This window comes from Notechis scutatus, chromosome 2, assembly GCF_049901735.1.
Source record: "Notechis scutatus isolate UNSWTSFEM ecotype Mainland chromosome 2, rNotScu1.2, whole genome shotgun sequence".
NCBI classification, from domain to species: Eukaryota; Metazoa; Chordata; class Lepidosauria; order Squamata; family Elapidae; genus Notechis; species Notechis scutatus.
The window spans coordinates 69,013,727-69,157,905 of record NC_142010.1 but is presented as its reverse complement, the minus strand read 5'-3'; the positions used below and the strand labels follow the sequence as shown (position 1 = coordinate 69,157,905).

Below are 144,179 nucleotides of genomic sequence, written 5' to 3'. Positions count from 1 at the left end.
ATAAGAGGTAGAGGCAAGTGGGGGGGGGGGAGTTTATTAAAGTTCAAGCAAGGTTGAAAGTTTAAAGTTTCCGTCCTTTATTTTGTTAGGGAATATTCATACATGATGAACTCTGGGCAGAAAATCCAAAGGAAATTTACAACCCCCAAATTGGAATAAACAACAGTGAGTGTTGTAGGTTTCGTATTAGGTGTGCCAGGAAGAAAGTACTTGCTTCAAACAATCTTGTTATTAAAATCTTGGGTTTGGCACGCAAATCAGAATGACTTCTGAGCATCTTGTTAAAACTTGCTTTTAAATAAGGACATATGTAGACGTTAGAAATTAATAGTTGTGTGCTGGTTCTTGCAATCTTGATGTGATGTGGCAATCTCCCGTGAGGCTATAAAAGAAGAATGAGAAAGAGAGAGAAGTAATTTTCCTCCTTTCTGCAGTCAACATCCAAAGAGAAAGTGGGAGTCCTTGGGGGCTGGGAGAGACTCTTGTCTTTTATGCAAGAAGATTGGCTCATTTGTTTTCCTTTTGCCAACCTATGCTTAAATTGGAAGAAAAATGTCAGGTTTCCTTACCCCTCCTGGGGTCTTATATGATGGCTACGTGGATATCATTCTTCTTTCTCTTAGTTTATGGGTGATAGATAGGATGCTAAATGTAGGTTCTATCAACTAAAACCTACTGATTTAGATGAAGTCAAGTGCGTAGTAGTTGGAATCCTTCATGTTTCAAACAAGCATTTAGTAACTAAATTCCAAATTAATTCCTTAATTTTCAAAGGAAAATAACTCCCAACGCATTTTCTTCCAAATCAAAATGCCTAATAAACATTCAGTGAACTGAATAGTTAGTGGGAAAGGGTGCCTTTAAAAATACAATTGCTTATTTCTGAATTACTACTAGTACAGACACTTCAGGGAAAATACTTGCAACAGTGAGAAGAAGCAAACCTATAAACTTTTTTTATCAAGGTCTTGTTTATCTCATTTATCCAAATTGGCTGACCAATTGAAGTGAAAGACTAGTTGAGAGGGAAAACAATGGAAACAAAATACATTCACTGTATGTAAAATCTATGGAAGTTGAATTACCAATTCTTATTCAGTTTTGCAAAGCAATTAACCATTGTTGCAAGATCAAGGACATTTTGGACAGTTTCTGTTTCTTTAGACAGCATTGCTCCCTTGTCTTAAAAATGGAGATGAGCACTGTCCCCTAGAGTCAGGCATGACTGGACAGGGGAAACTTTACCGTTTACCTTTAATGTTAACTTAAAAGTTTATCACTCATATTGTTCCTCAAGTTTTAGTTTGATGCAGACACAAAAATGTCTATTTACTGTCTGCATTTGATGGCCATTTAGTGATGGCAACAGACAGTATAGAATTTCTTCTGACAGAAGAAATATTTGGTTCATTGTAGCTATGTTTATGTCTCTCTCGAATTCATGCCCATCAAGATACTGGAAATAGTTTCAATCCTGCTTCAACTCCATCCTGATTGGTATTATGATGTTTTGAGTTTATCTAAAGAAAGAACATAATGGCACTTTGAAATTAATACACTGATCCAATTTAAAATATGGAAATTATCTTTAAATAATCACTTGTGCACTGATGCAGAATCATGCATAGGAAGATACATAATTTACTTTAAAATTTGGTCAATTTCTATTGTGTCGACTTCAGGTATTACAAATTTGTGGATATACACTGGACATTCTTTAGCTATTCTTTAGTTGGAATTTTCCTGTGCAATCAGTCATAATTTTCATTGAAATTCTGATTCCACAGATCTTGTGGTTTATTAGTGAAAACATTAATATAAGGATAAGCTATACCACAATCTCACTTCTCCAGATAATAAAGTTCAAGAAACACTTCATTAAAAAGTTTAAGACAAAACATAAAGCAAAGTTAGAATGCCACAGTCCTCTTTTGTAGAATTCAGTGCTGAACATATTAAGAAGCAATAACAGTACCAAAAGTGTTTTTAATAGCTAATGGTTTGTCACAACCATCAAGTTTCTTCAAGTATTTGTGCTTCCAGTTCTTTTTGCAGTTCAGTGAAATGTGAATACATAGAAGGGGACAATGCAAACACATATAGTTGCTGAAAAAAATGTAAAGATACTTGCAACAACAGATGCCAACAATTATCAAGTTCAACCCATGGTTCTAGCAACAAATATAGACAGATGGCTGTACTTCTTTCACAAGCTCTGCCTGCACACCATGTAGTGTTCTGATCATGACATGAGTATCTTTGCGCTACAATATTCAGGTTTTTTATTCTACATATTTTCAGATAGTAGCTATTCATTAATGTGGTTAGGAAACAAGTTAAACCCTATAATATAAGGGGCATTAGGTAAGATATCTTACAATGACTATATATGGTAGATTTATCAGGTGAAGGCTTTTAAATCAAAACATTATGAACTTCAGCAATATTGAACACTTCAGCTAGATAACCATTTATGGAATCTAGCATGAGTAAATGATAATCTGGATCAGGGGAGATATTGTAGGTTGGAAATGACCAGTAGTGGGTTCCTACCTTGGTCGTTACCGGTTTGGTGGGTGATTGCGAATGCGCTCCTAACACGCATGCATACGTGCCCCTAACATGCGTGTGTGCCCCTAACGCACCAATCAGCTGAGAGGTTGAAGAAACGAAAAGCTAGGAGTGACCCTCCCACCTGCCCGTGCGCTTGTTGCTTCTTTTATATTCTCAGCTGATCATTGGAGAAACCTGTTTGACCGAACCAGTAGTTATTTTTAGTGCCAGTTCGGCTGAACCAGTCTGAACCGGTAGTATATGACTACTGTAGATGACCAAACTAAGCATGAAGGAGGGGTCAAATGCATCATCAGTCCCTTCACACCCACAAGAGATCTAAGTCCAGCCCTTGAATTCCATTGACTCGTATCTACTGCCAATTTGTTTGGACCATGAGTAGTTCAGATTCATGTAGACGGCTTAAGCTTGCAGCAAACCTATATATTCATTTCAACTGCCTAGACTCCTGATTTTCCATGCTTGACATATACATTTCATTAAACTAATGTATATAGCCACCTGTCTACCAAAAGGAACAAAATAAAAGCATAATACATTAAAACACCTCTTTTAAAACAATAAATTGCACTGAGACCCCCATTAAAACTTACATCTGTCCACCAACCATTCTACCAACACCTTGGACTCAGTGCCTGGGGGAAAAAAGCCAAGTCTCCACCACCTTCCTGAAGGCCAACAGGGTTAGAGCTGTTGGTATCTCTGGGGAGAGGCTGTTCTGCAGAGCAGGCCTCCACACAGAGAAAAGGCACATTTCAGAGGCCCAGCAGGAGACCTGGCTTCATCTAAGGCAGGGGTCTCCAACATTGGCAACTTTAAGACTTGTGGACTTCAGTTCGTAGAGTTCCCCAGCCCAGCAAAGCTGGGAGTTGAAGTCCACAAGTCTTAAAGTTGCCAGCGTTGGAGACCCTTGATCTAGGGGATGCAAAGCAAGTTAATGCAGGATATATGATAACCTGAACAACTCATGTAGTGCATATACAAAAAGTGATCTAAATAGAAATGGGGTTTCTGAGCTACAATGTCTTATCCAAGTCATGTTGGGAATTGACTGAAAGTGTACCCTATGGAGACACCACTGTGAATCTGAAAAGAACATGTGCTGAGAACATCAAGTCCTGGAACAAGGCAAACAAATGAAATGCAAACTTCAGCATCTTACAATAAATAAAATTGAAGTGAAGTGAGGACAGAAGTAAGCTATGCATTTTAATTATTACCAGAACTGAGCTGGATATTTATATTACATGCATTACTCAATCCACAAAACAACGCAGTATGTGGGATCATAAAATATCCAGATTAGATATCCTGACTTGAATAGAATACTATTGTTATCCTTAGAATAACACCGCACTTGGGTTATACTCGCAGCATGTCAAAATTGTCAGTGAATGCAAGGAATACTGCACATAAGTATGATAACCTACTGTATCTTACAAAAAATATGTGAAAACCTCGACTGAGCCATGATTAGTATTGGGCCCATCTGCTGACAACCATGGCATATGGAAGTCTGTGACTTGAAGTTAAGAAATGTAAATGGTAAAAAGCACAAATTAAGAAACAAGAAGAACAAAAAAGTAGATATTTTTATGCATCTGTGAAACTTCAGAGAAATGGGGGATAAATTTAAATTAAGGTCTGATTTTGTGCAGAATACATGCTGGAAAGTGAAGGTATATGTTTAATTGTGAATGAAGGGGAAAATAGGTGTATCAAAAAGTATGTCACATAGGATGCATGTGAAAATTGGGATTCATAGGTTGATCATAGCTATGTGTTTATTCTGCAATGAATAAAGATAATGAAAAAAGTAAGAAGGATTTTTTGGGGGAACTAATTCTGAGTGAATGCAATTCAAAAAAAATATTTTGTTTGTTGACATGAACAGAGGGAAGGAAACAAGAAGTAATTGCACAAAAAGTGATTGGGACTTTTGGAGTCAAGAAAATGATTGCAAAAGTACATTGCTTGTTTCCAAGATGTGATTTAAGCATTTGCAGCTCTGTTCCTTCATACAGATGGCAAAGGAATGAATATAAATCTAAAAACTTGTTTGATGCGATTACTTAAAAATAGGTATGGTAAAATGGAAAGAAGTGAAAATAAGCAGAATGAAAGTTGAATGACTGTAAGAACAGAAAGTGTATCTTATGGAAATAAAAAAATTGTTCTGAAACTGAATGAGGGCTACACAAGGGGCTTCCAACAGAATGAACAGAGTTAAAAATAAAAGTGATGAAATTATTTGTGATGAAAGTGAAGCAAGGAAATGCTGAAAGTAGCATTTTAAAGAGCTGCATGGGATTGACAGTGATAGGCTATCAGTCCCATGAGTATAGAATTTAAATGAATGCTATCAACATGATGTCAAAGGGGGAAAAAAAGATGAAAGTCATAAATATCCTGAGAATGTTGAAAAATGATAGAATGGAAGTGTAGACCGTGTAACTGGACAAATGTTAATATAGAGATATGGTTTTCTTTAGTGGCTCTGTAACTTATTTATCAAGCTTGGCATTCTTCAAAGAGAAAGATAAACGCATTAGCAAAAATGAATGCAAAACATATGGGTGGATTAGTTTATTTAGCTTGCCTGGGAAAGCTTTCTGATTAGACGGGTACAAGAGCAGACAGCGATAACATTTGGTAAATGCAGATAGAATTGAGAAATACAGATTTAAGTGAGAAGTATCTGTTGGGGTGAAAAAGGAGAAAGGTTAAACCATTCCTCTTCAGACTCAAAGCTTGGGCTTTTCAGAAAAATAAGAAGCAATTCCAGGTGAAAGGAATGCCTATATGTATAGACATGGGAAAATGTCTAGTTAGCATTGCACTGTGTTTTATTTTCTGGGCTTGCTTAGACTTTTTATTGTTTCTGAAGTTTATCCTATTTGTGCAAGCTCAATTACTGTAGGCCTGATGCCTTTTGAGATCTGGTTAAAAAAAAAAACCCAACGCATTACACTGTGTCATATTCCTTAGCTATGAATATAACTTTCTCCCTTGCAGCTTTTAATGGAGGATCCTTTAAGTTGCTGCTGATCCTTTCATCCACCACTGATGGTGTTTACATGTGGCTACCTGAAGTTAAATATAATTTTTTACATTTTCTTTATTTTTCATTCTCAGTCTGGTTGATTTTCAATCCTATCTTGTGATATTGGTAAACTCCTCAAAGGGAAGTAGTTGGTACTACAAAGGTCAAAAATAGAGCTATGGGGTTTATTTTATTTTTATGATTTGCCCCCTTATCTTTAGCAAAAAAAAAAAAAGCAGCGAGGTTCCTATCTGTCTCACGTGCTGGGATTTGGAGGTAAGGACCAGGCAAGAAGATCTTCTTAGGTAGGACATCAGCAATAGCAGCAGGAACTATGAAACAACTACACCATGGCAAGATACAGGCCAGGGTATTTCAATCATGGTGAATTTGTTTGTGTTTCCTTTCCTCTTTCCTATCTCAACAATTTTTCTGCTTATAATTTGGTATTTCTTTTCTGTACTCTAAAGGGATTGTGGTTATGAGTATGTGTATATGTATCTTGATGGTGTCTTTAAATCTGGAATTCTTGACTTTAAGATTAGTGTGAGTGAGTTTTCTGTTTGTGATTGTTACCTCAAAACTCTTTTGACTAGAGCTATGGGCTTCTTCTATTCTAAGAAGGTTACTTCAGTCACTTTCAGCTTCCAGTGAAGCATGATGGTTAAACTCAGTTTAGGCACACCAGTAAATCCTGTCTCTCCAGATACTTTTCCCCTTATTCAGGAATTGACCTACTGTGAGGATAACTTTGTGGAAGAGCAGGAAGAGAAGCCAATGATCAGGCAGGAGAAATCTGAGACCAAAGTAGAAGTGGAAAGGATTTCAGACTTGACCTTTTCTAGCTACCTTGGGGGGAAAAAAGGAAAGGAGGGAGAGGACACACATTCAGAGTTGCAAAATTTTGTTAACTGTAACCCTATAATAAAAATAGTTTTAGGTCATTACTTTGGTGTTCAAGCTGCTCTGCCTCAAAGGGCTGAAACTACTTGACACAGACTTACAGCCACAACACAACGGCATAGTTTAGTTACTGCAGATAAGAACGGGACATAAACACCCAGAAGATCTGCCTATTGCAATGCATAGGAGTAAAAGCCTATATATATAGGTCTTCATTCCAATGTTTACATTTTAAGGCTGTTTCTTCTACCTTCCCAGTGACTACATGTTTAATCATTCCACCGCTGGCTTTGAGAGAGGTATCTGATCTAGATTAACATAAAAGTTCTCTCTAGCCTGGTGGGAACCATTGGTTTCTGCCTAGTCATGTTCACTCCTTCCACCACTTTCCTTTTGTTGGCTTTCAACGGCTGTTGCAAAAAAAAAAAGAGGATTCCCAGGAATGTTACCTATTTCGCACAGTGGAGCACCTAGAGCAGGACTGTTAAACTCATGGCTGCAGGCCAGATGTGTCATGCGCTGGCCATGCCCGTGCCCGATTTAATGAAGGGGGGAAAAGTGGTGATATGTCACATCATGATGCCCTGACGATGCGAGTTTGACACCTCTGACCTAGAGAGACAGGTCCTAAAAACAAACAAACATATATGTATGCTGGCTTCCAAATGGGGGACGTTTGGAGACAAGCCAAGGGTGTCAAACCGGATTTCTTTGAGGTCCATATCAGCACTGTAATTCTCCTCCATGGGCCAGGGGGGAGGGAGATGGGATGGACGCCTCCTGCAATGCTTTGCCGGCCAAAACGGGGGTATGGGGGCTGCACACAGATCCCGCGTCCCCCTTTTTTTGCCTGGATGGCCTTCTGCAGCACTCTGCTGGCCAAAATGGGCCACGGGGGGGGGGGCTCACAAACCCTGCACCCCGTTTTGGCCTACAAAATGCTTCAGGAGGCCATCCAGGCCAAAAATGGGGCGCATGGGAGCTGCACCCCGTTTTGGCTTCCAGAGGCATCATGGGCTGGTCGTTTACTATTTCCAGGCCGGCCACTCTCTGGGTTTAAACACCCCATGAGCCAGATTTGGCCTGCGGACCTGGAGTTTGACACCTCTGAGATAAACTGACCGTGGCCAAAACAAAATGGGCTCTCCTTGAACCAAATGCAAGAAGACAGTTAACTTTCAGAATAGAAGGGCCACAAGTATAGAATAAATCTGAGACAGATGCATCAGGAAAAACAATGGGATTGAAAAATATGTGCTTCTGGATAATTAATCTTTGTAAGAGGCCAAGGAAGGATGAGCTGAATATCTCATAGAAATTGATTAAAAACTTTTAGAAAGCCAAGTAGTCAAAGGCCATCCCCACACTATTGTCTTAAAGCACCAACAGCTGCTTAATGTTTTGGCCAAACAATATTGTCTTTCTAAATTAGGATTGTCCAATTACCAGTTGCATTCTAGATCCATCGTGGCTAATTGCCAAACTGTAACGTTTCCATTGCTGATGAATACTGCATACTGGTGTATATTGATGGAGCCTAAAGTGTTATTACAGCACTGCCCCATTTTGTTAGTATGACCTCTTGGTAGGCAAAATACTCTTCTAAAAATCAGAATGCCAATACAAGGGACAAGAAAACTGTTGTGCCATTTTGTACTTGCACTCACCTGCCTTTGTCCCATCTCCCTTTTAATCACAGAGCAGACATCTTTATTCTACCCACCATGCCAAGTTTTATTTTGATGAGTCAGTCTGCTGTGTAAATAGGCATTCGTGTGATTGGCAGAACCACACTTACTTCGTGCTGCTCCCATAGTTCAGCTTTATTGACTCTCTACAACAAGGGGTGGTGTTGCCCTTACAGATTTCATGTAGATAACTTCAGGGCATTGATTGGTAGATTCCCTTGCTTCTTTGCCCACAAATTAAGCAGCATCTACCAAGAGGAGGAGGGATATACCAGTTATTTTCCAAAATATGCATTAGGATTGGTTACAGGATTCCATAATCTATCAGTGCTTGCTGGCACTATGCTTCATTGACTGACCAGCTGCATTTCACACCTATAGGTCTGTAAGATTATGAATTTCCTGGAAGACTGACAGTCCTGTGGCCAAAAAAAGTCTAAATTCCCAGCCGACAGGTCTACTCTGGTTGCAGGTTGTCCAATCTCTCTTGCAGCCCAAGCCAAAATGGTCAGCAAGAAGTGGGACCTGATACTAGTCATTCAACCACCATCATTGTGCTGATCCTCCATTGGGGCCCCAAACTGACTGCACATCCACATCTTTAGGCCTTTATGAAAAGATAGGAGGGTTGGAAGTCAAGCCTTCATTTATGTCAAGAGAAAACAGAAAACACCATTTTAAAAGGGAAACAATTATATATCAGAAAAAATTCAGTTTGGTTCTGCAGTGGGCTGAAGATGAGATGTCATAAAGCCATATTCCTTAAAAGTGTTCAGTCTCTTCGTGCCATGGTTAGAGGATGGTGCCACCAAGGCCCCAAATATATGGGAAAGCACTCTAGATTCTCCCCTGGGAAACAACCTTGACAGCATAGGAAGAAGCAGGAAGATTTGCTTTGCTGTGGAACATGAGATAGCAACATGTGACAATTTAAATTCTGGGCTACCAAGGCAAGCCAGCATCAAGTGATCAAGTGGGATAGTTGGATTTGTCAGCAAGTTCTGGTATCCACTGAAGCTGCAAAAGGAAAGGTGCCAAATGAATCATGGCACAAATTATATTGTAAAAAATTGGGAGAAATGGAGGTTTGTATGTTAATGTTTGAAATATCAAGATTGGGGCAAGTGATTTTGGAAGAAGCATACGATGACAATATCAAAAGCCCTTTCTAACTTGCTGTTTATTGAATACAGTTACTCTAGTTCTAAAATCAATGAAAAAGATAAAGTGCTCCAAAGAGTGGTGAAAATATTGTTGGGATAGTCAACTTAATATTTTTATGCCAGCGCTGCATCGTTTTAATATTATTTTTGGACCGAAGAGCTGCAGAGTATATATCAGGGAATCTAACAACATAATTTGTTTTTTGTCTTTCTAAGCCACCCAGAGTCACCGAGAGTGAGTTGGGCAGCCATATGTTGCTCTTATGAAACAGAGCCATCAGGGAGCCAGTCCAATATCAAAGAGAGAAATGCTGGTAATGGTACTCTCCATCTTGTACATTCTGATTATATGAGGGAGATATTTCTAGATATAATTAATAGTGCCACAGAAGAGGTGATAGGGCTGTCAGCATGTAGTATAACAGCAAGTAAAGTCATATTTAAATGAATCTGATCTTCTGGTGACTTACATGGATACATCCATGCAGTTTTGTTGACATGATAGGGTTTCTCACTGACATCTCCTCAGGTTTATTTTTTTTAAAAAAAAATTCCAATTGGTCTATAGGTTTTGAGATTCCAGATGGTCTCCCCTTTCTAGATCAGCCAAAACTAAGTCCTGGAACCCAGCTGATAAACAACTACAAGACACATTGGGCATAGATATTTCCTAAGAACCCACTATCTTAAATAGTGGTACTCTACAGAGTTGTTTAAATTAAAAGATAATCACATCTCTTTAAATCAGTATCACAAGGCAAGCAATATTTTGGCAAATGCAAATTTGTAGACAATGTTAGAAGGAATGATACAGAGTTCAGCAGTTGCATAACTGACAGACAGTTGTGTATCTCTGTGGAAAAGTTTATATTCTGCAACAGTAAATAAACGTTGGAGGAGCCATTTTTCCTAATGTTTCCAATGTTTCTTATGGGTGCATTTTGATATTTTGTTGTTTGCAGTGCCCTCTTATGGATTTAATTGAAATAGCTACGTTGGAAAAATAAAGATCTTGTGAGAGATAAGGGACTCTGTGGATAAACCTTTATCCACATAGCCTGCGTACTGTAATGTGAAGATGGCCCACATACCATGGGATCTATCCTCACAATGGAGGCTCCGTCTCATAGGCAACGCATTGCTGAGGCAGGCTGAAGATGGTCCATGATGCTCCAGCATGAAAGTACAGGTAGTCCTCGTCTTATGACCACAACTGAGACCAAAATTTATGTTGCTGAGCAAGGCAGTTGTTAAGTGTGTTTTGACCCAATTTACTATCTTCCTTGCCACCGTTGTTAAGTGAGTCGTTGCATTTGGTAAGCTAGTAACATGGTGAAGCCAGATTCACGCTTGTTAAATTAATCTGGCTTCCCCACTGACTTTGCTTGTCACAAGGTTGCAAAAGAGGATCATATGACCCCGGGACCAGAGGTTCTGTCCAGTTCTGGAGAACCGGTAGTGGAAATTTTGAGTAGTTTGGAGAACCTGCAAATCCCACCTCTGACTGGAGATTCTACAGTATCCTTCCCCTGCCACACCCACCAAGCCATGACCACAGAACCAGTAGTAAAAAAAATTGAATCCCACCACTGCCCGGGACACAGCAACCGTCATAGGTATGAGCCAGTTGCCAAGCATCAGAAATTTTATCCTGTGACCTAGGGGATGTTGCAATGGTTGTAAGTGTGAAAAACCGATTATAAGTCACTTATAAGTCGGGAGGCGCGCACGCATGCACAATGCATCTCTTCCAGGTGATGGCTCACGTGCCAGCAGAAATGGTTCACCATCATGGACCTAGAGAGCCCTAGGTCCCAGAGCTGGCTGCTTCACCCTTGGTTTCATGCACATTGTTGAAAGTGGAATTGAAAGGGCTCGGCTGGCATCGGCTGTCTGGCTGGGAATTCCCTTCAGAGGGACTCCTGTTTCATGGGAAGCCAAGGCCAGGGGTGCGATTCTACCAGTTCGCACCTATTCGCTAGAACCAGTTGTTAACATTCTAAGCAGTTCGGAGAACCGCTTGTTAGAAGAAATTACTGGCCTAATCCTGTAAAGAAGGCAGGAAGGAAACATTCTGGTGTTGCTTACAGAAACTGTCTCTCCATTAACCCTTATTACATTCTTGGCAGGACTAGACTTCCTGTCTCAGGAACGTCTCTGGAGTTTTTTTTCCCCTCCTTTGCTGGTACTTTGCTTGTGTGGAGTGACCATTCAAAGTTACAATGGTACTGAAAAAAGTGACTTATGACCGTATTTCACACTTACGACTATTGCAGCATCCCCACAGTCATGAAAGGACAGGTGATGAGATGCGTGCCTCGATGTGAGTGATGTTGAGTTGGCCATGCCCAGCTAGTCACATGCCCACCAAACCACACCCACCAACTAAGCCACGCCCACAGAATCGGTTGTTAAAAAATTTGAGTCCCATCCCTGGCCAAGGCCCCTCAGCTCCACTTCACCCAAAGTGTCCTTTTCAAACTCTCGTTTCAGCTTGGGTTTGGCTGGTGTCCTTGTTCGAGGAATAGGTGTGGATGCAAGGCACTCGGAAGCTCTGCGACTGAGTTGGCCGCATCGATAGCATTTTATGGTTGGGCCGGTGGCTGGCTTCGGCTCAGCTGGCAGCTTCACAGTTGGATGTCTGCCCAACCGGCGTTTGGGTGCTTTCTCTTCAGTAGCCTTGCAGTGGGGGGTTGATATCTAAGTCCATTGCCATCGCCACTCGATACCAATCTTGGATTCAGTCGGGCACACCTCTGATTGAGCACGACTTTCTCAGCTCCAGATCCAATGCTTCCTTAAAGTAATGGACAAAAGGCCTTTTGGGCCAACCTCGCAGTCTTCCGGCTACTCTTCTAAACTCCCACACCAGCTCTTTAGATGGGCGACTGCATTGTTTCAATCCTTTAATTTCCGCTTCATCCTCTTCCTGGTTCGCCAGGTCTTCTTAAACTTGCCATCAAGGATCTCACAAACTCGTCCACATCTCCCAACTCAGAGGCTCCTTTGTTGTGGAGTTGGGCGATCCACTCGGCCACTTCTCTTTCTTTCATGTTATCTGAAATGGCCATAATCAGGTCCTGGTCTGATTGGCATTGTGTCCCATAATGATCAACGGAAGCCCAAATCTGGTTGAAGAAGTAGGCCAGTTTGCCTGGGGTGCCATCAAAAATAACCGGGAATTGTGGTGGGGCAACGGCTGGAGGGTGTGCAGCTGCAGCTGGGGGAATTGGCAGCAGCGCTGGAGCCAGCATCCCCTGGTATTGGATCCACCCATGTCCTGGGTAAAAAGCCCATCCAGGAGGAACCTGGTTTGCGGGCGGCATCCCCGGAGTTGCTGGTGGATCTTGTTGGATCAGCCTGGGAGCACCTCTCTGTCTGCCTCCAGTCCCTGGGCTTGGTCGGTCTGCTGGCCTGGGGGCCATCCTGCATGGCAGGTGATAAGGCTGTGGCTGCAACAAAGGGACTTCGTTGCTGGATCCCTGACCTTGGCCTGGGCAACCCCGTATGAGCCGACGCAGATGCCCCACTCTGGCTTGCTGTTGCTCCATACTCCGGATAGTGGAAAACTGGCCATGGCAACACCCATCCAGGCTGACCTGCGTGTGGGGAGCTTTGGATCATGGGACCCACACTGAGCAGTTCAAACTTTTCAGGTAATCCGGCTAGCGACTGACTCCATGATGCTGGTTGAAGCCTCCATTCGTGAACTCTGCCAGCTTCCAGGGAGTCACATGTGGGAAAACCCGAATCTGAAATCCCAAGTTTTCCCCCTGCTACATTATACTCATATCCAATCTCTTTACTGGTTACCTTCAAGTTACACTCTCCAATCCATCTCCACTCTGAACTCCTGCCAAGTCTGGTCATTTCCCTCCAAACTCCAGTGACTTGACCTGGAGCTCTGGCAAAAGAATGTTGTTGTGACTATTCTCCCTTCTCCCTTTACTTTCATTCCCACGGTTACTCACCTTCCCTTGTGGCAGCCCCAAATCCGATTCAAGATGGATCCGGGGCTGACAGGTTCAGCCCATTACCCAATGTAACCTGGGTCAGATAAGGATTTAACACATAGCCACATTTTTTTCCTCTCTCCCATCCATTTTGATGACCAGAAGTGAATGTATGTTGTGTTTTGATATGAGGGATTTTCTCTAGCTTTTCAACAATCCGTATCCAGCAGCTCCATCCCGGTGACACAAATCCAGGGTTCGTCAAAGTCGAAAATTACAAAAGCTGGAGCTGGAAGCTGTAGATTACTCCAGGTACGTGCTGTACATGCATTTTGCCCACCACACATTTCTTCTTGGGGTTAAGCTATGTTATGTAGGAAAGGAATAACAAATACTCAAAAAAATGAAAGACTTGAGAAAACTATAAGGAAACATTCCTAGCATCACTCCTCCCGCTGCCTTCCTGCCCTTGCAGACCAACCTTGCTCTCACCACATCTGTGCAGCACTTCATACATTGCCATACAGGCAAATCCTTGAGTTGCAACCATTTGTTTAATGACCATTGGAAGTTATAACAGCACTGGAAAAAGGCACTTGCTCACACTTAGAACTGTTGAAGCATCCCCATGGTCATGTGATCAAAATTTGGGCACTTGGCAACATATGTTTATGATGGATGCAGCATCCTGGGGTCATGTGATCACCATTAGGAACCTTCCCAGTGTGTTTTCATTTGCACCGTAATCACAAATCAGAAGCTACTGTGGAATGAATTCTGGAGAGGTTATATGTGATATTATGAAGTTCTTTTTGTGCATCTGTCTTGGATGCATGGAATGGAAACTATTCAGATTTTAAAAATTACCATCCAAAATTATAACTGTTATCTATAAAAGTAAAGGTTCCCCTCGCACATACGTGCTAGTTGTTTCTGGCTCTAGGGGGCGGTGCTCATCTCCGTTTCAAAGCCGAAGAGCCAGAGCTGTCCAAAGACGTCTCCGTGGTCATGTGGCCAGCATGACTAAATGCCAAAGGCTCACGTAATGCTGTTACCTTCCCACCAAAGTGGTCCCTATTTCTCTACTTGCATTTTTACATGCTTTTGAACTGCTAGGTTGGCAGAAGCTGGGACAAGTAACGGGAGCTCATTCCATTATGCGGTGCTAGGGATTCGAGCCTAAATGTAAATCAAGGACTTACCAGTATGCTATTGGCCTAATATCCCTATGCCATGAATGTATAGGAAGCTGTTCTGTTATGAATCAACTTGTGAGTTCATCAAAGTCAGTCTTATCCATTCTAAATGTCTCCAGCCCTTAAAACTGAGGTATTTCCCAGATCTTTAAATTAAGATAATTATCTGAGGTCTTTGGGATTGAATAGCAAAGGGCACAGTGCTTGCCTTGGCTGTAATCTTATATATCCAGGGCTTGGCATCAAGATTATGGCATCTCTTCTTTTCCTTCTTTAAGGTTTTCTTTTAAGCAAAATATGTGCATTAAGCATATTGGAAGTTGGGTATACATATTTTAATACTTATTTCTTTTTCCCCACAACCGGAATGGAAATTTTTGCCATTTTGAAAAATGGGCTATTTGGGTGGTATCCCGCAGCTTGGTCTTGTGGAAGATAAAGATATTGTCCGGCCTCCAGAGATGGAGGAAGATTCTATTGAAAGGGAGCTAACGTCTTCATCCATTACCAATTATCTAGAGACCAACTCCAAGTTTGCAGTTGGAAATATTCAAGTGGAAACATTCAAATGAAAGAACAGCTGCCTGTCAAGGACACTTCAATCTGGATGTGGTCTATGAGCAGGAGGCTGGTCTCAAAGGCTCCTTCTGGCTTCATAATTCTGCAATTGCCTTTTATCCTTTACCTTAGTCATCCACAGATCTGCTCTTGGCTGCCTTTTTCTATCTGTTTCTAGTATATCCCAAGTATTACAATCAGAGGTGGGTATTCAGCAGGTTCTGACCAGTTCTGGAGAACCGGTAGCGGAAATGTTGAGTAGTTCGGACAACCGGCAAACACCACCTCTGACTGGCGATTTTACAGTATCCTTCCCCTGCCACGCCCACCAAGCCACGCCCACAGAACCGGTAGTAAAAAAAGTTTGAATCCCACCACTGTTTACAACATCTAGAACAACACCTTCCCCAACTATGTCTGAGCAGTTTTCAGATAAATGTAGCTTAATATGCTATTTTATTTATTTATTTTCTTACTCCTGTCCCTTTCCTCTTTTGTGCCTGTTCTTTCCTGTGATCATAGATTATTTTACTACTTAATCTTGCAAGCTATTTTAGTTTTGTTTCTTTAAGGATAGTTTAAAATGCTAGCCATCTAAATAGAAGAAACTGGTCATTGGCTACACTTCCTAAATCTTGGGTTGTGTGTTAAGTCTCAAGGATGTTCCTCACATGAGATTTTTTTAGGAATAGAGGCCGTGGGTTTATCTGTAACATCCTTTTCTCTAGAAGTCTACTAGGAAGTAATAGTATTGCACAATAAGATTTATGCATTACCCCAGATGACCACAGGATGTCGCAAAGCACCAGTTTAGAATTCCTGTTTGCTTGAGGAAAGTACAGGGGTCAAATCAATGTTTCGGAATAGGAAGATACTGTATTTATACAGTATTTTCAAACTTCAAACTTTCCCCTTCATATTTCAAACAAATGTATTTTTAGTGCAACTGAATCTATTTAACCAGCAAAACTCTCTCCCTCTCCCTCCCTCCCTCCAAGTCATTTATGAAATGCCATTACTTTTGTTTTAAAATGTATTTAATCCCCTCCTCTTCTATCCTGGCAAAGCCAAAGATCATCATCTGCATAAGAAATCCATGTAGGGTTGTAAAGGTGTATTTCCAGACACGTTCTTCATTCAGATTTTAACTACTGAGGCTACTGAGTTTTCAATCTGCCACAAAAGTCTAAAGGGTCCTTTCAATGACTGAATACTAAATAGGAAGATCAGATATATTATATCATATCATCAATCGTTTCCCTTTCATCTCTTTTTCAACTAGGAAAGCAAGGCATGTTGGAGATAAGAAAACAGGCTAGCGATGACTAATTAGAAAAGTGACCTTTGCTAGAGAGTTCAGGTATGGCATCAGCCAAGTATGCAGCCATTGTGAGCAAATACCCTGATAAGGATATTTAGGAAAGGGAGCGAGGGGAGTGGCGAGGGGAGCGTGTGTGTGCGCTCGCCCCGAGGCCGCTTCTACCAGCCGATCGAAGTGGTTGTTGACTGCATTTGGGAAGCTTCCATCACCTGAAAGACACTGCCTAAAGGCGAGGGGACACGGGCAGCCACGCCTCACCCTGAAGTGGCTGGGGACTCTGCCTTCAAGGGAGCTTTCGTCGGCCGATAGAAGCGGCCTCGTGGCAAGGGGAGTGTGTGTGTGCGCTCGCCCCGTGGCCGCTTCTACCGGCCGATGGAAGTGGCTGGTGACTGCACTTGGGGAGCTTCCATCGCCCAAAAGAGACTCCCTAAAGGCGAGGGGACATGAGTAGCCACGCCACGCCCTGAAGCGGCTGGGGACTCTGCCTTCATGGGAGCTTTCATCTGTCGATAGAAGTGGCCTCGCGGTGAGGGGAGTGTGTGTGTGCGTTCACCCCGAGGCCACTTCTACCGGCTGATCGAAGTGGCTGTTGACTGTATTTGGGGAGCTTCCATCGCCCGAAAGAGACTGCCTAAAGGCGAGGGGACATGGGCAGCCACGCCACACCCTGAAGCAGCTGGGGACTCTGCCTTCGGGGAGCTTTCGTCGGCCGATAGAAGCGGCCTCGTGGCGAGGTACATGCGTATGGGCCGCTCTAGGTGGGGGAGGAAATTAAGTCACCCCCAAAAAGACGGCCTACCTGTTTTTTCAGGGGTCAAAAAAAAATAAGGCCCGGCCTTATTTTGTGAGAAACACGGTATTATCACAGTTGAGAAAGTCCAGAAATATTTCACAAGAAGAGTTCTCCACTCCTCTACTCGTTGCAGAATACCTTATGCCACCAGACTTGAAATTCTAGACCTGGAAAACCTAGAACTACGCCGCCTTCGGTCCGATCTAAGTATAGTATATTAAATCATACATTGCAATGTTCTACCTGTCAATGAATACTTCAGCTTCAACCATAACAACACAAGAGCACACAATAGATACAAACTCAAGGTCAACTGCACCAAACTTGATTGCAGGAAATATGACTTCAGCAACAGAGTGGTCAATGTCTGGAATACTCTACCTGACTCTGTGGTTTCTTCCCCAAACCTCAAAAACTTTAACCTTAGACTGTCTACTATTGACCTCACCCCTTTCCTAAGAGGTCTGTAGGGGGGGGTCCATAAGTGCACCAACGTGCCTACCGTCCGTGTCCTATTGTTTCTTTTATTTTTCTTATATGTATCCATTTCATGTATTCATAACTATGTTTATACTTATACCTGTTATCTTATAATTGCTTGACAAATAAATAAAATCAATCAATAAATAGACTGAGTGAGTGACTGGCCCAAAGTCACCCAGTTTGCTTTGTACCTAACATGGAACTGGAACGCATAGTCTCCCAGTTTCTAGCCTGATGCCTTAACCATTACACCAAACGGACTCTTGCGGTTTTATTAAAACACTAATAAAGTCACCCTCCTTGGATTCGGATGTCAGTAAATAACATCGCATGAAAAGACACAACCAAGAATGGGAAAATAACAGCCCCTTTGGAACAGACCTTACAGAATTCAGATTTGGGGGTTAACTATGGTGGTGTGGAGGCTCATAATGAAGGCATACAGAGTTATGAATCGGGGGGGCGGGGCGCTATGGAATGGCTGAAATGTTTCCTGACTCTGCCTCAAGTGGCCTGGTGAGAGATTCAGATCCGTTTTAAAGACGCAGGTCTCGTGCAGGACAAAATTAGAGCCCTATTCTTGAGTCCAGGCTATGTGTGATGCTCATCGGCTTGAGTGCTTTTCCAATGTGTTGACAGATAGAAAAAGTGGGGGGAAAGAGGTAAATGGCTGTGAACCGTGATGGGTGTATAACGTTCTCATTTTCAGAAGCAAAGTTTCTGGAGTGCAACTTCAGGAATATGCTGCTGTTGGTTTCCTGCCTTGCAGGCAGGTTGGCCACAATGATAAACAGAAAGTTGCCCTGGCAGGCCTCTTGGCAGGCCCAGGGAGGCATTCTTTTATGGGTAATTTGGCTGGGGAGGCCTCCATGGTAAGTGCTGTTTAGAAGAGCCCAGCCCTGGCAGTGGAGGAGAGCTGCCAACATGTGTAGAAAGTTAGCACCCACCCCTCTCCTAGAAGAATGAAATATTTTGGGAAATATTAAAAAGGCAGAATATTATATTTGCCTAAAGCAGGGGTCCCCAACCACGGTCCGCGGACCGTACCGGTCCGTGGAACAAGTCCTACCGGGCGCTGGTTTGCTGGGTGCCGCCATCTTTTTGATGAAAAAGTGCTTCCGGTGAGCTTTTCGGGTAGAAAGCTCACCGAAGCACTTTTCATCAAAAAATGGCGGCGGCGCTCAGTGAGCTTTTCCGGTAGAAAGCCATTTCTACCCGGAAAGCTCATCAGCGCTGGCGCCGCCATCTTTTTGATGAAAAAGTGCTTCGGTGAGGTCACCGGAAGCACTTTTTCATCAAAAGATGGCGGCGCCCAGCTGATGCCGGCACCGGGCGCGGCGCCCAGCTGATGCCGGTACCGGGCCGCGGCATAAAAAAGGTTGGGGATCACTGCCCTAAAGGAAAAACATGCTCTTGGAAAGCAGTCCCTGCCTTTTGTTAATAGCCCCAGCAGCAGGGGGCCAGTTTCTCTACAAGACAAAAGACCTTCAGCTCCAGGGTGATGGGATTAAGACATGACCCTCCAGGACATTAAAGGATTATGTACCAGCGGGGTTCACTTCATTGCAAAATCTAAGGACATTGCATCACCCAGCAAGGTTCAGCCAAACTTATCTGACAAACTCCTAGGATTTGCACATAGCCCCATGTCAGCAGGCAATAGAATACATATTCTTGCACAGGAACAGGAAACTCAAGTTCAAAGCCCAAGAGAGGATATAAATCAGGAGTTGGCTACTATCGGTTCACAGCTGTTTGGATGAACCGGATGTTAATTTTACATCTGGTTCATTGAACCAGTAGTTGCAATGACTGGCTGGCCCCGCCCACCCCTCCCCTCTCAGGAGTCTCCACGTGGCCCGTTTTAGATCCCAGGTAAGTGCAGGGCCCACATGGAGGCTCGAGGAGGGCGAAAAACAGCCCTCTCAAATGCTTTGGAAGGCCGGAAAAGGGCCCATTTCCAGCCTCCAGAGAGCCTCCAGAGTTCAGGGAGGGGGGGAAAGAGGCCTAGAGGCTCGAGAAACCCTCCAAAGCCCAGGGAGGGGGAAAATGGGCCTCCTGGAGGCTCCAGAAGGAGGCTCCGTTTCCGGCCTCCGGAGAGCCTCTGGAGCCCAAGGAGCCTGTTTTTGCCCTCCTGGAAGTTTGAGGAAAGCCTCCAGAGCTCAGGGAGGGTATAAAATGAGCCTCCTGGAAGTTCTGGAAGGCCAGAAATGGGCCTGTTTTCGGCTTCTAGAGCAGGGGTCCCCAACCACCAGGCCCTGGACCAGTACCGTCCGTGGATCATTTTGTACCGGGCCGCAAAGAATGAAAGTAGGGCCTACTTTGCTTGGGCGCCACCATCTTGTTTCGATGGCGCTTGAGAAAGTGCTTCCGGGCGAGCTTGTCGGTCGTCGGTTGGAAAGCGCCGTTTGGGTGCTGAAGGAATCCTCGCGCCTTAGTTTCGTCGAGGGGGCGGCTTCAAACAAAGAGTCGTCCCGATGGCGGTGGAGTCTCGCGTTACTCAGGAGGAGATTAAGAAAGAGCCCGAAAAGCCCATCGACCGCGAGAAGGTACAAAGGAGGAGTTGAAGGTGGCGGGGACAAGCGGGGACGGCTGACTGGCCGGTCGCCGGCTCGCCTTGCCTTGGTCGTGCATGCTGATGCGGTACCGGTTCGTGGATCATTTTGTACCGGGCCGCAAAGAATGAATAATTGTGAAACTGGTCCCTGGTACAAAAAAGGTTGGGGACCACTGCTCTAGAGGGCCTCTGGAGCCTGGGGAGGCCGTTTTCGCCCTCCCAGAGGCTCAAGAAAAGCCTCTGGAGCTTGGGGAGGGAGAAAATGCCCCCCCTGTTGTGGTGAAGGAGGCCGACTAGGCCATGCCCACCATGGGCACGCCCACCCAGTAACTGGGTAGAGAACCGGTTGCCTATTTTTTTGAAGCCCACCCCTGATATAAATACCTCTCTCTCTCAACTCCGTGTGGTCAGCTGCTCAGAACCTGAAACCCACGTGGTCCTGTTTATCAATAAACCATCTTTCCAATTAGTCTCTCATGTTTCCAGTGTCTTTTTCCCCCATTTGGAACCGAACCAGATGGATATTTTCTTCCAACACCCCAACTCTTCACTCTTTTTTTTTTTTTAGAATAAAATTCTTTCTCACACAGCTGCTCCGGTGGTGTTTTGCAGTCTGGGAAAGTAACAGTCAAGCATCTACACCAGGGGTGTCCAACTTACGTCGTCATGGCAGCATCATGTGATGTATCGGGACTTTTTTCTCCTTTGCTAAACTGGGAATGGCCGAGGCCAGTGTGTGATGCAAGTTTGACAGCCCTGATCTACACCATGACCCGGGACAAGCGAGGCCTGTCTTAGGAGGGCAGAAGGAAAAATGAGGGCTGCCAGATCATGTAGCCAATGTGGTATATAATTTTTGTTGATGACCTGGTTGATAATTAACAACAAAATAGACTTTGAACTGTGGCATTTTGGACAGCAAACCTTTCTAGACTATACCCCAAATCTATTTTTAGTATTTATACTGAACAATAAGGATAGAACAGTACTATACTGTTCTGTCCTTACAGACTGGGTGGCAAGGGAATAAACCATACCACTATTTTTTCTTCACATAAAGACAGAGAAGAAATACACTTTTGCATTAAACATATTTGTGCTTTTTTGCCATTAGGAGAAACTATTCTACTTACTCTGCCTCTTGCTCTGAGTTGAAAAACAGTTTATATTCTCCTGACACAAGCAATTACAAGCCTAGCAGCCATTTTTGCACAATGTTTAAACCTGCTTAATTTAAAACTTGCTCTCTCTCTCTCCCTCCCCCCACCCTCATGCATGAGAGAGAGGGAGGGAGGGAGAGAAAGAGAGAGATGTAAAGCCAGTCCATTTGCTTGCTTTATAGTGTGGTGTATTGTGAATATTAAAAAAAAATGGGTTAACTGAATAACCAGGTTATGCAAATGCAGTCTATAAATAAACTTGAAGAGGAAGTTACTTCTGTGTTGTTGTTTTTTTTTTAAATTAGGAAGGCTGATGGGAAGGCTGTGTTTGGATTTAAATTCTGCAAGGGGTATTTTATTGTATTGCAAGAATAGTCAGTTTTGTATTAAGTTTTATGAACTGTCTTATTGCATAAAACCAATTCTATTACCAATTTTTCCTAAAAGCCAAGGACAAGATTAATGAAATGGAAGCACAATATTATGTGGAACATTACTTATATGCAGTGACTTTTCTTCAAAGCCTTTGTATATCACAAAAACCGAATGAGGAAAAAATAGAAATCACAAACAATGACAATAATGAGGAGGTGCTGTATTGTTTGTCAGTGCTGATGCACAGGCATTGCCCAATATATACTTAAGATACGCCTGCATGTTCTGTCTTGACAAAATCTGCAATAAGGTAGCAATAGAAACATTTGAGAAGAATCACAATTTTTTCCAAATGGAAAAGCTTCTCAGGAATTTCACTTAAAAACAACAACTGCTTTTTAGGACGCTGTAGCCCAGAATGGCCTTAATGGGATGGAGAAAATAGGGGGTTGACCCTAGAGAAGTGGAGCAGAGAAGAGAGTATTAAAACCTTTCTTTAATAACCTCCTTTAGCAAGATTCTTAACCCTGCCCTCAATTTTATTGTGTTTAGGAGAGAGAGAGAGAGAGAGAGGAAGCCTTGTGAAATCCTGTCTTGGTCATAGTTCCATCTTCAGCAGGTGAGATAAGGAGATAAATGGATGGCTGGAGCCAACACTGACCTCATCTGTCTTCTGCCTGAGGATACAGATGGTGTGGAAGAGTCTTGTAGATATCATTCTGAAGCACAGATACTTGTACTCACAAGTTCATGTTGTTGACGCTTTTGTGGAGAGAGACATTTTAGGTATACATCACACTCACTGTAATAAGTATAAACCTTTTACTGTGAAGAAGAACGTTTGTAAGTTACTGTGAAGCCCATATACATCTCTATATTGAACCCTGGCTACTTCCCAAAAAAGCTAGAGACCATTTAGCAAAACTTTCAGAGGAGAGAGAGAGACTTTGTATCTGGGGAAAGTAATGGATGGGATGAGGGCCAAAGAGTTAAAGCTCTCTCTTGATCAATTGGGAGGATAAATGCAGGACGTTCATCCTGCTCTAAATGGGGCGATACTCCCTAAATAAGGGCTGGGACTCCCTCCAGTAGTCTTTATCTGTCTTCCAGTCTGTGCTTGAACCTGTTCCTGAATTTGTAATAGCAGCCCCCTTTGCAAGCAATTCAGATGAATTGCCAATAAGCGTGGCTCAGTCTTAGTCACTTGTGTGCCTTTTCAACAAATAAATGGCCAAAATCTGACAGAACCACCTTTGCAAAATACGGGAGATGATGTGTTTCGGCTGTCCGTACATTCTTCAGTTCAGGAAAAAACATTGGGCAGGTGAACCTGCTCTAATATGCAGCAGGACATCATAGAGTGGGGGTTTTCCTCTTCGGCTTGTATGGGCTACTGCTCATGCAGTAAAAGACAGGAAGCTAAGGCTCCCATTGACACAGCTGGCTCCCTGCTTCACCCTGTGTGGAGAAATGTAGGGTCTTAGGGATGGGTCTTTAATGCCCGCCCGAACCTTTTAAGTTCTACCTCTGGATCATCCAACTTTCCCAAGCAGGTGTTGGAAGAATTATCCTTCTGGGTTCAGTTCCAAGTGGGGAAAAAGACCCTGGAAACATAGAAGCCGCTTAGAAAGATGGTTTATTGATGAACAGGATGGGTTCCTGGACAGAAAAAGGCACATGGAGTGGAGGGAGATAGATTTATACCCTCTATTGGGATTTGAATTTGAGCTTGTATTCTGATTGGTCGTCAGATTCCCATGGGACTGTCTGTAGACCGTCCTGAGTCCCAGGCTTGGTTGAGCCTTGCTGGATGATGATGTAATGAAAGGGCTTTGGGATTCCTATTATGGCTCTGCCTGAAGGAGGTAGATCTTTGATATGTAGAATAGATTGGCTCAGGCCTTAATGACCCTTTGACAAAGGTGGGGGAGGGGCTGAGTTCCTGCCTCTCTGAGTTTCTACTTCTCTTTTAGGGGAAATATTCTGCCTTTTTAGTATATCCTAAAATATTTCATTTTCCTAGGAGAGGGGTGGGTGCTAACTTCCAACACAGAGGGGAGATGGATCTGGTGTCTAGACTAGACATGATTATCTGCCCTGCTCTAAAAGAAATGTAAGTGTGTGTCCTCTCACATCTAACTAATTTCCAGATTGGCGATGGATTTTAGTATTACCTGAAATAGTCTTCTTTTCTTTTATTGCAGACCTCCCTGCTAGTTTCTGTTGAAGTTTATTGTAGCTTATTTAGTAATGAAAGCTGACAGAACATCGGTTTTCAAATCTGCTCTCTCTCTCTCTCTTTCTTTCTTTCTTTCTCTCTCACACACATACATCTTTTTAGCTGAGCGGTGTGCATCTGTATTATAGAACAAAAGCGATGTCTTCCTGTTCCATTAAAGTACACTTGAGACTGATGGACTGGAAATTTGAAGCTGAATCTGGAGCCTGGAAGTCTGCAAAACATAATACAGTTTTTCAACTGTATATGAACAGATATGACACTTAATTGAATGCACGCTTGTGAACATTTTTATACATTTTACTTTTGTTGTGTAAGATCCAGCATGAAAATTTGCTCTACTCCCCAACTGCTTCAGATGAACAAAATGTGATGGGCTTTGATTTGGTTGGTTTACAGTAGTTGATGAAAAAGAAATCATTTTGCTCTTACCTGTGTAACGTACCTGCAACTTTGATGGTGCCATGTGTCAAAAAAAAATGTATCTAGAAAGAAAGACATCACCACCTTGTCTCCTTCTGAGCAGGTCTTATTTACCATGTAGTTTCTGGTACAAGATCTCGGCTAGGACCAGGGGTGGGATTCTACCAGTTTGCACCTATTCACTAGAACCGGTTGTTAACATTCTAAGCAGTTCGGAGAACCGGTGGTTAGAAGAAATTACTGGCCTAATCCTGTAAGGAAGGCAGGAAGGAAACATTCTGGTGTTGCTTACAGAAACTGCCTCTCCGTTAACCCTTATTACGTTCTTGGCAGGACTAGACTTCCTGTCTCAGGAACGTCTGTGGTTTTTCCCCCCTCCTTTGCTGGTACTTTGCTTGTGTGGAGTGACCATTCAAAGTTACAATGGCACTGAAAAAAGTGACTTATGACCATTTTTCACACTTACGACTGTTGCAGCATCCCCATGAGAGGCCAGGCGAGGAGATGCGTGCCTCGATGTGAGTGATATTGAGTTGGCCACACCCAGCCAATAACATGACCACCAAGCCATGTCCACCCAGTCACATGACCACCAAGCCATGCCTGCCACCTAAGCCACACCCACAGAACCTGTTGTTAAAAAATTTGAATCCCACCCCTGGCTAGGACTAAAGGAGGAGGGTTGAAACTTTAGAATATAATCCCACCCTCTATAACCTCAACAGAGGCCTCATCTATTGATAGGCATCTGATTTCTCAGCAAGAAATTGGGGCTTGTTACGTTTCATAATCCAGCCTTTGGAAAGAGAAAAGTGTTTGCATCTGTGTGTATATGTGAGGAGGGGGGAAATTGTATGTATGCAGCTCTGGGAAAGACACCAACTCAGATCTGAATTCCTGAATATGCTCACAGAATGTAGTATTTTTTTTCGTGTTCTAACGGCTTTCTCTCTCCCTTCTACTTCAAGCTCTTGGATCTAATACAGGTAGTCCTCGATTTACAACAGTTCATTTAGTGACCATTCAAAGTTACAATAGCATTGAAAAAAGGAACTTATGACCATTTTTCCACACTTGCGCCCATAGCAGCATCTCCAAATCAAACTTCAGGCGCTTGACAACTGATTCGTATTTAAATAAGTTGCAGTGTCCTGGGTCCATGGGATCCCCTTCTGCGACCTTCTGACAAGCAAAGTCAATGGAGATGTCAAATTCACTTAACAACCATGTGAATAACTTAACAACTGCAGTGATTCACTTAACAACGGTCTCGCTTAGCAGCAGACATTTTTGATTCAATTGTGGTCATAAGTCAAGGACTTTCTGTAGCAGCTTTCTCTGTGCAATGTTGACCAGGAAAATTACACAGGAGAACCATGTCAACATGCTACTTGCATCACCACCATCTGGCAGCTGTAATTAAATTATAAACAAGCCAATGTTCTTACCACAGGTCTCCCACTTCCCGTATAAGGTAAGCCTCAGCCCACAATCATCTTTTGATGTGCATTAAGTGGAGATTGTGATTTAGCAAGGCCCGCAGTTTGCTCCACAGCTTGAGCTAACTTAAATATCATATGTTGCTGAAAGAGGAAATCAAAGGTACATTATTTCCAATTGGGCCTTGATTCACTTCTTAAGTATTAGCCGTTGACTGAAATGGGCGGCCATCGAAATTGAAGAAATAAATGATAAAATCAGCACTCTTGCAAGTAAAGGTTTATTTCTCCAATTTAAGTGCTAGTAGAAGAACTGACTCTTCCTCACCCTGGTAAGAAGCCCATCATGTCCTGTGACCAGAATCGGTGAGTCTGATTGTGATGTGGGTGATGATGGGGTGAGGCCTTCTCTTCTTTTCTCCATCCAGTCCGCTGGTCTCTCCCCCTTTTTTTTCTCTCTGAAGAAATGATCACAAGTGGGAGAAAAGCTTGTCAGTAGTATCTTCATTAACGACTTAGATGAGGGAATAGAAGGGGAACTTACCAAATTTGCAGATGATACTAAGCTGGCAGGAATAGCTAGCACCCAAGAAGATAGGCTCAAGATCCAGGTGGATCTTGACAGACTAGAACACTGGGCCGTATCTAACAAAATGAAATTCAGTGTAGAGAAAAGTAAAGTCCTACACTTAGGCAAGAAAAACCAAAAGTGCACATATAGACTGGGTGAAACCAGGCTCAATAGCAGTAACTGTGAAAAAGATCTTGGAGTCTTAGTGGTCAACTAGCTAAATATGAGCCAGTAGTGTGCAGCAGCCGCCAAAAAAGCTAATGCAATCCTAAATTTTTATTAACAGAGGGATACAATCAAGATCAAGGGAAGTACTAATATCACTCTATAAAGCCTTAGTAAGACCACACCTAGAGTACTGCATCCAGTTTTGGTCACCACATTACAAAGAAGATGTTGAGACTCTAGAAAAAGTACAGAGAAGAGCAACCAGGATGATTAGGGGACTGGAGACTAAGGCATATGAAGAACGGTTACAGGAACTGGGCTTGGCTAGTCTAGTGAAGAGAAGGACCAGGGGAGACATGATAGCAGTCTTCCAATATTTGAGGGGCTGCCACAGGGAGGAAGGGGTCAATCTATTTTCTAAAGCGTATGTAGGCCAGACAAGGAATAATGGACGGAAACTGAACAAGGAGAGATTTAACCTGGGAATAAGGAGAAACTTTCTGACAGTGAGAACAATCAACCAATGGAACAGTTTGCCCTCAGAAGTTGTGGGAGCGCCATCACTTGAGACTTTCAAGAAGAGATTGGACTGCCATCTGTCAGAAATGGTGTAGGGTCTCCCGCTTGGGCAGGGGGGATTGGACTAGATGACCTACAAGGTCCCTTCCAACTCTGATTATCTGTTATCAGTTCGATCCTCAGTGAAACTTTCCCATGAACCTGTGGATGCTTCAGAAATGGCCTGCTTCATTTGTGGAACTTTATTGGATGATCAGATGTCACCTCCTGTTTATATTATTTATTATATATTCATTTTTTTTCCTTAAATACAAAAGCCCACTTTCTTCGATATCACTAAGAGCCATCAATTAATATTTCTCAGGGGTGGAGATCAGGGAAGGTAATGGTAAAGGAAATGGAAAGACCCAGAGGTTCAACAGTCAAGGACAAGAGGAAGGAAATGATTGAACCATTTCATAGCATACCTATTCATAGTGAACGAAATGATGCTTCATGCAGGAGGAAATTAAAGTAAAATATCAAAGGCAACTTTCATGAAGGCAGTGCTACTGAAAAGTATAGAAATTAAGAGGACTAAAATGCTCAGCATGCCGAACAAAGTGTGTGGTGAGAACAATACAAAAAACAAGAACAAAATCTTCATTTTACTGGAATTTCAAGCATTTAAAACTGAGGCGCCTGGAAACAGACACGCTGCTTTAATAAACTGCAGATAGGGACTGTTTATGCTTCCTTCTCAAACATTGCCTGGTCCTAATATGAGTAATATGGAAACATACTTTCTACCTGGCATTTAGGTCCTTGGGCTTAGGAAGGGAAAATGGACTTCATTCAATATTTATTTCCATGAAATGGATGTGAAAAAGAGGGCAGCTATGCATCTCGGGTTTAGTGTTGATTCTGCACAGCATGGAAAGGCAGGCGCTTAAGCCAGAGAAAAGGTGCTGTAAAACGTGACTCAGTTGTAATGGTTCCTGGGTGGAATAATACATTCCTGCATTGCTCAGGTTAAAAGGCTGAACTATTTGGCCTGGAAGCAAGGCTGAGCTGCAGGCAGGTGAGAGGGGATCTGGCCATTAGTTCTCAGCAGGTTCGGGCAAGGTTGGAGAATGTAGTTGCTTATCTTCCCTCACCCATAAACATTCCTGCTGAGCCATTCATCTGTTCCTTAGATAAAGCCATGCCATTTGAATTCCAGCTGGAATGGACAGGAATAACAAACTCAGGTGCCTTGCAGGGACTATCACAAAACAGGGACAAAACTCAGCTGAAGCCATTCATTCTTAAAATCAACAGCATGACTGATGAAGAACATGCATGATTCTTAACGCTCAGCATCCAAAGAGGTGGCTGGCTTATAAATGCCACGTAGGCCTTTGTGTGGTATGTTAAGGTCAAGATGGGTCAGCCTGGGAAGAAATACTGTGTCCAACCAATGCCCAATGGAGTGGCTAGTCTGTGCTCGGTTGCTTTGCCACTGCAGGTGACCAGGCAGGAATTTCTACCAGGGTGGTGGGTTGTAATTCTTTCTTTGCTTTCTCTTCCCTTAGGTTGCAGTGGGTGAATAACTGGTAGAACAAACAAGGACTCTGTTAAACAAGCAAAATCTAAATGCGAACAATGAGCCACCAAAGAAAATAACCAAAAGAGAAGTGGGGAAATAATCCCACAAAAAAGGCATGCTTTGTTGTGGTTTAGTCATTTAGATTTGCTGACTGTTCATGTCCTGTTGGACTTTTTTTTTTTTCTTTTGCCAGAACTGTATGCCAGTAATTGCTCCCTTTTAAAGTTATGCTTGTATCATCAGTGATATATTGATCATCTTGTCTTCTATTTTGCCTTTGAGTTTTCCAAGCATCAGGGTCTTCTCCAAAGGCTGGCTTTCATATTATGCGTCCGTAATATTTAGCTTCATTGTTACTGCTTCTGATGAACCCTCTGATTTTTTTTTTCTTAATCAAGTTTTGAATGATTTGTTCCTGTTGTGGTCTAAGGTTTTCTCAACAATTTCCTGCGGCACCTCAGTTCAAAGGCATCTCTTACCCGATGTTGTGCAGAGTTTCCAGAAAAGGAAACACATTTACACTCTGTGAAGCATTATGTCTGTGACATTTGACTAGATCACGGTGGAGATTCATGATGTAAAAGGACATAGAGGTACCACCAAACAAAGGACAAATGTGCAAAATCAAAAGAATAAAACCCTCCCAGATGCTGCTAAATTGTTGGTTCATTCCATGCACAACAATGAATGCAGGACTACTTTTTCAGATTTTTTTTTTTTAAACTGCATTACAATTTGATATTTGTGTGAATGTCACTTTCAGTCTATTGGTATATTGTTAGCTTGCATTCTTATATTTGGTTATATTTCTTGGCTGGATTTAGAGAAGATTTCTTCCCCAGCAGCAAAATCTGCTTCAGCCCCAGTTAACTAATGTCTGGTTGCTTGGATTGATTATTTTTTTGTGCTTGAGGAACAAAATATGAGAGGAGCAGGGAGAAATAAATAAAAAATATGCACAGTACATTGAATAAATCATACTCCTCTCCTTGTTCTGATACACTGACAGCTACGTTTGTTATCCATGTTGTCTCTACCATGGAATTTAGCTTGTTCAGGAATGAAGCAAAGACCAAATTATAACTTCTTTATCTTATTCTGAGAAGACCAAACTGAACTCACGGAGGGACCATCTCTTATGGATTTGTTAGTTACAGTTGTTCTCAGAATGGTCTGAGCAGTAATAGATGAGCACATTGCTTACTTCTTTTTAAGCCAAAATTCAGAATGATTTTAATGTCGAGCGTTGCACAGCACATTCAGCTATGTGCCTCATGTAGTAAATGAATCCGTAGCGCCATTTTTACCACCAGCATACAGGGATCTTTAACAGATGTTTCTGGCATACTGTGTCATGTAGAGCCCAAATAGCTACAGACCTTGGATGCCAGTTACTGACATTAAACCAGATGCCCTGCTGAAAAATCACTGTAGGTGTAATGTCTAGTTTACAATCATCCACTCATTTATGAATATGGTGGTCATTTCAGATTCATACAACAGCCTGGTTAAAAACCTAAATGGAGAGTGTTGTTTCTTGGAGTTTCATAACAGACAGTGCTCTGAGAACAAAGCCACTGTTGTTTTGAACTGCCCTGTTCTTCCAAAGAGCCACACATCACTCCTATTTCAATAAGCATAGATATTGCCTTTTATTTGACCAAATAATTCAATTTAGCCATCTCAGCAAGTTCCATCATCTTCATCAACCACCCCTCCATTGTGGGTAATCCCAAATCTTTATCTGTGCATACAATTACCTTGCTGCAGTTATCACATAAAAAAACCAAGATTGCATGACTCCCCCCCAGCCAAAGGTTTGTCTCTCAATCCCAAAAGAAAAACCTCTGGTCTTTAATCTTTGAGATCCCCCGAATCAGTGTTTGCATTTGAAGCCGACATTTTCTTGCCTTTTTACATATCCACCAAACATGATAAAATGTCTCTTCTTGTTGTTCACATCTCCAGCATATCACTTCTGTTTTCGGTACCATATATTAGAAGATTATATGTTCCACATTAATGTGGAGTCCCTCAACTGTTTTAAAGGGGGGAAAAAACAGATAAAGCTATGTGTCATGCACACATCAATGACAACTTAATCCATCATCTCCAGATTATGTCCCACAGGGGTTTCATAATTGTGACCAGAAACAACCAGGAAAATATTTTAAAAGATAGTTCAGGTATTTTATATTGTTAGCATCAAGTAAACTGTGGACCAAATGCTTTAATCAGTAATAAATACAGCAGATATCAAACTACACTGAGCATTTTAAACAAAGAAGTTATGGCTGACATCTTGCAAGTCCCAATAGTTCTGAAAATAAAGAGCTCAGTGATTGTGTATCTGCAGACTGGAATTTATTGGTGCAAGTGGTTTCATATAGATGCTAAATGGGATAGGAAACAAATCCCATGACTTTGTTGCCCCAGAGCAGCTTTACAAATTTCAGTACCATCTTCTGGAAGCCACCAAATTATGTGCCATAGTTGCAGAATCTACTATAATGGATAGTGCTCTCGGCTCTATTTTAGACAGTTGATCAAGCATTGAAAACTGCTGAGGGCTATGAGAAATACAATGAGTTGTACTCTCCCATCTTTCTCCTAACAGAATCCCACAAGATTGCCAGTTCAGTTTCATGCACTTGTTAACTAGCTTGTAAAAAGATTTAACTGGAACTGGTGATAAAGTGAGTGAAGCCCCCTCCATTTCTCACCTGACTTGACGATTCCACCAAAAATAATGTTTGGTGTATAGATTATATGGGAGCTCCCATGCACATCTCTCTTTTGCGTTTCTTCTTATCCCGGGCAAGAAGTCGGGATAATGATGATGATGATGATGATTGATGATGATATGGAAAGAAACTATGGGGGACAATTTCTTTCCCAAATGGGATGGGTCTATGTCCCAGAGGAGAACAATTGTGCTTGCAGAAATTCTCTGATCTCACTCATATAAAGAACTTCTTACAGGCCTCTGGCTGATGACTTTGAAACCTCCTGCCAATCACGGTGGATGATCCTAGTCTTAGATGGACCGATGGGCCGAAATGCAATATGGCTTCATATGTTTATAAGCAGCTATCTGCAGCTTAAAATAAGAGAAGCTTATGGTTACCAAGAGAAAGAGAGAGAACACAAATTAACAGGAACTCATAACGGAATGAGATATGACTTTGTTTTTTCATCCCTTCAAGCTTGCCTTGTCATACATTTCTCTGCTAAAGGAAGGGCTACCTAGCAGACCTTGTCAACAAGTTGAGCAAAAATTGCAGGGTAAATTCTTATACCTTCAATCTCCACCAGATCCTGGAAACTCATTCTGTAAATATGCATCTGTTGCAAAAACAGAGGCCAGCCAGTGGGTTTCACCTCAGTGACCGGATACAGCAGGTATTTGGTTTGAAACACTGTTTGAATCATTAGACTCTTGAGTGTAACACAATTGTTCCATTACTAGAGAGTTTTTATTAACCTTCTGTCCCTTTTAGTAAGGCAGGATGTGGGTGGGTAGCAAGCCAGGCCGGAGATGTCTCTTAATGACTCAGAACAATGACCTACTGAGTATAAACTGGTTGGGCCAGTCCGTGGCAGAGCTGCTGCAGGAGAGTTCAAAGACCCAATTACATGTTAAAAGGAAATGCAGCCTAGCTACAAAACTGCAGCTCAATGCCTTCCAGCAATAACAAGGACTTTTGAAGCACAAGGTGGTTTAACTCTTGGATTCCCCAGACTTCAGCCTCCTTAATCAGGGGTTTAGGGAGAAAGATCTTGCTTTCAAATGGACAAATTGTCTACATTCTGAAATGACAATGGTCTTTCTTGAATGTTGAGAAATACTGCTCTTGGGAGGCCTTAGGGAGCAGACATCATTCAGTCATACCAAAATGGCAATTCTTGTAGAGGTAGAGAGAAAAATTAAGCAACACACATCCTGGGTTTCAGAAACAGAGTAACAGGGTTGGAAAGGACCTTTGAGGTCTTCTAGCCCAAACCCCTGCACAGGCAGAAGACCCTATGCCATTTCAGATAAATGGTTGTCAGTCCAATCCCTTCTTGGAAACCTCCAGCTATGGAGCCCCCACAATGTCTGCAGGCAAGCCCTTGCGCTGATTAATTGTTCTCACTGTGAGGAAATTTCTCCTTAGTTACAGGTTGCTTCTCTCCTTGATCAGTTTCCATTCAATGATTCTTGTCCTGCCCTCAGGTGCTTTGGAGAATAAATTAAGCTCTCTTCTTTGTGATAGCTCCTTATATATTGGAACAGCACTCAGCTCTGTCTGTCCAGAACATCCTGAGACATTGAGAAGTGTATCATACTACCGGTACCTGGGCATATGTGAAGTGCAAACCCTTAAAGCAAATGGTGATCGCAACAAGGGATCTCTGATAAAACTAGATTAAACAATTTAACAGTTTTAACAGTCTGGACTATCTACTGCAGGGGTGTCAAACTGGCCACGGGTGAGCCAGATGCATCACGTGCAGGCCACACTCTGCGAATGAGGAAAACATCACAAAATGTTATGTGATGACATGACATGGTGAGTTTGACACCCATGATTTACTGAGTCTAAACTCATCCTGATCATATTCAAAAAAGGTGTTGCTAATATGATGCCTACTGAATTCTATGCAGAATATGCAGCAGGAGGACTTTTCTTAAATATACAGCTGGAACATTGAACGATCTTGTAGTGAGACAGAGAAACAATGCTTGTCTTAAAAAACTGGCCCAGTATATCCAAATTCTTTTTTCTGCCCTCAAGCTTGACCTCTAGCTTTTGCAAGCTAGTTTAAGCACACATGCATACACCAACACCTGACTCTTCCAACAGTTTTCAACCTCCACTCTCCACCTGTCAGGCACTTCACATCTGCCAATCATTCGACCTAATTTATTTTTTCATGCATTCCTCTCTTTCTTCTGCCTCTTAAAATGTTAAATGCAGCAGAGTGCCACAAGCCATGACTAAAGACTGCAACCTACTGATAACAGCCTTCTGCCCAAAGGGATATAAGGAAACACTGGAAATATCCAAGCCTGAAATGGATAGCTTTACGGCTTTTAGCCACTGAAATCTATATTTCCGAAGCTCCTGAGTTCTATTTTGTCAGTATATTTAAATTCTCCCTTTGGGTGTTGGGATGGGCAAAAGGCGAAGGCTCTCTCGCCTATATCTCTCTAGAGTGAGGATTTACACAAACATTCAGATTTTAAGGATAGTTTCAGGTCTTGCAACTGTTACAGACACAGTAATTACAGAAGTTTTCTTAACTGTTGTTAAAACATTCTTTCAAAGTATATTCTATTGATTGAGATGAAGATACTGCTGTTATTTTCCCCACAGCTATGTCTTATGAGATGAATAAAGGCATGAAGCACATTATTTCCTTAATATTGCATTCCCATAATCGTCATTTGTAAATATCAATTGCTTGATTACAGGCACATAGAATAAAACCCAACCCTTTTAAATGGATATACAACATTAGGTACCTGTAAATTTTTACCTTTGTGGTACCTATATACTAACTTATCAGCCCTTATGGATGTTTGCAATTACACTAATGTTTTTCCCTCAGTCAAGTTTAAAGAAGTATTTAAAAACACTGTAGTTCCAAATAACTCAGATACTTTATCCTTCCTTAGACACAGGGGAGAAACAATTTTGTTTTATGGCATATGTTTCTCTTTTTAAAGATTCTAAATTGTAATTGTTACAATGATGTACATAATAATGTACTGTAGGAAACAGCAGATACCAGCATCCAATATATTTATTGGTATATTTCATTTCATTAGAACTTCTTGACAGTTGAAACGTCTATTTTATCCTCAGGCACCTGTGTGTGGGGAGAGGGTGCGTCAAAAAAATTAAAATGGCACCATGCAGTTGAAGCTCCACACACTTTTTATTGCATTTTATATGCAATCTACGTTAAAATGGGAAGGACTCTCATGATCACATTCACTATCTTGATTATAGAGTATAAACTGGCAGCAAACCCCACTCCTTACTAGCACTGATGATGTTACCTACTTTGGGTAATGAAACGTGCTTAAGAAAGCAAGGAAGCTCAGAGAGCACCAAAGACCCCTCATTTCAACCCTGGGCTACAAATATTCTCCTTTATTGGTATTATCTTGTGATTCTTTTTAATCTCTTCAGCAAACACCCCTGATATCCATTAAATCAAATGGTATATATGAAAATGAGGTAAACGGGAGGGGGCCTTTTTGATCCAATCATCTGTACTCTTTTTCTCTCTCCATGTTTTGGGTTCCCCCATAACCTTCGATGAAACTGCAGGTGCTGTACTTCAGAGGTTGTGTTTCTTAGGCTCACCAGCAAATCCAGCCCCCAAAGTCAGCAGATATCCCATATCAAAGTTGCTCACACAAACGCATCTACAGCTAGTTCTACTGCATTCTCTTCAGCACACATCAGACAGAGTCACCTAGGCTTCTGGCAAGATATATTATTCATCATTTTGCTACCAACGGCTTGCTGGCAAAAAGAGATAGGGCCAGTTCAACCATTTGCATCATAATTAGTCTGCCAAGGTCTCCTGAAAAATCTCTGATCCATTTTATTCATTTCAAACTACAATTAACAAATCAAGAGACCTATCCTCCCAGCAAAAGAAAGTTGATGAGGGCAGCAGCTGGTTTTGTTCAGCAACAAGTACTCTGTAGACAGCTTATCTCTGTTTTCGTGTAGGCAAGCGCCTCCTCTCTGTGTAATAGCAGTTGGATACATCTGCCAATGTGTGCTAAGGCCACCTAATTATGTATCAATAAAATTATATGTTTACTTTGCACTAGCTTGTCATTTCCAGCTCTCAATTATTGTAGTCACAGTCTTTCCTGTGCTGCTATGCTTAGAACGGAAGCCTGCTGAATCTGTCAGATGCAGTCACTACCTTTCATTTAGCCTCTAATCTCTGTGTGTAGATGGAAAACTTTTGCTTCAATCCTTGTTCAATCATAAAATTAAATTTTACAGGAAACAGCATCTCTTGGTCACTTATCTATAGTATTAGGACCTACCATGGAAGGTATGTCCTCGTATAAATTAGAAGAGATACATTAGAGGGATAATACATGTGGATGCCCAGGAGGACCATTACATGAAGGTTAGTGTTCAACTGACCTTGAGAAGACTCAGGTTCTAGTCCACCTTCAGCCTTACCTTAGAAGCTCATGGAATAATTTGGGGCCAATTACTCCCTCTCAGTCCAACCTACCTAACAAGATTTTTGCTATGAGGAAAAATAGGAGGAGGAAGCACTACTTTCAATAGGATTTTCAGTAGGAGAGCCAGTTTGGCCTAGTGGCGAAGGCTCCAGGCTAGGGAGGAGGAGACCAATGCCTCAGCCATGAGTGCCACTGGGCCAGTCACTCTCTCTCAGCCCAACCCACATCACAGGGTTGATGTTGTGGGGGGAAATAGGAGGAAAATGGGTTGGGAGGTGTTTATCGCCTTGAGTTAGTTATATGAATAATAAAAGTGGGATATAAATAAATAAAATTTAAAATCATACCAGAAAAGCATAGAATGGGGAAAAAGAAAAGATACCTCAGCCCAGTGCTCTCAAACTGGATTGCTCCATGTCCCCCAGTGTCTAGAGAGCATTGGATGGAAAGTCTATACCCAATAAAACTTTATTTCCTTGCATCTGCTATTATACCCAAATTAGAAACAGAAGCAAATAACATCTTCTAATTTTGTTACAATGAATATAATTGGGAAAATCATCTAATTTATATCTACGTACGCATTATCAAAACATAAAGATATAGCGAACTCTGTGACATTAAAAAAAAAAGATAAACAATTTAGGTGAAGATCTGAGGCCAAAATGGGATTTCTGCTGTCCCCTCAAAAAAGAATTTGGAGTTGAGGAAGAGCTTTTTCCATCCTATAGATATTTGTGGATGTGTTTGAATCCACGAATCTCAGTGATCGTGCTTATCAACTGTTCAAAATTATGTAACTGAACTCTACTAAGGTATGCTATTCCTCAAACTGAACTGTAGCTTGTCTGTTCTCACTGAGAGCTAAGAGAAATGCAAGAGAAGCTACCCCTTGATCTGCCACTGAGTTATCATTGCAGGACAAGTGTTGCTTCTCTTCCAATTCGTGGAGAGACCTGACTGAGGAAAGTCAGGCTACCAATGCCCCTTTGGTCTCTCGCCCCAGTAAGGCCTGTGACTTCTTGTCTTTTCAGGGCCTACTCTGCTCCAACAGAATTGCGAGTTGTAAAGTGACCATTGATTGGTCAAGAAAGAAAGCAGAGGTACATGGGATGAGCATCAGGCTTGGTAACAGAAAATTCAGAAACTCTGTCTTCTCTCTAAGCTACACATTTTTACCTAGACATGATTATGAGGCTTGTCAGGTGAGGGAGAGACAACAATGAAGGCAGGAAATGTGCAAGCAGATGCAGATGCATGTATAAACACACACACACACACTCACAAACAGATCAATAGCTGCAAATAAACAGCAGCTAGAATACAGTTGGGTGGCTTAGGACCTCTAACTGTTGCTAAATAACATCTCCAGCACATTAAGTCAGCACAAACAATTCTGAGGGATATTGGGAATTGCAGTTCATCAACATTTCTTACCCCTGAACAAGAGAAACTGACAATAACTGTGTGGAAAGGGAATTTCACGAAGGCAGTAGTGTCATAAAAAACAGGAAAAGCCCAAGGGGAACATCAGGTCAGCCAGAAAACAAACTTACATAAAAGGAATCAAATAAAAAGTATTAAAGAATCCCTATAGACAAAAGCCTAAGTAATTAAGAAAACTAGACAAATAGGAAAAGGAAACAAAAGATAATTTAGAAATAATTTAGAAAACCCTTACAAACACAGGGCATACCAAATAAGCAAAACAAACAGACAAAAGACACAAAATATAAATTACAAAAGGGACAGACAGGAGATTGCCACAGAACAAATATGAAAAACTATCTTAAAGCTAAAAGAGATTACAGAAAACCAATAATACAATCTGGCCACCCCGCGGAGTTTGCCTTCCACACCCCGCGGAGTTTGCCTTTCGCACCCCGCAGAGTTTGCCCTCCGACGGAAATAAAGACAAACTCAAACAGGATTTGAAACATTAGGCACAAATAGAAACACTCACACAAAATCAACTTACAAAGGGAGAAAAGGGTATAAAAAACCAGGGACTTACCATAAGAAGCTAGCTAGCCCAGGAACGCAGACTTCTCGCTGTTCTCCGCCTTCCTGAAAAATAAAAAGATCCAGCTTTCAAGCAGTTGTCTGTATCCTAGCGCCGGAGCTCTCTCAGCAGGAAAATCGAATCCTCGAAAGAAAGGCATTTTGACACCTTTCAACAACTGTCAATAATGGCAAAGAGTCTGGTGGTGCCTCTGAGAGGGACATTCTTAATCTTTCAGGATTGGCAGGCATTCAACCTATTTCAAAGTTGATACTTAGAAAAACAGTTCCATTCCAGTCATTACACAAAATTTGACTTCGCTGAATTTCATTTGTATAGTGGTAATAAAGTCCTCTGGGCAAATGCACGTATAATTAATTAGATCATCTATGAAAGAGAATTATTATTTTTTTAATTGTTGATTGATGGTGCTTTTTATTTTTCAACCTCTCTCTCCAGTTATAAGAAAGCTGACATTTGATATACAAAAAAATCAAGATTTTGGGCCCTATGTTGAAGAATAGTGAAAGCTGAATAAGTTTTGCCATTCAAGATTTTTCCCTCCATAAGAAAAGCTGCTTTTCCTAAGGGCCCTTCCAAATTTATTGGACTATATCTGCATCAAATGATAGAAATTATCATTCAATATATATAGAAAGCATCAGGTTGAGAAATGCTGAACCAGGAGTCCCTGGACAGGAATCTAGAGACCTCCTTAGTCAAGCTAAAGCAAGTCTGGTTTCCTTCACTTTTTACATGGTTGAACTCCAAAAAGATTGATTAAATCCAGAACCAAATATTTCCTACTAACACCACTAACCTGGACAAGAGTTAGACTCAAAATATCAGGCCAACAGGCTATTGCCGAGAGCAGGAGTGTCAAACTCACGTCGTCATGGTGGCATCATGTGACATATTGGGACTTCTCCCCCCTTTGCTAAACCAGGTGTGGGCGTGGCCAGCGTGTGATGCATCTGGCCCATGGGCCGGGAGTTTGACAGCCCTGGCCAGGGTTGGGCTTCAAAAATTTTAGCAAAGGGTTTTCTGCCCAGTTGTTGGGTGGGCATGGCCATGGTGGGCGTGGCCTAGTCAGCCTCCTGCACCATGGTGTGGGGGGGCATTTTTGCCCTCCCCAGGCTCCAGAGGCTTTCCTCCAGCCTCTGGGAGGGAGAAAATGGCCTCCCTGGGCTGCAGAAGCTTTCTGGAAGCAGAAGCCCATTTCTGACCTTCCTGAACTTCCGGGAGGCTCATTTTTCGCCCTCCTCGAGCCTCCGCACACATACTGCACTTACCTGCATCCAAAACGGGCTGTGTGGGGAATCCTGGGAGGGGTGAGGCGGGGTGGGCAGGGACAGCCAGGAGTGGGATTTGGGGGGGTTCTCCGAACTTCACAGAATTTTAGCTAGGGGCTCTCCTGAATCCCTGTGAACCCCCCAGCAGCCCACCCATGGCCCTGGCCTAGAGTATCTCTCTTTAAAGAGACTTTACAGTCACCACTCCTACATGCCTGAGGGCAAAACAACCCAGGGCCTCTCCTTGCAGAGGGCAGCTGCAGAGGCCAGGACACATATTGGAGCTAAGCACCCCCATCGGCACCTTCCCTGTCCACGGTGCCCAACCTCTTTTTCTCTCCTGCCCCTGCTGGCAGCCCTACGCGTTGCTGTGCTTGGGTTTGGCACGTCTCTCACACACAGTGAAAGAGAGCTGTAAGATGAGCTCAGTCCAATTCCAGAGATGGGGAGTTTGGTGCCACTGAGTCAGAGGAGAGGCGTGCGGGAGCTGGGTGGAAGGGAGAGAGAGAGGCTAAAAATATCACAGAAAAGCAACACACAAGGAGATCTGTTGGGTGGAAAACACAGCCAGACAAGGGCAGGTAAAGACACCCAGAAGAGACTTTGTCTCTCTCTGTTTAATTCCTGCTAAATATCCAACCAAACATAAATTCCTATTTGCTGGGACTCCTGTTTCCGAGGGCCAGGATGCCCATTAGCAATAAGCTATGAATTTAGACTAGTTTTTCTACTAGGCAGGAACTCTTATCATTCAGTAAACATATCAGGAAACACACTGATGTGCCTATTAATCCTCAGCTACTTCTAACTATTTCTGCCCAAACCACAATCTCGTACTTGATATCAAGGCATTTGTTACCACGTTCTGTTCCACATCATCCGAACAATGAAATGTTTGTTTGTTTTTTAAAAAAAGAAAGCCTGTATCTAGGAGTTTTGTAGCAGAAGGAAAACTGGGAGGTGGGACAGGGGAGTAACTGTACTCATGACCACAGCCGGAGGAATGATGATCCGGCATCAGAGACAGCTAAACTTGTTCCTGGAGATTAGGACCCAGATTGATCACTCAGTAGAGCAAAGTTCAGTTGGAGAAGTTAGGAGATTCTTTAACTGCAGCAGAAAAAGTTCCAGGAATACAAGCTTTCCCTCTTCCCAATGCCTCCCTCCTCCTCTTACGCTCTTGAGAACTGAGCACTTGATCAGATCCTGGAGCCTTCTTCAAAGCACCGTATCTTTCCTTTGGTCTTTTCTTGCTCTCTCAGTGGCTCTTTTTGGCTTGTACATTCAACTCAGATTGTCTTCAGTTCCCATGCGGGAAGACCACACAGGGAAGGATTCCTGCATCTTTGGGTAACGGGACAGAAGCGTTACACCTGCTGAAGGGCTTGACTTTTGCACAACTGTTAAAACTCTAGGAACTTTTGCCCTTAGCTTTCTGTTCTTTCCTCCCATTCTCTGATGCACCAGCCACATGTCCTACAGCTACATACCAGCCCAAAGTTAGGATTCTACCCCAAAGCTGGTAATGCAGAAGAAATCAATGTTACCTTTGCTCCTGGGGCTTACTGATATTTTTTTCCCACTCTCTGGGAAGGTTGTGTTTGCTCAGCTGCTGGCAGAGGAAAAGACATTGTTTTTGTGGAGAAAGAATGTGGCAGTGTGGGAACAGGTGGCAGAGAAATACAGGGGCTATTCAGTGTGTTTGTGTGTGTGTGTGTGTGAAAGAGAGAGGGGGGAGGGAGGGAGAGAGAGAGCCCTACAGGTCAGGAGTTCTTTTCAAACCAGCGAGAGAGATTGCCTGCTCCCCTCCAGAATGACAGGAGCAATTCCAACACCCTGTAGAAAGTGTGTCTCCCATTACTACTGTATTTCATGCTTTGGAAAAACATGCAGACTTTGAAATTCTGACACAATTGCTAAAGGCAGCGAACAGCATTTATCCTTCGCAAGGGAGATTCTAGGAGGTCACTTTCTTTCTCTTGCAATGTTTTCCACAATGGCTGTTATGACAGTCTTCTTCCTATTTGTGTTGAAGTGAGAAGCACTGCCAAGGGCTGCTTAGCTGGCCAACTCCCCTAGGCTACTTGTATTCCTCTGAAAAGATCAAGTGATGGATTCTCTTATTCACAGAAATATTTACTGGATCCTCTTATGCTTCCTCCTGCAATGGGATTAGATTAACCATAGTGAGTTTAACACCAGAGTCAGCGTTGGAAAAGGCCAGGAGGGAAGGATCCGGCATTCCTTAGACTGTGGGTCTGTGGCGGTAGCAACTGGGCCTGTGTGCCTGCATGCATAGCAAGACAATGGCAGCATTGAGATGGGGATATTTCAAGAATCTGCTTGAGATCCTCATGCTGCACCCACAGAGATTAACCTTCTCTGAACAGCTCATGAGCTTTATGGCCTTCTACCCACTGCCTTTCCCATAGGGGCTTTGGGTAACACCAAGACCCAGTCTGCTTTCTTGCTGTATGTCTTCCCAAGCTTCTGTAATTTGAGGTCTTCAGGTCTTTTCTTTTATTTTCCTTTTAGTAACAATATCGCCCCTTCCCTATCTTGTCATCTTCTACATATATTAAACGATAACTCCCAGAATCTAGTTAGCATTAGTACTAACTAGCATGGCAGAACATATGCTAGCTGGTAGGTAACTCAGAGAGTTGTCCAACAATTTGGAGGAGACAATATGGGGAAGGCTGGCTATCTTTATCAGTTGACAAAGATATGCGAGAATGAAAAGGAACTTGGGTCAGTCAGAGTGTAAATACATACCTGCACCAAACCTGTTTCCCCTTCTACCCAAGCCTTGTCACGATGTCTCAGCTTGCCTCATCCTCCATTGGTTCCATGACTCTCTTTCCTGAGGGTATGAACACAAAAAAGATTAGGAATTCAGCATCATGAACAGAGCTTTTAACTGTTGGCACCTATAGGAAGCAAGATCCTGGAAAGAATGAGTGTGGATCAGGAATGTGAAAGATGGACACAGGAAGGTTGAACTCAATGGAATAAGGGATATACAGTACTTTGTTGTGTAGACTTGTTATTCTTTCAATCCAGAGTCAATACAATTCTCATTAAATACTTCAAAGCATTCAGACAAAATAGAGCTGTTGAATTCCTGCCCTATTTCTACTTCCATTACTTCAGACTATTTTGTTTTTGCTTTCATATTCTTTATAATCTATTTCCAACTTTTATTCTCCCTTTATTTTATTTTTTAGTTGCCACTTGCTACTTGTATTGCTTTCCTCTTCTGGTGTAGAACTTGATGAGGGTCCATGGGAGAGTAAGAGGGAAAAAAAGATCCACTTCCTCACAGCTTATGTTTTAAACAGTAAACCTTTGGCCTTTGGACCAGAGTTTGAGGATTAACAGAGATTGAAAGTGTTTGAGAATCCTGGTTTAAAGAATGCTGTTGGACCAGTGTATTAGAAGATACACTAAGTGGAATATGCCAATCTATTACCTCCAGAAATCTCATGACATCTTCAAAACTATAGATGGCCAACGTACTCTGTACCAGAGTGGCACAGTAAATCTGACTGCTTATTAACATTGTATCACTAATGATTACATTCCAGAAGTAATTTGAGAAACTGACATGAAACGGACCGACTCCAGAGAGTAAACAACTAGTAATCTGAATCTCAGCAACGTGTTTGAAGATAAAGACTTCAAATAAAATGAAAGTAGGGAGGATACCCATGTCCTTGGTCTTTCCAGAATGACCACCTGTTGCAATAGTTTCACTGTTTGCAATACATCTTATAAGTCAGTATCAATTTGCGCTGCCCAAGGATTAAGGTACTGCTTGTTTTATATTTTCCACTGTGGAAAGATAGTGGGCATATATCTTTTCTTCTGTAAGTAAGTACAGTAATATTATCTATGTGGTATTGTATCATGGAGAGAGGAGAAAAGGGAACAGATTTCTATTCTGAAATAGGATTTGCCCAAAATTTGCTCAACAGAAACCCCTCCACTTGCTAAATGCTGGTTGTCAGAAACATATAAATACTAATTTCTTAAATCTGAGCACCGGTAAACATGTTAAGCATACACAGATGCCATATGTTTAGATTAAGGTTTCATGTACCAATATGTATTATAATATTAATAATTAACATGTCCTTTCCCACAGAAGGAGGGGGCAAGTTATCACATGCATAATTAACATCCCAATGCCTTGTTCTAGACATCTATCAGTGGGTCTGAGGACAAGTAAAGTGAACTAAGATGATTGTGGCTTAATCTTGGGGGGAAAACAATAAAGAACCAAAGTTTATTCAGCTTGATGCCCAGTAGCTTTCATGGGCCTAAACAACAAAATTAGTTTATTATATTTGGAGGGTACCAATCCAGCTATATCCATTTATCCGCCTGACTGCCTGACATTTCTAGGTCATCAACAATTCTGGTCAGCTTAGCATGCAGAAACAGTAAATAGTCAAATGGAATTTTTTTCTTTCCCTGTGGAGGGGGAAACCACCAACCCCACTAAATCCTCACCCCAACCCCAGAGATAAAACCAAACAAAAGCTTACCTAGTGAAAAAGGCAAGTTTTTAATACACTTTTAAAGGCCTCTAAAGTCATGGGAATCTCCATGAGGCCAGGTATGATAAAGAAACCCCACTTCCTGGGCCTTAGTAGAGGACATTGGTTAGCTGATGGGCCTGGGACTCATCTGCCAGATCTTCCCATGGACAGTAACCATGGGAAGCAGACAGTCCCTCAAACAGCCAGGCCTTATACCCTGTAGAATCTTAAAAATAACAACCGGCCCCTTGCATTGCACCTAACTGTACAGGTGTCCAGGAAACCTGTACAGTTCATGAAGCATGGGTGTTACCTGGCTGTGGCCTGCCTTGCCCATCACTGTTTGTACGGTTCTGTTCTATAACAGCTGTTGGAGAAAAGGCATTGTAATTGGTTCCATAATCCTTTATTTACTTGATAGAGTACAGCTTTCTTTTTCTTCTCTTTTTTTAGAGCATATCTCCCTGTACCTTTTATAGTGCCCTGATCTTTCAACATTTGCAAGAGACAACATTTTCTCTCTTTGGCATGTGGTGAAAAGCATTTTCTGCTAATTCTTGAATACTGTTAAAAAAAAGACAAGCTAGATGTTTTCCGTCTGCTTGTACTGTATGGCAGTTCTAGAGAAAGTTGACTTCTGGGGATTCTATGTATTTATTGTTAAACTGGTCCCCAGACTTTCCAGTCATCCAAGGCAGCTTTCAGCACCCTGTCTGAAATGTAGCTCACTGCAATGAACTCAGTAAACCAGCAATATATTATTACTACTGCTCATACATAACAGTTCAGTATATCCACGCTGTGTCCTTTGCTCATCTGTTCAAAATAGCATCAAGCTTCTTTTAAAAAGACACACACCTGTTTCTTTGGGGATTTTCAGATTTAACTTTGAGCAATCTGGCAAAAGCAGAAAAAAGTCTAAGTTACAATAAGAGGATCAAAACAACAGAAAGTCAGTACTGAAATGATAGAACGGTCATTCAAGCACTACAGCAAAATATAATTGATAGGATAACTTTCTATTCTTCTTCTGAGGACTGTTAATGAGGTTATACAAAAAGACAATGAGCTGTTGCAGAAATATCTTAAACAACAATAAAATAATAGACTTACAACAGGGAGATCCCTTGATTTAAGGATGGACATCACTCACTGCCAAAACTAATTGGTTAGTGTGCATGGATCTCATTCACTGTAATACTGGCCACTGAAACAGAAGTGGTATTCAGCAGGTTCGGATCAGTTCTGGAGAACCGGTAGCGGAAATTTTGAGTAGTTTGGAGAACCAGCAAATCCCACCTCTGACTGGCCCCGCCCCCATCTATTCTCTGCCTCCCAAGTCCCAGATGATTGGCTGGGTCTTCTTTTGTTGCGGAGCTAAAAAGCAGGTTAGTGGGGTGGGGAGGGAATGGGGTTTTGTAGTAACCTTCCCCCAGGAGTGGGGATGGAGATTTTGCAGTATCCTTTCCCTGCCACGCCCACCAAGCCACGCCCACAGAACCGGTAGTAAAAAAAATTGAATCCCATCACTGCACTGAAAGGTATGACTACCAGATCAGAACTGCAGAAATATGGATGATCATTAAATGGCACAAAGTACTGAATGGTTTTCTTTCATCTATTTACTAACATCAGGATTGCAGCCTGAAACTGATTGCACTGTGCATGAATGAGGAACTTGGAGTCCATTTCTTATCTACTCCAGGCAACATGACAAATGATCAGTTATGATGTGATTTGGAATCTAACAAGAGTTGGAACATGGAATGTTAATGTGTCCAGTTTATTGATAATTTCACAAGATATACAAACTGTATTATTTTATGGATACCAATTGTTTATTTTTTAATATCTGATTGGTCTTTTTTTTACTGGGAATAATCTATTTAGGTAGAAAATTGTGGAACAGTTGTACAAATGCCTATATATGTTTTATAAAACTTAATGTTTTTTAGGTTTCTGAAAGGGATCATTCACCATCAGTTGGGACATTTATAATTCATCCTGTCTACTTTTCCCTGCTTGGATATCTAGGATTTTATGAGTATTTCCACACATATTCCCACATGCCCTTTTATTCTTTTAGAAATAGCTAAAATTCCAGACTTTCAAAACATCAAATTATCAGTTTGAAAATTCTGTACTTTACCTTTTGTTAGCCTTTCCCTTTATATGTAAAATGCTGGGCAGTTTTCCAGCAAATGAACGTTCTGAAGTAAAAAAATGACGATCCAGTTCTGTTGTATTCCTATGAATACAACTTGAATTCTAAAGATGTGAAACACCTGGGCAAAGGAATTACAAAACTTATTTTTAAGAGGCAACTTTTATTCATTAACATGTCACAACCGACCAATTATTAGAGACTTTATAGTAAACAAAATTATCACATTTTTAGGAGACAGAAGAATGATTATTATGAACAAGAAAGATTTTTTTCATCTTTTCAAAATGTAGCAATATTTATACCTTAACAGCTATAAATACATAAGGCTCACTGATCAATGAATAATTTTGTACTCTTGGAATTCTGATGTAAAAAAGAGAGGTACATACCCAAATACCGTAAATCACCTTCATGTACCCTTGTACATTCATATGAAATGAACAGATATGGCTGAAAGAGAAGTATAAACCTTCAATTTATGCAGACAATGTATTCCAGTTTTCTTTGTTATTCTTTTAAAGATAGGTTTTATGAAGGCTTGGTCCAGTTGTTCATATCCTGTTGTTTTGTTTGTTTTTATTATTATTATTGTATTGTGAGTTGATAGACTGTAGATTGTAGATAGATTGCAGTAATAAGGCAGCACTCACTTGTTGTCTGCAACTCACCACAAACAAAAAGAAGAAAATAGAATATCATGTAAAGGTTTGCATCCGTGTCCTAGTCTATTGATAATGATTTTATCTATCAAATTTATATGGTTGCCCATATGACCCTGGGAGGCAGAAATCAATTTAAGAAGTTAAAAAGCATAACATACAAGATATTAGATCAGCAAGGGAGTCACCTCAATATTTCATTAGTCTCCTGGCCAGATGACCTAGCCAGGTCTTGAAAAACTTCCATAAAATAATTAAGGATGGAGATGGCCTCACTTTGGGGGCAGGAGAGGGAGAATAATGTTCCATAAACAAGCACCACTACTCATCAAAGATAGTTCATTGACAGATGGGACTTGTAAGATGTTGGCTCTGATGAGATGGTCCGATGTAATCCAGGAGAGGCAATCCCTCAAATAACCCAGCCCCACGCCATGAAGTGTTTTAAAGGTCAAAACCAGCACCTTGAAGCGGACCTGGAAACAGAATGGCAACCAATGCAGCTCACAGAACAGAGGTGTAACACGAGTTGTTCTAGAAGTATACATAACTGTCTGTGCAACTGCATTTTACACCAGTTGAAGATGCCAGATACTCTTCAAGGGTAGCCCCACATACAGAACATTACAGTAATCCAATTAAGAGGTGACTAGGGTGTGACTAATTGTCAGCACAACCTCCTGGTCCAGGAACAGGCATAACTGGTATGCAAAATGAAGATGTGAAAAGCCCCTTTTAGCCACAATTCTATGAATAGGAGTCATGAGTCCAGGAGGAGCCCCAGGCTGCGCAGTGGGTCTCTCTGGGGCTGTATAACCCATCCAGCAGCAAAGATGTCACACTCCCAGAACTGGCAGGACCCAAAACTGTGGTTTCTTCCCCAAACCCCAAAAACTTTAACTTTAAACTGTCTACTAGTGACCTCTCACCCCTTTCCTAAGAGGTCTGTAGGGGCATGCATAAGCGCACCAACGTGCCTACCGTCCCTGTCCTATTGTTTCTTTTTCTTCTTCTTATATGTATCCATTTCATGTATTCATAACCATGCTTATACTTATACCTGTTATCTTATAATTGCTTGACGAATAAAATAAATAAATAAATAAAACCCAGAGCCACTCAGACTTGCCAAGGTTTAGCTCAAGCCTAACGTTTTTCAATTCCTCCCAACCTCCAGACACCTCTGGACTCTTTGAAAATAAGTGCCACTAAATTGAATAGCACCCCTTCCCAGGTAAATTTGTCTGGTATGCTACAAAGTTCATCTAAAGTGATTCTCAAAATAATTTCTCAGATTCTATATTAATAGCATCTTCCTAGGACACATTGTGTATTTTGTATCTATTACTTCATTATTGCAGAATATATTTATGACATTGCATTGCAGAATCTAGAAGAATTATGGCCACAATTCATTTCTATCCATCTGTATCCTCTTAAGAAATGGTTACATATATTTAGTAATAAGGTCCACAAATCCATCCTGAACTGGCATTATGTTGCCCAAAGCCATAATGCCCTGTAAACAATCAGCCACATTTGTACACAAGGAAAGACATGTTGTATGGTGCCTGGAAGACATTTGGGTCTTAAAGATGTCTCAAATATGATTGTGTCAACTGCTTTTTACTTAAGGTCGTTTAACATTGGAAATAGTCAATGTAGTTCGTCCCCAGTAGAATGAACTCACTAGTTGCTATACTCTTATTCCAAATTTATTTTAGTTTGGGAAGGGAACACAGAAATATTAAAGGCATCTCTTCCCTACATAAACAATCTCGTCTCATCCCTGTTGCTAAGATTGTAAACCAATCAATCAACAAAAATGGCCATATTTAAAGCTAGACTAATATGATAGCTCCATATGGAATGGCTGGTGAACATTGTTGGGAAGGATCAGCTGTTGCAAAATGTACAGGCCTGTCATGTAAGAAATGTCATTATAAGCAATTAATGCCAGTATTTTGACACCCGCCTTTGCTCTGCTGGATACCATTCAGTACTATAGCTGTAATCCAGAAAAACACACCTCAGTCCCAACACAAAAGCAGGAGCTAAGGTATAGCGATCTGCAGGACACGTGTACTAAGGGATTCAACTGCCTAACCTGCTGACCCAGGGAACACTTAACTCTGGCTTTACTGAAGGAATCAAACCGAATCTGGTTGTTCTTTTTCACCCTGCAGTTTCGGAGTGGTTGTGCTCTACATGCTCACCAACTTGGCGTTCTCCAGAATAGATTGGGGCCAGCTCCAAAAATCCAGCCAGCAGCTACCCTCCAAACACAACACGTGCACTCAAATGGTCGATCGAACTCAAGTTTAGGATCCTTAAACGGCAATTTCGATATTTTCGGGAAAGAACGTCGTGGCTTTTATTGACCCTTTTTTTTTTCTACAGCGGTTTCCTTGCACCTTACAGATTATCTGTGGAGATACAGAGTATCTTCTTCCTCCGCGAGTTAACCGCAGTAGTTCCCTAACAAAACAAGGATATTTTAGGGTTTCCGAAAGGGCTTTAGCCTTGGCCTCGCTTCTACAAAGAGGCGCTGCAATTGTAGCCTATGAGGCCGGGCCTCAGGGAAGCACCTCCATCTTCCATCCCCCCCGCCCCCCTGGGTTTTGCCCCTTGGAGGAAAGGAAAAGCCCAGGCGGGCTTTGCAGGTGGGGCGATGCACGTGCCGGATTTCTTTCACCTCCCGCAAGAATGTCGGGACCCGCCAATCGGAAATCGAGCAGCTGAAATCCTACTCAATTTTACCCAATAAGAAATATAAGGAGGGGCGTGGTCTCAATTCTGGGAGTTGGGGCGGGCGTGGGGGGGGCGCGAGCAGAATAAGCAGATCCCAGAAGGTGTAGCCCGAGGAACGCGCACGCGAAGAAGAGGCGTGGCTTGGCTCGGAGAGGAGGCGTGTCCTGCGGTCGGGTAGGGGGAGTTCTTGCGCGTGAGGCGGAGTCCGACGAGTTGGGTTAGGTTGGGCTGGGGCTGCTGCTGGCCAAACAAGCCGACGCTGCCGAGCGGAGATGTGTGTGTTGCAGCTCGAGCTCGGGCAGGCTTCGTGATTGGTTGTGGCGCGCTCGTGCCGGCGGTTGCTAGGCTCCTGTGCGCCGCCCCTCCCCCAGGTACGTGTCGCGCGCCGTCGCGCTTGCTCTGTCGCCTGGTCTGTCGGTCACTGTGCCGGTGGCGGGTCCCGGGAGGGAGCGGCCTCCTCGCGGGCCGCACTTCGGAAGGGCTGGCGGGGCGGGGGGAGTGGAAGGAGCGCGCGCGAGCCCCGTGGTAAGTGAGCCCTGGCGCCGGAGAAGCTTCGTAAAGGCATCGGTGGAAAGCTGGGGCTGCGGGACTCCGGGAAGTCCTGAGGCCTCCCGGCGCCCCGGATTAAGTTGCAAGCGGTTGGCGCTTTGGGCGTTCTTCCTCCCCAAGGCTCCGGCGCCTCCTTTCTCTCACAGCCGCGACCTGGTGGACAGGCTTCCTCTGGTGATCTTCGCCGTGGGTCTCTTTATCACCTTGGGCCTGGGCCGCTGCCCTCCCGGCCGAAGGGGCGTGTGGCGGTGAGGTAGCCGGGGAGCGGGGGATCCTTGAATACAACCGAGACAAGCTCAGCAGGTGCAGGTGCCCTTTGGCCATTGGGGCTGAGGGGGGGATGCGCGCTGAGGTGCCTCGGAGCTAGGTTGGCGAGGCTTGGTTGTCATTGACGGGGAAACGGTGGGAAATAAGAACTTGGGCTAGGAAACTGAGCAGTCTGTCCTTCCAGCCGAGGAGGGTAGTAGCCTCTTGTTTCTTTGCCCTTTTTAGGGCTCATTGCAGGCCTGTCTCGGAAACGCTGCAGTTGTTTCTCTTGGTGAGGAATAGGTGTTTTTGATCTATGGCACTACCGAACGGGGAAAGTTCCTTAGGTCTTGGCCAAAAATTCTGGAGGTATCCAAGTTAAGAGACTCAAAAAGGGGCTGGGAAATCGTTAAAAGGTTCCATTGTGTACTATACGCCAAATAGAATAGTGTAACATTCATTTGCAATGTCCAGAATTCACAGCCCCTGTAATTTGGTTTAGATAAAAGTATTCAGCAAGATGTCTCTATGGGCCTTCCAACAATCTTGTAAGATAGGAAACTAAGAAATATAATCCTTTGCTGTCAGTAAAGTATGTACTGGTTGGCTTGCAGCTGTGTAGCTAATTTTTACCGTTGGAAGTACTAGGGGCTTTTTAAGTGCTAGGCAGGAGATAGTGTTTTCCTGTTGGCACATGTTTATATATTAAAGTTACCTTCATGTTTGTGGCCCGGAGAGTTAGGCCTGCAGGAATCATTGACAAGTTAAATGTAAGTTTGTTTAAAAAGATCGATGTATTCACCAGAGGTTCTATTGATCTGTAAAGTAATGTATTGGAATTGTTATTTTTGTAGGTAATGCTGTCATGATACCAGTAAGTGCTGGTATCCACCATATGGAGAATGAACATTGCATTTCAAAAGTTGAATTTAGTTCAATCCATTCAGCTAAATTTATAAATGCTCTGTATATTTAGAAGCGATACGTAAGGACATATAAAGGAGTCAAGGAGTGACTTTCTTAGCCGATGTTGTTGTGGACGTTTTCTCTATATTGCACTGTTTCCACAATTATTTGTTCTGGATTGTATGAATGTGTACGGAACTTATTTACACCGATTGTAGGAATTAGACCCTACTGCTTTTGCATAGTTGATCTTTTTAAAGAGTTCCAAAATAGTTGACGCTTAAGTATGTATTGTGGACTTGGCTTCTGGGGAAATAACTCCTAATTTAAATGTTATTTGAAATGTTGTATTCAGTGTTCAAAGTTATGTTTCCAGGAAATAATATGAAAAGCCTTTTTTATCATGCATGTAGCAGAAATACAGAAAAAGAAATAAAATCCTTTAAATATATGTGTTGATAGTTTGAACATGATTAACTGCTCTAAAACAATTCCAATGAAGTCCATGGCAACAGAGATCCATTAGAGAAAATTTTACAGTACATTTTTAACTGTACCTTAACAAAGTGTCTTAATAAAGCTACGGGGAACTTCATAACATGATTACAACAAAAGTTTTAAAATCTAATACAAAGTTTTTAATTTCTAACGTGAATGCAGAGTACCGATAATTAAGGAAAAGGAAGTTTGTTTGTTTTCCATAGAAAGGCAGCTGCTTTTTTTGAACATCTGGAATGACCTCAGGGTTTACTTTTTTATGTTTTGTGCTGGAGTTCTAAAACTAGACCTTGACCCTTTGAGAGAGTAAGCAGAATGATTTTCTCTGTTGTGTTCTTTTTCTTCATTAATATTTCACAGAGAAAAGTTACTATGTAAACAGCTTCCACATCAACTGATACGTCATTTGCTGATTTTTAGATTGAAACTTTACAGTACATGAATTCCTAAGATGTTTGTATTCTATCTTGAAATTATTTGACTCCTTTATAAATTATGTGCTAATTTTTATGTTACTTTTGAAACAATTATTATGTTCTGAACTTAATGTCAATTTGAGAGGCTGGCTCTGGTAGCAGTTTGCAAACTAAGAAGATATTCCAAGAAAGCAAGTGAAAAGAAAGCTTCAGGAGGGAAATGCTGAATTCGGAGTTAATAGTAAACTAAAGCAGTTATTTATTTTCAGTACAATACTTTGCTGTTATTTTTGCGTTTGAAGGATAGATGAGACCAAAATGTTTTTTCAACTTTCCATTTCTAGTACAATTAATTGTTCATAGAAGGTGAGTGTTCTGTCCCTAACAGAGAATGGTGTAATAATTTTATTCCTCTTTGATATGAGATTGTATTGTTTTCCTGTTGTGAAGGTGTTCTTCTTGTGATGAAGGGTTATAATTTTTGAGGTCTCTCTTGGACTCCTGGCTAATATATGAAATCAGAATATGCTGGTATTCAGCTGTCTAGCTTAAGGCCCTGAATAACTATGTGATTAATATTAATTACAAATTACTTGGGACTTCAGTGGAGCTATTGGTTAAATGGTAAGTCAAAGGTGATAAAATTATGCAGTATTTTATATTTACCTGCTTTGATAAGAAAGAGTTCTATAACTTTTGCTGCCTAAAAGATTAGCAGGTTTATTATAGAATATACTAACATTTTGTATTAACATTTCAAGTGAATAGAAATGTTTTATGGTCAACTCTTGATTCAGCATAAGTGCTTCTCTTAACTTGTGCTAAGAACCCTAATAATTTAAGAAAAAAATCATTCCTTAGTTTAGGGACAAGGAAAGTTCTTCAATGTACAAAAAATTAATTTTCTGAATACCAATACAAGATGTTTTATTGATCCCCATTGCTACTAAGACACAACTATTTTGAATGTGTTACTAAGCCACTTTTTTTTTCAAATGCACAGAAAATGAGGAAAAATTCCTAATAAAGATGTATGGTGTATGTTGGCTGTAACCTGCATACCAATTACGTTTGTTCATTAATTCCCAAATGGTGTATCAGTTGTGCTGCATACTTGTTATGCTAAATTAGTTAAATAAAGAGTACTGTGCATACTTAATACGCACACAAACTATAGGCTGCTGCAGCATATGTTCTTATCTCTCTCCAATAAGACTTCACTGGAGGTTTGCAGTTCTATGTAGTCTCTGCATTCATTATAATTTGAGCATGCAGTCACTTCCAATTCTTGACATGCAGCGGGATTCTTGCCTTCAAAGGAAGCTGCCCATTGTATTCAGCCAGATGGCATGCCATGAACACTGATGTATGCAGAAATGAAGGAGGTATTCCTTTGAATGAGCATATTTCTATGCACTCCAACATAAATCCTTTTAAGTATAATTTTTAGAATATCTCTAGTAAGTAAATGTACATTTTTTTTCCAAACATTTGGGAAGCATTGCACCAATTTAACTAGGTTGATAGTGATTAATGTAATGGTTGTTTGTGTATGAATCTGGCTTCTTGTTTAGCTTGTAAGCCACCAATGCATAGAAATAATTCAAAATAACATGGCTCTTAGAATCAGTCCAGAGCATTGAAGAATAATAGCATACTGGTAAATTTATTTTTTGATTTCATAATTTGGGTAACCACAAAAGAGTTCCATACACATTTTAGTTCTATTTTAGCTACCTTGTATTTGATTATAACTCTTCTTTGACTAAAGTAAAGGGAACTTCAGCATATAAAATCGAGAATGCATTTGTAGTATAAATATTCTGGCCTGTTGAGTAAATACTTCAAATGGAAGAGAAGCCTTAGTTTTTAATTGCGAATTTGATAAGTTGTTGAGCTCCATTGTTAAACGTCAACACATGTGAAGTGATTTTTTTTGTTTTTCTTGAAAAGACTCTGGTATATTTCGTATAGCATTCCCATTTTTTTAGACTTCCCATACGTAATTACAAGATTTAAGTGGCAAATTGCTACCATAAGACTTAATTCATAATGGAAGCCCTTCCAAAATAATATGTGAAGGCAATAATCATTGATTGTAAGCAACTTTAGAAATCACAACAAATATGATGGGGTTATTGCAGAGCTGGTATCTTAAGAACAGAGTCTTAGAGCATATAAAGCTTTTATATATTTGAATTGCAGAGATAAAATGGACTACTTAGTTGTTGCAAAATATTTATATAGCTATCTTGGGATGTGTCATCAATGTTCTTAATTACAAAAAAAAGAAGAATAAAAGTGCAAAGTACAGGTTTTTATATACTATTTCTTTGTGAATTGAGTTTTGAATACTAATCATGAGAGACATTGAATATATTTTGACATTTCACTAGCCACAGCAAGTAAATATGTGTCAGCACATATTCATTGTCTTACATGGCATTGCCAGAAAGTCATTGCACCAAGAAATAAATTATATAGTTTAAAGACATCAGGCCCTGGTGACTAAGGATGAATAGATCATTTTTTGATTTTCTGTTAATTCCTCCAAGATTCTTGAGTAAATTGCCACTTCTTTTATGTTTTTTTTATTGTTATCATATAATCTTGGTGGTTAATATAAAGAAAAGCAATTTAAAGCATTTATGGAATAAGAAAACAATGCCACATGTAGAGAAGAACAGTGAAAGAATAGAACCTAGTATTGAATATATATTATCATTTTTTTAAACAAAACTAGGCAGCAAAATTTCCTGGGATCTATAGTGGAAATTAGAAATATTTATGTCAGTCAAATATATAGAACTGGTTATTACTAGTAGTTAACTAACATTTTCAACTCTGGAACAGTGGCTAATACAATAAGCAATTTTAGTAATGATAACAATGAACTCTATGAAAATGTCATGTCATTTTTGAGAAAATGGTCAAATTCTGGTTTTTCTCAGAAAGAATGATTGGAAAAAATCAATATATTCTTAAGCATAGACATTTTAACTCAGTATTGCAAACATGGAGAGATCCAACATGATTAACAAGGGGACATTTTTGTTACCAGTATGTAGAGCTACAAAGCAAGTTATCAATGCTTTGCTCATGAACTTCCTGAAAGCATTTAGCTCCCTATTACAGAAATATTGTTGAATTAAATGGATTCCTGGCTAGATCCAGCATTACTTTTCTGTTTTAATTTATAAATGTTGTCTTTTTACAGAAAATTGTATTTACAGTGTCTAAAGTATATAATTTCACATTCAAAAGATCTCAGTTTTTACCTAGTTCAATACTTGTCAGTGCAGAGTTGTGGTGTTATAGTGTCCCTCATTTATGTTTTATATTGTTTAATGGAATTAAATCAGTCATTCTTACAAAAATTTCATTTGCAGTTATTGAATCAATTTTGCCTTTTGTTTTAATAATGAATTAATAAATTCTGGATCAGTGGTGGTAAATTATTCTTTACTACAATTCTTTAAAATTCCTTCAAACGTAAATATGAAAACCAATGTCAATTATATACATTTCCTCAAGAATGAATATAGTTTATAGGGAAAATATAAAACTCCCATACAGATATTATCAGATTGACAAAGAATAATTTCTGCTAGAAGAAATATATGGCTGGCTTTACATTTTATTAGGTTAGGAATTGGAAAAGAGGAAAGTCTCTAGCCACTGTGCATTGTGCAGTGGAGTGAAAAGATGTAATTAATCAGTCAGAATTTTGTGTTAAGCAATTACAGAGATTACTTGTAACTTTTTATTACTGTTCAGTAATGGAATGTCATAACAAAAGTATGTGAAACCAGTAATGTTAATTATAGGTGGAGCTGATAAGATGTGCTTAACTCAGAAGTAAGGTTGACTAACTTGTAGATTTGAATTGTTCACAATAAACCTTGTTCACAATACATTAACTACTGGTTTGTTCAAGTATTATACATCAAAAGATTAAAGTAAATTGTATAATAAAAACCCAAGCTTCTGTCAACAGACTCACTTTCAAAGCTGCTACATTTTCCTACCAAAATTTGTTGTTTAGTTTGTAATAAGGTGAGTTGGAACTATGGTATTAGGTCATGAAGAACTTAATGTATGGTATCGAATAAAGACCTGAAAAATATTTTTAGCATGGATATTGGCCAATTAATAGCTGGTTAATACAAATATATTTTATTAATATTATGCATGCACACAAATTTGAATGTGTAGTTTTTATTATGTCATGTAGTAAAACATTGAACTGATTCTTATTGCAGGCCTTTCATATTTTAAGTTGGTCTGGTATCATGGAACAGACATTCTTATAAGCTGCCCAGAGTCATCTTGTAGAGAAGATGGATGACATAAAAATTTAAAATAAATAAAAATAAATAGTGAAACTTCATCATTTTGGGTCATTTGAATCAAGAGAAACCTTGAGTAAGTTTCAGGTTTTTTTTAATTGTGGGCTTCAGTGATATTAGAAAGTTTTTAAAAAGTCAGGAAATGTAATTAAGCAGTTCAGCAGTACTGTTCAGTGTTTGACTTGAGAATTGTCCTAAGTTAAAAATCCATGAAAAATTTAATTCAGCATTGGGGAAATTGAAATGAACAATGATTTTCATAGGGCCGAAAACATGGATAATGGTTGATTCTTGGGAATGGGAGAAGGATTAGAGAAAAGTTCAGTCTGATTAACATCATGTATCTGAGATTTGTTTCCTGCTTGACAGCCATTGAATTCAATCCAGATTTTCCAGCCTGTTAATCAGCCGGAAATGAAAAAATGAGAGGATGTGAATGTAGATTGTGGTGTTTAAATTAAAGCTGTAGTCCCTGACAATTTTGTTAGCTAAGTGCTATCTCTTTTCTCATGAAATATGATTTATGCCATGCCTTCCCTTGCTTATGTCACCTTGGCTAAGTATCTGTAAACATCTACTCTATAAATAGAAAACAATTACAATTAAAGAGTTCCCTGTCCTGTTCCCGTAGTTTGGTAATTTTGGAGAAATAAATAAGTAAAAATCCATGCTACATGGATTCCTTATTTTTCACAATACTCGTTTGAGACAGTTGAAGAACTAATAGCTGCATTAGCACATACTGCATTAGCACAATATGTTAAACTTGGTTAACTTTTCACTTTGGAGTGGGAGGGGGTTGGCTTAGTATGCTTTGTGAATGTAACCCATTTGATTTATTATTTCTCAGTTGGTTTTCCGAGAAGCCAGAAAACAGGTTAATTGAGTAACCAAGTTAAGTATATTGTGCAAACATACTACATGTCCTGTGTTATTTAGCGGAATCAATTTTGGTATTCTTTTACTTCTTTAATTTTACAGTGTGGTTAATTTGTTCAATAAGTTTTCTTTGCATTTCCAGTATGTGCTACTGCTTAATTTAGAGTGCACTGCAGACATATTTATACTAGTCCAGGCATGCTGATTTGCTTACTTGTAATATTGGTTGCACCACAGTAGTATCCTAAATATAGGTTAGCATGCCAGTTTGGAACATCCTGTTAAGTTGAAATATCTGGAATGCTAACAGATTTTTGGAGAGCTACAATCCCTTACTCTATAGACTTCAGTTGATGCATTTCAATATGTAAGTATAACAACATATAACAACATATTAGAATTGAAGGGGGGGGCGTCTGTACTGCTGCCAGTAATAAGGATCTGTCTAGCTATGCTAAAGTTTTAAGTTTGCTTTTTAAAGATATGCTTATATTAAGTTAATAAGTAAATTTGCGTAAGTTACTGTTCCAGTCTGACTGTGGGAATATCTCTTGGGCCACTTTCATATTTTATGAGCATATAATTTTCATTTATAATATATAGTTGAAGCTAATTGCAAGGGAGTATGTGTTGCAGTGAAAACAAAGAATCCTGTGGATAAACATTATTCAAGTTGTTATGATATATTTTTTATCAGAAACATGGAATATTAACTTGAATGTTAAAAACAGTTTCCTCTATCAAGTATTAAATCCTTATGCTAAGAAAGGAGGAAAGTGTTAAATTGGAACAGTACAGTAGATGAACATATTTGTTCCTGGCATGAAACATCTGACTTCTAAAACATGAGTAAAATATAGCTTAGATTGTATAGTGTCAAGCAAAGTTATTCCTCCTCCTGAGAATTTTTATTCTGATTTCAGTATGCAGTCAAAAGATTTGTTTAGAATTTTGGGTAGAAAACAGACATCCTGAAATTGATCAGAATTAATTCAATTAATTTCTAGAGTTCTGATATGGATTTCCCTCCACCATATTTAACATTTGTTTTTTAATAATTAAAGTCAATGCTTTATATATTAGTATTCTTTGTGGAGAGTTTAAAAGTTTTCCTCCTTTTTTAAAATGAAGCAATAGTGAAATATATTGTTTTCTGATAGTTATCTTGGGATTGGATGCTATTTGACACATTGCAGGGGCTTTGTAGAAACATAGGATTAGAAAGGAACCTTGGAAGTCTTCAGTCCCCCGCTCCAATCCAGGGTAAGAATCCTCATATCATCTCATGTAAACATCTGTCCAATATTTACTTGAAAATCTCAACTAATAGAGCACCCGGAACACCAGAAGGTAGGATGTTGCATTGCTCAGTAGTTCTCACAATTAAGAAATTTCTCCTTATTTTAAGTTTGGATCTCTCTCTGTAAAACTTTTCATCCATTAGTTTTCATCTACCCTTGGATGTTGTGGAGAATAATCCACAACCTCTTCTCTGTGACAGGCCTTTGACTGCTATCATATAGCTTTAGGCTACATGTATTGAGTATGGTGGTTCAGCCAATTGCAAATCCATCTGACAGTGGGACCTCTATCCTGTATTGTTCTGCTTTATCAAGGAGACTGTGGTGAGCTTTATTAACTGCTTTACTAACTATGTCATAGCCTTGGTATAGAGTCAGACTCTGAGGGAGAGGAGGAACAGCCAGACAGGGAGTGGAGGTGTGGCTCCGGAGTTTGTGAAGGAGGCTGGGGAAGGGCAGAGGCCTGCTGGGCAGTCAGAGGAAGAATCAGGGCCATCCCCTCTTCATTCTAGGTCATGCAGGGAAGAAGTGAGAAGGAAACAACTTGGCTTACAAGAGAGGAAGCAGCCATGATCCCCCTCATTAGTTGCAGCTGAGGAGAATAGTATATAAGAGAGATAGTTACAACACAGCATTGTCAGAAGCAAAGTGTGTTTTATTTTGGGCTGAAGTTATCTTGGTTGGTGTCCTTCCAACAGACTGTGCCTTGTTATCTCCTTGAAGTTGGTAATTACTTATCCTGGTCCGTTGTGGAATTTCTTTCATTGTAGTTTGTTTGGGTTTTTTTATTTCACCTCTATCTGCTCATTAAGTTCGGACTGTATTGCTTTCTTTTAAAGACTATTTTTGAATAAGTTTTATTTCCAACTGAGAATTATTGAACAGTGGGGCCAAGTTGGTGGCATTAAAGGACATATATTTACATTTTGGATTTTGTTACATTTGTGTTACATTGTCATCACACTCTAAGCATACCACATATACAGGTTTCCTTTGGTGTACTATTTGTAAAAAGAAAAAAAAAGATTTGTATGGGGCAATTTGTTTTTAACAAACTTATGTTGAACTAAAATATTGTGCATTTGGTCAGTGACCAGCAAAATTGAAATATGCAATACAGAAGTAAAATCAAATGGGTGAGATAAAGTACTAGCATAACAAAGGTTCTCTATGATAAAAACATAGCATATAACGACTATACTGATGTGTTAATTACCCATGCAAGTGTAAATCTAAAATATTGCAATTTATGAGTTAAAAATACATATCACTTAAAACAAGATAGCTAACATATAATGTAATTTGTGTAATGTATAAAAATATAACATAGTAAACAATAAAAACTGGTTATTTCTGTAACCAATTATGCCTTATTTTCATCACAGCAATACAGAATTTGGATATTGCAGGAGTGATAAATATAGCTGAAGGTTCTGAGATAAAAGTCTTTTACAACTTTTTAAAATTTAAATTGTATATCCACAATTACTGTTCTCCTCCATGCTGCATCAAGAGCCCAGGATGGGTTGACTCCTTCCTATGACGTCATTTAGCTGAGTCTGTACTAAGATATAAAAGCCAGCCCCCGGGAGAGACCCCAGCTTTTGACTCAGCTCCTTTCAGTCAGTAGCTGTGTCTCTGAAAGCTTCTCTTAGATAACACTCACCAGCGATCTTCAGTGCCGTTTTCCTCCTTTCAAGTAGCTCCCAGGATCTGGCAGTGCTTCCAGGAGAGCAGGGCTCTCTCTCTCTCCTGCAGTGAGAGCAGCTGGCGCTGTTCGGCAGTTGGCAGCGGGACCTCCTCACGCCTGCGGTTTGGCGTGTAAGCGATCGCAACGATAACAGCCAGCCAGCTAGTTCTACAGAGCACTCACGCATCTTCAGTACCATTTTCTGCTTCAGCAGCTCCCAGGATCTGGGCAGCTGCTCTTCCAGGAGAGCAGGGCTCTCTCTCCTGCAGTGGTGGGAGCAGTGTTGCCAGAGTGCTGTTCAGGCAAGTTGGGCAGCGTCTGTAGACCTCCCCACACCTGCAGTTTGAGCGGTCGTAAAAAGTGATTGGCAAACCGATACCAGCGTCAGCCAGCTGATCGTGTGGCCAGTGGCTGCCCTTTCCTTTGCTGACTTCACTCGGGGCTCTTTATAGCCTAAGGAGAGATTCTTCGATCTTGGAGCCTGTTTCCCATAGTCAGCGGTCATCTTGGATTGAAGCCTTCCACCACGAGGTGAGCGGCTGTATTTTAAGCCCGGGGGCCATTTATACCCTAAGGGGCTTAATACAAAAAATTTACAGTTTCTTTCCATCGTAAGAGCCTTTATTCTTCAAATGGAGCAAGATAAGGGTCAGGCAGAGCTTTCCCCCCCAGTGGAACAGTCTCTTAAGCCCAATAAGAGAAAAAGTCATAGGCAACGCACCCAATCAGTCCAGAGGGAGGTGGATGCTAAAATCAAAGCTAAGGCTCTAGCCCCTTAGAAGGTAACTCAGGCTGAATTGAGGGCAGAAGAGCGCAGACATGCAGCCCTAGAGAGGCAGTTCAACAGAACTATTCAACAGAATGGAGTGCAACTACAGCATGTTTCAGGTGATACCCGTGGGCCGCAGCTAAGCCCTCCTAGGGAGGAGAAGTTATGAGCGTTTCCATCCTCCATCCTGGTCTCCTGAGGCCTTCGCAGTACAATCAGATCCTCAGGATCTAAGCAGATCTGGGCCTTATTTCCAACAGGCTTCTGGGCCCTATGCTCCTCCCCCTCCCTCCAGGCCTTGAACCTCTTCTCAATCTAGGCCTGAAACCACCTTCACTCCCACTCTACCTTTGAGCATAGACCAGGGTATATCCAAGATGTTGTCTCTTTGGCCATTAGGCAGGGATTGGCTGAAGGCTTCAAGCAAATCCTTCGACCTCTGGAAGGGTTCAGGCCCTTCTCCCTTCTCAATCTATAAGTTCCTTGCCTCATCACCCTGATTTACACAGGCCCCTGGACCTCAGGGTCCATTCTTCTCTACCAGAATGGGAGGAGGTTGATGAGGAGGGAAGGGCTTCTCCATCTGAACACAGTTACTCCTCTCATTCAGAACAAGAAGAAGGCGAGACCTTTGACCAAAATCTTTCAGAGGAAGAGGACTCTTGCCCAGAGCAGACATCCTCTGCATTGGTCTTCAATCCTCCTCTCTTCAGGCCATTACTCAGCAAGGCCTTGGTCACTGCCAAGCTGTCGCCAGAGGAAGTGGCTCCCGAGCCACAAGGAATTCCCTCTAGCCAGGGAGACTCACTCTTCTCCAAAGCCTGTAGTGCATGCAGGGGTTTTTGCCTTCTCCCACTTTGTTCCTGGACATGGTCAAGGAACAGTGCGCTTCTCCTTCGGCAGGTCCTCGCCCATCTTCTCTGGATAAGCGTTTCTACAACATCAGCGCAGCCCTGGACAATGCCCTGGCAGTGCCTTCTATTGACATTCCGGTTCTGGCCTCATTTTCATCTCCTGGCACTTTCACGTGGGCATCCATATGATGGCTGCACCAACTCCAGATTAGATTGCCTACATCTGACCTTCGGTCTCACCAAGGCCTTAATAAGATTATCGCAGATGCCACTCTCAATTCTGCCGAATTTGTATCTAGGGCCATGGCATCTTCAGTAGCAGCAAGAAGACTGTTATGGCTCAGAAATTGGTAGGCGGAGTCACACCATAAATGGAAGCTGGCTTCAGTTCCATTCGCAGGAGATAAGCTTTTTGGCGATGCTCTGGAACCTTATCTCATAGAAACCAGAGATAAACGTAAAATTCTCTCTGCCTCTGGGAAGAGAGCTGACTATCGCCCAGCTCCTTATACTGGTAAACAGCCCTTTCGGAAGGGTGGGGGTCGTTCCTTCCGTCGCTCTAAGTAATCCCTCGTTCTCCCCTCCCATTGGAGGTCGCCTAGCCTTCTTTGCCTCCAATGGGAGGAGTCAACAGCGGATGCCTACGTGCTCAGCACTATTAGGTCAGGATTACAATTGGACTTCCTAATGCCACCCCCAAAATTTTTTTGATCTGTCCTGTCTCTCGGGACATTTCAAGGCAAGACCTCATGAATCAGGCCATTCAACTCCTTGAAATCCAAGCTATTCAAACCTATTCCCCCCTCTCAATGGGGATGTGGCTTACTCTTGCCTTTTCATCATTCCCAAAGCCTCAGGGAGGGTAGCGAACCATCCTGGATCTAAAATTTCTTAACCAATTTGTAAAATACAGGCAATTTAAAGTGCAGACTCTGCATTCTATTGTAGAGAGCGTTCGGGAGGGCAATCTCCTCTCTTCCATTGATCTCATGGAGGCTTCCTCCACATCCCCATTTGGCCTCATCATCGCCAGTTTCTCCATTTCTGTTATCAGAATACCCATTGCCAGTATCGAGCACTTCCCTTCAGCCTCTCATGGGCTTCAAGGGTCTTCATGAAGGTTCTGGCAGCATTGATGACATCTCTGCTTTCTGTTCCAGTGAGGATCCAATGCTACTTGGACAACATTTTGATTCTGTCCTCTTCCATCCATGCAGCCCGTCGGGATCTGCAAATTACCCTGTCATATCTCCAGAGCCACAGATTTTTCCACTCCCGTCCACTCCAGTGCTTCCTGCTTCCCTACCAACGGGCAGGAACCAGCCACTCATCCATCAAGGTCCTGCTCCCTCCACAAATCCAGAGATCTCTCAATTGGTGGTGTTCCCCGTTAATCTGGAAAGGACTCCTTTTCAGGGTCCCAGACAGGCTAGTGATAACCACCGATGCCAGCCTCCTGGGTTGGGGTTCCCATATGCAGGGCCAGATAGCTCAGGACCTTGGTCCAGGTCATAGCAGGCCCTTCCCTTCCCCTCTGGCTAGAGCTCAGAGCCATTTTTCTAGCGCTCAAGCATTTCAGGCACTCAATGACCAGCTCTCATGTTCTAGACCTTATGGACAACATGGCCGCCATGGCTCATGTCAACTGGCAAGGGGGGACGAGGTCCAGAGCCCTCAAGGGAGAGGCTCTATGGTTGGGGTTATGGGCAGAGCAACACCTGTTGTCGATCTCGGTGGACCACATCTCCGGGGTCGACAACTCCCAGGCCGACTGATTCAGCCAGAGCCTAGTCGACCAGGTAGAATGGTCCATTCCTCCGTCTCTATTCAGGGACTTTTCCCTCAGATTCGGAACGCCGGAGGTGGATCTCTTCTCCATTCCTCAAATCGCCCAGGTCACCAGATTCTTCACCAGGTTCCTTGCCAGGGAATGGAGGGGACCAATGCCCCTTGGTGCAGATGACCCAAAAATCTCCTCTATGTCTTTCCCCCGCTCCCCATCATTCCGGCAGTAATTCGGAAGATGTTGGAGGAACGAGCGAAGCTCCTCCTCCTGGCACCCTATTGACCAAGGACGCCCTGGTTTGCGGACCTGGTCAACTTATCGGTGGCTTCTCCTTGGAGGATCCCAGCCCATCTAATCTCCCTTCATCAGGGGATTCTGCTCCACCCGGACGGCCCCAGTGGCTCAAGCTGACCATGTGGCACTTGAGCGGCAGCGGCTAGAGGTGGCTGATCTTCCTGAAAGGGTCGTCATCACTATCCTGGCATCTCACAAACCTTATACAAGGCACATCTATGATGCCACCTGGAAGGCCCTTTCCCGATGGTGCCTTAGGGAGGGTCTCTCTCCTGCTTTAGTCCAGTTGGCACAGGTTCTTAGCTTCCTTCAGCATGATCTGGAGAAAGGTTTGGCCCCCAACACCTTACGCAGGTAGGTTGAGGCCCTCTCCTCGGTTCTTTCATGGGGTTCGTATCCTTCCTTATCCCATCACACTTCAGTCAGGAGGTTTTTGAAAGGGGCTTCCATCCTGCACCCACCGGTGGTTCACAGGTATCCTTCCTGGGACCTTCATGTGGTCCTTAATGCCCTTACAAAGCCCCCCTTTGGACCCCTTAGAACATTGTCCGTTTCCTGACTCTGAAGGTAGTGTTCCCCGTTTCCATCACTTCAGCCAGGCGGGTATCCGAGCTCGCTGCTCTTTCCATCAGACAGGACCTTTGTTCCTTTTATGATGATAGGGTTGTCCTCAGTCTGGACCCCTCATTTATTCCAAGGGTTAACACCTGTTTCACAGGTCCCAGGTCATTATGCTGCCTGGCTTCTGCCCCCTCCCGCCCCATGACTTAGAGCAGCAGTGGCACACGCTAGATGTAGGTAGGGCTCTTAGAATATACATTGTGCACTTCCTCCTTCAGGAAGTCGGAAGCCATTTTGTTTCCTTTTCCCTTCTCACTTGGGGCACAAGGCCTCTTCTCCTACTATTACCAGGTGGGTCAGATCTTGCATTGAGCAGGCCTACAAAGCTGCGGCCCTTCCGGTTCCTCGAGATCTGACAGCGCACTCTACCAGAAACGCAGCCACTTCGGCTGCCTGGGCAACCCAAGCACCCTTGGAGGAGATCTGTCGTGCGGCCATGTGGACATCTCCATCTCCTTTCATCAGATACTACCGTCTGGACGTCTTTGCCTCGACAACTGCAACCTTCAGCAGACGGGTGCTTCAACAAGTGGTTCAACAGTCAGTGTGATGAGCCGGACGAGGACCCACCCGTGGACATGCAAGCTTTGGTATGTCCCATCCTGGGCTCTCAATGCAGCATGGAGGAGAATGGGTGTTGGTAGAAGTTACCGTGAACGCCCTTTCTATCTTTGCTGCGAGAGAGCCCAGCCCCTCCTTTGATTCGTCCGGAGAGGGTAAGTCATATTTCTGTATTCATTTGTGCTTTCAGAGACACCTTTCAGTCTGTCAAGTATCTTCGCCAAAGCTGGGGTCTCTCCCGGGGGCTGGCTTTTATATCTTAGTACAGACTCAGCTAAATGACGTCATAGGAAGGAGTCAACCCATCCTGGGCTCTCTCGCAGCATAGATAGAAAGGGCGTTCAGGGTAACTTTTACCAATGCCCATTCTCTTAAAGATTTTTTTAAATTGTTTATACCATGTTTGAAATATTCCCAAAATGTCCACTTTAAAATATTTTTGAACTTTTGATAGAGATGTGTTGTAGGTTTTAATTCTGACATGGGATTCCATCAGGAAAAAAGCAACTCTGATGCCTTTGAGGCTCCCAAATTGCCTTATCTGTATTATTTCATTGGAACATGCTTAAACTGAAGATACCAACATGTGGTGAATTGGGAAGACCAGAGTGAACTTGAAGATGGGCAAAATCCTTTAAAATATTTATTACATAGTAGTTGATTTAAAGGCATGATTCCAATTTCTGCCTGAGCTTTCCAATAGTAGATTCCTCCCCCAAAGTATTAGATATTTACGAGTTTCATTATTAGAACACATTTTATATTTCAATATGGCCCAAAGATATTTCATTGCTTGTACTCCTGGAAATAAAAGGCCTTTTCTGCTATGTGTTGTTTCGTATGTTTGCCATGACTGCAAAGGAAATAAATAACTTTCCAACTTAGCCTTGATTCATAAGTTTCTTCAACACCCAGGGATGCTTGGTTTAGACCAGGGGTCGCTAACCTTTTGGACCTCAGGGACTACCAAACTCATAATTTTAAATCCCAGGGACCACTAACCAGTTCTGTGGGTGTGGCCTAATTTGTGGGTGTGGTCTGGTGGTCATGTGACTGGCTGGGCATGGCTTGTATATAAATATTATAAATATTTATATAAATATTGAAGTTTTTATAAAAAAAGAGCAACTTTTACGCAAAATCAGGCAAAGCAGGCAAGCAGATTGAGTTGCTCACAAAATCACAGATTCATTCAGAAATCTATCTATTTGACATTGGCTAGCTCAGTCTGTCACATAAAATTTACTTGCAAGCAAACTCACAAAATTAACTCACAACACACCATGTATGAAAATATTGAATTTTTCTATTAAAAAAGAGCAACTTTTACCCAAAATCAGGCAAAGCAGGCAGGCAGATTGAGTTGCTCACAGAATCATTCAGTGATCTATCTATCTGCCAGCTCAGTTTCTCAAATTTGCTTGTGAGTCTGCACTGAATAACAGAACCTTCAGTCCTCTGTTTTTAAGCACAGCCGAAGATCTAAAGACTAGCTTAGAAAGCAAGAAATCCAACCATTTCCTGCTTCCTAGCTAATCTAAATCTCTCGGCACAGCAGAACAGATGATGGTTGGAAAAAGGGAAAATAGCAATTTTAGCAGGCAAGTTTGCCAGGTAAGGAGTGAGTGGGCAGGGAGGGTTCCCGCAGGCCATGTGGGCAGTTTTTAATAGATTTCTTAAGCTGGTAACACTTCGATCTTTCTGCATCAACACAAAATGCAGTACTGTAAAAGGAAAGTAAATGAAGAAATTGTCTCTGATGCTAATATTCAACTTCATAAAATTATTTGGATCAGAAAATTCTAGCTTAGGTTTTTTTCAACCAATTTCTATGTGCAAAAATATTGAAATGTGTTCTCTCCCCTTGCATTCTGAAGTAAAACATCTTCAGAAAAACTAAATGTATTGTTGGGAATTGAAGTACTTGAGAATGATTGGGCTAGTTGTTGCAGACTGGATAACATGTAACTTGGTATCAGTTAATGGGCCGCATAAATAATGAAGTTCATTGTCCCAGTTGTAAAGGGCAGAGCTAAATACTGTTACTTTTAAACCACAGATACTCTGATTTTATAGAGTGGCACAACAATATGATTTGTGCAAAAAAATAAAAACCTTCAAGTGCAGAATTCAAACACTTTTCCTATACAATATTAGCTTTTCTTTATATATTTGTCTTTCCTGCACAGTTTTATCAGACCCAGTGATTAGTAATGCTTTTTATTCAAAATACATAAATAAGGATTAAAATATGGGATGAAATATAGCACTTGATTTTAAAGAATTCATTAACATTCCAAACTATTTCAAGACCTTTGTTCTCGGGACAAAAGGTGATAAAATAGAACTGTGCATTTCTGACAGTTAAAACCCCACTTCTTAGATTACATTTTTGACAGATATCCTCAACTTATTAGAGATTGACTGTAGATTTGATTTTAATCTAAATATTTCACTAAAATACCTAACATTGTTACCCAAGACAGTTAACATTCTTGCCACCAACTCTTTTGGTGTTCGTTAAAATACTTCCTTCAGAACATGAATAACAATATGTCTCATTAGACTGCTTGCTTTTATTTGTTTTAGGAACATTTGACTTATGTCCAAATACTTCATTTACGATCCCTGTTGCTGAATTATGTAGATTCTAGATGACTCTTTTCAGTAGCTAAACTTACTATATTTTTTCATTTCTAACTCATGCAAAACTTAATAGCCAAGATACATGACCATATCACAAGAAAATTGCTTCTTGTTTACAAAGCACATGACACTACTAATTTGTGTCTTGAGTTGATAAATAGATAGCTTATGAATCCCAGTGTGGAAAACAGTGGTTTCACTAGCAGATCAAATAAATATCTTTTGGATGTTTAGAATAGAATAACAAAGTTGGAAGGGACTTTGGAGGTCTTCTAGTCCAATTTCCTGCTTAGGCAGGAAACCCTACACCACTTCAGACAAATGGTTATCCAATCTCTTCTTTAAAACTTCCAGTGTTGGAGAGTTTACAACTTCTGGAGATAAGTTGTTCCATTTTGTTCTAACTGTCAGGAAATTTATCCTTAGTTCTAAGTTGCTTCTCTCCTTGAGAATCCACCCATTGCTTCTTGTCCTGCCCTCAGGTGCTTTGGAAAATAGCTTGACTTGAATAGTTTGAAAGAGCTATGGTGGTTAGAATGCAGTATTGCAGGCTAACGCTGCCCACTGCCAGGAGTTTGATCCTCACCAGCTCAAGGTTGACTCAGCCTTCCATCCTTCCAAGGTCAGTAAAATGAGGATCCATATTGTTGGGGGCAATATGCTGACTCTAAACCGCTTAGAGAGGGCTGTAAGGCAATATGAAGCAGAACATAAATCTAAGTGCTATTGCTATTGAAGCACTTGACCTTGATAAAGAATTCTGTCTGCATTCTGTGTGGAATATGGATGTTACTTGATTAGAAGAAATTCATGGAATTTTAAACGAAACTTAAAACTGGCTTTTCAATATTTTTTATCCTTTAGAATTCTTCATAGTTGAACTACAGCCTTCATTATAGTTAGGTGTTGTTTTTGTTTTGTACTTAAAATATCTAGATTCAGATGTAAGTTCAAACTATAAACAACATTGGAAATGAGGTGCAAGCTATTTTTTTCTTGATTTATACCCTGTATTTATACCGGTACAGCATTCAAGCAATCAGCAGGCAAAAAGAAGGGAAAACCAGCTAAAATCATTTAAAACAGCAGTTAAAATAATCCAGTTTAATCCAACTTGGCAAAGTTGAGATGAACATCAAAGCTTTTCTTAGTCAACAGTGGCTTTCACCTTGATCTTTCCTTGAAAAATAAGTAGTCACAATTGATAATCATGAAACTTAATGTATAGGTGGTCCTCAACCCATGACCACAATTGAGCCCAAAATTTCTGTTGCTAAGAGGGACATTAAGTGAATTTTAGCCCATTTTAAGACCTTTCTTGCTGTAGTTGTTAAGTGAATCACTGCAGTTAAGTTAGTAACATGGTTGTGAAGTGAATCTGGTGTCCCCACTGACTTTGCTTGTCAGAAGGTAGCAAAATGTGATCACATGACCCTGGGACACTGCAGTGGACATAAACATGAGTCAGTTGCCAAACATCTGAATTTTGATTGCATGACCATGGGAATACGTAAGTGTGAAAAATGGTCATAAGTCACTTTTTCCAGTATTGTCATAACTCTGTATGGTTACTAAATGAACTGTTGCAAGTTGAAGATCATCTGCCTTTTGAATTAGTGGATTGATTCTTAGCTGAGCCCAACATTTTAAGGCATATGAATCTATATTAGAAATTTTTCAGTGTTTCATATCTTATTAGACAGTACAGAAAATCCCCAGTACTTGTTAGGGATCATTAGAAAGTCTTTTATTTGGAGAAATAAGTCCTAACTGAGGTGATGAAAAGTGATGATGAGGCTAAGGACCAAAATTTATACAATCAGGCTTCTGTCTTATAGCTTTGAAGTGATGTAAAACACATTTGCAAAGTACATTCATAGTGAAACACTTGTTCCATTTACAAGCCCCCTCCCCCCATCACCCACTCATTGAAAAGGAATTAGCTTTATTACCATGACTCTGGAAAGTTATTGTACTTGTTAGATTGAAACTTTTTGGAGTCTCACTATGAGATTCTATACATTTTTGCAAAGGTTATTATTGTCAGGTACTTCTCTTGCTCAGGAATTACTAAATCCACTGGGTGTTTGATTCATATTTTTGAATAATTTTTATATAGAAAATCTTCTATTAGTTGAGGGGGAAATGAAAAAAAAGGGGTGTTCTGTACTGTAAACTTTTTGTGTGGAGGGCTTGGTCAACGTTTCCTTTCAGTTTGATACCTTCTTGATAATATAGTGTTCATTTTACAAATTGTAATCTATAATATATATATTTTTGAATGTATTTTATCTTAAAGCAGGGTTCATAGCATAGCCCTGTATCTAACATATAAATATGAATTAAGAAACCAATTCTCCAGAAGTTGGATGTTATGCATCATTATTCAGCTCTTTGGCAATTAATGACCATTTCCTCATGTTCCAAGATGAAATTTTGTTTAGATTTACTCCTATTAAAACATCATATGATTAATCAGGCTTTTGGCTCTAGGGCTGTTTTGCCAATTTTTTATTGACTTGGACAAGATTTTTTTTTATATTTTTAAAATCATGCCTTTATTATTTTTATAAATAACTGAAGATGGCAAACATATACTCTTTTCTTCTCTTATTGTCCCCATAACAACACATCTGTTGTTATGTTGGGAGTGGTGGGCTGAGAGTGATTGAACCAAAGTGATTCAATGTTTCAGGCCTAGGACAGAACTACAACTCATAGCCTCCTTGTTTTTAGCCTTGTGCCTTTACCATTAGATCAGTGTTACATTGCAGACATGCATTTAAACAGCATCTTAACACTTGCAAATAGTCTAAAATTCTCTTAGAGTATTGCAGCTCCAGAGGGTCCTGGATGAAACAGATTATCTGGACTCCTTCCAGTTGGGTTTCAGACCCAGTTTGGGACAGAAATATAATAGGTGTTTCTGCTGTCCTTGACCTCTTGGTGAATTTTGATACCATTGACAATTGTATCTTATTGAGCTGGCTTCAGGACTGGGGGCTGGAAGGCACAGTTTTGCACTGGTTCGATTCCTTTCTCCTCCATGCTGCTGCGAGAGCCCAGGATGGGTATGACTTCTGATGACATCATCAAGCTGGGTCCGTCTAGTATAAAAGTAGCAGCCTGTGGGAGAAACCCCTCAGCTTTGACTCAGCTTCTTTCGATGACCATAAGCTGGTGTCTCTGAAAGCAGTTTAGTTAGCAGCAAAAGCGAAAGCTATCTTCATCATTGGCATAGCTGTGCCTTCAGGAGAGTGGGGCTCCACTCTCCTGCACCGCCTAGGATTCGGCCGTTTTTTTCAACCGAGGGAGACTGTAAGTAGGGAGTAACCCTTGATCCTCCCCCACAGTCTTCCCTCAGCGATTTCAGCCGCCACCATCGTAAAGATCGCATTGGCGATAAAAGCACCTCTCAGCTGATTGTAAATTTTCACTTTATTGCCGTTCGGTGCTGTTTACAGCCTAAGGAGCGATTTAAGTCCTGCGTAGCCTGTAGCTCTTGTGAGCGGCCAATTTGGAGGCTTCTTCAACCGCATGTGGTGAGCAGCCATTTTGAAAGCTTCTTCTAAAGAAAGTAGCAAGCGGCCATTTTAGGTGGCATCATCCCCCAAAGGCCAGCTTCTACTATTCGTAAGCTCCTATTCAGGCTACTGCATAGACAACACATAGTGAGGATCATTCTCCTTCGAGCCGCTCGGAGCATCCAGAGACTGGGATGTGCTTCCGAGTCCTCTTCTTGCAGGCTGAGCTTTAGATGAGAAACGCTCCGCCCCTCACGTGACATCGCGGAGCGCCTCCCCAGTCTTTTGCTCAGCCTCGAAGAGTCAGGCTGTGTGTTAGAGAGCTCCTTGGCTGATCGCAGATTTCCTTCCTATTTCACTTTCTGATAAGGTTTGCCTTCTTTCTCCTCCTGCGCAAAGGGTCTGGACTTAAGGGAAAATTTTCCCTCGTCCCTGAGACAAGCTGCGGGCTCGCAGCGTGTTTAGCGCTACCCCCCATCCTTATCAGATCGTCGCTGCCTCCGCGTTGCCTCGTGGCACGCGTTGTTTTCCTTTCATTTACTGCTGGATTCCCCCACCCCAAACGCCGACCGGGAGGGTTATTGCCCCTAAGGCCCTAGGCGTGCCGAGCTGACCGGCAAAGCCCTCCTTTTCCGTCCCGAAGGCGTCCCGACGGTTCAGCTCGCATGTCGCCATTTTGGCTCCGCCTCGTGGTCGGGCGCCTTTTTTCTGGTTCTAGCTGCGGTGAATTAGAGCCCCAGGCCTTGGGTCAAAGCTTTGCTGCCCATTTCTTTCTACCTGGCTCGCTCTTTTATCTTAGTTGGCCTCCCGCAGTCCGTTTCGGGCGAAGTTGCAGCCCCCTCCGGTTTTGTTTCTCTTGTCTGGAGGCCTGCTGCCAGAGGCCCTCTCTTCTACATAGGCCTCAGGCGTTTATTTGACTGATCCGGCCTGTACTGAGATACCAGTTACTGCTACTGTTCGAGAATAAAAGGAATATATTTGCAAAATAATAATAATAATAATTTCTGTTTTTTGTACAGTAATAATTTTTTTTCATAGATATATAGACATTTACGGATAACCTGTATATATATTGCGTAAAAAAAAAAAAAAAAGAGAAAAAGATAAAAGAACAAACAAAAAGAAATCAAAGGAATTACAAATAGAGTATCTATTTTTCCTGTACATACTATATTATTCAGATACCTTACTGTTATCTCTGTACACTACAAATTCCAAAAGGGGAGAGGGCCAGCTTCACCTTCACCCGGCCTCATCCAGGCCTATTCTGGGCGAGCCAACCGCCTTTGCTAGTATTGTTACAAACACTGGCAGGCGGACGTAAAGAATAAGGTCAAGCTGGCCACTGCTCCCATTACGGGAGACAAACTGTTTGGCCCAGCTTTGGAACCACTGCTGGTCGAGGGCCGCAGTAAGAGAAAGTATTTGCCCTCCCTTTTTCGAAGATCGGAGACCAGGGCCCCAGCCCTTTCGGAGGAGCTTCCCCGCCCCTTCTACCAACCCCCTTCCCGCCCAGATACCCTAGACCTCCTTCCTTCCGGTCCCAGGACCGCTCGGACCCGGGTGACAGAACCAGACGCGGTGGCGGCTACAAGAGACCATTCCGGGATCGGGAGGAAGGCCCTACCGTAGAAGGTAGATCCTCTTCCTCCCTCCCCATTGGCAGCCGCCTCAGCCACTTCGCCGCCCAATGGGACATATCCACCTCCGATGCATGGGTTAGGGACACAATCAGGTTTGGTCTCGCCCTGGAGTTCAGGTCCGCCCCCTGATTGTTTTATCCCATCCCCCTCCTCAAGGGATCCTCCAAACGGGCTCTAATGGATGCAGCCATCCATCATCTTCTTGACATCCAGGCCATTCAACCTGTCCCTCCGGCCCAGAAGGGAAAGGGTTTTTACTCCCATCTCTTTGTGGTGCCCAAACACTCTGGGGGTTGAGAGCCATCCTAGACTTGAAACGGCTCAACCGTCACCTCATCCAGCGTAGATTCAAGATGCACACCTTGCAATCAATTCTCTTAGGCACCAGGCGGGAGACTGGTTATCTTCCATAGATCTGTCGGAGGCATACCTCCACATTCCAATCAGGCCCTCCCATTACAAATTCCTCAGGTTCTGCCATAATAACCTTCATTATCAATACGTGGCCCTACCCTTCGGTCTGGCTTCGGCCCCCGGACCTTCACCAAGGTCCTGGCGGCCCTGGCGGCCCATCTCAGGACCGTTCCCGTCCGCCTCCACTGCTACTTGGGCGATATTCTTATTCTCCCGTCCAAATCCCAGGCAGTCAGGGATACCAGGGTCACCCTCTCCGCCTTACGGGCACACGGTTTTCTAGTCAATTGGCAAAAGAGCCAACTTACCCCTTCTACTCGAATTAACCACTTGGGGGCCATAATTGATTCGGTGTCACAGAGAGTTTTCCTCTCTCCGGAGAGGTTCCTTAGCATTCAAGCCCTGGTCAATCAGATCAGGCGTTCAAGGAGGGTGGCCTTGTTGGACCTCTCTAAATTGTTGGGCAAAATGGTATCATGCATCTCCATTATTCCCTGGGCTCGTCTACACAGCAGATCCCTCCAATGGTTCCTGCTCCCGTTCCAACGATCCGGAAGAATCAACTCGAGGTCAAGGTCAGGGTCCCTCCAAAGGTCCTCACGTCTCTTCTCTGGTGGACCAATCCCGGCGTCAACAGAGGCCACCTATTCGCGGAACCTCAGCGACTCACCGTCACTACGGACGCAAGCCTATCCGGTTGGGGCGCTCATCTCGACTCGATCTCTGCACAGGGCAAATGGTCGCTGACCGAGCAGGGTGCAGCATCAATTGGCTAGAGCTTCACGCCGTCCTTCTGGCCCTGCGCAGCTTTCCTCAGATCCGCCAATCATCACGTTCGTGCTCACGGACAACGTCACGGCCAAGGCCCATATCAACAAGCAAGGGGGCACCCAGTCCATCCAGCTAATGAGGGAAGCCGAGCGCCTTTGCCGCTGGGCAGAATCCAACCTCCTATCTTTAAAAGCCGAACACATCTCCGGAGTAGACAATACTCAGGCGGACTGGCTGAGCAGGGCCACGGTGGACCAGGCGGAATGGCGTCTCCATCCATCCCTTTCGAGGAAGCGTCCAGAATATTCGGCCTTCCGGTGGTGGACCTCTTCGCTCCCCGACCAACACTCAGCTTCCATGGTTCTTCTCCCGGTATCCGTCTCACAGGTCGGAGAATCACAACGCTCTGCGTTGCCCATGGCCCCCAGGGCTCCTATATGCCTTCCCTCCGCTCCCGTTAGTTCCCAGAGTAGTTCAAAAACTCATTCAGGAGAGGGCAGAACTTCTCCTGGTGGCCCCCTATTGGCCCAGGCGACCGTGGTTTGCGGATCTCCGCATCTTATCAGTAGCGCCCCCATGGAGGATCCCCGGACAAGGTCTCCCTCTCTCAGGGGCCCCTTCTGCATCCGGAGCCTCAATGGCTCCAGTTAGCCGTCTGGAGGTTGAGCGGATCCGTCTGACTTCTGAGAATCTTTCAACTCAAGTCATCGACACTATTTTGGCCGCCAGGCGTCCTTCCACCACAATTTATGATGCCACTTGGAAAGGGTTCTGCAAGTGGTGTGGCGGGTCTCAGGTTAATCCCCTCTCTCCCTCGGTGGCACAGATCCTGGAATTTCTTCAGGAGGGTCTTCGCAAGGGGCTCGCACCTAACACCCTGAGACGGCAAGTTTCTGCTCTCTCAACCGTGGTCTCCTGTGATAACTACGGTTCCCTTTCTCACCACCCCAGGGTTAGATCTTTCCTTAGGGCGCCACCAACCTGTGCCCTCCTACCGTTCAGGTTCCCCACATGGGACCTCAACAAGGTCCTCGTTTCTCTTACACGTCCCCGTTCGAGCCTTTGAGGAGTCATCCCTGCAGTTTCTCACCTTCAAGGTAGTTTTTCTAGTAGCTATTACTTCTGCTCGTCGAGTTTCGGAATTAGCAGCTCTGTCAGTCAGGAGCGATCTATGCGTGTTCCACGCAGACCGGTGGTCCTTCGTCCCGACCCTACCTTTCTACCCAAAGTTAACTCTCCCTTCCATAGGTCACAGGAACTGATTTTACCAAATTTCTGCCCCAGGCCCTCCAGGGGCAGGGAGGTCCTCTGGCACACCCTAGATGTTAGAAGGGCCTTGCGTATTTATATTAAGCGCACTCAATCCATGCGAAGGTCGGAATCCCTCTTCCTATCCTTTCAACCCAGGTCAATGGGGCTTAGGTTTCCCCTTCCACCATCAGTCGCTGGATCAGGGCTACTATTGCGAGGTGCTACCTTTCCCATTCTCTGCCCGCTCCGGGTGGGATAACCGCCCATTCCACCAGAAGTGCAGCCACCTCGGGCGGCCTGGGCCACGCAAGCCCCCATCGCTGACATTTGTCGGGCGGCCACCTGGACCTCCCGTCCCGTTTATCAGACATTACAGAATAGATTCGTACGCCTCAGCGGAGGCCTCTTTTGGCCGACGGGTCTTACAGAGGGTCATCAGTGATCCGGAGGGGCCTTCGGACCAGACGGAGTCCCACCGTAGGACAGCCCAGCTTTGGTATGTCCCAGTCTCTGGATGCTCCGAGCGGCTCGAAGGAGAATGGGCGTTGGTTCTTACCTGATACGCCCTTCTCGGCGAGCCGCAAGGAGCATCCAGCCCCACCCTAATTTCTCCGTCTGGTGGGGACTCTTTCTTCAGCCAAGGAGCCAATAGTAGATTAGAAAGAATCAATAACCTCTCTTCTCGTTATCGCAAAAACTGGGGGAGAGCCCGCGATGTCACGTGAGGGGCGGAGCGTTTCCTCATCTAAAGCTCAGCCTGCAAGAAGAGGACTCGGAAGCACATCCCAGTCTCTGGATGCTCCTTGCGGCTCGCCGAGAAGGGGCGTATCAGGTAAGAACCAACGCCCACTTCCAGCACCTTTGTGTCTGTTTATGCATACTATGGATCAAGACAAGACCCACACAGAGCCTTCAGGCCTGATCTCTCAAGGCCCCCAAGCTGGCAAAAGAAAGAGAATGAGACAACGCTCCCAGTCTGTTCAAAGGGAGGTGGCAGCCAAGATTAGGGCCAAAGCATTGGGCTCTAAGAAAACATCCCAAGCCGAATTAAAGGCAGAGAAACGAAGGCATGCAGCCTTACAAAGGCAGTTCAACAAAACTATTGAGCCAAATGAGGGGTCAACTACAACAGGCTTCCCAACCAGCCAATCCTCTAGTTGTTCAGCCAGCTACTTCTAGAGAGAGGGAAGATACCTCAGCTCCTCTTAGCCACCTCCAATCCTGGTCCCCAGAGCAACCTGAAATCCATCCAGGACCTCAAGACTTGAGCAGGTCATGTCCCAACTTCTCCCAGACTCCTTGGGATCTTTCTTCTTCATCTATCCCATCCGTGGCCCAAAGCAGCTCTCGATCAAGACCAGAGGCCACTTTTATTCCAACAGCAGCAGGTCTTCGGCCCCCGGATCCTCCATCAAGTGGCATATCTTCTGATAGCAACGAAGTAGTCTCCTTAGCCATCAAACAGGGTCTGGTAGAAGGGCTTCAACACATCTTCAGTCCTTCAGACAGACCTCAGCCTTCCTTCCCGGCTTTTCCTCTTGTGCAGAGATTCCCCAAAGGGGACTATCTCGCCGTGTAGAACAAAGGGTACAACTTACCTATGCGGAAGGAGTGGACCTCACTCAGGGAGAGTATGAGGAATCATCTGAGCGCTGCCCCTTCCCTGATTCTGATCTGGAAGAGGGAGAAATCTGGGACCCCAACCTCTCGGAGGAAGAGGAAGATCTGAGGCCTGATCAGCCTCCTTTGGCTTCTGTATTCAAATCCACTTTATTCAAACCTCTCCTACACAAGGCACTAACAGCCCAGTTGTCAGTGGAGGAAATTGCCCCCGATCCTCAAGTAGTACTATCGGGGCATGGGGATTCCCTCTTCTCCAAACCCATTGTTCATTGGAGGTCCTTCCTTCCTACGCCTCCACAAGGCAGACGGGTTCTTCAGCGAGTGGTGTCTACTTCAGAGTGAGAGACCGGACGAGGACATCAAGGCTTTGGTATGTCCCATCCTGGGCTCTCGCAGAAGCATGGAGGAAAATGGGCATTGGTAAATTTACCTGAGAACGCCCTTTTCTATCTATGCTGCTAAGAGAGCCCAGCCCCTCCCTTGTTGCGTCCAGATTGTGGTGAGGTATGTTATGGTTCACGATTCTGTTTTGGCTTTCAGAAACACTCACTAAAGTCTGTCAAGTATCTTCGCCAAAGCTGGGGGGTTTCTCCCACAGGCTGCTACTTTTATACTAGACGGACCCAGCTTGATGATGTCATCAGGAGGAGTCATACCCATCCTGGGCTCTCTAGCAGCATAGATAGAAAGGGCGTTCTCAGGTAAATTTACCAACGCTCATTCTCCAAGACTGGTCCCAATTGGTGTTGATAAGGAGGAAGAATTTCAGTCCATGACCTCTCCTTCGTGAGGTGCCATAGCCTTGGTGTTCTCTCTGCTTCTTTGTAACAATGAAACTGCTGGGTGAGATTATCTTACATTATGTGATGAGGTATTTTTGATATGCTGATGATTCTCAACTATATATCTCTGTTCTGAGTGACCCAAGAAATTCTGTGGTTGCCTTGCGGTGCTTGGAGTCTGTGAGTATCTGGAGTGGGGGGGCAACAGGTTTCAGCTGAATCCTGGTATGATGGTGTTGGCTGTTGGTGTATAGAGTCTCAGCATTTGGAAGTTTTATCAGTTTTTCTTCTGGATGCACTAGGCCCGACAGATGCAATGCACAACTTGGGTTGGGGGGGGGATCCTCCTACCTAGACTCATTATTCCTACTATAAGAGCAAGTGGCTTTGTAATAGGAGGACCTTTACATGATGTTTTGTTGTGTGTCACTTGTGCCTTTTCCTGGATTATGAGGCCTTGTGCTCAGTCACTCATGCCCTGGTCATCTCCTGTTTGAATTACTGCAATCTGCTTTACATGGGGCTAACCTTGAAGACTATTCAGAAGGTGCCACAGGTACACAATGCACATAGTCTTAGTACTCCTAAGATGCTGCACATAGCACTATTGTTACACATGCTGTTTTGGTTGCTTATTTCCTTCCAGGTCCAATTCAAGGTGTTGCTTATTACCTTTAAAGCCCTTTATGGCATGGGGTTATCTAAGGAATGGTTTCACCCCAATGGTATCTGCCTGCCCCACTCAATCCAGCAGATCACCGAGTTTTGGCTGGCAGGTTCTAGAAGAGTGGTAGACCAGGCTAGGAGCCAGGCGCTCTATGTTGGAGGTGGCTGGTGGATTAACAAAGAAGATGATACCACTGTACTGATCTTGCCTTTTTTTTACTTCTTCTCTCTTTACTTAATGTTTTTAAAATATTTATATTTATTTTAATTTTTAGCCTCCCGGAGTCGCTTTGCAGTGTGAGATCGGTGGGATATAAATTTAAATAAACAACTTGCTTCAAGCATCAAAAGAGGTGTCAATATTGTTGAGAGTTATTCCCGGACAAGAGACAGTTTAGTAAAGTAGTACATTTCAGTTGGCTACCAGGAAAATATTTCTAAATGTAAGAACTGTTCAGTAATAGAACTCTACTTCACTAAAAATGTTTAAGTAACACTTAGTAGCAGTTTGCTTGGATTTGTAGTAGTGGATTTCTGCATGGACAGGATTTATTTTAGGTAATCTTCAACATGCCTTCCAGGCATTTCATTCTCCTGAGAGCCGTTCGGATCATCCAGAGAGTGGGAGGTGCTTCAGTCTACGTCGTTGATGGCTGAGCTCAATCACTGAGGAACGCTCCGCCCTCCATCACGTGGCTCTCTTGCGTTCCCCAGTTTGCGCTCAGCCGTCGTCAAGTTAGGCTGTGCATTTCTCACTCCTTGGCCGATCCAAGACTTGCTCTCAGGTTTGAATCTATTTATAGAAAAAAAAAAACAAGTTATTTCCTTAGCCTTCTGGCGCAGGACTGGGGATTTAAGGGGAGCGTTTCTTTCGCCCCAGGGGGTTGTAGAACAGGCGACTTTCGCGCTTCGGCGCTAATCCCCCAATTTGATCTCTTGCCTGCCGTTTCTCTCGCTGCGCTTGCAGCAGCTTTACTGATCGCACTGATAAGTGCTGCTGGTATTCCCCCCCACCGCAAACGCCGCTCGCCCTAAGAAGGGGCGAAAACTTACTGCTTGGCTTCCTCGGCCTCTTTTAAGGCCGGAGAAGTAAAAAACTTCATTGCCCTGAGCAGCCCGGGACTTTAGAAACGTGGGCGATCGCCTCTAGGGCGCCACCACGTGGCGGGCGCCATCTTTAAAAAAAAAAAAAAAAAAAAAGATTGAGGCCTCATAGCGCTGCGAAGTAACCGGCCCTAGCACAGGCCTCTCAGCCTGTAGGGCCTTTGCTAATTGGTACAATTTAGTAATTGTTGGCTTCCCGCAGCACGCTCAGGGCAAGTGATTGCAGCCTATCCCTCCCGGTTGTTGCCTGGGAGCTCCAGCTGCCAGAGGCCTCTCTTCCAGCCTCAGGCGTTTAATTCGGATAATTGGCAATCTTTCATTAATAGAGTAATAATAATAATATTTATAATTACAATAATAATAATTATAATAATAATAATATTAATAATAATCATATATTACTAATAATAATATTAGAACAAGAATATTAACAATAGTTCTAATTCTAATAGACATTGGAATATCTGCCTGTATGCAGGTCTAGATATTTCCTCATATATAGGTTTATATTTATACTCACATATAAATAGACCTGAGTGAGTTTATTCCTGTAATTTTTTTCTTATTGATATTGTACCTTAGCATTCCAAGTCTCATTGGATTGTTATCCTGCTTGTGCAGATAAGTATTAAGAATTATTTCAACATCTTTATTACAGAATTTATACATCTAAATTCCAAAAGGGGTGTGGGCCAGCTGAAAGGACACCGACCTTTGTTGTAGGTCGAACCCTTGGCGAGCCAACCGCCTTTAACTGTATTACTGTCCTTTCTTGTACAATGGCAGATGACATTCCCACCAAAGGCCCTTCTTTGAAGGCCAAATCCAAATCCTACCACCTGCGCAAACAGGCTAAGGAAACTCCTAAGGAAACACCTAAAGAGACCTCTAAGGCTTCTCAGAGAGACGCCCTACGACGTCACAGGGCTCTCGAGAGGAATTTGACAGGAGGTCCAGAGAGACTCAACCGGTACTTCCAGCACCCTCCGCTCCTTCTACCTCCAGACACCCCCCTCCAGATTGTTTTTCCGTCTCCAGGCGCAGCCCATCCCAGGGACACCAGGCTCCCGGCCCATCAACCAGACAACCTCCTGAAGCTACTTTCACGCCCACGGCCGCTGGTCTTCGCCAGGAGGAGGCCCCCTCATCCGAGATCCCTGTGCACATACAGGCATTGATGGAACGGGCCATTCGCCAGGGGATAGCAGAGGGCCTTCAACAGATGTCCAGGTCTACTCCCCCTCACTGGCGCCCGAACACGACCCACCATCAATGAGGTCCTCGCCTAGATCGGACCCTACTCGTGGTCAGGTACCTTCTCAAGGGGGCAGTCCTCTCCCAGAAAGGGAACCGGAGGAGGATATAGAGTATCTAGACCAATTTGGGGGAAGAGGAAATGGAATGGGGGTCTATGCAACAAGAGGAGCCCCTATCGGAGGTAGATCCTATGGAGGGGACATGTCCGAGGATGAGGGTCTCACCCCGGACCAACCCACTGTTGCGGGCCTGTTCAAGCCCCACATGTTTAAATCCCTTTTATTCAAAGCCAGGAACATCTCTGGCCTGTCGGTGCAAACCTCCTCAGCTCTCCCCTCCCCGGCAGAAGGTCAGGAGGACGCCATCTTTAGTCAACCCGTGGTGGAGGCGGAGGTAATCCCGGCTCCACCCCTATTTCATGACCTGGTCTCAAATCAACTGAATTCTACTAGGGCCCCTCCCGCCCCATCCAGCCTGGACAGGAGGTTCTTTAACCTCGAGTCGAGTTTCTGTGACTTACTCAACACCCCCGAGGTGGATGAGCCCATTGTTGGGTTGGCCTCCTCGTCCTCCCCAGTGACCCCCTAGAGGCTCTGAAACCCGAGGACAAGAGGTCCGAGCTCGCCCTACGATGAGCTCACCAAGCGGACTCCTGGGCCATTAGATCAGCCACTGTGGCTTCTTTCTTCACCAGATCCTCGATCCGGTGGCTTCGGCAACTGAAGCAACATGTTCCCCCCTCCAACACAAGGGCTCACCAGGACATAGCAAAATTGACGGCCGCGGCGGAATTTTCCGCTGACGCCACCTTCCATGCGGTCAAGTTCTCCGCCCGGGCAATAACGTCCCATGTCACTGCTCGCCGCCTGCTCTGGCTTAAACACTGGCAGGCGGACGTTAAAAACAAAGTTAAGCTGGTTACTGCCCCCATAAAAGGGGACAAACTATTTGGCACGGCTCTGGACCCCTTGCTATCTGAAACCCGGAGCAAGAGAAAATTTCTCCCTCCTCTGTTTCGGAGGTCAGAGTCTAGAGACCCCCAGCCATTTCGGAGAGGCTCCTCCCGTCCTTTCTACCAGTCTCCCTTCCCGCCAAGGTACTCGAGACCCCCCTCCTCCCGACCGTTCCAGCCCCAGGATCGAACCGATCCGGCCGATAGGAACAGGAGGGGCAGCGGCTACAGGCGCCCTTTCAGGGGCTCAGGAGGGAGGCCCTTCCGGCGTAGATAGATCCCGTCCCTCCCCTCCCATCGGCGGTCGCCTCAAGCACTTTGCCGACCGATGGGACTCTTCCACCTCTGATACCTGGGTCCGTGATACCATCAGACTTGGCCTCACGCTCGAATTCAAGCGCCCCCTTACTTCTTTCTGGCGTCCCCCCTCAAGGGACCCCATCAAACGCAACCTAATGGATTCAGCAATCCATCATCTTCTCCAAATACAGGCCATTCAACCCGTCCCACCCTCCCAGCGGGGCAGGGGTTCTACTCCCACCTTTTTGTAGTCCCCAAATCCTCCGGAGGATGGAGGGCCATCTTGGACCTTAAACGCCTTAACCGTTATCTGGTCTATCGCAGGTTCAAGATGCACACCCTGCAGTCCATCCTCCTCAGCATCCGCCAAGGGGACTGGCTATCCTCCATAGACCTCTCCGAGGCCTACCTCCACATTCCAATCCGACCCTCCCATTTCAAATTCCTCAGGTTCTGCTACAACCACCGCCACTTCCAATATGTCGCCCTTCCCTTTGGGCTAGCCTCTGCCCGAGGACCTTCACTAAGGTCCTCGCGGCCCTGGCGGCTCATCTCAGGAATCTCCCGGTCCGCCTCCATTGCTACCTGGATGACATCCTCATCCTCTCTCCTCCAGACCCCAAGCAGAGGGACATCAGGGTTACTATCTCGGCCCTCCAAGACCATGGTTTCCTAGTTAATTGGCAAAAGAGCCAACTATCCCCATCTACAAGGATCTCCCACTTGGGGGCTGTCATTGACTCAGTGCAGGGTAAGGTGTTCCTCTCCCCGAGAGATTCCTTAGTATCCAGGAAGCCGTCAGGCATATCAGACGCTCCAGGAAGGTTACAATTTTAGAATTGTCCAAATTACTGGGTAAAATGGTTTCTTGTATCTCCATTGTTCCATGGGCCCGTTTACACGCTAGACCCCTACAATGGTTCCTGCTCCCATTCAGCGGACCGGCAGAAGCAACTCAAAGGCCACAGTCAAGGTACCTCCAAAAGTCCTTACATCTCTCCTCTGGTGGACCAGCCCCACCATCAACAAGGGTCACTTCATCAAGGAGCCCCACCGCCTCATCCTTACCACAGATGCCAGCCTGTCCGGATGGGGCGCTCACATCCTCTCGCTCTCAACTCAGGGCACATGGTCTCAGGTAGAACGGGGGTGCAGTATAAACTGGCTGGAGCTCCACGCCATCTTCCTGGCCCTGCGCAGTTTCCTCCCCAAGTACGCGGGCGGCATGTCCTCATACTCACGGACAACGTCACCGCCAAGGCTCACGTCAACCGTCAGGGGGCACACAGTCCATCCGCTTGATGAGGGAGGCCGACGCCTCTGCCGTTGGGCAGAGCGCAATCTCCTCTCCCTCAGAGCCGAACACATCTCAGGGGATTCAAACACCCAAGCGGATTGGCTAAGCAGGACCACGGTGGACCAGTCCGAATGGCGCATCCACCCGTCACTATTCAGGGAAGCGACCAGAATGTTCGGTCTCCCGTTAGTAGACCTCTTCGCCTCTCCACTCAACACGCAACTCCCCAGGTTTTTCTCCAGGTACCCCTCCCACGGGGCCGAGAATCACGACGCCCTCCGTTGCCCCTGGCCCACAGGGCTCCTCTATGCCTTCCCGCCTCTAGCCCTGGTTCCCAGAGTTCTCCAGAAGCTCATCTCCGAGAGGGCAGAGCTGATTCTAGTAGCACCCTTCTGGCCCAGGCGCCCCTGGTTTGCGGACCTCCGCAACTTATCGGTGGCCCCTCCCTGGAGAATCCCCCTGACCAGGATATCCCTCTCCCAGGGGCCCCTTCAACACCCAGACCCTCAGTGGCTCCAGTTAGCCGTTTGGAGGTTGAGCGGGAGCGCTTAAGGAAAGAACGGTTTTCTGACCAAGTTATTGAGACCATTTTAGCCGCCAGGCGACCTTCAACAACCCGCATATACAACGCCACTTGGAAGGGATTCTGCGAGTGGTGTCATGGTCTCCAGATCAACCCGCTGTCACCTTCCATAGCTCAGGTCTTGGAGTTCCTCCAAGAGGGCCTGAGGAAAGGGCTTTCCCCCAACACCCTAAGGCGTCAGGTCGCAGCGCTATCCACAGTCATTGACTGTGATAACCTGGGTTCCCTTTCCCACCACCCCCGTATTCGGGCATTCCTCAGGGGGGCCACCAACCTGTGTCCCCCAACCATACACCGATACCCTACCTGGGACCTTAACAAGGTCCTGGTGTCTCTGACTAAGCAACCCTTTGAGCCTCTCAGGGAAGCCTCTCTCCAATTCCTCACATTCAAAGTGGTATTCCTGGTAGCTATTACTTGCCCGCCGCATATCGGAGTTAGCAGCCTTGTCGGTAAGGAAGGACCTTTGCATATTTCATGCCGATAGGGTGGTCCTCCGACCGGACCCTACCTTCCTGCCCAAGGTTAACTCGACCTTTCACAGGGCTCAAGAACTCATACTCCCGAACTTCTGTCCCAATCCTCGCGGGAAAGGGAGAAGCTTTGGCACTCACTGGATGTAAGGCAGGCCCTACGCATTTACATTAAGCGTACCCAACCCTTCCGGAGGTCAGAATCTCTCTTCCTTTCCTTCCAGCCCAAATCCTTAGGCCACAAAGTGTCCCCATCAACCATCGGCCGCTGGATTAGGGCTACCATTTCCAAGGCTTATTTGTCCCAGGCACTGCCGGTACCCAGGGGATCACAGCACACTCCACCAGAAGTGCAGCCACCTCGGCGGCTTGGGCCACCCAGGCTCCAATTTCTGATATTTGTCGGGCAGCCACTTGGGCATCCCCTCTCCTTTCATTAGACACTATAAGATTGACACCTTTGCCTCGGCGGAGGCTTCGTTTGGTGGCGAGTCCTCCAGCGAGTCTTCAGGGAACCTCGGAGATTGCAGGACCAGACGGGGTCCCTCCCGTAGGACAGCCAAGCTTTGGTATGTCCCACTCTCTGGATGATCCGAACGGCTCTCAGGAGAATGGGCGTTGGTTCTTACCTGACACGCCATTTCTCTGGAGCCGTGAGGGATCATCCAGCCCCACCCTTTAATTGCCGTCTGGTGGGGCCTTGTTTCGGCCAATGACCTATTTAGCATAGGGAGAGCAGAGCAACGTCCTTCTCTTTACCTTCGTCTTCACGCAAACTGGGGAACGCAAGAGAGCCACGTGATGGAGGCGGAGCGTTCCTCAGTGATTGAGCTCAGCCATCAACGACGTAGACTGAAGCACCTCCCACTCTCTGGATGATCCTCACGGCTCCAGAGAAATGGCGTGTCAGGTAAGAACCAACGCCCATTTTATAATCTCTAGAGCAAACCTGGCATTGAATGGCCCGCAGACCATTATACAGCCTGTGGATGGTCCCTGTCTGGCCTGTGGTATCGTCATGGGGCAGAGCATTGGTGGAGGTAGCAGAATGGCATCAGCCAAAGGCAGGGTGTCTATGCAGCATCAGAGTGTCTATACAGTGTCAGGCAGGGCGGCAATAGTGTCGGACAGAGTGGGGCGGATTAGCCCTCCACAATAGTCCCAGTTTCTCAGATAGTCCCTTGGAAAAATTAATTATCCACCCCTGTTAGTGTATTCAAGTTTTATTGATTCTTCCTGATCCATGTGTCCAGTCATTTGACTGTCACATTTTGCTTGACCAAGTTAATTTATGGAAGAGGAGGAGAAACATGCATATTTCTTGAGCATTGACCCCAAAATATGTTTAATATGGATGTTTCCATAGAAAACACAGCATTTTGCCAAATCTAGAAAATAGAGCAAGTAAATACTTTAACTGTTTTCTTTTATACAGAGGAATTATTTAGATTATTTCTTATTGAGTTCCTGATTTGTCAGAAAGTCTCCATAGTTATTAAGGCACTACAATACCTCTTCAGGTTATCACCAGAATTTAAGATGATAAAAAATTCTTTAGTTTTTGTGGTTTCATTTCTCTTACTGTTGACCTAAGTAAGTGGTTGGTTTTTTTCAAACGTGTAATTGCTATAGCACAGCACTCTGAAAGTTATGCTACCGGTACTAAAAATCTTTTAACATTTTCCATTCCCTAATAAACTTACTTTTTATTTCAGCTATTTGCATTCTGTATTGTCTGTCTTGTTCCTCAGTTCCAAAAATGCTGACTAGTTTGGTTTTATGAGAATTCTTTCTAGTAAAATATGTCCAGTTTTTCCTATAAAAATGTATCCTGCAGATATATCAAAACAAAAAAAATTAGAAAGATGAAAACTGATACTAATAAATAAAAGGAAAATAAATAAATCTTAATCTTAATTAAGTAAACCAACTTTATATTCCTTCCTTTTACTTTTAACAATCTTGATCTTTAAATCCTACAAAGAATGTACTAGAAGTTGATTTCTTTTAATTTTTTCTTTGTACTGTCTCACAAAATTCTTCAAAGCTTTAAGATGTCTCTTTTGTACCAAAAGATGTAACCCGGGACTAGGCTGCTTTCCAAAAAGAAGTTTTATGTTTTTATGTTTTGTGTTTTGTTTGTGCATGTTTGTTTATTGAAAATTAATAAAATTCATTTTAAAAAAAAGATGTCTCTTTTGTAAATCCAGTATAGGGAAGTTATCTGAGTCACTCTTTGGTTTGTTATTTATATGTCCTTTTTAATGATTAAGATATCAACCAATTTATTATTTACTTATTAGATTTTTATATGCCTTTATTACTTTGTATAAGTAACTCGAAGTAGTGAACATACTTAATGCTGCCTTTTCCTCCTGTTTTCCCCACAATAATAATCTTGTGAGTGGGGGTTGGGCTGAGAGGGAATAACTGGTCCATGGTCACCCAGCAGGCTCTCATGCCCAAGGCAAGACTAAAATAGTCTCTTGGTTTCTGGGCCAACACCTTAACCACTACACCAAACTGACTCTCTCATTTGTATATCCAGTGTATCATCTTTTTCCATATCATTTTTGTAGTCATTTTTAAATCCATTTTATTGTCCAGTAAAATGTGTTCCTCTTCCATCATCTATTTCAAACACATTCTGTCTACAATGGCAGAAACTTTTAAAAATAAACTTCTGTGTCCATTTTCACAAATATCCTTTAGTATTCCCAATGTTAATGTATTTTGCTGTCTTGTGGTCTCCTTGCAAGGAGCAGTTGTCTGGATCATTTGGATGCATTCCCAAGACTTTGTCTAGAGAGGAATTACAAATACCTGGTCTATTTGCCAGCTCTTCATTCGGTTGCAGTTGTTGGCTCTGATTCCGGCAGAGCTGCTTTTGGTTTGCTGTTTCATACAGAGATGTCGTCTCTGTATAAATTGTAACCCTTTTTCAACCCAACGAAAGAACTATCAAGACACTTCCCACCAAAACTGGCAGGGCAAATCACTAGAATATAAAATGAGAGCAAATCGCAGTCCCTAATACAACTGATGATGTTACCTAGTTTGAGGTAATGAAATGTCTGCAAGAAAAAAACAAGCTCAGAAAGTACCAAGGACCCCTCATTTCAACCCTGAGCTACAAATATTCGCCTTAACTATTACACAAACTGGCTGATGTTACTCACTCCAAATTATAGTGACCTCAGTGGTGTTAGGTATATTAATAAAGGAAATGGATCAAAATTGTGTATGCCACCGTAAATCAATCTTCTTCAAGTTGTGCTCTAGTATTAGGACCTCAGGTCTTCCTAAAGCACTGTCTAGGAATTCTGAGAATTGCTCAGCCAATATATCTGGAGGACATTTGTTTGGGGCAGGCTGCCAAAACCCAGTTAGTAGTGGTGCTAGAAAATAGTACCAGCTGCGGCTTCCAGATGTTTTTCAAGGTTAGCTCAATGTTGAGGACATTGCAACAGTCCACTCAGGAAGTAACTAAGCCATGAGTGACCATGAGCAAAGCCTCTAGAAGGAGTGCAACTGGTGCACAAAATGAAAATATGCAAAAATTTCCACAGCTGCCAGCTTCTCCTTGAATAGGAGCTCTGGGTCTGGGAGGACCTCCAAGTTGTATCTTGTTTGTGATAAGGCAGTCCCATCCAGAACAAGTAGTTGTGGGCTAGAATTTTCCCTTCTCCAATACCAACTAAAAAGAATTTTGGAAAAAAAGGGAAAGTTGTCATAATGCTGTGCCCTGCATTTATCTGAAGTTAGCCCAGAAGGATATGTTGGATGGTATTTTTATTTTTTAACCTGTGGATTCTTTGTATGTATTCAGCTCAGCGGGTGATGATTCTAGAAAACCCCTTCACAATGCATCACTCAATGTTCCCTACGTTGGATGACCTTCAGATATGTTGATCAACTCCCAGAATCCTTGGCAGTGGTCACCAGAGGATAATGAAGTCCTTAGGTTCTGAGGAATTTGGTTTAGGCACCAGATTTGGTTCTTGTTAAAGATTCTAAGTGATATCAGTGTTCTAAGAAGTCTGTGTCTGTCTTGTTTGGTTGCAGAGCCAAACCAGACAGTTATAGAGCTTTCTGAGTTGGCGCAGAAGGAACATTCTTCTTTGTGCTTTTTTGATGCTAGGTGTCCATTTTAAGTCTTGAGATATGATAGAATCTAGAAACTTAAAGATCTCTACTGTTGATACTGTGTTGTCTAGTATTGTAAGAGGTGGTAGTATAGGAGGATTTCTCCCAAAGTCTACCACCATTTCTACAATTTTGAGTGTGTTCAGTTCAAGAGTGTTCCGGTCGCACCACAAGGCTAAATGTTCAACCTCCTGTCTGTATGCAGATTCGTTGTTGTCTCGAATGAGACCAATCACTGTTATACCATCTGCAAACTTCAGGACTTTAACAGAGGGATCTTTTGAGATGCAGTCATTGTTACATAGAGATATATGTTTCAAGTAGAGATGTCTTTTGCAATTGACTGATGGTGATTTTGTTAATGCTGATAATGTTCAGTCCTCCAGATGTTTTAGTCCTCCAGATGTTTTGGGATTGCACCCAAGGCACCTGTTGATATTGATGCTATCTTTTGTCTACTTGTCTTTGCAGATCTTTATATTTTGTGATTTTCTCCCTTCTGCTATCTCCAAATATTACAGTGTCTACTATGCAGGCTTCTTTTCTTTTTTACCAGCAGTTGTTAAGTTTGGAGTGTTGTGTGGTCTCAGAGTACTTTAGCTTCATCATTTTCTATTATTTTCTCTATTTTGTGGTTCCACCAACTCTTGCTTCCAGGGAAATGATATTTGCAGGCATCCCAATGCACATTATTGTTGCTACTTTGTCATGGCATTGTTTTTAGTCAGCCTGTTATTTTCTTGCAGCAACTAACTAGGTGGTCCTCTGTTTCTTCAGCTTCTTTATAGAGGTGGCATTTGTTGTCTCTTGTGTCTTCTTAATTCTGGCTTTATATGCATTTTTTTCTTAAGGCTTGGTGTGGTGCAGCCATGATTAGTTTCTCTGTCTCTTCAGCTTTGCAGCTGTTAATCTTTGCCAGTTATGTTATCTACTTTGCCTGCTAGTTTTGTTTTATGTACTGGTCACGTAATACTTTGCATTGCCATGTCTCTTTTATTCGTCATTTGTTCTTATAGACCAGTTTGATCTCTTTGGTATTCAGTAAGCCTTCCTGGTGCATTTAGCTTAAGGGCATATTCTTCAGTGTCCTTCAGATAACCTTCCAATGCCCTTTTTTCTTCTTCAGCTGGCTGGTGTACTTGCAATATTCCATGCCCACTTATGCTCTTTAATAAATAGAGTCTATCAACCTCGCTGCAAGTTGAGTATGCATCAGATCTCTTGCATCTGTCCATCGTTCTGCTGCTGCTGCTCAAATTATGGACATCATTCATTATGAAGGTTCGCCTAATTTGAAATCCTTCTCTAATATCTCTATCACTTGTAAAAAGTAGGCCAAAATGGAATTTGATGCTTTCACACCCAGAGATTTCCTTAGAGTATAAATTTCATCATATTCCTGAAATGTGTTCTTATGGACTGTAAGATATTGCAGTTTTCATTTGTTTTCATTTGTGTCTTTATTAACTGAAATAAAATTTTCAGTTTAGGAATGTCAGAAATGCTAGAATCAGTTATAAGAAGAAATATCTAATAACTATTCATGTTATTGTATAAAACGGGTACATAGTGAAAAATATACACCTATGATGGTCTAGCTGATTGTTTTTGAATTTTTCAAATATGTATGTGACTTAAACTACATGGTAAATATCTGAAAAGAATGCTATTTTTATTGCATGAGTTAATTTACAGCTAAATTCTTAGAATTCTGTTTGGGGCATAAATAATTTGGTAGTTTTTAATGGAAAATTTAGCTTTCTAAAATCACAAGAGTGGTTAATGTGCAACAAGGAAAACACACAGAAGAATAAAAGCACATGGGTGTATCTTCCATTAAAATATATTTTAAATGATCAGGACAACTGATACTGCCTACAAGGTTGCCTGGAGGAAATAATTTTTAGGGGTTTCAATTTGCTATCTTTATTTCAGGGGGAATAAAATGCTAGACTTAAAATAAATGTCATGTCAGAATCGTATGAATTCAGTTTGACATGTCATATGTAATTGTTTCTTGCAATGTTAAGCCTTGAATGGAAGGAGAAGAGGAATTTTGGGTACATGAAACAGCTTAGTATATTGGTTACTTTTTTTGAGGTATTTTTCCTGTTTATCTTTGGCTTTTCTATTCTCTTACTTTTGGAAATGAAGAGTCTTGAAAGCCCCTCCGTTCCGGAAAGATTAATATAATACCAAAATCAATGGAAGACATGCATTGTAGTATTCTATTACGATATGTTAAATATGTGTTTTGAATATATTCTTGATATGTGGTAGTTTCTTTTGTAGACACAGTAGTTTGTAATTGGAATAAGCATGCATTAGGTTATACAACCAATTTAGGGATCACATAAAGCTAGAAAACTCCAGGGTAGCACCTGTTAAATAGATAGCATATTAGAGTACATAAACTTGTGTGGCTGAGTAAAATTAATTGGAAAACTCAAAACATAGTTTAATACAGGTTGTGTTACCCTACTTTGCTTTTGAATAAGTTTCTCAGCCAACCCTTTCGTTTCATTTTAAGTTTCTATCAAGTTTCACATTCTTCTTTGAAATCATTATCTGTTATGATTGTAGATCATTCTACATGGTAAATAAATTTGTATTCCATAATATGTGACTTGAAATTGATAAGCTGTTTACACAAATATGCATGTAAAGAAAGCTAAAGGTACCTTTCCAAATTCTGGAAATATTAATTTCTAACATAATCTTGTTCAGAAAGTGATATCTGCTAAATTAACCACATGTATTTTTCACATTCTATATGAGTTACATACAGGATCAGTATGCTACAAAGGATATCATTGGTAGTGAGCCACGCATGCCTTTTCCATCTCATCCCTATATGTGTAATATAATTTTGCATTTTTACATGTGGTGTGGTCCATTTCTGCTTGTAATTAAGTATGTTCTTACTCTAAAGCCCGGAAGTACAGTTTTACTTGAAAAGAATTCTAAATTGCTTCTCCAAATAATGTACCATAAGACTCATCTTTGATTCACTGAAAATACAGTAAATTAGATTATTTTTTCATTTTGTACTTCCTGAAGAAAGATTGCCTGTCTTCACATAAATATTGTAGGTCTATTCATAGTATCTGAATTAGTTGTTCTTCCTAATGGTGAGCATATTCTTCCAAAAAAGGAAAACTACTTGATGTTAGAAGTACACTATAATATGAGAATTTATTCAGAGCTTATCAAAATATAGTCATATAACTAGCTAGCTAATCTACTTAGTGAAGAGTTTAACATATGCATATGTTTGTATGAGATTATTTTTTAAATACTGGTTTAATTAAGAGTTTACTAGAGAGATGCTGTCTCATGTTTATTATTAAAGTGGAGACTTAATGTGAATGAAATGGTTGCTTATAATTCAGAGCATATGTGAGCTTCCTGCCACATGAGACCTTCCAAAGTATATTTCTTCCAAGGGCCATATGAAAACTGACTGTAGCTAGGCCCAATGCATAAATCAGGAAGGTGATCTGTGTACTTCTCCAGCGAGAGCCCAGGATGGGTAGACTCTTTCTTATGACGTCATTAAACTGAGTCTGTACTTTATATAAAAAGCCAGCCCCCGGGAGAATCCCCAGCTTTGACTCAGCTTCTTTAAGTCACAAGCTGTGTCTCTGAAAGCGTTAGCGTTTTATTCAGCGATTTTCTACAGAAGCTATCTTGCTTCAATCAGCTTCCGGGGAACCGGGCAGCTGCGACTTCAGGAGAGCGGGGCTCCGTTCTCCTGCAACGTTGGGATAAACGTTTTCCCAAGCGCTGCTAGGCAAGCAGGGAAGCGTCTGAGACCTTCCCCATAGCCGCAGTTTGTCTGATCGTAAAACTGATCGGCAAACTGATAACAGAGCCAGCCAGCTGATCGCATGGGAGGCGATCTCTTCCTTCTCTGGCTGATCTGATCGCTCGGGGCTCGCAATAGCCTAAAGAGTGAAATTCACTTCTCGGAGCCATCGATGAGCAGCAGCCATCTTGGAGTGCAGTCTCTTCAGACACAAGATGAGCAGCCATTTTAAGTGGCCTGGCGGCCAATTTCAGGGCTCCAAAGACCCAATTCCACCCTCTGCCATCCTTAAGCACTTTTGAGAGCCATTCTCTCAACTCTTGAGCCTTGCTTATTTAAAATGGATCAGGACAGTCCTCATACAGAGCTTTCCCCCCCAGTGGAACAGGCCCTCCAACCCACTAAAAGGAAAAGACGCAGATAACATACCGCTCAGAGGGAAGTGGATGCAAAAATCAGAGCTAAGGATCTAGCCCCTAAGAAGACAACTCAGGCTGAGTTGAAGGCAGAGAAACGCAGACATGCAGCTCTAGAGAAACAATTTAACAAGACTATTCAACAAATGAGAGGGCAACTGCAACAGGTTTCCCAGCCAGCCGAACATCAGGGTTTCCAGAGAAGCCCCCCCCCAGGGGAGGGGAAGTTTTTCATGGAGCCTTTGGATTCCCCCCTGTCTGGTCCCCTGAGGCATTTGAGGAACAACTGGATCCTCAGGATTTCAGCAGGTCTGGGCCATATTTCCAGCAAACTTCTGGGCCCTATGCCCCCTCTCTTCCCTCCAGAGTTCAGGCCTCCCAGATCAGGCCGGAAGCCACCTTCACACCCACTGCAGCTGGCCTTCGGTCCTCCACTACCTTTGATAACAGGCCCAGGGAGATCTAAGATGTTGTTTCCTTAGCCATTAGACAGGGATTGGCTGAAGGTTTTCAACAGATTCTTCGGCCTCTGGAAAGGGTTCAGGCCTTTCTCCCTTCTCAGTCTATGGCTTCCTTACCTCCACAACAAGATTTCCACAAATCCCAAGACCTCAGGGTCCATTCTTCACAGGCAGAACGGGAGGAGTATGAAGGGGAAGGGAGTGCCTCCCCATCTGAACACAGTTGCTTCTCTCGTTCAGAGCGTGAAGAGGGTGAAATCTGTCATCACAATCTTTCAGAGGAAGAAGACTCTTGTCCAGATTAGCCCTCCTCTGTATTAGTTTTTAAACCAGCCCTCTTTAAACCCTTACTTAGCAAGGCCCTGGTCACTGCCAAGCTGTCACCTGAGGAAGCCGCACCTGAACCACAAGGGGAACTCTCCCAGCAAGGAGACTCGCTCTTCTCCAAGCCAGTAGTACACACGGAGGTTTTGCCTTCTCTCTTTTTGTTTCTCGATATGGTCAAGGAACAGTGTGCTTCCCCTTCGGCAGGTCCTCGTCCATCATCTTTGGACAAGCGGTTCTACAATGTCAGCACATCCCTAGCCAACGCCCTTGCAGTGCCCTCGGTAGACACTCCAGTTGTGGCATCATTCTCCTCTTCAGGCACTCCCACCGAGCTAGAAGATGTCCTTAAACCAGAGGACAAGCGTTCTGAACAGACCCTCAAACGCAACCACCAAGCAGCTGCGTGGGCTGTTCGGGCTTTGACCGCTGCATCATTTTTCACAAGGGCATCTCTACGGTGGCTGCACCAACTGCAGTACCGATTGCCTGCCTCTGACCTCAGGTCTCATCAGGACCTTAAAATTATAGCAGCAGCGGAATTCACTGCAGATGCCACCCTCAATTCCGCCAAATTTGCATCAAGGGCCATGGCATCTTCGGTGGTGGCAAGAAGGCTTCTGTGGCTCCGAAATTGGCAGGCAGAGTCACGCTGCAAATGGAAGCTGGCCTCTGCCCCCTGCGCAGGAGACAAGCTTTTAGGCGAGGCTCTAGAGCCGTATCTCATCGAGACCAGAGATAAACGTAAAATTATTTCCTCCTCGGGGAAAAAAGCTGACTATTGCCCAGCTCCTTATCGTCCACCTGCCTTTTGGGCAAAGTCCACCTCCCGCTTTCCTCGGTCACAGAGGGCATATTCTCAACGCCAAGACCAATGTCAAGAACCACCTGGCAGACAACAACCTTCTGCTAGTAAATGGCCCTTTCGGGGGGCAGCGGGTCGTGCCTTCCGTTGCTCTAAGTAATACCTCGTTCTCCCCACCCATCGGAGATCGCTTAGCCTTCTTTGCCTCCAAATGGGAGGAGTGAACGATGGATGCCTAGGTGCTCAACACTGTTAGGTCAGGGCTTCAATTGGAATGTCTGTCGTCACCCCCAGAAAATGTTTTGATTTGTCCCAATTCACCTCTTTTTTAAGTAATAATTTGGTCAAGAATTGGTATTCCCTTCTCATCTCTCTCACTCTTCTGGGTACTTGTTTCAAGACCACAATCTCCTTATCTTTGTATTTCAATGTTTTCTCTCTTGCCACTTGCAATATTTGCGTTTTAATGGCTTTCTTTGTAAATCTGATGTGAACTTCTCTTGGTAAGCTATTTCTCATCGCATATCTTGTGAAGACTCGATAAACCTCATCTATTCCATCCATCATCTTCTCTTCAGTTATTTCCAAAGCTTCAGCCAATATTTCTATCATTATCTCAGCTAGATTTTGTCCTTTTTCTTCCTCTTTGTTTTGAAATCTAAGATAAAATTCTGATCTGTCCATCTCCCATCTCAGCATACCACTTTTATCTTGTTTAACCACAGTTAATCTGTTATCAATGTCTCCAATCTTTTCTCTTTGTTTATCATCTTCTTCAATTTTTTGGAATCTCTCATCATACTTCATCATCATTTGTTGGATGTTCTCCACTTTTTCATCGGTTTTCCCTGTTCTTTGTTCAATGTTCTCTGTTCTTTGTTCAGTGTTCTCTATTCTCTTTTCAATATTCTCTGATCTTGTTTGAATATTTTGAATTCCTTGCATAATCATCTGCAGGGTCACTTTTTCTTGTTCTTTTTCTTGTCTTAATATTGTCTGTATTGAACGTTGTCCTCCAGATGGTGGAGAGGAAGAAGTGGAAATTGAAGAACCAGGAGCTGTTAATTTCTTACTCCTTTTGAGGAGTTCAAAATCTTCAGTTCTTCTAGACCTTAATCCAGTTGTAAAATAACCAATTGCAGTTCCAAATAAAAATAGTAGGAAAATAGTAAGAAAAGAGAAGCCAAATAGTAATAATAATAGAAAAAGAAGAAAAAATTTCTTCAGGTTCTTGTATACCTTTAATCCAATTGGTTGGTTATAATCCATTTTCGGCCTTGCACGGCCCCCCCCCCCAGCTGCGCGGTCGCACACGGCCGCCATTCCCGGAGTGGGACCGGAATCCCCCCCCCCCACCCTCATGGGCCGCCTCTTTTTGACGAAAAGTTTCAAAGCGCCCACACCCCCCCTGGGTTATGACAGTAAAAATTCAAAAATGAAGGAAAAGACCATAAACACACCATGAACACACACACACACAAAAGTTGTAAAATCCTAAAAAAGGCGAAAAAGTGAAGAAAAAGGCTAAAAAAGAAAGGAAAAATTCTTCAGGTTCTTCAACACCTTAATCCAATTAAGAGGTCTCAAATATAAAAGTATGCTAAAAAAGAAAGGAAAAATTCTTCAGGTTCTTCAACACCTTAATCCAATTAAGAGGTCTCAAAGTATGCATAAAAATAAACCAAAAAAGAGAAAAAGAAAAAAAAACCAATATGGAAGGTAGATGGAAAGACAAAAATACCAGGAAGGGAAAGAGAAGAAAAGGCTACTCCCTTAAAAAGAAAAGGAAGGGGAGCATTAATACTAAAGCTTATCCTTTAAAATAAAAAGCAGACATAGAAATTTAACTTCCAAATACAAGAAAAAAACAAAACAAAAAAAAAACAAAGACAAGTTCCAGAGAGCCAAAAATCCAAATAGCTATTGCAAAAAAAAAAAAAGTAAACTGATGAGGAGGGGTAGCACAGCTCAGAAAGAATAAAAAGAGCACATTGCACTTTGTTTGATTATCCAAGGCTCTTGTTATAACTCTCTTCTCCAAAGACTTATCACCTTTTCTTTTCCTAAGCTTCAATACCAGACTCCAGCTGTTGATAGAAACCCAGAAGAGCACCTGTAATAATACTCTCCCGTGCTCTTCCCTCTATCTTATCAAGCAGGCAATGTCCTTGGAACGAAGTCTCAGTTCTTCCTCAGCTTTGTCTGGTCAAAAGAAAAATAGAATATTTCCAAGCCTCTAGTTGGCACTGTTACAAAGTTTCTTTAGCTTTCACTTTCCCCCTCCTTTTCCAAGCAAAATATAATAAGAATTAATTAAAAAAAGAGATATTTAAAAAATAACTAAAAGGGAGTCTCTGACTTAAAATATTATAAAATCAAAAAGGAGAGAAGAATATATAAAAAGAAGAAAAAAACCAGTCCAGTTTCAAAATATAAGATCATGTGTAGGAAATCCAGCAATGAGGGAAAAAAATTACTTTGACATTCCTGTTTAAAATCGCCGCTTAATCACTTCTGTCAAAACTTTTACAGATTCTTTCTTTCCCTTAGGGTGTCCTTTCAAGTCTTAAAATAAAGAAAAAGTTCTCACCAAACCAGCACACTCTCTCTTTCCGTTCTCTTTTGTTTCGGAGCTGTCCCAACTTCAGCAGCTTTAATGGCTGCCTATTTGCCGCTGGCAAAAAGAGCTTCTCCTGGATCTACCAGGGACTTTGCGATATCCCTGGGATCGACAGGATGCACTCTTTACATTCACCATCTCTTCGGGACGGTTTAGATCCACTTGGACCGTCCAGGAGCAAAGATATCGGCTGCGATATCAGATCTCCAAGATTGCATGCCGTATCGTTGCGACGCCAGCTCCGCCCTCCGATTCTGGACTTTTGTAGAGCTGCGACTTGGTCATCTGTGACCCCATTCATAAGACATTATAAAATTGACTCAGCAGAGCTGTCCTTTGGAAGACGAGTCCTGCAGGGCATTCATGTAGAAGTGGGGACCTCCGACCAATCCAGTTCCCTCCCATAGGACAGCCATCAGCCAGCTTTGGTATGTCCCATCCTGGATTCTCCCTTTGGCTCAGTGGAGAAGGGGCGTTGGTCCTACCTGAACGCTTCTTCTCAGGGAGCCGAAGGGAGAATCCAGTCCCACCCTGTATTCTGTCTGGTCACAGTAGCGAGGAAATGTTTTTTTCTCGCAGTATCAAATAGGCTATCTGTTAGAGTACGAGGAGCAGCTGGATTCGCTTCGACATCGTTCAGAACTGGGGACTATTACCAGGGGGTGTGTCCTCAGTTTTTCAACTCAGTCTGCAGAGCTATGAGACTAGAGACTACCCATCCTGGATTCTCCCTTCGGCTCCCCGAGAAGAAGCGTTCAGGTAGGACCAATGCCCCTTCGCGGGGTTATGGATGCTCCCATCACTGGAGGTTTTCAAGAAAAAAATTGGACAGCCATTTGTCCAGAATGGAATAAGGACTCTCCTGCCTTGGCAGGGGATAAGACTAGAAGACCTTCAAGATCCCATTCAGCCCTGATTCTATGATTCTAAGATAGAGAAGGAAGATACACAATATTAAAGAGATGGATGCTTGGTCGCAGCAGTGGGAAAAGAAGTACAAGGAAAGTTAGGAAAGAGGTGGTTGAACCTGGTCGTATTCTTGGCAACAGATAAGTGGAGATGGGGGAGTGGAATTTGCTGTAAAGGTCAACTGGTAGGCTAGTACACATCTGTGGAGGGTTGTGAAGGGATGAGGTGCACCAGCTTTGTCCACTTGTTCTTCTCTTGATTTTCTTTGGCCAAAACATGGTGCTTCAGTTGGACCATTGCCTGTTCAGAATAAAATGCATTGTTCATGTTATGCATACTCCTACATCAGATGTTATGTCTGTAAATGTTTCACTAAAATTGATGGGACTTGATACAACATATCTATCAATCTTTAAAATTTATAGAGCTTGTGGTCTCTATAGAAATAAAACAAGACTGTTCACGAAGGTTTGCTATGCTTCTGCAGCATGTAATGAAGATCTTGTGCTTTCATTTTGTTTGTTTATATAACTGCCCATCTCACAAAATATGGCTGGGTGGTATATAAATATAACAACATTTTGAAAACCATAAAACACACGGGCATAAGTTAACAAGGGATATTGCTGAATAAAGTAAACATTCAGTATTGTTGAATGCTTTCTATAGTTAAATCAATTTGTTTTAGCTTAAGTGAACAACATTTTAAAACCTTTTTCATGGTCCCATAAACTTGTTACATAGTGTCTCTAGCATGATAAAAAGTTAAAGTACATTTTATATGGGACATTCAAATTTCAAGGAGCAAACTTCAAATCATTTAATATGCATTAATTTTTACAGGAATCCTGTAAAGTAGGGATGAAAAAACCTGTGACTCTCCAAGGTTACAAACTACCACTTCTGGATTCTGTACCAGGTACAATGTTGTCTGGGGTAAATAGAGGACCAGACCTTTGATATGAAAATCAGTATGATCCTTCATATTACAAATGCAGTAAGAGAGCAATTTGCTTAATAAGCTCATGGCAGAAATTAGATTTGAGCCAGGGACTTCCCAGTTCATAGTATGGTCTACTCTACTCTAGCCACCATGCTATATTCGTTCCAGCCTTGTAAAAATATGTTTTTATATAAAACAGTTTTTCATTTTATTAGTTTTTCCTCCGAGGGAAAAAAAGACTCCTTATCAACAATCACAGGAGAGGTTTCTGGGGAATGAATAGAATGTAAGCACCAGGTAGAGACAGGCAGATGTGCTTATCAGTCACAACATATTTAGTAGAGAGTGGTTTATTTCTTTAAATCTCTCATATAATTTGTGCAGCAGCTTTATGTATCTGTTTTCTCTAACACAGATTCTGATATGCTAACTTTATTATGCAGTTCATTGCAGGTAGATTTTGTTCTGGATTCAGCTTTCAAGGTCCAGTTGTTCACTACCTTATTATAACCTAAAAATAGTCTTGAAGTGATTGCTAGTGATTAAAGAATACCCGAAGAAAATAAGGAGATAAAAGAAAATTACGGAATCGTTCATGTTCTATACCCAGTAGACCTCTTAATTTTCATCTAGATGGTCTCATCCGTATGTTTACTGAAAAGCAAAAAGTAACTGATAGGGGAAGTAGGTTATGGGAAAGGTTCTTTTAGGGAGTGGAGGAGTAATGGAATTCAGCACTGAAGCAAATTTTCAGTACATTGAAAATACAGTGTCCATTCTGTACTTTAAATATGTTTTGACAAATTATCACTATGTTAAGCTTAGTTTCTTCTGCAAAATATTAGATGTTTATAAATCAAAAGCTTTGGAATAGATTTTTCAAGGAGAAGCATATACTTTTGTTAAGACAAAACAGATCATATTCAAAGGAGATAACAGCCAGTAAAATAGAAGTCTGAGGAATATTAATAAAATAAAAAAATCAATTTTGATACTAAATCAAAGGACAAATTCTTTTCTATTTCTAATTAGTGGACTTTGTACAACAGATACTGGGGCAGACAATGTAATCATTACACTTCTTTGTCAGCTTCAAGAAGATTTAGGCTACGTGCTATCAAACTCTGAATGATTATTGTGATGAAAATTGTTTTGATTTAGCAAAGTAATTAGAAGCCACATATGTGACACTCAGCAGAATCCAAGCATTTTAAACATTTGAATATACCGGTAAAACATCTTAGAAGTTATTCTCCAGGGGTATTACAGTTCTGGCAATTCTTTAAGGTGGTTATGTAATTGCTCAAGGTTATCAATTGATAGTTTCCTGTAAGTGAAGAAGCATTTTGATACTCTCATTACTGTGTCCTGTGTTGACCCCATACCGAGATAAATAATGTAATAGCTCTCATTCCATCACCTCAGAGTAGCACAGTGCATTTAAGAATCTATCATAAAAGTTTTCTGCAATTATTATCACTCTGCTGTCCGAATTGTTTCTATGCCAAGTCTCCATTCCCTTTGCTTTGCCACAGGGATTCTCCTAAATAGAATGGAATGTGGGATAACAGATTCTGAAATAGTGGAACAGGGAAAAAATTATAATCTTATGTCTGAATAGACCATATTTAGAAGACTTTGCCTAATGCAGTACTATATACTTCAGTTAAAAAGAAAGATGCAATAATCTGGAAATAAACCTTGTTGCCTAAAATAGTGTGTGGGTAAGGTACTTAGGCTCATTACAGACTAGGGAAGGATAACTAAACTATCTCAAGGCATGGGGGAGGGGAGAGATCTAGGGCAGATGAAATGTGAAATAAATGTAGTCAAGAGCTGTATCTAAAATGTTAGATCAGAAAGGTTAAGAAAACACCATTAATCAGTTTTGTCCATCTACTTATGTCTTCATTTGTATGTTAATTTCTTAAATTTACTATTTAAGGATGTTGGAATATCTACAGTTAATAAAGAAAAAAATGTGCAAGATTGAAGCCTATGGGGAAAGAGTGTTTGAGAAATGAGGATCTTTCCTCAAGAGGTTAGTTGAGATGGTGAAAGATTAATACTTGGAGAAGGAAGAACAGCTTCCAAATGTCTTTTTTTTTGTACTTTCCAAAGTATTTGAAAGGAAGTATGAATTGTAAAAGTCAAAAATCTATTTCTGTTTCTATTAAATTCCATTTATATGGAAGACTACCATGTTTTGGACTTCCAAGGAAATTAGATTCAAAAAAGAATATCAAGGCACTTCAAGTTTTTTTTCCCTCCAACACAATATGCTAACCAATTTTGTAAGAAAGCCCAGTATTGATTTTTTGGTTTTATTTTAATTAATTATTAAATTTATATACCACCTGACTTCTAGTGATGCTGGGTGATTTTATATAGAACATAGGAAATGGACAGGAAATAACTTGAAAAGTTAAAATGCCCATTTGATTTAATGTAATATAATTCTCTGCTGAATTTCAGACATTGTGCAAAACACAATAGCCATATACTGTATGAGATTTAATTGGAAGGCAATATTCCATGATGAAGTTGCTGGAATGCTGTAGCTAGTTTGGGGAGTAGGGTGTTGCTGCTTTGTGTAAGGTTTTTGGTAATTCTATCCGATTATGCCGAATGGTAAAAATTAAATGTATCAGTTACATAGGATTTGCAGAATTTACAATCTATTCTTCAAGTATGTCAGTGAACAATTTTATGCAAACAAAATGCCTGCCTCGTGATTCATTGTAGATAATATAGATACATAATATGTGCATGAATGCCTCTGAAATTGGTAAATACCTTTGAGATATAGTCTATTAAATGTCTACGTTGGTATTAAATATAATGCAAAGTTGGTGCTGGCAACATTTTCCCTCAGAAATATTGTACAAGTACAGACTTTCCCCTTTAAATTTCAATGACAAGAGAAGCTTCTTCCTGGAAGAGCTTTAAGCAGCACTTAATTTTGTGTTTATATGAGGGAGGTTGTACTTAGACTTCCCAAGGCCACCCAGTGAGTTTTCTGCTAAGCAAAGTGTTTTGAGTTGTTTTGTATGAAGTAAAATCTCTGTAACCAGGTACTAGGTCTAGTTACCTTGAATTACTGGATGCTACCAGATCTAGGCATATCCCTTATAAAAGAAATAAAGTTGAGGGATGGGTGAGATGAGACATCAATTTCTCCTGCTCCTATGCAGCACGGTTCAGTTTTTATTCTCAGCTTTGATCTATCAGGCATCATTATATTACGTTTTCCCTTTTTAGTTGTGGCATAGAAATTTAAGTATTTATCCTTCCTCCCTGCATGCCTAGGGAGTGGACAGTAACTAGATCCCGTACACTATAGGCTTAGGCTTTTCATCTATTCCACAGAGACACATCAAAGTATCTAAAGTAATTTTGTTGTAGAAATTTGCATCACACTTATTCAGATAGCAACCCCCCCAACACTTCCCCCTTTTATTGATTCTAGGAAATTGTATGCATCTGCATTTTAAAATATTTTTTCTCTTTCTCCTTCAGTTCGTTTCTTTAACCTCTTCACATTTGAACAAAGCCTTTGATGAAGTAGTAGTGCCTACACAACTGCAAACTGGGGATCAACAAAATTTTTGAGGGCAGGTATCACAATAAAAGCTCAATTTCCCCATAATATCATGATTAAACTAAGTTATTCATGTTCTGAATTAATGTCTAGTTGCAGTGATGGGATAGATGAGGGCCAATAAACTGAGATTGATAACTGACAAGACGTAGTTGTTGAGTGATCAGCAAATATGAGAACTGGGAGTCTGCTTGTTCTCAGCAATGATGCATTCTCAGAAGGAACAAGTATGGAATTTGGTGGAGCTGAGCTCATCACGCACACTGGATGTTTAGATTATTTTGTGACCAGGAGAGCTGCTTATAACCAGCCTGGGTTTAATTGTTCATATACTGGTCACCTTACATATAGTAGTTATGACTGATCATTTAATGACCATTTGAAGTTACAATGAGTTTCAGAAAGGGTAAAGCACTTCCAGCCATCATGCTGCACCCCAGTCACATAATCACATGACTAGCACCCTACAATCATGTAATCCTCCATTTGCAATCTTCACTGCTGGCTTCCTAGAAAGTCAGTAGGAAAGCGGATAGGGAAGGTTGCAAGTTGCTGTTGCCTGCTGAGAGCTCTCTCTCTCTCCTCTCTCTCCTCTCTCTCCCCCCTCCCTCCCTCCCTCTCTGCCTCCCTCTCTCCCTCCCTCTCTATTGGTTGAAAGAGCTTCCTATTGAGGGGAGATGAACTCCTCCAGTGGAAAAAGTCAGGTTTCCCAAAATCCGAGTTCTGTTCTTGCAGCCCACCGAAGCAGTTCCCTTCTGGACAGAGATGGGAGTCAAACTCTTTTGACAGGGTAGAGAAACTGAGCTCATATCCCGAAAATCTCTTTCTGAAGCCCACCAGAGTAATTTCCTTCCAAGCACAGAGAACAGAATTTGCAGGCAGCTCCTTTGCTCCATCTGCTTAATAACCTGGGAGATGGCTTGACAGCTGCAACAAGGAATGTCAGAATTATGGTCATTGAGCAAAGCAATTGTGTAGGCATCTCACTTAACCACTTTGCTCAAGATTCCAGTCCCAGTTGTTGTAAGTTGAGGATTGCATGTACTGCATTGTGCTCTATGAGGCTACCCTTACTCTAGTTCCAAACCTTCAACTAGTATAAAATGCTGCATAGAGATTTACTACATCTCTATTGAAACATCTGTACTGGTGACAGTTTATTACTGAACAGAGTCCAAGGTGTGACATATCATATATAAACCTCTGAAACATTTGGGACTAAGATATTTGATGGATTGCCTTTGCTGTTAAAGATAGTGGCTGAGATCAGGATCATCAGGGGAAGTCTATTTCATGTGTCTAGTACTGCAGTGCAATCTTATGTGCCTTTTCTATATATTTTCTAAGCATTTTCCTCTAAAATCTGAAAGGAATCTACCATTATATCATTTAGGTGCTGGCTGCAGACCTCTCTTTTCATCCAGACATTCACTCTATGGACATTAAAGGAATATCTTTTTTTTTTTTCCAAATTTGCTTTCTCCTTCTCATATTTATACTGTTTCTGCACACACATAGCTACAGTACAGCATTTTGTATTGCTATAGTGAATGCTGAGAAATCCTATCTCAAGGGATTCAGGCAGGAAAGAGTTATAAAAAGTCTTAAACTTCATACAATATGTCAATCAAATTCATCCTATCAGTCTAAATAGAGCAGAGATTATGAAAGCCCAGAAAAAATGGAAATTTAATCAACGAATCAGAAGAAGTTTTTCAGGGTTTTCTCTATCAGATGAACTTTTAAAAAGAAAATGGGCTGATCCTTTTTGCCTTTGTTATGTACTTTTCTCGCACAGGAAGACTACCGTGTTGCGGGCGTATAAGGCGACTGGGCGTATAAGCGACCCCCAACATTTCCACTCAAAATATAGAGTTTGTTATATACTTGCCGTATAAGACGACCCCCCACTTGGAGGCGGTGCCAGCGGAGTCCGGCCTCTAGGAAGTACTTTTGTTGCATGCCCAGATATGGTGCTGCCTGCGTTGGTGGGGGAACTTCATATCGGGAGACCTTCCACCGTTGCTTTCCCTTCTCCCTTGCTGCCGCCCGTCTTCCCTTTGCTTTCAAAGGTAAAGCGAAGTATTTTACAAAGCCTCCCCTGCCCGAGAGGGCAGCCCAACAACGTGGGGAAGCTAATTTCCGGTGCCTCTTCCATTCCTCCCCACCTCCCTACACTGCGCGCGCCTCTGGCCGCGCGGTCCCTTCAGCCCAGCGACCTTTTCCACCTCAAAGAAAGGCCAGGCGGGAGCCGCCGCAGCGGAAAGCCAGACCCCCAAGTGTCTCCTCAGGGCTTCGGTTGCAGGGAGGAGCCCTGACTGGCCACACGTGGCGTGACCGGCTGTATAAGGCGACCCCCAGTTAGGCATGTTTTTAGGGCAAAAAAGTCGTCTTATACGCGGCAAATACGAGTAAGTATCTCTTCATGGCTGATTCCAAGCTAGGTAAGGAGCACTTCCAGTTCACAGGAGCCTAGGACTGAGGTACAACTATAGAGCTATCTGAACTAATTGAAGCTAGATGTCAGTAGAAATTTTAATTTAATATAAGCAGTGTTGTTAGTTAGAAATCTGGTCCTTCAGGTTTTTTTTTTTTTGCAATATTTAGTTGGTTGATTTATAGCATCGTCCAGTTCAACTACATAAGTTTGAGTGGATAACAGTATTAAAACTGACAAACATACAAAAACACCTATCGATAGTAAGTGTAAAGAACAGTCAAATACTCTGGGTATAGAGAGACATCATGGAATAGCAGAAATTGTACCATAAAGTTAAAATTCATTGAACATAACCATTGTGTTTAAATCTGTCTACCATGAAATTGCATCCTAATGATAATTAAGGAAAATATTATTTCTTCCAAAACAGTATGCAAAACATGGTTTGGACTGAATAGAAAATATATTCTCCTGTTAAGGCAATACGATCCATGAAATAAAAGCTGGAGTGGTGGCAGATACTGTAGTAAAACTTATTAAATAACTGTATTCTAATTTCCCCAACACTAAATTATTAGGAATATATAGAACCAGTGATTAAAGATTAGAATTGTTAATTAAAATTGAGGTGAACCAAATTTAGTCAGCTGTGAAAAATTTGAACTTTGGGTTCTTGTGGGGGGAAGTTGGAGGACTGAGTGTGTTGTCCTCTGCCATGAATTTCTACTGGAAGACTGGGATTTTTATTTACATTATTGTTATTGTTATTGTCATTGTTATTATTATTTTATTTAGAAGATTTATTTGTCGCCCATCTCATATCCAATGACTCTGGGTGTCTTATAACCTAAAGTATTAAAACAGAAAAGAAATTAAAATCAACAGTCATGGCACACAGTAGATAAAATCATAGACAATTACAAACCATTAAAACAAGATTGGAAAGATGGCAGCCAGACACACAAGGGGTGGGGGTGGGGTGGAATTAGGTTTTAATTAATCAACCACCTCCAGTATGAAGCTTCCCCATTGGTTCCCCAAACCAGTGATCCCCAACCTTTTTTATGCCGCGGCCCGATACCGGCATCAGCTGGGCGCCGCGGCCCGGTACCGGCATCAGCTGGGCACCGCCATCTTTTTTTTGATGAAAACGTGCTTCCAGTGACCTCTTTCTACCTGAGCTTTCTCCGGAAAAGCTCACGGAAGGCTGCGCGCCATCTTTTGATGACGTGCTTCCGGTGATGGCTTTCTACCGGAAAACTCACGGAAGTGCTGCGCCGCCATCTTTTTGATGAAAGCGTGCTTCCGGTGAGCTTTCTACCGGAAAAGCTCTCCGGAAGCACTTTTTCATCAAAAAAGATGGCGGCGCCCAGCAAGCCAGCGGCCCGGTAGGACTTGTTCCGCGGACCGGGACCGGTCCGTGGACCGGTGGTTGGGGACCCCTGCCCCAAACAATCTGGCAGAGCCAGGTCTTCCAGCTCTTTTGAAACATCAGGAGGGTGGGAGCCAGTCTCACCCCAGGGATAAGATGTTCCAGAGGGCAGGAGCCATGGCAGACAAGGCTCTTCTCTTGGAGCCTGTCAGCTGAAAATCCTTGTTTGGCGGGATATGAATCTTAAGAAAATAGCAAATGAAAGAATAATACATTAGAAAAATAGGCTAATGAAATAATTCTAAAGGAAAGTGAGATTAGCTGTGTTCATCTGAAATCCACTTGCTCAGTTACCAGACAATTTTTCCATTTGGGGTGGGGGTGATATTGAAAGGGAAGAGTGCAGCATACAACCAATCAGAGTACTTAGTTTCTTTCAACTGTTTTCTTTCATCTGGACAGGAAACATTGAGACAAAAAAGTATACTTTCTAGCTGTTCTTTTCGTCTCCTATCTGTGGATTTTAACTGAGTTTAACTTCTTATTTTTTAAAATGTAAATTTAACATTATTTTACCAGGCATTCAGCTTCTCAATTTCTTTTCAAACTTTTACTACTACTCCATTTTATTGTTTCCAGTCAAAGAGAATGAAGAAAATAAATTATATGAAGAGGTTCAGGACTCCATTTATCAGTAACACAATTTCTTAAAAACAGAATGGAATAGAACCAAATTTGATCTGGTGGGACAAGCTAGCTAAGCTCAAGTTAAAAAATGGACTGCAAAGAAAAAATGCTTTTAGTGAAGTGTTCATATTCTATTATGTTGTTTTAAATCACTCAGAGTCTGAGTGAGGTGGGCAACATAGAAATTTAATAAATAAATAGAAACAAAAATCTCCTAGTCCATTTTTGTGGGAAAGGCAAAGTCCCCTTCCTCTAGGTTGCAAGCTCCAAGATAGTAATACTGTAGCAGTTAAGACTTACATACTGCTTCACAGTGTTTTACAGCATCTCTAAGCAGTTTACATAGTCAGCATATTGATCCCAACAATCTGGGTCCTCATTTTACTAACCTTGGAAAAATGGAAGGCTGAGTTAACGTTCAGCTGCTGAAAATCTAACTGCTGGTAGCCGGCAATCAGCAGAAGTAGCCTGCTTGGTTCTTCTGGGCCTTAGTTGCAGTGTTTTCCACCAACTGTACCTGAATTTACAGTGACTTTAGCAGAAACACCAAATATGTATATAAAAAAGATACAGCTGAACTTTGCAAAAAGGTTGCTAAATGCTAGAAATATGCTCTGTACATGTATATTACACCAGTCGTCAAACAAATGTATTTTTATTATTGTTCAGTGATACACTATACTGAAAGGAATCCATTGCTGAGCTCTGATCAGTGACTCTGAATATAGACAGCCTACATAGGAAAATGTGTATAAGTAATCCTCGTAGTAATCAGAGTACTTCTGAGTGTAACTAATCCTTATAAATGCTCTATGATAAGTTGGTTAACTAATAGTTAAGTGTGAGCTAGATGGCATGTATTTAAGTGAATATTATAGTTAGCTCAGAAATCGTACTCCAAGGTTCCTTATTGGTGGTTCCTGAAATAGGGAAGTATCGAATTGGATTTCAGTTGCAGTGTAATGGATGTGAGAATAACCTTGAAAGACAGGAGGGAGAGTTGCAGATTGAAAAAACGGGTGTGTAAAATATATCTTGGCCCACAGAAGGAGGAGGGACAGGAAGGGACCCTCCCTAGTTTTCTGGAGAACCAAAAGGAAAGGGAGAAATATTTTCAGTCTTGCAAGATCTGTTAATGTAGTCTTACAATAAAGATAGAACTGGTACTCCTTGTTGTGCCTCTTGTCTGTATTACCTTGAAGGGCAAACACCCGGACTCATTGTTCTTCAATATTTTCAGAAATGACTTGAGTGAAGAAGGAGAGGGAAATCTTATAACTGTAGATGATCAGTTGCTTGTGGAGGTGGATGTTGGTAGTGAGATCTGATCTGGAGGTTGGTTGCTCTGTTAAATATATTATAGGAGTAGGACCCAAAGTACACATCAGTTGTTCTTTTCCAAGTTTATTGATTGAGGTGCTACAAGGTTTAGGACCTGAATGACTTTAGTGGGGTGGCAGAAAGAATAGTTGCCTAGTCTGTAGATAATACAACATTGAATAAGATAGCTACCGGTAATTGTCTAAAAGATAAGAATAACATTTAATTGGATTGAGAAAATAGAATGAAATTTAACAGAGGCAAGTGTAAAGACAAAACAAAGAATGAGGAAAGAGGAATCAAATGCAAATGTATTGGATGGAGATACCTCAGCTGATAATGGTTCTGAAAAATATCTTGGAATAAAGATTAACTGAAAACTGAATATGAGCCAAAAACCTCAGGAAATAAATTGTTCATTGGTGTTGAAAATTTGGGTTTTTAATGACTCATCAATGCAAATACCGGTATTAGTCTAATTTATAATTTTCATGTGTGAACTGTTCTGAACATTATACTTTACATGAATTTTTAAAAATAGATTAAAAATAGCCACAAATAGTATACCAAATACAGCATAGCTATGTATTATCTCTGTTACACTCTACATTTTTGTATATAATGAAATGTAGGAATCCACTAACTCTTATTTACCCTGTATATTTTAAAAATCCATACTTATTTGGAGTTATTGCAGTACCAAAAGGAAAGTGGGAAGATAGCCAATTTTGGAACACTTCCCTGCCAAAGGTTACTTAATAATGATTTAAGGTTTTATAGTTTATGACTGTGGTGGTACAGAGTGAGAATTTGAGGGCTGTGTTTCAGAAGGAGTGTTGCTATCACTCCTTGTGTAGAAAGTTTGTTATGTATGGATGTGGGCAGACTTTTGTCATAATTGAAATAGGAAGTCTATATCAGAAAGATCTTTCTTATTTCTTATTTTGTCAAAATAAACATGCATTTCTGCAATATGACATAGAGGGTTAAGGATTACAGAATGTCTTACATAGAACTTTGTCCCCAAAGGGAAAACAGTCATATAGAAAGGCTGTCCAAGTTATGATTTGATGGTTTGAAAGTGTATTGTGGAAAAAGCTCAAAATAGTGGGAATAATTCTACCATTCACTACAAATGATCTTTTAGTCTGATAACTAAAATGTAAAATTCTTGCACAAGTACACTTTTGTTTTCTTGAAAGGTCATCTGGTTCCATGTTAACTCTTCTGTTCTTTTCTTTAGATTATTGTGATTCAATAAAGTTACTCAAAGAGGGAGGAAACAGTAAATATCTCGGGAACCTCTAATATTAAAATTGCTACAACTAAGGTGCCATGAGCCTAATTAAAAATGTAAATAAAAACCTCAGATAACTCTTTTAAGAGCAGGATACTAGTTGAATAAAAAAGTACAGGTGGAAAAAATCTGTTTGGTCCTACATTGGGCGGCATCCATCTACATTGAAGCACATCTGTAAAGTTTGAAAAGCAAGGACCTAAGGCAGGCTACTTAGCTTCAATTGTTGAAAGAGTTCATGTACTAATTAACTAATAAAATGAATCAATATTTAATGTTCATTAAAATTTAATGAATTTTCTTCACTTTCCGATCACCATTGTTTATGTTGTTCTTTCAGGCATCAAGACAACAATGAATCTGGTGTGAAGACCTTTTGATTAACCAACTTTATATAGACTGTTGGCTCCAAGCCTTATTTTGTGGCTGGTATAATTGGTGCATATAATTAAAATGAATCCTGGATTTGTACAACTACCCCCAGTGTTGGGGAGGACTTTGCTGGTTCTGACAGTGATTACTTCTGCTAAGTGCCATTGGCCCAGTGAAACCTCAGAAGTTGTACGAGACTGGGAACATCAGTTAGAAGCCTCCATGCATTTGGTGCTTTCGGACCTCCGTGAGAGTGCACCAGCAGTGGTGGGAATTCCAGACAGCTCTGCTGTGGTAGGTCGCACCTTCAGAGTCACCATCCCTACAGAACTTATAGCTTCCAATGGAGAGATTATCCAGGTGAGAATTTAAATTGATTTGATCTGATTAATTTATAACCCTTATATAGCTTCCTATCTCACACAAGTGACTCGGGATAGTTTGTATAATTAAAAACAAGTAAACTGACCAAACATATGCCTCACCACCACTCCCAATAAAAAACTATCAAGTATTAATAGAAGCAGAGCTCACTTTACCTCTGACCCAAATATCTAGGGAAACACTCGGGTCTTCAACATCTTATGAAAGGCTAATAGGGTTAGGGTGATCTTAACCACCATCTATGTCTGTGCATCTGTATAATGGGTCTAGGCCAGAACCGTAACCTGAAAAAGGATCTCAGATAGACCCTTCCTAGTTCTCACAAAATTAAAAGGAGGAAGGTTGGAAGATGTACTGTGCCGTGCAAGACTGAAGTCAGCCCTTCAAGATAGATGAACTTAGGCAACCAAAGTCATGCATGCCAATACTACTGTTTCTATAAGGATATAATAACCATGGTGGGCTGTGGTGGCGCAGTGGTTAGAATGCAGTACTGCAGGCTACTTCTGCTGACTGCTGGCTGCCTGCAGTTTGGCAGTTCAAATCTCATCAGGCTCAAGGTTGACTCAAACTTCCATCCTTCTGAGGTCAGTAAAATGAGATTTTTGGGGGGCAATAAACCATTTAGGGCTGTAAAGCACTATGAAAGAGTATATAAGTCTAAGTGCTATTAGTGCTATAACAGAATCTTCCAAGTCAGAATCTGTCTCCCCTCTCCCTCCCTCCCTCTTCCTAAAGATTACTCCTTCTGTCTCAGAGAGGTACTGTGCCTCATGGCAGGTTCTGCCACTGAGAAGACATAACTCTGGGATGCAACATGTTGACATCGTTTAAGAGAAGAGACCTAGTGTATGCTCTCTACTACATCTGGTGAGATGGGCAGAAACAATAAGAGAAAGATGGTCCTGCAGGTAGTCTGGGCCCAGGTCATAGAAGCTTTATAGGTAATAACCAGCACCTATTGAACTGTACCCAGAAGCCTTCCAGGAGCCAGTGCAGCTCACGAAGCAGCAGTTTTACATGGACGTAATGAGAAATACCAAAAACTTCCTGCACTTCTGGACCACCTGCAGCTTCCAAGTGCAGTCCCATGCAGAGCACATTACAATAGTCTAGTTAAGGGATGGTTAAGGCATGAGTCACTAGAGCAAGGCCTCCTGGTTCAGGCATGGGCACAGTTGGTGTACAAGACAAACCTGTGCAATTACCCCCCTCTTGCCACAGCTAAAACTTGCACATTGAGCAAGGACTGAGAAGAACCCCAAATTGCACACCAATTTCTGACTAAGAAATTGTACTCCCATGCAGTTAAAGAGGTAAAATCCCCTGAACCTAGGACCTTTAAAACTCCATCTTACCAGGGTTGAGCCAGAGCTTTTTCTCCCCCATCACAGCCTCCAGACACTGGGTAAGGTCTTTGCCATCATCACTTGGTCAGTCCAAGTGATATCCAGTATGCAACTGGATATCATCAGCGTACTGATGATTCTGCATCACATACCTACAGATGACTCACACTCAGCAATTTCATGTACAGTACTACTTAAAAGCTTTGCAAGCCCTTCCTTTCGAATTTTAAATATTTCTGCATAAACACGATCTAAAATGTGGCCCATTCCCATTAGGATCTAGCCCTAAAACTAAATAAAAAGAACCCAATTAAACAAATGAGTCAAAAACATTATACATTCATTTAGTTATTGAGGAAAATGATCTAAAGTTACATATTTGTGCATGGCAAATGTGAGGCAGTTTTTCCGGCATAACTTTATTGTATAATTCTCCAGTGAGAGAAGTTGCTGTGGTGATAATGATGATTGACTTTTCTTCTAGTGAGAAAAAATGCTGGCATAACTGATCTACCTGGGTCTCTTTTATTTTCTTTCTGGACTATCAGACAAGTTAATTTGCACCCATGATGGAAAGGTCACCTTTATAGAAAGATAAACTTGGAATCATTTATGAGATACAAGTGGCTTCCCAGACCATAAATAACTAAAATAGTTCCCACTCTGACATTTTGTCTCTTTCTTGCCCTTTCTCCTCTTTCATTGTCCCCACCCCCACCCCCCAACAAAGAGCTACTCATTATTCTGGAAATAAAAAGTAAGAGTCCTTTTTAGAGTGACTGCTTGCATTAGGATTGTGAGGAAATACACGAAACATGAATTTGTCAACTTGAAAGTTCACTAAAAATATAAAACATCTGGCTACACAATTACTGTACTGAGAAAATTCAGAAGTGTTGGTTATTTTATTTTACTGTATAAATGCTTCTTGGTCAACTGTCTTATTATTCCTCAACAAAAATCGTTAACAAGAGATTTCACTCACTCAGTTTTCATTCTTTTGTATCACAAAATACAATCTGAAATACAGCGACTGGAACTTCATTTTCAGTTTGCATACAGAAATTGTTTTATTCTCCTTTTATTTGGCCAGCAGTTTTGATGTTATATATGTTGGTGGCGGCAAGAATACTTTATGCACAAAAATGGAAGGAGACTTTGATTCCCCCAATGGACAAATGGTTGCAAAAGTTGATGGAAATTGATGCTAAATTGACTGATTAAAGAAAAGACAAAATTTTGTTTTAATTGGAAAGCTCTTTTGGACTTAGTGCTTTGTGCTTATGTTAAAAATGAAACTTTAATTTTGGGTTTTGCTGATTAGATAGTTTGTTTTTTTTAGAAATGACTAGATATATTATCATATAAAAATAAAAAAGTTGAGGTTTTATCTTATTCTGTTGCACCAAAAAGAGTCAGAAGTCAGTGCTTTTTCTTTTTCCCCTTTCCCCTACACTTTTCTCTCTCCCCCCTTTCCTCCATTATTTTCCCATTATTTTCATTTTTCTTTGTATTTCTGTACTTTACATGTTGATCAACTCATAAAAATATTTGAACCCTTTTATTGGGCCAGCAATGTTATCTTACAGCTTAAACCTTTTAGTTGCAGGTACTACTGAAAATTGCCATTAGCAGGCAAGAATATGCTTGCCACTTGTTAAGTGATTTCCAAGATGTAAAGAAATGGTCTCCCTCTTTCACTTTTAAGCTGTTTACATTTATGCTCTAAGAATTTCAGTAGTTTTTGAATAGAATGAATTACAGGCAAGCAGGAAAGGTATTATTAATTTTGAATAACTTCAGAAGCTTCATTGTAGAATTGACTGAATTTCACTGTAAGATGAGAGCACCTTATAAGAAAAGATAAGAAACTTCACATATCCTGATTTCTAGGTAACCCACTTCTCAAAAGGAATAAATTCTCCTATTCAAATTTGCTATGATACATTTTATTCAACTTGCCTTATTTTAAAATAGGAAGACCCCTGTTAGGACAGTTAGGACCCACAAACTGCATAATAGATACTTAACGAAGTGACAGATCTGCTTTGATGAAATGATTCAGGCCATGAAGGTATCCTGATTCACTACAGTGAAATAATGTGACCTTGTAATTTTATATGTTCATTTAGCATATTTGTATGGCTGCCCATTTCACAAGAAATTACTCTGGGGAGCCTGCAACATTTAATGTAAAAGCAAAGTGATTCTTTTTGAAGTAGCTAGTGAGAGGAGCGAAGACTCTTCCCAGCCTTCTCCCTTGGTGTTCCCTGAAAAAGCATCTGCCCAGCCTTAAGAGGCTTGGCAGGAAAAAGTTCAGTCATCTTCTGTAGCGTGAGTTCTGTAGCTTTGCTTCATTATGCCAAAGTTTCAAACAGAAATAAAGCTCTTGTTGAAAGCTTTGCACAACAGTACAGCATAATAGAGGCAGGGTGAAAGAATACATTTACTACTTGTCAAATATTGCATAAAATTGAGTTCCTTTTTAATGCTAAAAGGAACAAAAATGTGTTTTGAAGCAGACTTTACTTCTGTATTCCAAGGAGTAACCTTTCCATTTTCTTTAGTTAATTGAGTAGTCTAATTTTTGGCATCCATATGAACTTTTGTCACATTAGTTTTTATCAGCTGCTTTGAACTCCTGAATATACTTTATGTTTTTAATCTTGTATCTTAACATTTTAAAAATTCTTGGATTTATTAATTCCACTTTGCAAGCAAGAAAATAAAAATTAATAGCTCAGCAATTTTTGCACATTACTTTGTTGGTTAGCCTCCATTAATTCCCATATTTTGAGGAGAATTTGTGATTTAGTTATGAGGTAGCATCCCCTCCCCTTGAAAAACTTGCAAAACTTTGTGAATTATTTGACATTTTGGTCACTTCCAAAATGCAGGTGCAGATGTGTTATTCTTCTATAATTGAATTGGAGAAAGTTCAAGTAGAATCAGCTTTGACTGGCACATCTACTTTCTGTTTATCTCAGAACCATGAGGTGCTGTGTTCCATTTTTCTGTAAAATTGTTTCATTTATCCATAAAATTGCAGGATGCAGATACTGTGAGATAGAAGTTAAAGTGACAAGAGAATTGGAGTCAGGTAGTGATAACAGTGAATGTTGATTTTTAAAAAAGGATTCTTGTACTTGTATATACTGGACAATACAAAGTAGAAATGTCCATTACAATCCATCAGGGTGTTTTTGTTTAAGAGACCATAGAAAATCGTTGGAATGTTTGGAAGTTATCTCCAATTGAAAATATTTACTGGAATCCATTCAAAAATCAAAACACTTTCTTAGACAATAATTATCATCCTAGCAAATGGAACTTAAGTCTGCCTAAAATCAACAATCACCTACACCAGTGATAGGTAACAATGTGCATTTCTTATCAACAGTTACCTTGACCATATCTGCAATTTCATCAGTACTATATATCCAAAACAGGAAGTATCAGTAAATGTTTTTTAAACAATGCCAGTGAATCCTGCAGAAAACCTGGCAATTTTTCTGTCTGAAATTTTATAGGATTTGCAGACCAATAATTCCTGCACATACAGTATCATGCAGTTGCATTCCACCTTCTACATCTGTTTCTCTGACATTGATAAATGCTTATCTCCCATAGTCTACATATCTCACTCTGTCAAAACAAATTCTTATTTTAGGCAAATGGAGATACACAAGCCTTCTCTCTGAGCAAACCCTGAGATGTAACCCTTGAGGTTGAGTTCAAGATGAAGTGATCTCTTTCAGAGTCAAATCCTATGGTCAGGGTATGCCCTTATTAATTTGCATTACATCAGTGGAAAGAAAGAAGAAAAATGCCCCTTATCTATCTGCTTTAGCAAAATTGTTCCTCTGATCTTTTTACTGCCGGTAGCTGGATAAATAGTACTTTCAATTCTGCATTGTTTTGGCCCTAGGCTTATAAGACCATTGTAAAATGGTTCCTTTTTCCCTGCAAGTAAAGGGCTACATTACTTTTCAGCCAAGTGCTGAGCAGGAAAACAATCTAACAAATAAACTTTATTCCTAGTCTTATTATCATAAATCAGCCATTCTGCAAAACAAAATGTAACAGAAATACCATTATAAACTTCCAGATTAAGTCTTGAAGCATCAAACAGTGGAATTAGTTTTTAATAAATAAAAAAGGCATTAAGGTTGGAGTGGTGACTATGTACTAGAGCAGTATTAAAAAATATGTGCTTTTCAATTTTTGTGTGTGTATTTTACTAAAGAATAAAACAATCCTTGGTGTGGTTATTGTGTTCCTATAAGAGAGGATAGTAGGCTAGATGAATCTGGATATGTGCTGGACATAGATTAATTGTGTGATTCTATGTGCTGTAGTGACCTGGAAGTATAGATATTTTATTTCCTTTATTTTTGCTTCTTATTCTGTCTGTTTCAGCCTTTCCACAGTTTGAAGATGTTTACCATACGTATAATAAGTGAATAGATATCATTTCGTCTTGTTCAAAGTGAAACCAGATTCTATCCATTGAATAAGCTCATTCACCAAATGACTATATAAATGGTGGGTTTTGGACTAATGAACCATTTCACAATAAATCTGAACATTGCCGCTTAGTGAGCTGAAACGGAACTTTTTTTTTTCAGAGACTGATAACAGTCATAAGTCACTGGGAACATGTTTTAACAGGTTTACTCTTAAAAAGATTTCATCTTGTAAATAAAATCTGAGGACTTTCCTTAAAAGAAGCAAAACAAGGTTGTTATCAGTTCAGCCTGTCCCAAATAATACAATAACACAATAGCTATGCCAAGAGGGGGGTTCTTCTGGAGCATTGGCATGTGCCCAGTAATTACTGTTTATTTTTTTCTTCTGGCCTTTTGCGATGAAAATTGACATACTGTATAGACTTTTAACTGAGCTTGAACTCAAGAGTAAGGAATAAGTGATACAAGAAGCTTAAAGTGATAATAAGTGATAGATTTCTCTTAAAGATTTGTGCTAGTAAAAGTGGATATAGTTCAGGAGATTGTTAAATAATTGGTTTGGTATTATGCACATCTGAATCTGGATTTCTGGGAGAAGGACATCTGATCATATTTGCCATATTAAGGAATTCTGAATAGTGTTTCACTTGTGATCTCTTCTGTGTCTTTTAGTGCAAGGGGTTTGATCCTTTTTATTTGTAGTTTTCAGGCTTGAAAAGTATGGCTCTGTCTAATTATAAACTGATTTCCCAGGCTAAATAATTCCTTGACTCAACGTTCTACATTCTACTCAAATAGCTTTGGTAGCCATTAAGAAATAGTATGCATTTATGTGTGGTCTGGATAAAGGTCACTGAATCTGCTCCCAGTTCAGACATTATAGAGTATCTGCTGACTGTAGGAAATAATAGCAAGTACAAAGCCTAAAGCATCAATAAGCATCTGGTGCAAATGTTGTCCAAGAGATTGTTTTTTCTTTTGTCTTTTTGCTGTAGGAAGGTCATGGATATTGAAGTATTCTCTTTCAAAATATGATATCTTGCTCTGAGTTTTTTGTCAATAAAATAGGAACAGGCAACAGTCACAGTCCAAGTGCTTATATCACTCACAAGAAATAGACAATTGAATTGTTTTTAGATTTGCAGCATTTCCTTATGAAAGAATCACTTCATTCAATAGTCAATAGTTGCTGTGAGTACCCAGTGAAATTACTGGCATGCTCTGTAATAGAAGAGGGGAAATCTTTGAATAGTTGCTTTATAATAAACATGGGTACATCTGGAAATGAAGGCGTTATAGTGGGAGTGATAGAATGGAATTAGCTGGAACATCTGTTTATATCTTTGGGAGCTGAACAATGCTGTCTCACAGAGACGTTGTTATGGACAGGAACAATGAATGTTTTCTCAGTATAAATAATTTCTATATATTTCTTTGTTACCTAAATTTGACTGAAAATGTAATATGTATGATAGAAATTTTGCTCCGGGTTTCCATTCTCAGAAAATTCTAGCTTCATTATACTGAATGCATTGAATGTGTTTATTTGAAACAAAACAATCAAACTACCGTAAAGATAATTATTGGAATTGGTGTAATATTATATTGTGTCAACATTCAAGCAAGCTTGTTCAATCTTTTTTAAATATAATTATAATACACTTCATAATATATGCTACATAAATGCCAATTAAGTTGTGAATACCTTAACTCCCTCTAGTGGCTAAATAGATGTCTCTATTCCTAGAAGTCATACTTGACATTAATCTGTTTAACATTTTCAACACCTATACAAACCCTTTAACATCTTTAACAACCTTTTTAATTTGGTTCCATTAAAGTCCACAATCAATCCCTACTCTGATAAATGGTTTAAAATAGCTTTGAAATGCATTGGCTTTAGGTCTGGATATGGTCAGAAATGTTTTCCTTCAAATACAATTAATGTAATTCATTGTTAGTAAATATAGTAGTGGCAATAATTGTTATTAATGTAAGTTTATTTAAAATAATAATAAAATAATGATGGTGGAAAATAACTTTCTCAATTAATATGAAATGTTCCATATTACTAGTTAATATTAATTCCGTACTGCTAAATTATGCTGAATTACATCTTTCATTTTTTGTAAGTGGTGTATTTAGTTGTTGAAGACTTTATGGATTTTTGATTTCTCACCCAGCCAAATAGGTCTAATGCTTCACAGGACCATGGTTACACAGTGGTTAGAATGCAATATTGCAGACAATTCGGCAGTTTGAATCTCACCCGCTCAAGGTTAGTTCAGCCTTCCAACCTTCCAAAGTCGATAAAATGAGGAACCAAATTGTTGGGGGCAATATGCTGACTCTGTAAACTGCTTAGAGAGGGCTGTAAAGCAATGTGAACTCTAAGTGCTATTGCTAAATGCTGTTAATATTATGGTCTTACAGGAGTTTTACACTTCTCATCCTTGATTTTACCAAACCAAAATGGCTTCAGCTTTCAGGAGTTAGTATTTCATCAGTATTACAGCCAATAAGGTTGGATTCTGTTGCCTGTGCTGCTTTGCTGTTGGAAAACCAGGAGGTAAATGTATTTGTGCTCAGCCAGAAAGCTTGTTTTATAATATTGGAAAATATCAGTCACTGAATAAGGCCCATCAACACCCAAATCCTTACATATCCAGGAATTCCACTTCAGTTTTTGGTAGTAAATGCTGTCATATTCTGCAAGGATTATGCCTTAGTTTATTCCAGTAAAAATAAACTTGTGACACTTTAAGAACTAGAAAATCTATTACTGCGTAAGCTTTTGTTTCGTGCAAAGCACAAAACTTTGTCATAAATCGTATTTAAAGCTCCACAAATCTCAATATTTTTGTTATATTCTAATCTAGAGCTTTATGTGTGTTTAAGTTAAAGAAAGGTAACTTTTAGGTTAATGAATTATTTTCAGTAGATGGTGGGTAGCTTTATGAAATAATTGCAATGGCAGCTATCAGCAGTTGTAAAACACCATTTTTTATGGCAAACTGGCAAGCTTTATCCCCCAGGAAGCTATCTATTACTTTATTTACCTTTGTCTTTTTTTATTGGCATGTGGGCACATTTCCACATAAAGCACACCTGCCATTTTAATCACAGGTAGTTACAACAGTTCATTTAATGACTATTCAAAGTTACAATGGCACTGAAAAAAGTGACTCATGACCATTTTTTACTCTTATGACCATTGTGGCATCCCCATGGTCACATGATTTACATTCAGATACTTGACAACTGACTCATATTGATGATGGTTGCAGTGTCCCAGACTCATCTGATCCCTTTTTGCAACCTTCTGATGAGCAAAATCAATTGGGAAACCAGATTTTCTGAACAACTACGTTACTAATTTAACAACTGCAGTAATTCACTTAACAAATGTGGCAAGAAAAGTTGTAAAATGCAGCAAAATTCACTTAAGAAGTTTCTCACTTAGCAATATAAATCTTCAGCTCAATTCTAGTTATAAGTTGAGGACTACCTGTATTTATACACATTTACTTGTTATCATTTATGTGCTGCTCAACTCCCAAAATAATCTTTGTTTAAATGTATTCTATAGATTTTAAGGAAGCTGACCAGAGCTAAAGATATTCTTTTAAACCAAATGATGATAGAGGCAGGTGCTTTGCAGGAAAGCAGTTTTCCACAATATTTTAAAATTCTTTTTTCTAAAATTAAAAGAGTTTTTTAAAAAAGAACAAAGACAATGGGGTCAAAGAAAACTGAGAGGTACCATAAGAAATGTTCAGAAATACCAGATTCCTGCTGTCTCAATTACATTGGTGATATATTAAAATCTAAGAAAACTCAGTGAAGCAGCACAAATTGCACTTCGTGCTCACCACATTCATCCATGAGTGTAAACTGTAGTTTAACAAATGAAACAAGGCAAATGTTAAAAAGTTAGGATATTTGATATTCATGTAGTTACTTATCAAGCACATTTAAATTATATTAAAGTAACCAAAATATCTTTACAATCCCCAAGGCACGTCACCCCTAATGTTTGGAAATTGAGAGTTGACATGCCCTAACACAGACCTAAGTAGCAGAGAACCTTGGATTCTTGTAATTCTTAAAAACACTAGAGCACAAGAAAGACAATTGGGACATTTTATTTTGTTTGTTTTTTCTTTTTTATCTCTAAACTGATTTCATTTTGAATTGTTTGAAACAAGATTATATTCATAACTCATAATCAAGGTTGATTTAACCCAAGTTCTTCCTTTTTTTCCCTTCCGGCTCAGGGTTGACTCAGCCTGAGGTTGGTAAAATGAGGACCCAGATTTTGGGGGCCAGTATGCTAACTCTGTAAACCACTTAGAGATAGCTATAAAGCAATGTGAAGTGGTATATAAATCTAAGTGATATTAATATTGCTATTTTTAATACTGGGATATAATACACATATCATAATTATGGCACAGAGGGATAATATATTCAAACTCTTCTGGCTTAACTAGGAATATTAAATTTTCATTCTTGCCCTGTTCAAAGTGAAATTCTTGCCAGCAATTTCTCAGCAATTTCTTAATGTTATGAGACAAAAGTAGTAGAAAATATTTTAGATAGAAATTAAAAAATGCATTTTGGCATTAACCTTGGTCATTATTTTCTACCTTAGTCCTTAATTCTGTGCAGTTTTTTCTATATTCTTAAAACTTAGCTATTTGCTTAGAATTCAATATAGAGTTTAAAAGAAAAAGTGAAAAAGGTTACCTTTGAACAGAATAGAGCTTATATTAAGAATATTTTAAAAAGTTCCTGTGTTTTCTATCATCTTATTTAATGTGTATTGGGACAATTCTAATATTACTTAGTGAAATGTTTTGGGCTCTTATTCCATTTTTTGTTTAACCCTGGTGTTAAACTCTTTTGTCCAGAAGGTTTTTGCCACGATGAATGTAATTAATTGATGCTGTATCCTTGTAATTATGCTGTGGTTACATTCATTTGCAGAGGTAACTGCCAACCATAGATCAATAACTTTAACCCATTTGGTGGGAGAGAAAGTTAGACAGCCAAAATAAGTAGACATAATTAATTGGTGCCTAAGACTCATTGGCAGGCAAGATGTTTTGTGAGCAAAAAAAAAAAGTAATTGTAGTGATTGATTACTAAGTAATTAGTAATCATAATTCATAAGCCAAAACTGATTTTATTTTTTATCAAGGAGACCTAAGAATATTTCTAAGAAAAATTGGGGGGAATCCAACATGCAAGGGCTCTTAGCATACTACAGGAAATGTTTAGAAACTTGTTATTTTCTTATTAACATAGATGTTACAAATTGCTAAAAAGAATTACAAAAATGTAATTAAAGGAATGAATATGAACAGTTATAGTAAATAAAGGTAGAAAACCACAGAGCAATTTTGATAGAAATCAGTAGTTTTGAAAATTAATGAAAAGAGCTAAATTAGGAACCACAGCAGAATAAAGGAATTAAAAATAAAATGATGAAATTATTTGAGATGAAAATGAAATGAGTGTTTTAGAGATTTCTGTGGAATGATGTATACTGAAGAGTAGAATTCTATAAATGTTAGTGTGCCAGTAAAAATTATAACATGGAAATCTTGAATGATATGAGAATGTAAAACTGCAAGTGTAGATAGTGTATATAAAATATAAGTGTCTTTGTTTGTCTTGTTTAATGTGTTAGTGGGGTGGGTGTGAAGACCGCACTTGTATCTAACAATTGGAAAATGCTGTTATTGTTCTATATGCAAAGGGAAAAAGTAGCAAGTGTGAATGCAATTACTGCAGGAGGATTACTGTTTATGTCTGCCTAAAATGTGTTGGGCAGAATCTTATTGAAAGTGGTTATGGTAGGGAAATGTGTAGGTAAGATATTGTAGAAGAAAGTTGTTTGAGAAAGGGCGTTGGTACTTACCTGACACGCCCGTTCTCTTTGGGCTGTGAAGAGCATCCAGTAGTGGGGTGAAGCACCTCCCCACTACTGGATGCTCTGAACAGCTCATAGGAGAATGAATGGGTGCTCAATGAACAGGAACTGACAATAAAAGTGAGTTGATTCTTGGCTTGGTCATATGGAGAGAATGAATGAATATAATTGAAAAACAAATATGAAGAAAGAGTGAATACTCCAAAGGGAAAAATCAAGAAAGATGTGAATTAATGGATGGAATTGATGAGATCCTCAAAAAGAGAGGGGTGAAAAGTTTAACCAACAAAACTCTATGATCATTGTATAGAAACAAGGATGTTTGAAATTTAGAACAAGAATATAGTGAATTATATAGGTTTCAACTATATAATTATATAGTTCAACTATATAACTATATAGTCTTTTCTTATCCATACCTTTGATTTCTTTCATTTACTACGGTATTCTTTTCTTCACTTTGCATAATGCTGCTTATTCCAAAAGGAAATAGCACTTTAAACAGATATCTATGGAGATTCTCAGTCATCCAGGTCATAGTTGTCTCAAAGGTGCTTTTTAAAAAGTCAACTGGACTGGGGTGTTTGTTTGTTTGGTGTTTTTTTTTTTTTGGTTTTTTTTTTGAGAAATAAGACGTTTCACTTCTCAGCCAAGATGAAGCTCTTGGCTAAGAAGTGAAGCGTCTTCTTAAAAACAGTCCAGTTGCCTTTTGAAAAAGCACCTTTAAGAGCACTATAAACATGCATATAGTAACTATATTAAGCCTGTTTTAAGGTTTACGTTACAAATTATTGTGTTTTCCACTGAAAATAGTGGGAAAGATATGTAAATGAATATGGAAGGCAGGCTCCTTAAAAAGTTCAGGGGCCACATATATAATTCCACATGATTTGAAATAAATTCAAGTTATCCTAGTTATTATGATTATGTTTTGAATTATGATAACTTTTCTTGGCATGATTTATGAAATCACCAACTTTTGTGAAACATCTTAAAATACACTTATTTTTAATTATACACAAATAATTCAAAATAAAAGCAGTCTTTTTCCCATTTGAAAAGAAGAAATATTACCTGAAATGCCAGAGTTCAGGGACTTGCTTTTGCTAAATTAAGTGCTGCTTGCCTAGTAACTACTTTTTAGATTGTTCAGGGATTTGCATTTCAAAGAATATCCTTATGTGATAACTGGTGCTGCTTTTATGTAATACCTTATTAGTTTTGTCATTGTTTAACCCTTTGTGGTCTCTCATATTTGTGGTGACCATTATTAGGAAGCCACCTCCCTGAAGCTCTGCTGTGTCTTGCACTAGAATGTTTGAAATTAGGTGGAAATTTGATAATAGTAAGGCTCTTCTGTTCTTCCATATCAAATTCACAAACCGCATCAATAGCAAAACTAGCTTGCAAAAATTACAATAATAGGCTTAATTGTTCTAGCTTTTGTCTAGAAACCGAAGGACCATCATAAACTAATGAACTGTCATGAAAAGGTACTGTTCAATATTAATCCCCATTCTTTGTGCTTCAGTATAAAATTTGAGTCTTAGCTTTTAAAAAAGCAAGTAGCTGTATTTCTTTTCAGAAGATATCCTTGTGATTTAAAATACCTTACAGGCAAAATGTCATCCTTACAATTACCCCCCCCCCTTTTTTTTTCACATTTTCTGCTAGATTCATGAAGTATTGGGCATTTGCCTATAAAGAGAAATCTGTTAATTACACAAAGGCTTCTCCAAGTGTACCAACAATGTAATGATGGAACTGGTAGGGAACATGTGGGTGAGCCTCACTTTTTCATGAAAACAAAGCCTCAATAACATTCAGTCTGCATACACTAAATAAAGTACTCAGTAATTATTGGTTTGTGATATTGCACTTTCAGTATGTTCAGCTCAGCTCTTCAGCTGGTAGGACTCGGTGTTTCTCTATAATCAATGCCAATCTAAATCAACAGCACTCATTAAACCTTAAACATAAACAAGGCTAAACAATCAAATTGGCAAAGCAACTTTAAAAGAAGAAGCATGTTCTATTTGCTCAAGCTTTTTGAAGTTTCCTCCTGATGCCAAAGCCAGGGCAGAACTGGGTACATTGTGGAAGAAAAGGAGTCTTACAAATGCGGTGTTTCCTGATATGGTTACCACATGTCTTTCTGCAATTGGCAGGAAACGTGATCTGTGTTTGATGCCAATAGCAACTTTCATGCAAAGAGATAGCAGTGCTTCAGATAACTTCTTTGAATTGTGCTCAGAAATGGGAGCAAAATCCTTGTAAAGTCAAAAAGGTGAACACTTCAGCTGTGGCAGTTCATAAATGAAACAACCTTTTATGGGAAGGAAGATGCAGCCCTGATGACTGGTGATTAAGTAAGCAAAAATATTTATCCTGGTTTTCTTCCAGGATGAGCACTGTCAATTCTTTCCTTCATTTTTTTTTAAATAGCTTCCAAATATGTGAAGACTTAGGAGAGTTCAGAACTTTTAATGCTGAAGATTTTTAGTTTCACAAGAACAAACAACCTGCTCGGGTTTAGAGTTTTGTTTTGTTTTTTATAACGTGGTTTAAAAGTAAACTCTTTAACGACAGCAATCTGTATAATAGTTTTCACCACCTTGACATCTTCCAGACGATGATTATGTCTTATATCAAGGGTGTCAAACTCAAGGCCTGGGGGCCATATCTGACCCATGGAGTGTTTAGATCTGGCCCATGGGGCCACTCTGGAAACATGAAAGGACCAGCTGGCAGTGCCTCTGCCAGGAAAAACTGAGCTCTTGAGGGCCACGTGCAGCCCTCTTGAGTTCCATTTTCAGAGATTTGCAGGAGGCCATCGCAGCAGAAAATGGAGCTCACGAGCCCATTTTTTCTGTTAGAGAGCTTGAGCCACCACAGGCGCCCCTCAACACAAGTGATGCCATGCTGGCCATGCCCACCCTGGCCACATCCACCCCAGCCCCCCAAAGTCTAACAATCCTGATGTGGCCCTCAATGAAATCGAGTTTGACACCCCTGTCTTATCTGACATATTGAATCAGGTAATAAGAGAGAAGTTTTAGTCTAACAGTATGCATATAGTTTGGGAAAGTTCTACAGGAATGTATAGTAATATTTAAGAATCTTACACGCTGCCTAGTTTTAGTGTTCTCCCTTTGTTTGGCTTCTCTTTCTACCTGTTTTTAGCTATCCTAATCATCATCAGCTTTTATGATCACATAGAATCTCTAATCTTAATATTAGAAAGGCCAACATAAAAGTAGAAGTACGCCCTTCAATTAGATGGCCAGTTCCCTGTGGAACTGTGAACCTTTAGGAAGTTTTAATCTTGGAACTTCTTCTAGATCCTGGTACATGTGATTGGCATATACATACTGTATATCTGGAAATCTTCCATTTTTTTTCCTTCTAAAGATGCACTAGATTTAATACATAATTGTCTGTGGACAAGAGACAAGTAATAAGTGGTACATCAGATTCTTTCCTTTATTAACTTGCATCATGCCATCATGAAACATGTTTGTTATTTGGCATCATCTGGGTTAAGAACAAAAACCTATGGATTTAGGAGCTTATATCTGAAATAGTTATTAACTGTGTATGAGGCATCATAATGCAGACTGACTTCTGAGTCAAAAGTGTCTTCGGCCTCTTTCTTTGCAAAATTTGACCACATTTAAAAATCTGCAAAATTTTAAAGGAATATAAAACATATAAAAATTTTACATCTGAGATTTTACTTTGTTCATAATTCATCTTCTACTCAGAGAAAGGACTGGAAAGCCACATTGCTATTGACACGGATTGTTGCGTATATGCATACTTGATAGCTCACATTCTTAGGGTAAGGCTGTACTATGCAAATCATCTTGAAAAGAACATGATATGCTTGACTTCTGGTATGCCTTGTGGAGCTCTGTTGGTATCAGATGCAGGAACAACTATTTAATTTCTGCCTTAAACCTTTAGAGAAATGTGCATATCTAAGTTAATTTGCATAGCATAATGGAGGGGAGCTTGTTATATGGCAAGTGTATAGTTCCAGCACTTGAAATCTAGGTTTGCTAAGAATATGTTTCTTACATATTACCCTCTCTTGGCAGTGGGGACTGTGTGTTGAAAATAGGCATTTAGCAATCAAAAAAACTTTGCCCTGAGGAAAGCAGAGTAAGTTAGCAGGCAAAAAAGGTTTCTGTAGTAAGGCCTAATGGAATCGAATGCCTACATTCCACATAGAGCCTCCAGTGCCATGGTACAGTAGTATGTAAGGAATGTAGAGTAGTGGTAAAAAGAAATGAGGGAGAGGAATTTGTCTCCTAGAAACCTTGTTACTTTAACCTTACAGTTGAAATGCTTTGGCTCTGTGTCTTCTAATTTTTCCTAATGCCAATCAATTTGCCTCTTAAATAAGAGCAGGTTTAAACATCTTGTAGTTTCAATCATCAGTACTGGCACAGAAAGAAAAATCATAGATCAAGAGGTGTGCACTCTCGAGACTAGCTTTGATTAGTGAATCATGGTTTACAGAGAGCCTGTATGCCTTGTTCATAAAATGCTGAAACAAAACATAAAGCGACATCATCCTTTCTACACTTCCTAAATTGGAACAGTAAATTTGTAGTACAGTACAGATAGTCGTTGATTTATGACCACAGTTGAACCCAAAATTTCTGTTGCTAATCAAGACCCTAACCCTAACCCAACCCTAACCCTTTGTTAAGTGAATTTTGCCCCATTTTATGACCTTTTTTGCCACGGTTGTTAAATGAACCACTGCAGTTGTTAAGTTAGTAACATGGTTGTTAAGTGAATCTGGTTTCCTCCTTGACTGCTTGCAAAAGATGATCACATGACTTTGGGACATTGCAACTGTCATGAATATGAGCCAGTTGCCAAGCATCTGAATTTTGATCACATGACCATGGGGATGCCGCAACAGTCGTGTGTGAAAGACACTCATAAGTCTCTTTTTTCAGTGCTCTTCTAACTTCAAATGGTCACTTAATGAATGGTTGTAAGTCAAGGACTATCTGCATGACTGATTTTTCCTGATCCTGTTCAGTTCTATAATACATAATAGAAACTGATCCTCAACTTTCTACCTTTTTTTTTTTCCAATTCTTGCAGAGAGTGTTGCAACTTTTCTGAGTTAGAAGCTGTTTTTGGAAACTAGCCTCACGTTTGCTTTAATTATAAGTCTACAGTATATGATCTTAAACAAGCTGCTACCTTTTTGACGAAAGCTTTATATAGTACACAAATACCTGAACTTCATTATTAGGGCTATTGTGAAGATTTTTATGAAATTTATGAAATTATGAAAAAAAGTTTAACTTTGAAGTGCTGTAAAAGTGCTATATCTTTGTTTGTCTGTCTCTATCAGCAGCAAATGCTTAGTGTCTTAGGAAATATAATATTACACAATTTTTTATAAACAGCATTGCTGAAGTATTTTTAAGTTGGCAGAATGTGTATTCACACTTCATCTTTCCCAAACTGCGGCAGTTTTAACTACTGTACTGAGCAAGAAGAGGACATGGTTGAATTGTTCCTGTGCATGCGCGCGTACACACACACACACCACACACACACACAAAATCAGTATTTTGGATAAATTATTTTGGATAAGTATGTTTTAAAATGTATTGTTTTCAAATCAAAATTTTATATAGAATTTAAGTTTTTTTTTTTAAAAAAAAACTTAGAACAGCTTCCATGCACTGAACTCTGGAAGGGTAATATTTACCTGGCCCATGAGCTTACAATGACTTTTCAGAATATTAGGAAAGACAGATTGTAACAGTGGAATGTGATGGGAAATCAGAAAAATAGCAATGTACAAAGAGACCTATATTGGATTTCAGACAATATTTTCCTGAAAAATTTATCTAACAGAAATGTATTTTAGAGAACACAAATCTATTAAAATGTATATTTAAAAAAGTATGCAGTACTGTTATTTAAGAGCCAGTTATTGGTGTATCTCAGAACTATTTGGGAATTGCTGAGATATCTGACTTCATATGTGAAGAATTATAAAAGCCAATCTTTATCGTATTTATTATTGAAAGAATCTAAACTCCAGGATGTGCTGGCGTGCACTCCCCAGAGTTGTCCATTGAACCCAGATGGCTCATCTTTTATTTCTATCTCATGAGCTACCTCTGACCACTCAGCAATGTTTTTAATTCTCTAATTAGACATCTTTTATTATGCTTGCTAAGCTGCATGGGCAATTACTTTGTTGAAAAAAAATGTACTACCTGGTAGCTCGTATGCCTTGCTTTTGGAAAATTCCAGATTGTTATTTCAGACTCAGCCTTTGAACATAGACTTGGAAATGAATCCTGTATTAAAGTTTGTTTCCAAATAAACATACATAAGATTTTAGTCTTACCTTTCAAATAATCTGCATGTGTAAAGAAAGAACTAAATAAAAACTTGGCTCTTGTAGCGTGTGGAAAATCTGTAGCCAAAGTGTTTGAATTATGCTCTTGTCTTATATTTAAGGGTTTTGCTTAAAGTCAGTTTGGTTACAGATCAATTTGAACAAAACACTTAGGTGATATGTGTATTCAACACATATCTTTTCATCGCATCCAAAGCTAAATTCTTCTGCTACTCTTATATGTAGTCTTCATGCTTAGAAAATATAGCAAGAATTAACTTGTTCTAGAATAGCAAGCATTAGGTTGTTCCTCTGTATGTTTTTGCCATGTTGTTTAGTAGCAAAATAAAAATAGGTTTTATATTGGTAAATATGAACCTTCATACAGAACACTCAAGATCTAAAAGTGCTAAAGAATTTTTAGAAGGATGGCATTTTATACAAAATTGAGGAATTTTCTTATCTTCTATGAAGCATTCATCTTAAAGGCATACTTTTCCCAGACATAGGAATATGGAGATTATACAGGTGTCTGTTTGCTGGGAAAAAATACATTTCCTCTAATAACCTGCAGATATTTATTTCATGTGATCTTTGCTGTGAAAACAGTACCAGATATGTATGGGGAACCTATCGTATTTTACTTACTCAACTTTTCATGGTATGTATTTGGGAAATGTATTTGGAAAAACTAAGTTGGCAATCAGTGTGGAAACACTGGATCATATTTGGGTTTTTTTGTTGCTGCATTTTCTGGTATAATTAAAATGTATTACATTTATTTATATACATAGAATGCTAATAAATTAGCAGCATGTTCAGTACTATAAAAAACACATGACTTCAGCAAAACCTGTCAGAATGTTTTGTATACAAACTTTAATATCCATATTTCCAACATTTGCTGTGTCTCAAAGGCTATTCATTTCTTAACTACTTTTTAACTGTAACCTTACTTCTTTTAAATAAAAGATGAACCTTTCATATGAGCTGAATTCTAATTAGATATAAGATTACATATTATCAGGAATTGGATTTTTCCCCTCAAAGCAGCACTCTATAAATTTCTGCATTACAAATGATCAATGGGAGAATAGAGGAGAAATTTTATTTAGTAAACTAATTTCTGATATTCATTAAACAGCCCATATGGTGCAGAATGAGTTTTATCAGAGACTACTAGACTTAGTAGCTTTCTTCTTGAACTAAGAATTTGGGGTCTGTTTTATTTACATGACATGTATATTATATTATAAATTTTTGTATCACTCTGTTTTAATGTTAACAGTGAGGTAATGAGATATCAAATGGTCTAATTGTTGAATATCATTTTCCCCATTTGCAGATATTAGATTTTTTTTAAAAAATCTATAAATTGCATTCAACTCTTGATTACCTGATTGAAAAATAATGTATCCAGTGTTGTAAATCCCCAACAGATGGTAGTATAGGTAGTCTTTGACTTACAACAGTTCATTTAATGACCGTCCAAAGTTACAACGGCATTGAAAAAAGTGACATGACCGTTGCAGCATCCCTGTGATCACATGATCAAAATTGAAATGCTTGGCAACAGATTCATATTTATGATGATTGCAGTGTCTCTGGATCATGAGGTTACTTTTTGCGACCATTTGAAAGCAAAGTTATGGGAAGCCAGATTCATTTAACAACTGTGTAACTAACTTAACAATTGCAATGATTCACTTAACAAAACAGTGGCAAGAAAAGTCGTAAAACTCACTTAACAAATGTTTCACTTAGCATCAATTGTGGTTGTAAGTCAAGGACTACCTGTACCGATATTCTTTAGCATCTCTTCCTTCAATTCATGGGAAGTTGCTATGAGAAAAGGTTGTGGTTCATGAAATGGAACCTGCAATAATATCGCTGTGCTTTAAGCAATCCTGGAATTGCCTGAAGACTCCCATTTAAGAATTAATCTTTAGATTCACCAACATGAAAACCTGGGTAGTAGAGGTATTCCTCACTTACCCATGGGATTGGGACCTGAATTTCGGTGGCTAAGTGGTTGTAAAGCGTACCATGTGACCATCTCACTAAGTTACAGCAATCCTGGCAGTCCCCATTGCCATAATGGGATAGTGACTTGGAACTTCCTGTTGACATCCAACAAGCAAAGTCAATGGGAATCCAGCAGGAAGTTGCATGTCTAGGCAATTCAAAAGCAGGTCGGCAGGCCAGTGAGCGCTCTGGAGTGTGGCATGACGAGGCAGAGAGGTGCATCAGAGGTGTAAGAGAGTGTGCAGGCAGCTGTGGCTGCCATGATGGGGGTGTTGCAGTCTGGTGCATGCATGCGTGCTACGGAGTGTGGGAAAGTGGTTGCGGCAGGTGGGTGTCTACTACAGAGTACAGGATCGCTGGAAGGTGACTTTAGGGGAAATTTGGCAGCTCTTGTCTGTCTGTTGGTAACACTGACAGTTTATCTAGCAACAAGATAAACAATAGCCAGTTACAATACACTGTATGTATTGAATATAACTATGTATTACTAAAGAATTGATTATAGAATTACGACAAGATTTCAGAAAAAAAGCTATTCCTCTAGTCTTTTTGTTTTACAGTAATTCATTTCATTGTGCAGTGTTTCTAAAGAATCAAACTTTTGAAAGGCAACCCACAGACACATGAAGAGAAATCAGTGGAACAATAAGCTGAATCCATAATGCTAATCATATATTTACATACATTTTATTTTACTTCAGTTTATAAATGTTTGTAAAAAGAGCCATCTTGTTTATAATGCTCTGAACAATTGAATAAAAGATAGTCAAATCAGCCGCAGGGTAAATGAGGTTGCCAGACACTTTCACTTTCTACAAAGAAATGATGTATATAAACATAATTTTATTTTCCTCCTTGAATTGTGCATTTGAAAGTTTTTTAAATGATCTTATGCAGTCCAATATTTCATGGATTGTAATTCTAAATAGTATCAGTTAAACTTTTCATGTAGAATTATAAAAGTTGGAAAGAGCTATTTAAGCCACTTCTCTGGAGAAAATGGAAGAGTGAAATTGAAGGGGGAAAAACCTAGGAGAAGTGAACTCTCATTAGAGCCTTCTGAATATTGAAGTGCTATTTTTGCTTATGTTATGCTCTTTCATTCCTAAATTAGGCTGGAGGAGATTGGGTAGGTACTCCTTTTACTCCTGGTACTCTTAGAATTAATCATTTTCATATTCAGTGTGATAAAGTTACTTCTACTGTAGGAAAGGCTAGGAAAAAATATGCAACCCTTAAATGCAAATGATGGTGACTGCAGTACTTTGAAATTTGTTAGCTATTGCGGTTAAGCTCTCCAAAGAAAGAAAATAAAGTATCTGAATTATTTTAAAAAAGAATACATATCAAGCACTTAAAATATAAATGAAAAAATACAGCAGAAAAATTAAAATATAGAATATGTAGTAACAACATATTCCTTTTTTTAAAAATGTTGCTATTTATTGTAGAAATGAATCACATATTTCATTATGCTTATCCATACAAAGCCTACATTATAGGCAAACAGCTCATAAGTTGTGACTGTCATCAAGTCTTCAATCAATTGAGTCAATAGGCCATACATTCATCTTTCCAATGTTGTCTTTTAACAATAGTAAGGGAATGGAGAATCCCCTTACTAGTCCACTACTTTCTCTTAGTAAGTATAGGACATTGTAAAAACATACGTTTTAAAGAAGTATTGTCTTTATTACATCTCCAACAGAATGGTGTCCTGGACAAAACTTTTCTGTACAGAAGTAATGGGGCCCAATAAATTCTAAATATTATCTTTTGTGGTATATTTCATAATTGAAAATCCAATGATATTCTTGCTATAGAAGTTCACACTCATTTTCTAGACAATATAGGAACCTCTAACTCTTTATGCTAGCCAGCCCTTAACATTTACATATCAAATTGATTTATAGAGAATAAATATCTGTAAAAATTTATTACAGGTAGTCCTCGATTTATGACTGATCACATAAAAGAACAAAGAAAGCTCTTTATATGTATTTTTGTGTTTTGTTTCTTTTGTTTTTTTGTTTTTTTCTGTTATTTTAAAAGCAACAAAAAATAAATAAAGTCTGAATTATTTCTCCTGGAATGATAGAATTTGTACAAGTTCTGTACAAGTTCTCAAACTTCTTTGCCACATAGTCATTGCTTAGTCCTGGTCTATTATCACATATTTTCAGTCAGCACAGTATGAAAGAAAGGAAAGGAGTGGATTTTACTGTGGATTTTACTCTGCTAGTTGTTGTCAACTATAAGGGGTGGCGCTCATCTCCAATTGATGTGAGCCAGCACTGTCTGAAGGCATTTCTGTGGTCATGTGGCTAGCATGATGTCATGGAGGGCGGTTTCCTCCTCACCAAAGTGGTACCTATTTATCTACTCACATTTGCATACTTTCAAACTGCTAGGTGGGCAGCTCTAAGTGAAGACATACGCTTACCCTGTTGTGCAGCATCGACAGGCCCAGCATCTTAACTGCTGACCCCATTGCACTGCCAGTTCAGATTCCTTCATTATTTATTACATTTACAAGAGGACTCCTGCTGCAGAGTCAGGGTTAAAACTTTGTTTTAAGAAACTGCCAAATCAAAAAGAACCTTATTCTTCAAGAGATAACTTAGTTATGTGGGCTAGGAATGTATTAAACTGTAATGTTAACCCAGTCTCCTAAATAAGCGTGTGAAAGTTTAAGACTGAGCATTTGTATGATTTCTCCTAATCCTTTATGAAAGATAATATTCCTTTTTCTAGCAATTCATTTATTTCCAATATACAAAGATTAATCTTTGGTAGAGTACTTTTACTCAGTACAGGCAACTAAACAACTTCTAATGGTTTTCAGGTATATTATGTATTCTTGGTTTAATATAAAAAGTTGCATTCTTGCATCTCAGCCATTCCCACTCAAATGATAATAATTTTATTCATTTATTCATTCCATTTCTATAGCCACACATCTCAGTCAATGATTGTAGGCTGCTTGCAATTCAAAAATATTACAAGTAAAATACTATATTAAAACTGTAAAACATGCTGAACAAATTACAAAAACATACAACGGTCTGTTTACTAAGTTGTATGTCGCAGGAGGTTCCCTGCTGAAAAACCAAACTCAGAAGGCTTCACAGTTCGGTAAAAAGAAACCAGAGATCTAGCTCATGGATTAACAAACTAAAGAACTTTCTATGTTTCTTTAGCCTGTTTTTGGACGAAGAATTAATTCATAGTAAGCCAGAAAATTTCATAGTTTTGGCATATAGGGAGTTGCAAAATTTCAGTTTCCTGTAGCTTTTCAACAGCGTCCATATTTTCCTTCTGTAGCTGCCTGTTAGGAGAATTTCTAAAATGTGTTTTGCATTTTGTGCATTATTACTTTCTAAAGAATAATGTAGCTGTCACTTTTTTTTTTTATTTTAATAGATTGCTGAAGCTGGAAAAGAATCCTTGCCTTCTTGGTTGCACTGGGAACCTGAGAGCAGAACCTTGGAAGGTCTCCCCCTTGAATCAGATAAAGGCATTCATTATATCTCAGTGACTGCAGTGCATCTGGTATCTAATGGAAGCTATGTGCCCCAAACCACCAATGTCTTTTCAATAGAAGTTCATCCTGAAGATCATAATGAACCTCAGTCGGTACGGGTGGCTTTACAAGATGTGAATGATGCATCAGCATTTGTGTGTAGCGCTGAGGAACCAGTCACCATCTTGACTGTAATTTTGGATGCTGACTTAACAAAAATGACACCAAAGCAGAGGATTGAACTTTTGAACAGAATGAAAACCTTCTCAGAAGTGGAACTTTATAACATGAAATTAGTTCCTGTTGTAAATAATAGACTCTTCGACATGTCAGCTTTCATGGCTGGACCAGGGAATGCTAAGAAGGTGGTGGAAAATGGAGCCTTGCTATCATGGAAACTGGGTTGTTCTCTGAGCCAAAGCAGTGTTCCCAACATAAGTAATGTTGAATCTCCAGCTAAGGAAGGAACAATGTCTGCTCATCTTGGTTACCCTGTGGTTGGTTGGCACATTGCAAACAAGAAACCTAATCTTCCAAAGAGAATAAGACGGCAGATTAATGCTACACCGACTCCTGTGACTGCTGTTGGGCCTCCAACAACTGCCCCCCAAGAACCACCAAGTAGAATTATCCCAACACCAACTTCTCCAGCCATTGCACCTCCTACTGAAACGACAGCACCTCCAGTAAGAGGGCCTCTACCATTGCCTAAGAAACCTACAGTTACTATTAGAACAAGAGGTGCTATTTTTCAGACACCCACCCTTACCCCATCTCAGCCAAGCAGAACAGGTGAGGTAGGTACAAGTACTTCTAGCCAGATTCAACCAACCGTGTCTAGGCAGATAGACCCTACTGTCAGTGTTACACCTCCCACAACAAAGAAACCCAAAGGAACAACTTCAAAAGTATCAACACCCTCAACAACTGATACAGGAACAACACGAAGACCAAAACCTTCAAAAACTCCTCGACCTCCAAAGCCTCCTCGGACTACTAAACCAAGCCTTGTTGATAAAACAGTTTCATCAACAACTCGTATTCGCACTACTCCAGTTGGAATTCCCCATGTGCCCAATGATCCACCGGCGCTGAAAAACCATATTGACAGGGTAGATGCATGGGTTGGCACATACTTTGAGCTCAAAATACCTTCCGACACTTTCTATGACAAAGAAGATACTACCACTGATAAACTACAACTAACTATGAAACTAGAAAATGAGAAAGCATTGGAGGAAACCTCCTGGGTGCAGTTCAATAGCACTAGTCAACTAATGTACGGATTACCTAATCACACCCATGAAGGCAGACATGAGTTTTTTATGCATGCTACAGACAAAGGTGGCCTTTCAGCTGTGGATGCTTTTGAAATATTTGTCCACACTCTTGAAGATGATGAAATACCTCCAGTTAAATTCAAGGCCAGATTCCATGGAGACCACAATATAGTAGCCAATGACATTAATAAAAAAATTACGTTGGTAAAGAAGTTGGCATTTGCTCTTGGCGATAGAAACAGTAGTACTATTACCATAGAGAATATTGGCAAAGGTTCTATTTTAGTTGAATGGACAAATAATACTCTGCCTTTGGATCCATGCCCCAAGGAAAAGATTCTCATCTTGAGTAGAAAAATTTCTGATGACTCTGGAGTTCCAAGCACAGTTTTTTCAAATACCCTAGAACCAGAATTTAAGCCCATCAATATTTCTGTAGTTGGTGCTGGTAGCTGCAAACACATTCAGTTCATTCCTGTGACTAAAGATGGATTCCCTACAACTGTACGTCCCACAGAAATTGTTCCACGAGATCCAGAAAAGACAAGTGAAGATGATGTTTATCTGCACACCGTAATTCCTGCAGTGGTGGTGGCAGCCATTTTGCTTATAGCCGGCATTATTGCTATGATTTGTTATCGCAAAAAGAGAAAAGGCAAGCTCACTATAGAAGACCAGGCCACCTTTATCAAGAAAGGAGTACCAATAATCTTTGCAGATGAGCTGGATGACTCTAAACCTCCCCCCTCCTCTAGCATGCCATTGATTCTGCAGGAAGAAAAAGCTCCCCTCCCTCCCCCTGAGTATCCAAATCAAAATATGCCAGAAACAACTCCACTGAACCAGGATGTCATAGGAGAGTATACACCTTTGCGGGATGAAGACCCTAATGCCCCTCCCTATCAGCCTCCCCCTCCTTTCACAACACCCATGGAGGGTAAAGGTTCCCGCCCGAAGAACATGACCCCCTACAGGTCTCCACCTCCCTATGTCCCTCCTTAACGAACCAGAAATACCCACGGAGATGGAGCCTTTAGTTCCACACCAGTGTTATCTTTCGGGATCAGTGGCCTGCAGATCTGTTGCCAACTAGAAAACCAACATTCAGAAACTCAAACATTGCCTGATCCCAGCAGGCCCCTCTCCGAGTGCATTTGCAAAGCCAGAGTGCTTGTGGAACTTTTGGGACACTGATTTTATTTTTGCCTAACAGCTTATGTTTTGTTTATTCATAGAAAGAAAAAGAAAAAACCCTTCTTGGCTCAAAATATTTCTGACAGCAGATGTCTCAAAGCATTTTGTGCAAAGGGAGACTGGACATGCAGGCAGCACTAGGGGTGGCACACTGAGACGGTCTCTGCTGTTTGCCTTTAAAACTAACTGTACTGTCTTTTCTATTCACGTGTGTCTAGCTACAGGGCATAACATGAAACATAGCCTAAGAATTAAATTCAAAGGACTTTATGAAATCAATATTAAGTTTTTACACTTAATTACTGTTACCGAAACGTATCTGTATAGGTTTGGGAAAGGAGGGAAGTGCTTTACTACAAATAAGCTCAAAGGGTGTTTCCAATGCCAATCAGGCTGAGGAACCATCTTTTTTTATCAAAGGAATCCTATTTTTTCACATATTATACAATTCAGTCATCACCTGGGGTCCTTTCTGCAAACTGTAGCGCTCTTGTTTCTCTAGCCTGCTGTTGCTTGACAGATGGCACAAATATCTTTAACAATGGAGATTGAAGTACTTTTGCCATTATCAAAAAGCAGAATTATGGAGTAATGTTGCTGCCTTTTGGAAAGTGGAGGCCCACCAGTGGTATCTGTAGACTGCAAAGGGTCATGGTGCTGCACTGAGATTTTTCCATCTGGAAGGTGTGCTTTGGCTTTTGAAACACTCTTGAGGTATTTTGGTGAAGATGCAATATTTTTACAGAGTGTAATGCGGTTTCCTTATATGAACTCCTTCTGGGCCCACAGTATTGGAACAGCCCCTTGTCGTTCCCCCACCCCAACCGTTCTGGTTGTCCCAGCTCACTCCCTCACTGTTTTCTATTGCATACAGATGCAGTAGAGCTGGCCTGACATATGGCAAAAGTAATAACAGATGCCAGAAGCAGTTCTTAAAAAACATCAATGGACTCTTAGCTCTAATTTTTTTACTAAATTTTTGATACAGCGTCAAATTTTATTAATTATAAAAATAATTAATAGTGGTAATGCTGCCAGCAGTTTGTATGAGCTTAGCTTCTTAGTTTCAATTCACTGGGCCTGATGCTATGCTCGTGTTCCTTTCCCCCCCCCCCTTTTTTTTTTTTTTGGTCTTTCATAGTCTTTGTTTTAAATATTAGAGCCATGTCTCGATTTCTTGCCTTTTTTTTTTTAAATGAACTTCCTTCTGGGAAGTTGGAGATACTCCCAGGGTTGCTGTTAGTTTTTTTTTTTTTTTTTAGATAAAATCATTTTACGCATGGATTTTTTTTTTTCTTGTCCTTTGAGACTATTTTGGGTACACTAGAGGGAGGAGAAATCTTTTGCAATAATGAGTCCATCCCCTGGCTGGGGACTGGGCAGCCTCTGGCTGACTTTGCACACAAAGCAGACACTTCTAAGCCATATTGACTGTTTTGCAAAGTATTTTTATGTGCGGACATGGCCAGTTAACATGCTAGTGGATGAATGGCTAAAATGACCTTCACCTCTGAACTTGTTTGATGGCATTTTTCATCAAACCTCTTTTGAAGTATGCGAATAGAATTTAAAACCTGAAAACCCATGTTAATTTTGCTCTCTCCCCCCCCCACCCCACCCCATAGACCTGTGCCCCCACTCCGAGAGGGCTAGAAGGATGTGTGTTGAAGTGAGGGTAACAGTATAGGTTTGCCCTGGAAAGTTTCTTTATGCCCCCCAATCCCTGATGCTTGAATATTGTCCTGTGCTTGCTGTAGACAGGCTCTGGGACACTTTTCCCCACCCAAAAGAGGTCAAGGAAGATAATTTAAGTGGTGTCAAGTAAGGCACAGTGCATTTGGGCAGATGCACTTTGGAAGTAAGTTAGTAAGCTACTCCCCCGCCCCCGCCCGAGTTACAAATTTGATGCTAACATCTTTACTGGCTGGACCACATTTCAAGATGTCCTCCACTTTATCAACACTCACAGCCTCCTAAGCCTAAATGCTGCAAGCTTGAAGGGCCTTCCAAACAGTGCCGTTGTCCCTAGCAACTGATACCACTTTATTACTGGTCATGCGCAAGCGCAAACAATTTCAGGCCTGGGCCTACCTGTTACCATAGAAACTGGAGGCGAAGGGGCAGTGAACAGAATAATAACAATGGCATTCTCGTCAGCTGGTTTCCCCTAAGCACCAGTGCTGTTTGTTTATGCCACTAGACACTGTAATGGTGGGAGAAAATCTTGTATTAAAAAGTGTTCACCAACCACTGATGTGTTTTTATGTCCTTATATAATTATTTTAAAATGTGTTTTCTGCATTATGTAAAGAAACATATCAACTAAATAAACCAGTGTACTTTACTATAAACTCAGAAGTTACAGAGCTCTTCCATTGGATTCACAGGGTTCTCAGCACACAATAGTTGAAAAACGTTCTATACAGGCGTTGCATGAAATTCAGCAGAATGATCCCAGATCGTTTGAGCACTGTGCTGCACAGTGATGGCTGTGAGAGAATGTTGTGGTATTCTTTAAGGAATTCCAGATATTTTTAGTGTTGATTTCATAAACCTTCCCAAGGGTGGGGCTGGTGGAGACTGGGAGTTTCAGCCAACACACCTAGTTGCCATGAGATGGGGGAATAACTTGAAAAACTTTGCAACTGCCTTAAATCTTCACCAGTGAGTGCAGGAAATTTAAGAATCAAAAGTAATGAGAACACAATAACAAAACCCCAAATTATATTAAGGAAAATAAGGACTCTTCAGATATGATTGTAAATCATATCATAGAATCATAGAGTTGGACAGGACCTTGGAAGAAACAATGCAAAGGAATAAAAAGAATTAAAGGCCATGAACATGTTTTAGTTCTGCCTGCTCCTTCTACCTTTTGCCCAGTGAGAAATTTAGTAGTCCTAAAGTTTCCAAGCTATTCTTTAAATTCAAATTCTCAATAAAGGAGCTGCCACAGATGAGATTTCTGGAAAATTTTCTGAATGGTTGAAGCCTAGGCTGGAATTCTCCATGTTAATTACAAACATCAGATTTTTATTATTATTAATGTACACTGTCCATGAAAATGCTCCACAAGCATGATTCATCCTCCTAACACTCTGAAGTTACCTCAAGGACCTATTTTAAAGATGAAAAGCATTGTGGCATTATTAAATCTTCATTTTTAACATTCTCTTACAGTTTCCCAACCAGTCTCACAATCCCTTGCTCCCTCCCTTGCATGCCTACTAGGAAGGGAAGGAGAGGAAGGAAGAAGAAAAAGGAAGGTAGATTTCTGATGTTCTCTGCCACATTCCCACAAGAAACTCAATGGGGATGCCAGCAGGAAATTGCTTCTGCTCCTCCCCCCCCCTCCTCCCCCCACCCTTGGTCATTTTCTTTCTCTGCTCAGGTAAGGAAATATCTCTGAAACAATAACCCAACAACCATGATTCTTACTGTTCTCTAGAGTCTAGGTTCCCCCAAACACCAGTTCTACCATTGTTCTGGTGTATTCCTCAACCAGCAAGAACAGACTTGAGGAGTGGGAATGGGAGCTTAAGGGATCAGTTAAGATGATCTCTTCCTCTCTTTAGCAGGCACTGGAGATAATTTAGATTCAGTAAGGGCAATTTATCAATGAAAATTACGTTCACTTTGCTACATTGACTATTCAGTGAAACTTGCTGGTCCTTTCAAAAGCTGTATCTTTAATGCAGAGTAGGCTGTTTTTAATAGATTGTTGTAATTTCACCTTCATTAGGAATAGAGTATGCTTTTCCTCTGTGACTAGAAGCAAGTTTTGTTGTTCGTTTGGAAATTGTAGATCAGAGGGACGACAGAAAGATGATAAAATTGAACTTTTTGACCATACATAATATATCTGTATGATATGTCTTCGCTTATTCCAGATTTCATATTTTCTTAAACTAGTTATGCATTCAGATTAATTCTATGCTGTAATTCTTTTGCATAGGCTTCAAAACATCTAATTGGGGGATAATCCTATATGCATTCATAATTCATGTATTTGTATTTGCTGTAGTCAGGAAGACTAAAGTTCATATTAACATTCTGTATCCCTAAGGCACAATTCTATGCTTACTTAGCACACCGGAAGCCCCATTTAATGCAGGCAAATGAATTTCTAAGTAAATAGGAACATGATTACACCTTATGTTTATCTCACTTTAAAGGAGTAAGAATATATTTCATGTTCTTCTTTAACTATTGGTTTCCCCCTATATAAGACAACTTACAACCATTCCTTTAGTAAACAAAGTTACAAAGGCACTGAAAAAAGTTACAATTGTTTTTTTCACACGACCACTGCAGCATCCTCATGGTCACCTGATCAAAATTCAAATGCTTGGCAACTAGCGTAGGTCTATGGCAGTTGAAGAGTCCTTAGGGTCACCTAATCAACTTTTGCAACTTACTGACAAGCAAAGTCAACGAGGAAGCCAGATTCATTTAACAACATATTATTAACAACTGCAACGATATAACTATGGCATTAAAAATGGTATAATGTGGCAAAATTCACTGTTTTGCTTAGCAATGGACGTTTTAAGTTCAATTGTCATAAGTAGAGGACTACTTATATTGTAAAAAATCTTGGCAGGGCCTGTAGCTCTTTAATTCAAAAGTTCCTGCTGATATATCCAAATAGGGGTAGACGTATACAATCCAAATCATGTAAATCAGATTATCTTTTAATGGAATATATTGCCTTTGCACACAATAATCCAAATTCTTCCTGACATATCTCCATTTAAAAACTTTGGTAGCAATAAAATTATCTAAAGTATTAATACCCTGTTAGCCATGAACTCAAAATAAATTTAGAGTGAAGGGAAGAAAGGTAGGTAAGAAAAGAATTGACTTAAAATAAAGCTAGGAGTATCCTAGGGCCTATCGTTGGGACATGCCAGCATCTTCCCTATATGTTCTGACAGTGCCTAATGCTGAAAACAGAAATTAATTTTGCATGAAAGGGAACCAAGGCCACTGCCAATATATCAGAAAGGCAATATAACATCTTTATTATTGGTCCTGAATTGCAAAGGTTTTTTTAAATTAAATCATTTGAATTACAGGTATGGCCAGTTTTGAATGTATCCTTTCTCTCCCATCATATGGAAGCTATACTTGGATATAGTAAATCAGGGAAGAGCATGTTTAATAATCTTACCAATCTGATTAAAATACTTCAAAGAGGTTAATGGAGGAATTCATCCAAATATATATGAATGTTGAAGCATTTTTAATGTTTCTTTTCCATAAACCCATTTGGATTTTGAAATACTTGTTTATATTAAAACAGAGATAAAGAAGATAAAGTAATTTAGATATTTACATTTACAAACAATCTACTTGCATTAATTATTTCAATAAATATATTTATTTAAAACATTCTTTTACCAATTTCCTTAAGTTAATTAAAGATTATGATAAGTATCTGAGACTTATTCTGGTTAATTTAGTAATCTGATACCGGTATCAATTTTTTGATCCTTATCAGTAAATGTTAAACAGAGTAAAAAGTGTTTTATCATTTTTATTGATTAGGATAATTGATTATCCTTATCCTACTGGGCAAGGCAAGCCAGTGTTTCCAGTATCAAATTAAATAAAATATCAGAGAATGAGCATCCTTTATGAAATAATTCTATTTATGAAAACACTGACCAAAGAATGGGAATAGTACACTGTAATCCAATTAATAGAAAAAGAAAATTCATATTTATCTAAAACTTCCTCCAAAAATTAGAATTGTATTAGAGGCTTTTTTACATCTGACCATCTCTGCAAAATTCAATTTTTCAGCTGAATGTTTGCATTCAATACAATGCAAACCAACAGTCTAATGTTATAGTTTAGGGTTGCTTTTTCATGAAACCAAATTGTGCAGAAAGAACAATTGACAACAATTTTACTATGGAAACTTAGCATTAACATCAAATAAAAAAGATGATAGTATGTACAATCAGCAGAAGTTTTACCCGTCTTAAAAATCTTGGTGATACAAGAAAGGAAGACAGAAAAGCATAATTATAAATCTCCAATCAATATGCACCATACCATTCAAAAGGATAATAATCAGCACTGCAAGCATTTCCATTTTTCAAGTATTTAATGATTATTATTTCCGGATAGAATAAAAGAACAGCTGAATAAAGAATATGATAGTGTGTTATCTTTGGGAAAATTGTATTTTTAAAAGGATGAATTTCTCAGTAACTTTTAAAGCAGTAGTTGAGTGTACAGTATATACATATTTTAAAATTTTGCTTTGTTGCAGTGGTTTCAATCAAGCAGCAATTATCCCCTTTCCTCTTTCTCTTGCTCACAAGAGAGTTGCTTTATAAGATTCAGTGAATATTCTATTTCAAATGCCTAGAGTATTAACTAATAATTTAGCAACGTAAGAAATTTATATAATTTGACTTTGTATATGCATAACGTCTTGCTTAGGCGTGTGTGTGCGTGTGTGTACGTATATGTGTTTATGTGTGTGTGTATACATACTCATACATATATATACATACACATACATACATACATACATACAATCATAATATGCCTTAAAATATCCCAAACTATCATTAATCCTGCAGAGTATATTCTTGTATATTTTTATGCAAACTAATATTTAAAATCTTGTTTTACCATCAATCTTCCATTAATGATTAATTTTAAAATGTATTTTCTTGCTGAGAAATCACCCTACACTTACCAAATTAAATTCTAAGAAGGATTAAATTTAGCTAAGCAGTATTGTGACCCCAAATTTGGTTTAAATCTTCACACACTTATCTGATCAACTGCCCAACTAAAGATAAGCTCAAACTCTCAACATAAAATATGTAGATGAACATAATTCTAATTAAAATGTTGGCTCGTGTGGGTTAAAATTCTGTGGATTGTAGTCAAACTAAAAGACATTAAATATGTGAAGGTTGGCTTACTCTAAGATACATTTTGATATTTCAGAAAGCACTTTGCTGGGAAATGCTGAATAGTACTGAGACAAACTAATTGTGCTCAAGGTATCAGTTCTAACCACCTAATAATAGTAAAATTATTTTTAATAATAATAATAATGATGATGATGATGATGTGTGGATCGTCGACATTGCCATACCTGGTGACAGCACAATCAATGAGAAACAACTTGAAAAAGTCACCAGATACCAGGACTTGAGAATCGAACTGCAGAGACTCTGGCATAAACCAATGCAGGTGGTTCCAGTGGTACTTGGCACACTAGGTGCTGTGCCTAAAGACCTAGGCAAGCACTTAAAAAGAATTGGCGCTGGTAAGATCACCATTGGTCAGGTGCAGAAGGCCACCTTACTGGGATCTGCTCGCATAATCCGTCGATACATCACACAGTCCTAAACACTTGGGAAGTGTTCAAATAGTGGTGATATGAAACCCAGCATAGTTATCTCTGTGTACACTGTTGTTTTTTGTGTATATAATAATAATAATAATAACAACAACGACCTGTCAACATGGTCACAACATCCGATGATGGATATGGTACAAGAAGACCTGTATATTGTGCAGGTCAAAAGGGGAGCTTAGAAAATATCTACAGACCTCTCATATCTTGGACATAAACTGTTTCAATTCCTCCCCTCGGGACACTAGTATAGGGCATTAGTACATGCCAAAACAACTAGACATAGGGACAGTTTTTTTTCCCTTTGTTCCGTTACTCTGCTAAACACCTAGTTCTCACAATACTATCTTATGTCTAAGTATATTTACCCATGTTGTATGGCTGTAGTAGTAGTAATA

General features: G+C 40.7%; 1 protein-coding gene and 2 long non-coding RNA genes across 6 annotated transcripts; 1 reads left to right on the top strand and 2 right to left on the bottom strand.

The window, feature by feature from the left end:
* Positions 1–23,087: 23,087 nt before the first annotated feature.
* LOC148132064 (uncharacterized) lies at positions 23,088–24,219 on the bottom strand. The gene is made up of 3 exons (XR_015747563.1): positions 24,099–24,219; positions 23,293–23,371; positions 23,088–23,225 (listed from the first exon to the last, which is right to left on the bottom strand). It is a non-coding gene; the product is annotated as an uncharacterized LOC148132064 (long non-coding RNA).
* Positions 24,220–31,668: 7,449 nt separating this feature from the next.
* LOC148132063 (uncharacterized) lies at positions 31,669–46,012 on the bottom strand. The gene is made up of 4 exons (XR_015747564.1): positions 45,891–46,012; positions 41,973–42,060; positions 37,918–37,970; positions 31,669–31,793 (listed from the first exon to the last, which is right to left on the bottom strand). It is a non-coding gene; the product is annotated as an uncharacterized LOC148132063 (long non-coding RNA).
* Positions 46,013–49,523: 3,511 nt separating this feature from the next.
* DAG1 (dystroglycan 1) lies at positions 49,524–138,742 on the top strand. Of its 4 annotated transcripts, none has more exons than XM_026673335.2 (3): positions 49,524–49,689; positions 109,813–110,204; positions 133,818–138,742. In XM_026673335.2, exons 2-3 carry the CDS (start codon positions 109,926–109,928, stop codon positions 136,197–136,199), a joined length of 2,661 nt encoding a protein of 886 aa, XP_026529120.2. In that variant the 5' UTR covers positions 49,524–49,689; positions 109,813–109,925; the 3' UTR covers positions 136,200–138,742. The 4 variants fall into 4 exon arrangements, with proteins under 4 accessions (XP_026529120.2, XP_026529121.2, XP_087811158.1 ...); XM_026673336.2 differs by having other exon boundaries at positions 49,688–49,843; XM_087955032.1 differs by lacking the exon at positions 49,524–49,689 and adding an exon at positions 65,171–65,192.
* Positions 138,743–144,179: the final 5,437 nt, after the last annotated feature.

Excerpts from the sequence above, each read along its gene's own strand:
- DAG1 (XM_026673335.2), top strand. The coding sequence starts at position 109,926 with ATGAATCCTGGATTTGTACAACTACCCCCAGTGTTGGGGAGGACTTTG. Across the intron at positions 110,205-133,817 it reads CCAATGGAGAGATTATCCAG|ATTGCTGAAGCTGGAAAAGA; the intron begins GTGAGAATTTAA and ends TTATTTTAATAG.